Raw genomic sequence first — 139674 nt, forward strand, 5'->3', positions numbered from 1 at the left:
TACAATGCGCATTTGAACTATGTATTCTAACGTCTAATGATGCTCTATGATAATGTTTTATTTCCAAATGATTTAATTTTGTATGAGTAAGTATTTATATTTATGAAACATGTTCCATGTCTCCATCAGTGTGACATTCGATCGTGAACAACCTTGATAGACCAAAATTTGTGGCAATCCAAATTTTAAAATATAGCGGGAAACAGAATAAAAAATTAACTTCAAATCCTCGGCTGCAATCACAATGGTTCTTCGTAAAAACAGAGATAAGTTGAATTTTATTGTGTTTCGTGTTCCTTCGCGCGAGATCGATCCCCAATTCCTCCTCTTGATTATTGTGCACTGTACAAAAATTGTATTTTATTTGCTTACTACCGGCAATAGCACTACTACCCGATCTTTGCTACTACCTCAACCCACAATGTTTATTACTGGCTGGCCCACCAGCATTTATTGCCTATTACTATTTTTTCCCAGCATGGTGGTTGCCCTAAGGCTGAGGAATGTCCTGATAATGAAAATCCTCTCTCGTCCTATAAAACTCTCCATTCTCTATCATCATATATAATGGTACTGTTATATCTGCAACTTTAATGATGTGGCATAAAAATTAATACCCATAAAACTCTTGGGAAACCCATTGAGAGTGGCCTAATAGTGGTAGCTGCAGTGTTGGATGAAAAGGCCGGGCTGCTCAGTGTGCTCGGCGGGAATGAAATAAAAACACTGGTGTGCATATGCACTAGCTAATGCACTCATGTATATATGTTCAGTTTCAATCATTGCCTGATGGTGGGCCTGTAAAATCCAGCTTTTCAATTTATGCGTGCCTCAAGGACAAGCGGTCTGTGCATGTGCATGCTCTCTACTCTGGCCTCAAGGTCTTTGCGCCACTGTATGTAAGCATTTTCCCCCCTCTGAGATGACATGTACAGTGTATAATACTGGTATTTTTTTTGGGGGGGGGGGGACTAAGACATAGATATATTAGTGGTAATATAGTTTCTGGTGGATAGAGAAACCCAAAACAACAAGAGGTAAAGGTAGCCATTCTGATCATATGAATTTTCAAATTGGTCCACCACCTGACTCCTCATGGATTTCCTTTTTTTCTTTAAAAAGAACATAAACGGCTACATTGAGCACTACACAGTGAGTGCTAGACACTTTTTATTATGATGATCTTTCTGCAAGTATATCTATCTCAGACACAGCAGGATGCTTATTGAAAAGCTTGTTTCAGATGTAAAACATAATCCTGCACTTGGACCCGTATACAAAGCTACATGTTTGTACAGTGAAGATGATTGAAAATATACTACTAGATTGTGGAGAGAGATCGACACATATAGGAGGACCACACGGCTGTACGATTCATTAAATACCCTTTGTCTGTATGCGTACCTGTTAACCTGTATACATCTGCAGTTATACGGTTGGTGAGAAGCTGCTGAACAATGAGCTGAAGCATTGTTTGCTTCTGCACTTCATTCAGCATGTGAAGCGTGGTGGTCTGTATTAGCAGCTACGCCCAAGCTGGGACCAGCAGACAAGGACATGTCGTCCCTCGCCACCTACAAAATCATTTATTTCCTGAATATTTTGAGATATCATGTATCCAGTGGAACAGTAGCCGGATGGAATGGAAGATCACAATGCAAGGGCCCAGTGCAATGGATTATTGATGAGCCTAGTAAGTGCTAGTAGCATGCACGTTAGTGCAATGGATTATGTCTAGCATGTGTTGGTAAGTAGATAGATCATAGCCCTTGTCTCGAGATGATTAAAGTCCTAAACTCCTGCAAAAGTAAAGCTAGATCGAGCTTATGCACTGAACTGAGACTAGTTGCGAATTAGTAGTTTTCATTTTCAGTGTCACTGCGGCAACGGCAGGTAGAATCAGTTGTTTTTGCAAGCTGCTTATGAAAATCAGTAGAGTTTTTATCGGTCAATCCCGGCGTCAGTAATATTTTGCTGGTGAGAATCTTGGGCGCCACGGGCCAGTGCACCTCCCAACGATCGAAATTTCAGACAGAGTCACCAACATCATCAGAAAACAATTCAGAGAACCGAGTTGGGGGTTTTCTAGAGTATAACTAACACGGAGGATGGTGGATTCTCTGAACCCTGATTAGCTAACCTAAGCTAATCCACGGCATCAGCATCCGCAATCCAATCCATGACTTGCTCCAAATCCAGACACCTCTACTTTATTTTTTATTCTTATATGATGCTCTCCCTCTCCATCTGTCCTTAAAGACAATCTTTGCTTGGCTTTTGCACAAGCAAACAGCACAAACACGCTCACCCTCTGAGGTCTCACTCAGCACCACCACCTCCCCCATGTGATGTGAAGCCGTCCCCTGTCTCCTACCTCCAGCTTCTCTCTCCTCTCTCCTTCTCTCTCTTGGACGCGGAGCCCTCCTCACCTTATCACCAATTCACCATACAAGTCAGTAGTCACTGCTGCATTTGTTTCGGTGCACTCTGTCTCCTCTCTGTGCTTGCTGCTCCTTTTTGCTCTGTCGCTCTGGTTTGCTCGGTCCTCTTCTTCCTCGCTGGAGCTGCTCCCCTCACCCTGGTTTGGTTTGGGTCAACTGTCTCTGCTCTTTCCTCTTCCCCTGCTCAGCTCTTTTATTGCTCCCACTGTTGCAGCTGTTCTTGGCAGGTTTCTCTGTTCCCACCGGTGGTTGTTGCTGTTGTTGCAGTTTCTAACCGTTCTTGGTTGCTGACTGTCAGAACCAAGGTGGAGAAATCCTGACTGAGTTTTGTGGATTCAGCAGCTCCCCTGCCCTGTGTCAATCTCTGAGTAAATTCTGAGATTTTGAGCAGCAGGAGAAGAATCTGACTGACCTGGTTTCTCTTACCAAAACAAGCAAGCTTTTTGAGGCTGCATCCAGCTGTTCTTTCTTTCTCTTGCTCCTCTGTTCTTTGATTCTTCCCTACCTCCCTCCAATGGTGGATCCCAACTAGTAGCTTGCTTCGAAGAAGAAGGGAAAAGATGCGAGCTTTAAGTAGAATTGGTGTTGGGCTCGCGGTGGTGTCGGCGCTCCTCCTACTAGCGCTCACCGCCGAGCTTTACTACATCTTCGTGCACAAGCGCCGGCTGCGCCGGCGCGCCGCCGCCATCTCCGACGCGGCCTCGTCCCCGTCCTCGTCCTCCCGCGAGCTGCTCCAGCTCTTCTGCTTCAAGAAGCCCCCGGCCCTCGCGTCCACCTACGCGGTCCAGGAGCCGGCCGCCGTGTCCGTGGCCGTCGGCGGCGATGGAGAGGAGGACGATGACGAGACCGTGGAGGCTCAGCTGATGCGGCTTGGCAGCGTCGTCGGCCCCACGCGGCTGCTGTTCACCATCAAGGAGGAGACCCGGGAGGACCTCGAGTCCGACGACGGCCGCAGCAGGAGCCGCAGCCTCGGCGAGCTGCTGCATTGCTCCGAGACGCCGCCGTTCCTCACGCCGGAGGCCTCGCCGGGGCCGACGGCGGCGATGGACAACTCCTACAACCCGCTCTTCGAGTCCCCGGCGGCGAGCCCGGGCCCGGGCCCCACGGTGTCGCCGCCACCCAAGTTCCAGTTCCTCAAAGACGCGGAGGAGAAGCTGTACCGCCGGGCGCTGGCCGAGGAGGCGATGAGGGCGCGGAGGTCGCCGCCGCCACAGACGACGTCGCCGGTCGCCGGCGAGGAAGAGGGCGGGTACATTACCATCGTTGTGGGGAAGAACAACCGGGTCATCCCCCTGCCTTCACCGACCACAGCCGGCGGTGGCCATCAGTGAGGGAGTTGTCCATATAAATCAGAGGTTTTGCTGGATTAACTTGCTCGGTACAGCTGCTACCTCCTGTGTTTCAGTGTTCTAGTGTAGCTCTTGTGATGTAAACTTTCTTCTTTTTTTTGTTTGGTCAATGGTCTTGTGATCATGCCAAATTGGATGTATATAACATCAAAGTGATGAGGAATTGATAATTTCAGATAAATATGCTTTTTTCTTCTTATTCTTTGTCAATTTGTGACCTTGTGAGGTGTTAGTTTCTGTAGAAATGTTTAGCTTGGTGCAGTGCCTCATTGGAGCCTTTTTGGTATGCTTTTTACTTGGTGTCTGATTGTACTCGTAAAAACAATGGGGAATAATTGAAGGATGCATACAGCTATGCACATGGATTGTGATATCTGAAAGCCCTTACCGGCTTGTCTGAAAGTGCAGATTTGCACTTTCTGATAATCAATCAACCTGACGAAAAGTACATACCCAAAATGCAATTCCCTTGCAATTTCTGTCAAGTTTACCGATTCCTTTCTTACTATTATTTTGGTAGTTTGGCATAATTCAAGCCACCTCCTTTAGTTAGTTCAGAATCCAAGTTCCTTGCAAATTTTTCCCAAGTCTTCTTCTGGAGTCCCTTTTAGGGGTCTTTCGGTGACACCTTTATTCACACCGCCTTTAGAACAAGGAGCTGGGAGAACATGTGTGAGGAAACAATAAGCAATGCCATCATCACTTTATCTGATGGTAGCAAACATTTTCCAGGCCTTTCGAATGAAGTCTAAAGTATGGAATTTATTTTATTTATTTCTGCAGTGAAAGCATCAGGGAAAAGGTGATATATTCCCATTGCCGTTGATCATATCATGCCTTCATGTGCAGTTGTACTGTGCCTCCATGCCTGCTGCCTGCAACGCACTTTAAGCATTTCTTAGTTAGTATTTCCTTCCAGCTCTTTGAGTTTCTGTTTTCAAAATAAGTAGATAAATAAATTCTTAGGCCTTTGAGTTTTGTGGCCAGTGTGCACACCACAAGTCTGCCATCTTTGTTTGTTCCCATGCATTTTTTCTCTGATTATATTGCTCTGTGCAGCCAAAGTTTATTTGAAAGATGCAGAAAAGATTCCTGGACAAATATCAGACATGCAGTATACTTTAATCTCACCCAATAGTCTGCTAGAAGCTATTCCCATGGAAATATGATTGCATTGTGGACTGATCAACTAGCAAAGCACATTGCGTGGTTACGTCAGTGTGTGACTCCTGATGGTAGTGGTTGGGGCCGAAGCAGAGGTCAGCTAGAAAGATTGATTCACAATAATCCACACAAGTCAGGAACTGTCAAGTCTAGCTTACTTGGAATTTCCACAAGTGCTGCATAAATGGACAGAAGCAGCTGCCATTTTGGCAGTTAACCACTTTCCTCGCCATCAGTTCAGAAGACTTATCTGGAATGGATGAACCCTAACGGATATAGGAATCTTTTCCAATTTACTAGTAGCTCACTCTTGGTATCAGTCAGTGAGTAGTAATTCGTTAATGTGGAGTTTTCCTTTCTTTCTTTCTTTTTTTGAGGAATGTGAGTGCATTATGACTGAAGGCAGAAGGCTAGATAGGGAAGACGCCAAAATCAACACTGTATCCATGACACAGTGATCCATACAACAGTAGATGCTAACTTTTTAGAGTGGACGAGTGATGAGGAAGGCAACAGGAAGAGGGTGTGATGGTCCTGCATGCAAGAAGTCGCAAGGCAGTTTCGTCCTAGCTCAGCTGCTCTCCTCTCCCCGATCCACGAGTCAATTAAAGCAACTCCAGTAGGATGTTAAATTTGGGTGAGCAAATACTTATTTAGAAACTCATTTCTAAATTTTGTTCACTCAAATATGAGTCTCTACTCCAACAGAGCTGAGTAAACAGGCTTCTATTTTTTAATCTGACAACTGGGTCCCACCTGTCATCTCCAACGTCAGCGCCACCCTCTACCCCAAGGTCCGCGTCTTCCTCTCCTCGGCGCTCTCGCTCCTGCTCCCCGTCATGTCCATGTCCTACCTCTTCTCCGAGGCCAAGAATGCCGGCTCCGGCTCCTCCTCGGGCGGCCGCGCCGCCGGCGAGCTCTCGCTGGGCGCCCTGATGATCCTAGCGTGGATCCGAGGGGGGAAGGAAAGATCCATCGCCCCATCCCATCACGTCAGGCCACAGCGCACGCACGAAAGCGAAGGCGACGAGGATCGGTGCTGTGCTGCTCGTGCTCGTGCGCCCCCCTGGACCCGCCCTAGCCCTGCCCCTCGAAGCTGCTCGATTCGGCCAGCGATAAAACCGGTCGGGCGGGCTCCGTCGCAACATTCTTCCCCACGGCGCGGCGCGAATCCCACTCCCGGCTTCCGGCGTGTTCTTCAGCACCGCCGCCCCCGATCCATCCCGTTCCTTGGCGCTTTCGTCACGGACGCGGCCTCGCCTGCGCCGCGCGCTCCGTCCCCGCCCCACGTTGCCTGGCATGGATCCTGAAGCTGGAGCGCAGGACGTCAGATGCGGGGAGGAGGCCGAGCAGGGCGGCGCCTCGGCCGGCAGGGCCGCGTGGCGGCTAGGGTGGGGGCCGTGGCGGGGGCGGTAGGCGAGGAGGCGGGCCGGAGCCGGGGAGGATGAGCTGGCCGGAGCGGGGGTGGCGAGGAAGCGGAACGCGGCCGGCAGCGTGGCGTCGGCGGCGTGGCGGCGGAGGAGCCAGAGCTCGCCGGTCACCGGCCGCACAGGGATCAGGCAAGAAGGAAATGAAAAAAAATCGGTGGGGCCCACAGTTGGCAGACCAAATAGAGAGCCACCAAATCGGGGGTGGGGAAGAAATTTGGAAGCCCTACTAAAATGGCAACCCATTTGCTCCCCTGCTGGAGATGAATTTTTAATGTTCACCGAGTAAATCTTAATATGGAAGCTCATTTACTCTCTCTACCGGAGTTGCTCTTACGTAGGAGATGCTCCTGCCGTGCAAGCTTGACACGGACAGGTTGCCCTTAGCTTTCTGTAGTCTTTAAGCGAACGTGAGATTCGTCTAGTAGCTAGCCTACATACCAGGGGATGACCCTGGAGCTGGCATTTTGGCACCAATATGCAGAGCAGGTGATCATGTGAAGAAGCCTCTTGTTTAATTAGTTCGGAAACTACAGTATGTGTGTGATGTGAAACTAATGGTCCTTTTCATTTGAGCCTCTGCATGCTGTTATATGATTTGAAGGGTCGTTTCTTTTTTTTTCAAGGACCATTGCATTTGGACAAATAAAAAAGAAATGTGTGCGTGTTTACTTGTGACAGGTGAACCATGTCTCAGAAGAAACCTGACTGATGCCTTGCAGATGCAGTACAACTACACGTCACATGTAACACCCAAATAAAGTCAAATCCCTTTATCTTATCGGCTGCCAGGTGTGCAAGATTTTAGGTGGTACTGATACAGACAGCAGGCATCACATCATCCGGGCCAAATATGGTAGTCCAGCACTATTTGAAGGCTGGAAGCATGGAATATGTTTGCCATAGCGCTGACGACTCCTCTCTAAACTCGTAGGCGAAGGAAGGAAGCAAGTAGTGCACTGCTGGCCGACCCAATCGTGCGTGGATCTGTCAAGACCTGGTATGAGCATGTTCCTTGCGATAGACGATGTCAACAAAGTGCAAGACCTGCTGGCTGCTACTGCAATGCTGACGCATTCATTTTGTCCCGAGAATCTACCGAGGAGAGAGATCTGAATCTGATCGGGGCATCGCTTTAGCCCGTTGGATTGGAACATTGTGTTATGATGAGAGATCAGATGAGCCGGAAGAAAACCCACCGCGGCCACGTCGTCCCTCCTAGGGTGGCACGGGTGTCTCCCTAGCGCCGCTGCAGCCTCGCCGCCGCCAGAGCCCGCCGCAGGAAGCCTGTGCGGCGGCAAGGATGGCGGCGGCCTGACAGCCCGCCTCTTCTCTCAGCTCTCTCATTTCCCTTTCCAAAGCCTAACCCTAGGTCGCCATGGTCGTCACTGGTGCTGTGGTCCTCCCGCCGGATCCACCGCCCTTTGCCCAGATCCACGCCTTTCTGGACTCGGGGACCTCTCCCGTCGCCACCTCCCACCTCCCCTGGCTCCGGGCCGCGCCGCCACTATCGGTGCTCGGGGTCTCGACACTGCTGCACTCGCACGAGGCGCGGGCCTTCTCCGCGCGGGCACCCCCACCATCACCGTGGGCGCCTTCGCTGGAGGCCCCGGGATGGCCGAGCCGTCATCGCTGCGGGCCAGTTGCTGGGGTCACCACTTCCTGCTGCCATCGGCTATGCGCCGGGCTGATCGCACCGCCAGATATGGGGCACTTGACCATCCGCGCTGTCGTTTGGTCTACTGGGTCGGAGCTGTGTGGGTGCGTGGCAGTTCGCGGCAGCAGCGACTTCGCGCCTCACTGGTGGAGCTGCCGAGAGCGCTTTATTGCTTAGTGGTGTGCAGGTTCTCGGGCGAAAGCCTAGCTTTGTGTCGGTGATGATGGTGCCGTGGGTATCATTTTCCTTCCTGAAGGCATTACCATGAGGACCTCAACATGCAGCAACATGCAGGGGCAGATCCAGGTGAAAGCCAAAGCACCGATCGGTTCGGGTGGCGGTAGCATCTTAATGTTGCTCTCCTCTTGAGGCATCATCTTGGAGTCCTTGGTTGCAACACCACAGTCGGCTTCGAGGATTGGCAGTGTTTGATCTGTTGGCATGGTTGAGATTGAGTCAGTGCGGCTTCTAGTGCAGTCTCTAGAACACAGGGTGACCAGAAGGTACAAGAGCGTCGACGATCCTTACATCAAAAGTTTCTAAGAAGACAATTGATGTGGATTTCTTGGTTCTCCTCGAGGATCAAAGCAAGGTTGAAGGAAGGATGTAGAAGAAGTTCAAAACTTAGTCTTTTGTTTTCTGTCTTATGTCTCCCTTTCTTGTCATTTGTATTCCTCGGTTGGAAGTTCGGAGAGTAAGTACTTATGTAAACTTCTGGTTTTGTGGCCAGTTGTATTTCGATGTGGTCATAGACATTCACTTGTTAATATTCAACACCGAGTTCTCCCTTAATCTAAAAAAATGATGAGAGATCAGATTCCACCTTATCTCACTGGCACCCTGCTTAGTGCTGGCTTTTGCAAATACACGTAATCGATCCATCTCCAGATAATTTTTTGGTTCCGTTTTTCATGATTGTGCGGTGTGATTGAAAGATGGGATCACAGTGGGTTTGTGATCAGATGGAAAGTGGCTGACGGTTTGGTGAAGATGTTGTGCGTCGAGTTGACTTGGAGGGGAAAAAAAATAAGCAAGAAAAAGAAGTAGCACTAACATAGCTAGACCAGACACAGTTATCAGCAGAGATGGACTTTTCGATGCCCACGAAACCAGAAATTAAGTTACTAGGCCGACGCAAGATGCAGATGCAGCAGCCCAGCAGAGCAACACAATGATAGATATGCATAGCGAGTGGGCCCATTCGTGCTCCAACAATGCAACATATTTGGGCCCGTGGGCCGTTAGCCCTGTCGCGCTTCCATTTTGTTTTCTTTCCTTTTTATGGTCAGGAGATGGCTGCCAGGAACACCACCATGCCAACCAAGGAGCAGGTCTTCCCTACATACTCGGAAGAACAAGAAGACTACTGGACGAAAGGATAAGATCACCATCACCCACGACAAGGGCAGGCTGAACAAAGAGGAGATCCAGAAGATAGTTCAGCGTGCTGTACAAATCCGAGGACGAGGAGCACAAGAAGAAGAAGAAGCGTATGCAATCCATTTGTTTTGCATTGAACTAAAATGACTTGATGTCAACACCTGAATTACTTATTTGTTCAACCATTCAGTATTTCAGAAAGACGTGCTGTTCGTATACGTGTTCTGCTGATAACGGTGCCTAGCTACTTTGTTAATTAAACATTTAAAACATAAAGGATCGAACTGGGTATCATTGTTATACTTTTCAGCGATTAGCAATTTGGTATCATTTAAAACTTTTGCCAAGATGATCCGCACCAGACTAGACTTACATACAGCATTTTGACCTATCTCAGCATAGCATTTTTCTTATCTTACCATGCAGACTGAGCCTTGGTCGCCTGAAAAAAAAAAAGAGAGGACTATCGCCGCCGTCTATCCTGAAGCTAGGTTGCTTTAAAAATGACCACTCTACCCAATTATGAAATGAGAAACATGCGTGAGACTCGGAGGCCGGGGGCCAAAGATGAGAGAACTAAAATCTTTACATTTCCAAGAGAATCGATCCATGGTTTGCAGTATCTCTCTATCTTGTAGTCTGATGAGTAGGCTGTGTGTCGGCGTGTGCTCCAACGGAAGCTTCCTTCCCTGCTGATCAAGCGTATATTTGACATATCAGTCAACTGAGGCATGCGGAATACTTCGGCTATATGTGACTAATAGGAGTATGTACGTACAAGCAGCAATAATTAAATACACTAGAAACAAATTTTGGCAGAGAAGGAATGCAGATTACCTGAATGAATGGATGAATTGTTGTTGATGCAGCCGTATTCCTGCGAGTTTTCTTCTTAATCTTCGATCCAGCCGATATTGCGGTTTCCGATATGAGTGATCTTGTTCCACTCGGCGGAGTTACCTGGTGAAGATAAGGATTCGTACAGTTTCTTGCTACAATTTAACTTGATATACCTTGGGTTCACACCTAGCAGATATCCTGGAAGAGCCTCCATTGTGGTGTCCTCCAGCACAAGGCTACCGAGTGCTGGAACACCTTCCAGCACCTCCAAGTTCGGGCAGCGGATGATCCTGATCTTGTGCAACCTGGAGAGGCCGCTGATCCTCTTGAGCTCGGGGCAGTCGAACACGTCAAATTCCACAACAGAAGGAAAGTTCTCCACGAATACCAGGTTGGTGATTTCGTACAGCCTGAGTTCCCTTAGAGCATGCCTCTTGCTGTTGGCGAGCCCTGGAGGAAGGCACCTTAGCTTGCAGTTCTCTATGTAGAGTGTCTCCAGACAAGGCATGGCCATGGTGCCTGCAGTCACATCCACGGTGGCCTGCTCCACCCAGTCCCACTCCTCCCATTCGCACAAGCCTTGCAGAAAAAGATGTCTCAGATTAGGAAAAGCTGCTGACGTAGCTGTAGTGCCACCCCCACCCACCGCCGTCAAGGAGGAGGACGCCTGGAATTCAAAGCCAACCCTCTTGATGGCTGGTGCATCTTTAATGTGCAGCATTTTCAAACTGGGTAGCTGACGCAAGCCGTCAGGGAGTTTGGTGCAGCAAGGCAGATCCCACAGCGTCAAAATCATTAAGCTCTTGAATGCCCCTGTTGCCGCATTTGGTACCATCATCCAATTTGGTAGCATGCGACCAAAGTATCCTTGAATATGTAGTTGTTGTGTGCGGGGTGGAGGGCAGAGCTTCTCCAATACCTCTTCCGCGGCGTGCTGCCTCTGTTGCTTCTCGATCTCATCCATCAATTCCATCCATCCGCTGCTGCTCCAATATAAGGCCAAGTAATCAAGGTGCTCCTTGCTGCCAATCCTGGCCATTTCAGCCAACGAGCTAGCATGCACATTCTCTAGACCGTGCAAAGTAAGCTTCCTAAGCTGGGAAAGAGGCCCGATCTCTTCCAAGCTGCACCAGCCCCCATCCATGTCCACGTGTACTGGGAATCCAAAAAGTATCCTCATGTTTGTTAACCCACCAAACCCCTTAGGTATTACGACACTAGCCTTCAAACCACGCATGTCAAGAAATCTGAGATGCACCAGTTTTATAATGCTACTTGGAAGACTCTCCAAATTCTTACATCCATGAAGCGCAATGTGCTGCAGGAACTTCATCTTATGGATGTTCTCCGGCAGCCTAGATATATTTGTTCCCTCTAAAGCAAGGTATCTTAGGTGTGTCAGCTGACACACGGAGCCAACCAACATATCACATTCTCCACCATTATTTATAGACAATACCCTTAGCCTAGAGAAGCAAGTTAAAGAATCACCCGGCTTGTAGTTGATTTTACCATTTATAAATAATGTTCTAAGTGACACTTGCTTTTGTAGAGCGGCCCATTCTTCTAGTAGGAGTTCGCTTGCTGGACCAATGGACATGCGACGCACAAGAAGGCTACTCCCGGTGGCAACTTGCTTACTATCCTGGACCACAAGTGAATCTTCTCTAGACATATACTCCCTCCTTCCCTGTTTATAAGGCATACACGTATATCAAGATTCAAACCTTGTCATCTTTGACCAATAATTTGACTATTAAATTTTTATTTTTATAATGCAAATTTCATATGATTGGATTCATAATCAAATATATTTTACAATGATTATAAGTTTATAATCAAAAGTGATATAATATATGATAAATAAATGGTCAAAGTGTTGTTTAGAAGACCGTGTCATGTTCCACCATGCCTTATAAACGGGGAAGGAGGGAGTATTCAGCAAAGGAGCGCACCACGTCATGCATTGTGCACACGTATCCAGTGATAGTCTGCGCTGTTGTAGGTTCTATAAGATTCCTCGTGATTAACTCCTTGTGGTACTCAGTTGCTATTTCCTCTAGCTGGTCATCATGTGAACTGCTTCCGCCCTGAGGTTGGATAAATCCCTCACTGATCCACATGGGAACAACATTTCTATACAAAATTCTTGTAGCTTTAGGGAAAAGGGAGCAGTAAAGGAAGCATTGCTTGAGCTGGGGAGATAAGTCCTCGTAGCTCAAGTAGATTCGTTTATCCAGCTCCTCAGGCAATCCATCTACTGACCATGCACGATGGTTCAAAACAGCTTCCCAATCAGTCTCGCTTTGAGGCTTGGTGCTTAGCAATCCTCCCATCACTTTGATAGCCAGTGGTAAACCACCACACTTTCTAACGATTTTCATCCCGACGTCTCTTAGGTGCTCGGTTCCTACTACCTGCCAACAGTTAGAAGACTACTTACTAACAAATAAACATCCACTCTTATATGCATGAATTTCTACTTCAACATGAAGTTTTAATATTCTAGATTCAAATGATCAGATGGGACTATATATGAACTGGCTAATATGAATTCTTTTCACTCTTCACTCAGGAAGAATCGTCTCCTGGCCAACGTGCTAATAAGGTTCTGTTTTAAAAAGTACCTCATGACAAGTATACCTTTGTTCTACTTGTGTGGGCCCACCTCATGAGGGGGGCAAGGAGTGACGGTCTACATGTTTGAATTTGTCATAACTAGCTTTCATTTTCATGAGCCAATATTAGAAATAGAGACTGGGTAAATCATGATGCCATTATATGTACTTACTACATGCAATTTAAGGAAGATAGAATGGTATGTTTTTTTTACATCTGAAGTGTACTCAAGTTGAGCCGTGCAAATTGCTAAGTACAGTGCGCCAAAGAATATTTCTGCTTATAAGGCACAAATTAGTTACTAATTAGACTTCTTTCGGGGCCTCTATGTATGCTTTCTATGAATAATATAAATCCTATGAATTCTAATAAAAAAAAGGAAACATTCGGCCAGTAATTCTGTAGACTCTCATCATCATTGACAATAACATGGATCTATTTTAGTTTCTAAAAAAATAACCAACCTCTGTTGTTATAAAAAAATTACCTAAAGTAACCCTAATACTTTCTTTTGAATTACCCACCTCAGTTATTATAAAAATAATCTAAAGTAATGCACTAAATGTGTACCTAAATTACCAATCCATGTCATTACATTAGAAATGTAGAGTAAACACCCTAATTCAATTTAAGTTATCCACCTCCTTGATTATAAAAATAAACTGAAGTAACTCACTAAGTCTACAATTAAACCACCTCCATCTGCCATTATGAAGAACGAGCACATCGATTTCCAAGGACTAACAATAATATAAAACCATATAGAGTCTCTCCATCAATAAAGATTACATATTATTTATATCAGTATTGTGTTTGAAAGAGAGGGAGAGCGCAAAGATAATCAATTTTGTTGATTAGTTGAGGGTCCCAGATTACCCACAAACTTATAATTTTAATTTCAAAAATGCATCTTAAAATCACTAGCCCATGCAGGAGCACAAAATTGATCTGACTTGTTTTCTAAAAATCTTAATACTGAATTCTCTAAAACTATTGATAGATTTATAGATATGGATGTTTCATGACCTTGTAATTTTTTTCCCCGATTATACTGCCTGGTTTTTTCTACCTATCAAAAAAGGAACATCTAATTAACCGCACACATAATGTAAGGGATTTGGTATTTCATTTTATTTGAACCAATCACATGTTATTTCCAAATAAAAGATTCCCAAGAACTGTTATGTATTCCTCACTTCAATCAAGTTCTAGTTTGAGAAGCCACCTGACTGTGCACTTAATTGCAAAAAATGAAAAAAGATCTATGGATAGACTAACCTGATTAGGAGATGGTGGCAGCTGTTTGTTGAGCAGGGCCCAAGCATCCTCTTCATTCAGTGGGTTGACATGGTGCTGGTAGAAGGAGGCTCCCATCCGTAGAGCCAGGTCTTCCAATCTTGATGTGATGAGGACCCAGTTCCCCAGCTGTTTCTGGCTAGCATTTCTGACTGGGACACTAAGCACTTGACTCCATGCTTGGACACTCCACACATCATCCAGGACCAGGATGAACCTGCCCGTGGACAAGGTGTTAGTGAGGGTCCTCGTGAGGATTGTCTTATCATGCTCATTGCCATGGTCTCCCCCAGCATGCTTGATTGCTGTCCTGAGCATCTCAACCTCGTCGAAGTGCTGGGTGATGCTCAGCCATATCTTCACTTTGAAGTGCTTTTGGACGGATGTATCATTGAAGATCTTCTGGGCAAGGGTGGTTTTCCCCATTCCTCCAGTGCCCACAATGGACACCACCTTGATGTCATGGTCACCACTAGTGGTTAGCAGCTGGGAAAGCTCCCTTGTATCCTGCTCGATCTTGTCACCAACAATGGCCGACTCATTGAACTCGGACGTCATCATCTGCATAGACCTTTCAGCATTAGTTAGCTTCCTCGGCTCCGGATTGGAACCGAGGCCAATGTTGAACTTGAACCTATCTGCCTCCCTGTGGATGCTGTCCATCCGCTTGTTCAGCTCCTTGATCTGGCTGCCTATCTTGTGCGCGAACACAGGATTCCGTAGGCAGAAGAGCAATGACTGGCAGCAACTGGGAGCCTTCTCGTCCATACTGCCACCTTCATATTCCCTCCTCTTGTCAGCCTCGAGTTGGCACAAGTCTAGGATGTCGGTGGCGTCGTACATGGCGTTCTTGAGCTTCGTGACCCATCTTTGCACGCTCAGGTCAGTGAGACGCCTCCTCTCAGCATCTGCAAGGAAGGCTTTGATGCTTTCCATGTTGTCCTCCAGCTTGGTGATCTCGCCGGAGACTCCCAGTAGCATGGACACCTCCTCATCGGCCATGTCTGTGAGCAGCTTCTTGACGTAGGGTGCCAAAGCATCCAGGACGACCGCCATGGCTTGACCGTACCGTACTTCCTTCATGGACAAATTAACCATCACATGTTATTTCCATCCGAATAACTGCTGCATGCAGGTTCAATTAGTGAAATTGTTACTCTAATTGGCAGCCAAGGTAATTAGGGGCAGCCGAGCTCCACTAAATCACGTTACAGTGCCATCAATCTATATTCAAACTGGATCTAAATCTATATAATGCTTCTATTTGATTTTAAGGAGAACAATTTAGGGTTACAATGTAAACTGATACCGAAATTTTAATGTTTACAGATTGAAAGGATTTATATGCCTGCTTGTTTACACCAAGGGGCTAGCAGGGAGTTTAAACTGGAGTTTAATTATATATATATGGCTGCTTACTTACTTACTCTGTCTTTTTTTTTTCATAATGGTAGCTATAGAACTCTGAGTTATTAAAATATGCTAGCTATAAATGCATATTGTTCGTGAATCGATATATATAATATGTGCATGGAGTATATCTATATATTGATGAAACAAACTTGCTATACAGAATTCAAACATGAATTGAAGAGAGACTGATTCACCTCAATTTGCTGCAGGCGTGGCAGCTCGGGTCTTGGGCTATGTGCTCTCGATAGAATGCAATTAGCTGTGAAAAGCAAGGAGACAGGCAGGGCCTGCGCTTATATGCTGTAGGTGGATCAGACCTGAAAAAAAAGAGAAAGCTAGAAAAAGGAGATCCAATTCTTGTGCTTGCAACACACTCCAAAGATCCAATGCCAAACTTGGCGCCACGGAAGAAGCAGACATGGCTGGAAAGTATATAATTGTCCTTCTTCTATGTACAACGGAGGCAAGGACTCAATAATTCTTTGCTTCTTGGCATTTCTGCTGGAACAATATTTGTTTCCATAGCAGGGACGGTCGACCACACTGGAATATCATTACATGTAAAGCGATGAAATTACAGAGTTCAACCTGATAACTGCAGCGTCGCAAGCGTACTTTAATAACAATCTCTAACTGCAACACACGAGACAAGCACTACTAGAAAACACGCCAAAGATCCACCCAAAAATACCGGAATGAAAATGAACCGGTATCTATGCTAGTTTTGGGATCGATGGAACCTATAGATGAGCCTTAAGTACCGGTTGGTAACACCAACCGGTACCTAAAGCTCTCCATAGATACCGGGTGGTAACTTTTCCATTAGTACCGGGTGGTACCACCAACTGGTGCCTATGGATGAGCCTTAGGTACCGGTTGGTGTTACCAACCGGTACCAACCGGTACCTTAGGGTCCTTCACAGGCTATTTCAAAAGGAAAATATCTCTCTTTATATCACATTTGTTGTGTAGATGAGATGGTAAGAGAGGTACGTGCGAGACAAGAGATCGCTGGTTCGAATCCTAGCTACACCGCGTTAAAAATTTTGTTTGACGAGAGCCTTAGGCACCGGTTGTTTTACTCGATGCCTAAGGCCCAGACTTTTGGTCTAGGATACGGAGTACCGGTTTGAAAAACCGGTACCCAAGAGCCTCAACAACCGGTACAATAAGCCTATTTTCCAATAGTGAAGGCAGAAACCTATTGTGAAGAACCAGAGCACACATGGCACCCATACAACCACTGGGCAGAACAAAACAGCTACGAGCACACAAGTCAAATGTATTTTGATTTGATCAAATTTATAGGAAAATATATACAATTTGGAATATATTTTCCTATTCTTTTTATCAAAACTAAACAAGGTTGATTTAAGACATAGCTAAAACAATCTACAGTTAGTAAGGAAGGAGAAATTAATAATTTGGAACAGAATCATAAGACTAAAAATAGAGAGTACAGGGCGTCCAAATATTTCCATTAATCGTGCAAAATCTTGCAGGATCGGAGGTATTGGATTTGAGAGTTGGCCTTACAAACCTGATGGATGATTGAGATCTACCGAGCATTGATTTGAGTAAAATCACTGTCCAATGAGACCACTTAATAGATGCCTCATGATTTCGTTCACGCTCAGTGAAGGCAAATCTTGTAAGAAGCTGGCGCTCGACTCCTGATGAAAGAGTGTCAGAGGTCGCTGTCACATAGGCCCGTCTAGCTCAGTCGGTAGAGCGCAAGGCGTTTTTTCACTTCTGCTTTTTGCTCTTCTCATCTCTGGTATCTATTTTTGCTCCCACTGTTTCACATCTGAGTCATTTGCTTAAGGTATCTGTTGCTTTTGCTCTTCTCCTCTCTGTATCTGTCTGTTCACATCTTATTCATTTGCACAACTTATTACACTGGTATATATCATATTTGACGCCTCTAGAGTTTCCTCGGAAATTACTATTTGCTAATGCATTAAATTTGCTCTTTTTCCATCAATTTCAATTGGTAAATCATTATCGCAATTCCCCATGCTACTACTAAGTTGTTTTAAAAAATCTCTTTTTTCTGTCTATATAATAAAGATAAACTATAATAAATCTTGAGTGTGTGCCTAGCTTGGTTCCTGGAATAGGTTAGGAATCTTGAGTATTCGGCCTGGCTATCAATCATGTACTACATATATACCTCTTTTTCCCGGTAACATGCACTTGATGATGCAGTAGTGGACTTTTTTCCCCACCATTGTCAAAAGCAAGTCTAATGTTCACTAACAATAGGCTTTTCCTATGCTTGATTTTTCTTTACAAAGTTTACGACGACAATCGTATCGCCTTTGAAAAGCATCAAATTTCAGCCCTACCTTTTGTTCTTTCCCCAGAGGCAGTTACTGAGTAAGCACGTCGGGTTGAGGGCGTTGTGGACAAACCAATCCTCCAAACCGGCCGGGAATATTTTCATAACTTTTGTGGAACCAATTGTGAGGGACCGAGACTGGCGACCAGAGGGGGGTGAATGGGAGCCGATCAAAATTTCTTTCGAAATCGATCCGTCGGCCTATATCCCGAAAATCACCACAAGCCCTCAAATCTAGGATATGAGAGAATAGCTATGGACTAGCTATCTCTTTGCAAAACGCCCTAGGAAACTAAGCGGAAACAACAGCGAGAAAACCACAAACAGCAGGGTCACTGGACCAGACCGGTCTGACCGCTTTCCCTGGCCGGTCAGACCGGTTGGGGCGGATTTGAAATTCCTGACCGGTCAGACCGGTTGCTCCGACCGGTCAGACCGCCTCTGCCCAGAGCAGAGTTCCAACCTGCGAACTCGAGGTGATTTCAAAGATTACTCGTTCAAATCATCACCAAATGATCTCAAAATTTGTAGGGAGGTTCCTGGGATAGAGACGAACCTCTCCACAAAAAGAATCAACCCAAAACACAAAGGATCACAAGAATTTCGTGGGGGAAAGAGGCAAAAGAGGGTTTTCCAAAAACTCCAAAAACCTCAATCCGAGGGACTTGTGATTCTCGGGAGTTTAGCTCTAGGCTAGATGGTTGAGAAGCAATTCACGGAGTCCCTAAATCCACCAAGAGAAAGCTTTGATCCCAAAAACCACTAAAAGAGAGGAAATCAATCTATGAACAAAAGATGAACGGGAACACAAGAGAGCTGCTCATAAGGGTCCTCGATTTCATTCAAGTTCATCGTGATTTATAGAGGAATTCACCTATACAAGAGCTAGACCTCCACCCATTCATCCACCCTCTCAAAATTGTGGACTTAACAATAATCTAGACCACTATTGCCATGGAGACCTCGGCCTAACCCTAGAACAGAGAGAGGAGCAAGGAAAAACAGAAAAAGACTCGTGGCTTGGAGGCTCACCTGTCCAAGGGGCAGGTGATATATATATATATATATATATATATATATATATATATATATATATATATATATATATATATATATATCCACCCTCGGGGGGGCGACCGGTTTCCCAGACCGGTCCCTCCCAGATTTGACCTCTACCTTGACTCATACACTAAAACGCCCATAGGGGCAAAACCGGAATGGGTACAAGATCTCATCCGACGGCGGAGTTTATTTCTTCGACTCGAAGGCTTCTCCGCGATGCCACCACGTCGATAAAGATCCGGTCCGCGGTTTTGGAGGGTCCGCGAAACCCGGGTAGGTGGCCGGTTTTGAGAAAACCGCCAAAACTCCACGCGCGGGAAGATTCCCGCCTCCACGCCGTGGCCCTAGACGCCGTTTCCGCCTCGGCCTTCTGACGGCCCTAAACGCCGCCCGACGCCCATCACCTCCTCGCCCGTAGTGATGCCCTAGACGCCGTCGACGCCCGTTCCTCCGCCAGTCCCGAGACCGACACCCGTGCCTTCACGACTTGGCGTCTTCAACCGCCGTCCGCCAGCTTGGTTTTGTGGCGCAAACCAAGAAACCCGCCATCCATCGTTGCTTGCGCCCTCGATCCAGGAGTGAACGCCACAGCTGCCGCCCGGCCTGAGCTCCTCCACGGTAACTCTCCTTCGACACTCGACGCCCATGTACCTGCAACCAAAGACCAAGCACACGATCACACCGCACGGTTGACAATTCACTCATCACAGCCAGGAGTGAGTACTGCTCATTCCTCAATCTCCCCCTTGATGAGTGCATTGTCAACACACCACCTGTAACCAGAGAAGTGAAAAATAAAAAGTGTCAAGAAAAAAGTGAAGAACTCAAGCAAGTGACAAAAAGCTCAGAAAGGTAAGAACAGTCACTTACTCAAGCAAAGATCGATTCCCTAAGCCAAGGGTAATGGCTCAACGCAATGGATCAAAAGCCAAAACATGACTCCTCAAAGACAGAGGTAAAGCTCGACGCAGTCATGCAAGAAGCGGAGGGAAAGCGAGGAAAGATCAGGAGCCAAAAACAAAGCAGACACTCCCCATGCAAAGTCTTTCCCTCCCACAAGTGCAACTCTCCCAAAATGATGCACTCTCAAAGCCCTGTGCGCAACAAGTTTTTCAAAAAACAAACAAGTCTCAAGTCTCCCCCTTGTTCGATCACTTCTCCCAAAAATTCTCCCCCTTGTTGGCACATGCACACATCAAGCCTAAAATATGCCTAAATCTCCCCCTGAAATCATGCTATGCAATGAATGTCGTGCAGAGGGTGTAAGTGAAACATTCAAGCATACAAAGATATGATCATCTAGTGACAGGCATGTGTGCTTCATAAACAGGAACTGAATCTAGCTCAACATGGTATATCAATCAAGTCTAGAGCTAGCAAGTTCAGTTCAGCAAAAATAAAAGCGTCCCCCATGATCTAGCAATAGCAAGTAGGAGAAAGAAAGCAGTGCTTACCAAACTCATACAGGGTGATCCAAAGCAGCCAATATATTTTATCATGAATCAATTCTGCATCTCAAAACTTGTATTTGAACGAAAAGTTAACAGGTTATATCAAGCAAGTGATTCTGCTAGGGGTTGAAAGCTTGTCATGCTTTACTTAGCAGCGAGACCAAGCATATGCCAAGGGCAGTCAGAAGCTTAAGGCACTCGCTTCAATCATGCACAGTCTTGCCCGGGTTCTCACTAGTGCTATGTGAGCCATCCCGAAAGCTCGATCAGTGCGACAAGTAATCCCACCTGGATCTTTTCATTCCATTTCAGACATATATTAAATAATTTTAACAATTTTAGCTCATTTCAAAGATTAAAAGCCACACTAGCATGAATAGGATAGCAAAGCGTATCAATACAACCTAACATGCCAGTAGCCAAGACAGGGTGACCATGTTTTCATATTTTCAAATCAAAAATAGCTTAACTCAGTTGATATGACATATACTGAAGAGCAAGCTATACATGATCAAGTCTAAGAAACTACACTAGCAAGCACTAGAGGATCATAACAGTGTATACAAGAATGCCAGTATAGTGAAGCAATGAGAAATGCAAACATGTACAATGCAAATGCATCTATCAGAAGCTAGAAAGCGAACAGAAACAAAAACAAAGACCTACAAAAAACTAACCAAAGAGAAGCCAGCGATCAAAAGGGGTAACAAACCCCAAGCTCCCCTCGCAAGCGAGCAAAGGTGTCCTGCTCAAGTGGTTTGGTGAGGATATCTGCGGTTTACCTCTCTGAAGGGACATGGATCATGTCTATGTGGCCTCTCTCATGGTTATCTCGCAGGAAGTGGAACCGGATATCTATGTGTTTGGTTCTGGAGTGTAGGACATGGTTCTTTGCAATGCTAATGACGGACATGTTGTCTACAAAGATGGGAACCCTACCGAAACTCAACCCATAATCCTGCAAGGTTTGTTTCATCCAAAGAATCTGAGAGCAACAGCTACCAGCGGCAACGTATTCGGCTTCTGTGGAAGAAAGCGCTACACTAGATTGCTTGCGAGAGGACCACGAAACCAACGATGTACCGAGAAAGTTACAGGTGCCGGAAGTCGACTTGCGATCCAGCCGACACCCACCAAAATCGGCATCCGAAAAACCAACCAAAACAAGAGATGAATCCGCAGAATACCTGAAGATGTGTTTCACCACTTGCTTGTGGGAGGTGCGCGGCGAAGCCTGATATCGCGCACAGAGGCCGACACCGAACTGAATGTCCGGCCGCGTCGCCGTCAGGTATAGGAGGGAGCCGATCATGCTCATATACTCCTTCTGGTCCACCGCCTTGCCATCCAAGTCCGCATCAAGCGCCGTCGATGTGCTGATCGGAGTCGGCTGAGGAGACAAGTCACTCATGTCGAACTTTTGCAGCAAGTCCTTGGTGTACTTGGCTTGATGGACGAATGTGCCCTGGGAAGTTTGCTTGATCTGCAGCCCGAGGAAGAACAACATCTCACCCATCATGCTCATCTCGAACTCCCTGGACATCTGCTCAGAAAACTTGGAAACAAGAGCGTGAGAAGAGCCACCAAAGATGATATCATCCACGTAAATCTGAACCAATAGAAAGTCAGAGCCAGAGCGCATGAGGAACAAGGTTTTATCAACACATCCCATTTTAAAATCTTGAGCAAGCAAGAAAGTTTTAAGCCTATCATACCAAGCTCTAGGCTCCTGTTTCAAACCGTAAAGAGCTTTCTGAAGTTTGTAAACTCGGTTTGGAAACTTGGGATTTTCAAAACCAGGGGGTTGTTTCACATAAGCTTCCTCTTCAATAAAACTATTCAAGAAGGCAGATTTCACATCCATTTGGAAAACTTTAAAACCTTGGAAGCAGCAAATGCAAGAAAAAATCGAATCGCTTCTAAGCATGCTACCGGGGCAAAAGTTTCCTCATAATCTATCCCTTCTTTTTGGCAAAACCCCTGGGCTACAAGTCGAGCCTTGTTTCGCACAACCAACCCATCTTCACCTTGCTTGTTCTTGAAAACCCACTTGGTTCCAATGGGATTACAAGCAGGCGGAGGCTCAACCAAAACTCAAACCTGATTCCTTTCAAAATTTTCGAGTTCCTCATGCATGGCATTGACCCAATTGGAGTCAGAAAGTGCGTGTCCAACATCTTTGGGCTCGAAAGAGGCAACAAACGCTGAATGAGCAAAGCCAGCGATACATGTTACCTTGGACCTTGTGACTCGCTCGTTGAGGTCACCTAGCATCTGTTGAGGTGGATGACGACGCTGAATGTGTCGCGGTGCTTCCCTTGTCGAAGTCGCCTCCTCCTCAATCAAAGCTGGTGTCTTCTCAGATGCAGCTATGGAAGGCTGAGTCACCTGCTCGATTGGCCCCCGGGAAGTGGATGTAGTCGGGTCGGGGCCGTCGTCATCGTCCGAGCTCGTGGCAGAGGCGGCTGGGTCCACAGCACGCGTGGTAGACTCAGCATCACCCTCCGCAGCTTCTTCCTCCTCATCTTCAAAGATGGGGTGCCGAGCTCATCATCTCCTGCAACCTCAAAGACAGAAGAATTGCACAGTGCAGTCTCGTCGAAAGTGACTTCACAAGTCTCTCTGACGATGTTAGTATCAATAATCAGTACACGGTAAGCTCTAGAGTGAGAAGCATAACCGATAAAAATGCCGTCAGACGATCGAGACTCAAACTTATCAAGATTTCCTTCCTTTAGCACAAAACACCAGCAACCGAAAACTCTGAGATGGTCAACACGGGGCTGGCGTCCAAATCGCAACTCATAAGAAGTCTTGTGCATGAAAGCACGCAAGAAAATATGATTGGACACATAACAAGCGGTGTTAACTGCCTCAGCCCAGTACTTTCTAGGAGTCCTATGCTCATCGAGCATCATCCCAGCCATCTCAACCAACGTCCGATTCTTCCATTCTACAACTCCATTCTGATGTGGAGTGTAGGGGGAAGAGTACTGGTGTTCAAGACCTTGATCACGGCAAAAGGTTTCAAAACGAACATTTTTGAGTTCTGTGCCATTGTCACTGCGAATCGCTCTCATGGCCTGGGGTAGCTCGTTTTTCAACCTCAAGATCAAGTCTCGACCAAACTCGAAAGCCTCATCCTTGGTTCTCATGAAAAAGACCCAAGAATAGCGAGAAAAGTCATCCACGATCACAAGAACGCACCACTTTCCACCAACAGACATCACCCGAGAAGGACCAATAGTGTCCATATGTAGCAACTCTCCAGGGTAAGCGGTCATCACTTGATTAACAGGCGGATGGGAGGTGGCAACCATCTTCCCGTGGCGACACGGATGGCAAACAAGATCCTTCTCAAACTTCAATTTGGGCAATCCTCGGATTAGGCCAAGTGAGCTAAGTCTCGACAACAAGTCAAAACTCAAATGTCCAAGTCTCCTATGCCACTTCCACAAGTCAGAAGAAGGACCAGCCACCAAGCAACAAGGAAGACCAAGAGAAGTTCTAGAGAAGTCAACCAAGAAAATCCGATCGCGAGGTAAAATCCGGCAAACCAAATCTCCTCTGGAATCTAAAACACGAGAACAACCCTCCTTGAAGCGAACTTCAAACCCCTCATCAAGAAGTTGTGAAACAGAGAGCAAATTAAAGCCAAGATTCGAAACCAAAGCAACCTCTCTCAGGGTGAAGCGATCAGAAACTCTAACAGCACCAACACCACGTACCTTGCCCTTACCATTATCCCCAAATATGATGTATTCTATGTGGCGCGTTGGGGTGAGGCTGGAGAACCATCTGTCATTGCCGGTCATATGGCGCGAACAACCGGAGTCCATGATCCACCTGTTCTCCAAGCCTCCAACCTGCACATCAGTAGCGAGATAAAGGGTGAGCAAATGTCTCAACACTGGGGTTAGCAAAGTGTGAAGCAAACCAGTGTCGAGCCATTTGCTCTACAAAAGGGTTAGCAAAATCAGGCAAAGTGTATCCCCCGTCCCGTCTACCGCGAGGCTGACGACCACCACCGCGAGGAAAGCGTGGTGTCTCGTATCCTCCTCCAAAGCCTCGGTCCCGTGGTTCATAGCCGTACTGAGGACGACTAGGAGCACGACCGGCAAAGCGACCACCCGCTGGAGCACGGTAATCACCACCGTCTCCCTGTCCTCCACCTACACGGTGCGCCCTAGCATCTTGCCTACCACCACACCGAGGAGGACCATGCACTCGAGCAGAGTACATGTTCGAGTTACGTCTCTCCTGCTCACGCCTCACAGCCCACTTCCTCCTGAAGCTAAACTCCTCCAAGTGACCATCTCTGTGACAGTACTCGCAGTGGTACCTCACCTCTCTCTTGGGAGGTGGAGGCCCCGTCTTTGGACGGGGAGGAGCAGCCCTCTTCTTCTGGGCAACCTGGACTGTGGCAGCAGGGAGCGTATCGAGGGGATTTCTCAGCTCATTGGGCTTTGGAACCCAAACTTACTTCTGTGGAGGTGCTTCTTGTGGTTCTTTCAGCACACCATCCACGGGGTCAACAAGCGAAGGCTGCGTGCTCGTACTAGCAGTGTTTAGAGCACTAGGAACTCCAGCAGCCTTGCCGATCTTACCATACAGCTTGTCAAAGTCTGACTTCGTGTAGGTGTAACTGACCCCAAACCCATCACCACGCTTAAACTGCTTGATCATCATGCCCAACTGTGGCTCACTACTAGAAACCCAACTAAGAATCGCCCTAAGATATGTGTTCTCATTCTCCAACTTGGCTTTCTCTATCGCAAGATTATCCAAATCAGAAATCAGACCAGGGCAAACATGACAATCAAAAGGTGGGCTAGAGTCCCCGACCTTAGTCTCCCCCAAAGACTTAATCACGGCATTCTTCTCATCTAGCTCCGACCTAAGCGTGGGACAAAGCTTGCAAGCACCAAGCAGAACAGGCCTAGACCTAAGCTCCTCTAGCTCACACACAACAGTAGCAAACTTAGACTACAAAGAAGCTAGATCAGACTTAAAAATGGAGTGCTCATCACATTCAAGCACATCACTAACGATAGGAGCGTCCTTGGCTAGTTCAAGCTCATGCTTGGCCTTGGCTAGCTCGTGAGACACGTCAGCAAGCGAAGTCTTGGCAACATCCAAGTTCGCAACGTTCTCATCATGCTTGGCACGGAGAGCAACAAGATCATTCATGTGAGATATGCAGTCAGTGCACTCATCCTCACCAGATTTCTCTCTAGCACAAGCCAGCTCAGCCCTAAGATTCTTACGCTCTCTAGCTGCTTCCTTAAGCAGCCTTTTCTGATTGTCGAGAGCGGCGTATAACTCCCTAACCTCAGTATCAAGCAGGTCAATAGTGGAGTTTACCTCTGAATCACTCTCAGATCCAGGAGAAGAGTCGTCGTGCGTCAGTGTAGCATGTCCACCTGGAGACGCACGAGCACCATTGGCCTCGCCCGCCATGGTGCAGAAACTCTTGCGTCGACCGGCCGCCAAGCAAAGGCCGATGAAGCCGGTGGCTTCCTTGTCCCGCTTCTTCTTCTTCTTGTCATCGTCGTCGGAGGTCGGTGAAGAAGAGCGGTCGGTGTCGGAGCTCTTGTCGTGGTCGCTGAGCTGCGCCAAGAAAGACTTCTCCCGCTTCTTGTCCTTGTACTGGAAGCGCTTCTTGAGCGACTCCTTGTCGAAGCGCCCTTCCTTGTCCCGGTCATGACTGCGGTGCTTGTGGCGCCGACGCTCCTTGTTGGAGCCTCCCTCATCACGGTCGTGGTGGCGGTAGTAGTCGAAGTTGTTGTTCTGGCCACCGCAGGATTTCTTGGGGCAGTCGGCGACGAAGTGGTTCGGATCGCCGCAGTGGTAGCACCCGGGGTTCTTTCGCCTCTGCCTGTTGTGGTAGATACGCTGGAACTTGTTGATGAGGAGGCACAAGTCGTCATCGCCCAGCGTCTCCAACTACTCATCTGTAATAGAAGGCAAAGAGGCAAGAGAAAAGCCAAGAGCAGAGTTAGCGTTAGAGCTCGATCCACCTGGGCCAGTCACAGGAGTGATGCTCTTGGAAGGAGGGGCACCATTGAGCTTGGCCCGTGTCTGGTTATCCATCTCAGTGGCCTTGAGCTTGCTGAAGAGCTCATTCACGGTCAGAGTCTCATAGCCTGCAGATTCGATGATCGTGTTCACCTTGAGATCCCACACAGAGCGGTCAAGTGCGTAGAGCAACTTGAGAGCCTTCTCATGCTCTGTGTAGTCAAGGGCATCAGCAGATCTGTTCGCACTGACTTTGTTCACAATTGATTGAAACCGACTGAACATGTCGCCAATGCTCTCACCCGGCCCCTTTGTGAAGTTCTCATATTCATGCCGGTGAGTCTCGAAAAGCCTGACCTTAACCTGAGGTGTGCCCTCGTGGTAGTTCTCAAGGCACGTCCAAACCTTGTGAGCTTCCTAGAAACCCTGGACGCGTGAGAACTTTGCACGAGAAACGCCAGCGAACAAAGCATTGATAGCCTTGGCGTTAGCCTCGTGCTCGGTCACTTGAAGAGGAGTGACCCGAGAGGCAAGCACCTCGTAAGCCTGGTTTTTGGTTATATCCCAAACCTCGGCTCCCATGCTTTGCAAGAAGGCTCGCATGCGAACCTTCCAATAAGCATAGTCCTCACCGAAAAACACAGGGATCTTACCAAGACTTGCCATGGTCGCCAAGTGGTTTTTGAAACGGTTAGGGTAATAAAAACCTTAACCAAGCTCTGATACCAATTGAGGGACCGAGACTGGCAACCAGAGGGAGGTGAATGAGAGCCGATCAAAATTTCTTTCGAAATCGATCCGTCGGCCTATATCCCGAAAATCACCACAAGCCCTCAAATCTAGGATATGAGAGAATAGCTATGGACAAACTATCTCTTTGCAAAACGCCCTAGGAAACTAAGCGGAAACAACAGCGAGAAAACCACAAACAGCAGGGTCACTGGACCAGACCGGTCTGACCGCTTTCCCTGGCCGGTCAAACTGGTTGGGGCGGATTTGAAATTCCTGACCGGTCAGACCGGTTGCTCCAACCGATCAGACCGGTTTCTCCGACCGGTCAAACCGGTTGCTCCGACCGGTCAGACCGCCTCTGCCCAGAGCAGAGTTCCAGCCCGCGAACTCGAGGTGATTTCAAAGATTACTCGTTCAAATCATCACCAAATGATCTCAAAATTTGCAGGGAGGTTCCTGGGATAGAGACAAACCTCTCAACAAAAAGAATCAACCCAAAACACAAAGGATCACAAGAATTTCGTGGGGGAAAGCGGCAAAAGAGGGTTTTCCAAAAACTCCAAAAACCTCAATCCGAGGGACTCGTGATTCTCGGGAGTTTAGCTCTAGGCTAGATGGTTGAGAAGCAATTCACGGAGTCCCTAAATCCACCAAGAGAAAGCTTTGATCCCAAAAACCACTAAAAGAGAGGAAATCAATCTATGAACAAAAGATGAACGGGAACACAAGAGAGCTGCTCATAAGGGTCCTCGATTTCATTCAAGTTCATCGTGATTTACAGAGGAATTCACCTATACAAGAGCTAGACCTCCACCCATTCATCCACCCTCTCAAAATTGTGGACCTAGCTATAATCTAGACCACTATTGCCATGGAGACCTCGGCCTAACCCTAGAACAGAGAGAGGAGCAAGGAAAAACAGAAAATGACTCGTGGCTTGGAGGCTCACCTGTCCAAGGGGCAGGTGAGATATATATATCCACCCTCGGGGGGCGACCAGTCAGACCGGTTTCCCAGACCGGTCAGACCGGTCCCTCCCAAATTTGACCTCCACCTTGACTCATACACTAAAACGCCCGTAGGGGCAAAACCGGAAAGGGTACAAGATATCATCCGACGGTGGAGTTTCTTTCTTCGACTCGAAGCCTTCTCCACGATGCCGCCACGTCGATGAAGATCTGGTCCGCGGTTTTGGAGGGTCCGCGAAACCCGGGTAGGTGGCCGGTTTTGAGAAAACCGCCAAAACTCCATGCGCGGGAAGATTTCTGCCTCCACGCCGTGGCACTAGACACCATTCCCACATCGGCCTTCTGACGGCCCTAGACGCCGCCCGACGCCCGTCACCTCCTCGCCCGCAGCGAGGCCCTAGACGCCGTCGACGCCCGTTCCTCCGCCAGTCCCGAGACCGACGCCCGTGCCTTCACGACTTGGCGTCTTCAACCGCCGTCTGCCAGCTTGGTTTTGTGGCGCAAACCAAGAAACCCGCCATCCGTCGCTGCTTGCGCCCTCGATCCAGGAGTGGACGCCACAGCTGCCGCCCGGCCTGAGCTCGTCCACGGCAACTCTCTGTCGACACTCGACGCCCGTGTACCTGCAACCAAAGACCAAGCACACGATCACACCGCACGGTTGATAATTTACTCATCACAGCCAGGAGTGAGTACTGCTCATTCCTCAAATTGTTTTAGGTTCCTTGAACAACGAAGTAACAAGGATGATGTGACAGATGGAGCCTTTGTTAACTCGAAGCGATAAAATTGTTTATGACAGCCCCTTCCCAATCAAAGCAGAAATATCCATCTAGTAGATTACTGATGTGCTGGATGTGATGATGTTTTATTGTTGTCTCAGTCAAAACAAATGATACAGACAGGTTGGCAAACGAAGGTTACACTGTATATATATTAATAAGGAAAAAGAAAAAGAATCATGCATGTACTTAATTGCTCTCGTATACTAAAGTACAGATATTTGTAGCCATTAGTAGGTACTTACATATTGCAGAAACTTGTTTTAGCAAGTGTTCGAGAAGAAGGAATAGTTATTGAATTGAATGCATACATATGTATGTATATATCTGAAAGCAACCTGTGACAGAAGAAAAATTATATTCGACAAGGAAGAAAGAAGACACATTTCTTGCCGGCAAGGGATAGCTAGCATCGTGAAATAGTGGCCTCTTATTCGGTCTTGCATCATTGTCAATCTAGCTAGAAACGTGGTCCTGGTGCGTGTCTGAATGATATCCATGAGATGGAGCAAGGGAAGTAGAGAAGTCAAGCACGCCTTGTTCATTAGCCTATTGTGTGACTGCAGAAAAGAAAGCAACCGGGAGCATTTTTTTCCAATATAATGCGGTTGCTTTCGATTTGAAGGACAGAGACGTCCTATACACAAGGCAAATACTTCATGGTATTCGTCAGGCAACATTAATCGTAAGTTTATCAAAGAAAATATTGTGGATGAGAGAAATTAATTTTACCATGTATTTTTTTTATCGAACACGCAGGAAAGTTGTGTATCATTGTATTTTTTTTATTCTTGTTATTAGTTAGGCTTCAATTGTAGTTAGAAATATAATGGTAGATGCAGAGGAAGTTTTGACTGAATCAGTAATCTTTTTTTCTATCTATTAGTTTTGTTGTATGCAGTAACATTGTTATTATTAGTTTTGTTTGGAGAGATGCCAAAATCAACTTGCGGGAATCCTTTTTAAAAAAACGAATTTTCTTTTGTGAAAACGAAAGTGTCTTGGGAATAATCTTGCTTGAACCTACTAATTCTTTCACTGTCAAAGGGTCGGGCCCACAGCTCACCAAGACAAGTGGCCATTGGATGTGGCGACGACTCTCCTACCCAAGCAATTAAGGACACGAAACCACGTCTGTATACGTCTCTATATAAAAGCCGGGGTGCTGGGGTTGAGCCTCTTCATTCAGCTGAGTGTGCTCGATCATCAAGCAATCAACAAAGCCTCCCAATTATCCTTTCATCAGATCATCTTCCTTCTTCCAAGATGTCTTGCAGCTGCGGATCAAGCTGCAACTGCGGCTCCAACTGCAAGTGCGGGTATGTTACGTATTCCATATATCTATACATATTACTAAAGCGAGTAAGGTTTCCACCTCAAACTTTGGTTTGGTCCGTCTTATGTAGTCTCTCTAATTTGCTGCTGGCTGTTACAACAAATATAATCTTGCCTTGACTTTGTTGCAGCAAGATGTACCCTGACCTTGAGGAGAAGAGCAGCGGCGGCGCTCAGGCCACCATCGTCCTCGGCGTGGCCCCGGAGAAGAAGGCCGGCCAGTTCGAGGCGGCGGCAGAGTCCGGCGAGACCGCCCACGCCTGCAAGTGCGGTAACAGCTGCAGCTGCGACCCCTGCAACTGCTGATTTCGATGGGGAACGTCAGAACACACCTGCATGCATGCATGCTAGCTACTACCTACTACTCTGCTTGTGTGTGACTTGATGATTGAACAAGAATAAGGATGAGCCTGAGCCATCATGTCTCATGTATCGGTTTGGCTCCGGCCTCATCAAGCATGCATGCGTCGTCTGCCCCTCTGTGTGCTTTGCGTCCGTCCTGTGTCTGTATGTGTTGATCATTGCAAAGAAACCATGCAGGCATACATCTTTGCATGTGTCTCTGTAATGATCGGTCCAGAGTGATGAATATATAAAACTGGTTTGCTTTATCTGCCTAATGCGTATTTATCGTCTTAATTTGGATCGTCTTTGCAAAATGGAAAAAAACAGGTTCCAGCCTCTGCACCGGGTTTTGGATGGATACCGTACCAAATTGTTGGTTTCTTTCTTCAGGTCTTCAGTGCTTCAAGTTTGGAATTGGATACCACAACAAATAGGGATCACCTCTACTTTAGAATATACAAGAAATCATGTCGCCGAAAATTAGCACTGGCAACAGAGCAATATAATAGAGACCTTTAGTTTTCTACTGCTAAAAAAGATTCAGACTATGTTACAACTAAAACCAACCCTCGCACGGGCAGGCAAAATAATAAAACTATGGACTGCCTACAGTTCTCAACTGCTAAGAACCATCCCTATGCTATTTCAGCAACATCATATCATCCGAAGCGATGGCATATATACTACCATCATCCTATGACTGAAAAAATTTTCCAACAAAGAAAGTACAATTCCCAGCAATAATCAGAGCACTGAGGAGGCTTTGCTTGGTCACACACAATTCATCCATGAGAGAAACAAACCACCATGTTCTCCGCAGCTGTGCACTATATTGAAGCTTCTAACCATTGACACTGTAGTGGCAAAACATATTTATGTCAGGGTTACAAGATCAGCTCAATATGGCTTTTTACCGAGATCAACAGGAAATACTCAAAGTAAACTGATTAAGGACCAAGGCATCAAGTACCTGCTCAAGAACTGTACATGCTAGAGAGTCGACATCAAGAGGTTGCTTTTGTCTACAAACTCAACTTCACAGGTTGCCTTGTTGTGGCCTGTCTGCTTGCACCTGCTGCAGAGTCGTATAAGAGTGCTTGTCTTGTTGGGGTTAGAACGCTTCCTTCTTGGTTTCTCTGATGTACGTTGCTTGGAAGGCGGGATTTCATTCGCCCCCGCACTAAAATCGAAGCGATCCATGTCAGGTATTGGGAAGATTGTACCTGAGTAAGTTAGCTGGTAGTAGTCTTTTCTTAAACACTTTAAGCAGTAGTCATAGAAAGAGCGCCCAAGCCTGTTGAACACAGCAATGGCATGCATGCAGGGGAGGCCAGAGAGTTGCCACCTCAGGCACGTGCACTCATAATTTGCAAGATTAACAACAAAAATTACATTGCCCCTCACTTCAAAAACAGTCTCGGAGGAGCACAGAACATTCATCTTACCAGCCTTTAACATCTCATCCTGCACTTTGTATTCCATCGTGGGTGTCAAAGGCCCTTCCCACGCATTGCAAGCTTCACGCCTTGAATCTACCACTTAATTTTCATTCTTAGTGAGTCTGTCATCAGCACTATGGAACTCTCCTTCTTGGTTGGTATCCAGCTATTGAAGGCATCAACAACATTCAGGGAGAAATGATCATACCGACAGCTGAGGATTGAGCAGTACTCACTCCTGGCTGTGATGAGTGAATTGTCAACCGTGCGGTGTGATCGTGTGCTTGGTGTTTGGTTGCAGGTACACGGGCGTCGAGTGTCGACGGAGAGCTGCCGTGGAGGTGCTGTGGCCGATGGACCGTGCGGTGGACGGCGGTGAAGGGCAGCCGGGACCAGAGCTCGGGCCGGGCGGCAGCTGTGGCGTCCACTTCTGGATCGAGGGCGCAAGCACCGGTGGATGGCGGGTTTCTTGGTTTGCTCCACAAAACCAAGCTGGCGGACGGCGGTTGAAGACGCCAAGTCACGGAGGCACGGGCGTCGGTCTCGGAACTGGTGGAGGAACGGGCGTCGACGGCGTCTAGGGCCTCGCTGCGGGCGAGCAGGTGACGGGCGTCGGGCGGCGTCTAGGGCCGTCAGAAGGCCGAGGCAGGAACGGCGTCTAGGGCCACGGCGTGGAGGCGGGAATCTTCCCGCGCGTGGAGTTTTGGCGGTTTTCTCAAAACCGGCCACCTACCCGGGTTTCGTGGACCCTCCAAAACCGCGGACCGGATCTTCATCGACGTGGCGGCATCGCGGAGAAGTCTTCGTTTCGAAGAAAGAACCTCAGCCGTCAGATGAGATCGTGTACAGGGTTCTGCAGCTCCGACCGGTCTGGGCGTGGCTGGGGTATTTAAGTCCCCTCTCACCTGCCCGTGGGAGTTGAGTCTCTTGAGTCCTTTTCTGTTTTCTCCTTCCCCTTCCTCCTGCTCCAGGTTAGGACCAAGGTCTCCAACGCAAAGGAGGATTAGGTTATAGCTAATCTCTCCAAACAAGAGGGTGGATGATAGGGTCGTATGCTCTAGCTTTGTATAGGTGATGACCTCTGAAATTCTTCAATGAAATCGTGTTAAGTTCATCACTTGTGTGCTGGAATTTCGTCCTTCCCTTTTTCCCTTCTCAAGGTTTGCGTTTTCGGCTCGAATTCTCCTCTTTTGGTGTGTTTTGTGTTTGAAGGAGACAAGCCCTTCGATTCGTGTTTTTCTGAACTTGTTGTGACGATTCTAATCCATCTAGCCTAGTGCCAAATCCCCTGGAATCGCGAGTTCTCACGAATTAGAGTTTTTCACGTTCTTGAGTAAACCCCAATCCACTTTGATCTTCCCTCGAATTCTCAAGTTCCTCTAATCTTTTGGGATAGATCTCTTGAGGATATGTTCATGGGACAGTTGTGAAGGTATCCTCCAAGTTTCGTTGGATTTGGACTTCGTTTGCTCAAGATTCAACATTTGAAGCCTTGTTCACAGGCTCTCTGGGAGCAACCGGTCTGACCGGTGTCGACCACCGGTCTGACCGGTTCGACCGGTCTGACCGGGGTGCTGCACCGGTCTGACCGGTCCCTGGCTGTGAGGTTTGCATATTTTCTCGATCGCTTTCGTGTTTTCTCTCGCTCGTTTCTAGGGTCTATTTGTGTTGGTTTAGCTCTTCCATAGCTATTCCACACTTCACCTAGAACTCTAGGGGTTGGGTGCGCAATTGGGAGATAGGCCGTACTTTTGCTTCGGCGAAAGTTTTAATCGGCTCCCATTCACCCCCCCCCCCCTCTAGTCGCCTTTTTGGTCCCTCAATTGGTATCAGAGCTTGGTTAAGGTTTTCATTACCCTAACTGGTTCGAAAACCATTTGGCGACCATGGTGAGTCTTGGTAAGATCCCTGTGTTTACCGACGAGGACTATGCCTACTAGAAGGTTCGCATGCGGGCTTTCTTGCAGAGCTTAGGAGCCGAGGTTTGGGATATAACCAAGAATCAGGCTTACAAGGTGCTTGCCGTTCGGACCACTCCTCTACAAGTGACCGAGCACGAGGCTAACGCCAAGGCTGTCAATGCCTTGTTCGCTGGCGTTTCTCGTGCAGAGTTCTCACGCGTCCAGAGTTTTCAGGAAGCCCACAAGGTTTAGACGTGCCTTGAGAACTACCATGAGGGCACACCTCAGGTTAAGGCTAGGCTTTTCGAGACTCACCGGCGTGAATATGAGAACTTCACACAGGGGCCGGGTGAGAGCATTGGCGACATGTTCAGTCGGTTTTCAATCGATTGTGAACAAAGTCAGTGCGAACAGATCTGCTGATGCCCTTGACTACACAGAGCATGAGAAGGCTCTCAAATTGCTCTACGCACTTGACCGCTCTGTGTGGGATCTCAAGGTGAACACGAACATCAAGTCTGCAGGCTATGAGACTCTGACCGTGAATGAGCTCTTTAGCAAGCTCAAGGCCACTGTGGTGGATAACCAGACACGAGCCAAGCTCAATGGTGCCCCTCCTTCCAAGAGCATCGCTCTTGTGACTGGCTCAGGTGGATCGAGCTCTAACGCTAACCCTGCTCTTGGCTTTTCTCTTGCCTCTTTGCCTTATGTTACAGATGAGCAGTTAGAGATGTTGGGCGACGACGACTTGTACCTCCTCATCAACAAGTTCCAGCGTGTCTACCACAACAGGCAGAGGAGGAAGAACCTCGGGTGCTACCACTGCGGCGATCCGAACCACTTCGTCGCCGACTGCCCCAAGAAGTCTGGCGGTGGCCAGAACAACAACTTCGACTACTACCGCCACCGCGACCGCGACGAGGGAGGCTCCAACAAGGAGCGTCGGTGCCACAAGCACTGCAGTCATGACCGGGACAAGGGAGGGCGCTTCGACAAGGAGTCGCTCAAGAAGCACTTCTAGTACAAGGCCAAGAAGCGGGAGAAGGCTTTCTTGGCGCAGCTCAGCGACCTCGACAAGAGCTCCGACACCGACTGCTCTTCTTCACCTACCTCCGACGACGATGACAAGAAGAAGAAGAAGAAGCGGGACAAGGAAGCCACCGGCTTCATCGGCCTTTGCTTGGCGGCCGGTCAGCGCAAGAGTTTCTGCACCATGGCGGGCGAGGCCAATGGTGCTCGTGCGTCTCCAGGTGGACATGCTACACCGACGCATGACGACTCTTCTCCTGGATCCGAGAGTGATTCAGAGGTAAACTCCACTATCGACCTGCTTGATACTGAGGTTAGGGAGTTGTACGCCGCTCTCGACAATCAGAAAAGGCTGCTTAAGGAAGCAGCTAGAGAGCGTAAGAAGCTTAGGGCTGAGCTGGCTTGTGCTAGAGACAAATCTGGTGAGGATGAGTGCGATGGCTGTATATCTCACATGAATGATCTTGTTGCTCTCTGTGCCAAGCATTATGAGAACGTTGCGAACTTGGATGTTGCCAAGACTTCACTTGCTGACGTGTCTCACGAGCTAGCCAAGGCCAAGCATGAGCTTGAATTGGCCAAGGACGCTCCTATTGTTAGTGATGTACTTGAATGTGATGAGTACTCCATCTTTAAGTCTGATCTAGCTTCTTTGCAGTCTAAGTTTGCTGCTGTTGTGTGTGAGCTAGATGAGCTTAGGTCTAGGCCTGTTCTACTTGGTGCTTTAAGCTTTGTCCCATGCTTAGGTCAGAGCTAGATGACAAGAAAGCTTTATTTAAGTCTTTGGGGAAGACTAAGGTCGAGGAGTCTAGCCCACCTAATGATTGTCTTGTTTTCCCTGGTCTGATTTCTGATTTGGATGATCTTGCGGTAGAGAAAGCCAACTTGGAGAATGAGAACACATATCTTAGGACGATTCTTAGTTGGGTTTCTGCTAGTGAGCCGCAGTTGGGCATGATGATCAAGCAATTTAAGCATGGTGACAGGTTTGGGGTCGGTTACATTTACACGAAGTCAGACTTTGACATGTTGTATGGTAAGATCGGCAAGGCTGCTGGAGTTTCGAGTGCTCTAAACACTGCTAGTACGAGCACGCAGCCTTCGCTTGTTGACCCCGTGGATAGTGTGCTTAATGAACCATCAAAAGCACCTCCACAGAAGCAGGTTTGGGTTCCAAAGCCCAATGAGCTGAGGAATCCCCTCGATACGCTCCCTGCTGCCGTAGCCCAGGTTGCCCAAAAGAAGGGGGCTGCTCCTCCCAGTCCAAAGGCAAGGCCTCCACCTCCCAAGAGAGAGGTGAGGTACCACTGCGAGTACTGTGATAGAGACGGTCACCTGGAGGAGTTTTGCTTCAGGAAGAAGCGGGCTGTGAGGCGTGAGCAGGAGAGACGTAACTCGGACATGTACTCTGCTCGAGTGCATGGGGGAATGTTGGCGCTCCTTAAGTATCCATTTTATCCCCTGTTTAACTTTGATAATGGCATGAATTTAATATCAGAATCACTAACCATACTAACCTCGGCTCAATTATTGGTTGTTTTCGCGTTTGCACATATATTTTGGAGGTACTTCATTTTTGCAGGTTTTTGACCAATTTTGGAGCATGAAATGGCGAGGCCCACGATCACGCGATGACACGAAGAAAGACGAAGGCCAAATCCCGAACAAAGGATCGAAGGCTATGATGATTAGAGGCCCGTTCATGCACATCCACCCTCCAATGAAGCCCAAAGGACAAAGCCCACAAGATAAGATCAAGATACTTTGGGGCTAAGCAAAGCAAAGAGATATTTAAGGAAGGATTTTCCATCCTATCCTTTTCCTCGAAGAAATCTCGAAGATGACGACGTCTAATGGGGTGCAATCGTGAAAGGCATAAACTCTAGAAGATTCCAGGAGGCTTGGGGAGAAAGAAGGACACGAGACGACGAAGTAATGAGCCAGGCCGGCCAGCCTAGGCCCATTGGGCCGGCCGGCCCAGCCCTTTTTTAGGTCGGTTCGGCCTCCCCTTTTGCCTAGGGTTTCCTGAGGCTATTTAAAGACCCCTCCCCAAGGTTCACGCGGAGATCAATTCGGGAGACGACGCCAAGGAGCAGAGAAGATAGAGGGACACCTCTCGGAGAGCCGAGGGTCGTGCTAGTTGTCTAGGGTTTGCCCTAGCCGACGTGGGAACCTTGCAAGGAAGACCACGTCGGAGTTCTGGAGCTAGGATCATCAAGATCAAGGTAGGGCCCCGGTTGTGATCTTGTGATGTACAATCATTCATGGTGAAGTTATTTGTGATTCTGAATGTTTAGCGACCATGTTCTCTCTTTCGATTTCGTTCTTTTCTTTGGGTTTGCTTCATCCTAGATCTATTATCGAGATAGATCGCTTAGCATGATCTTGTAGTCATGGTGGCTAGAGGTTCATGGAGGAACTACCAAAGGGGGTTCGACTTGCTTCAGGGTATTTCGTTCAAAAGGGGGGCGTCGTGACCGGCCGTCTCCACAGAGTAGGCAGAGTATCGAGGGATCGGATTGGAGATTTTGGGTTTAAAGAGGCTTTTCATTGAGATTCACATCTATCTTACTTCACTACATCTAGCTGGAACTACAACATATGCATGATCTAGGTGATCTAGATTGGTTATCTCTAACTTTCTCTCGCTACCTTCGGTGTTTGTTGTTTTTAGTAGATTAGATTCGTTTTCACCATCTCAACACAAATGAATCTCTATGCTAGTAGATTGTTTCTTGTCTCTTTGGTTCCGTGGATTGATAAATCTTGGGGGAATACTCTGAGGGAAAAGCTACACGAAACCGTGCGCTTGCGGTATATAAATCGGGGGCGCTAAGGAGCGTCAACAATGGTCCTCCTCGGCGTAGTGGTAGGCAAGATTCTAGGGCGCGCCATGTAGGTGGAGGATAGGGAAACGGTGGTGATTACCGTGCTCCAGCGGGTGGTCGCTTTGCCGGTCGTGCTCCTGGTCGTCCTCAGCACGGCTATGGACCACGGGACCGAGGCCTTGGAGGAGGTTACGATGCACCATGCTTTCCTCGCGGTGGTGGTCGTCAGCCTCGCGGTAGACGGGACGGGGGATACGCTTTTCCTGATTTTGCTAACCCTTCTATAGAGCAAATGGCTCGACACTGGTTTGCTTCACACTTTGCTAACCCCAGTGTTGAGACATTTGCTCACCCTTTGTCTCACTACTGATGTGCAGGTTGGAGGCTTGGAGAACAGGTGGATCATGGACTCCGGTTATTCGCGCCATATGACCGGGAATGACAAATGGTTCTCCAGCCTCACCCCGATGCGCTCAAAGGAGTACCTTGTGTTCGGGGACAATGGAAGAGGAAAGGTTCATGGAATTGGCGCTGTTCGTGTTTCTGATCACTTTACCCTGAGAGAAGTGGCTTTGGTTTTGAACCTTGGGTTCAATTTGCTCTCTGTTTCGCAACTTCTTGATGAGGGGTTTGAAGTTTGCTTCAAGGAGGGTTGTTCTCGTGTTTCAGATTCCAGAGGAGATTTGGTTTGCCGGATTTTACCTCGCGATCGGATTTTCTTGGTTGATTTCTCTGGAACTTCCCATGGTCCTCCTTATTGCTTGTTGGCTGGTCCTTCTTCTGATTTGTGAAAGTGGCATAGGAGACTTGCACATTTGAGCTTTGACTTGTTGTCGAGACTTAGCTCACTTGGCCTGATCCGAGGATTGCCCAGATTGAAGTTTGAGAAGGATCTTGTTTGCCATCTGTGTCGCCACGGGAAGATGGTTGCCACCTCCCATCCTCCTGTTAATCAAGTGATGACCACTCACCCTGGAGAGTTGCTACATATGGACACTGTTGGTCCTTCTCGGGTGATGTCTGTTGGTGGGAAGTGGTATGTTCTTGTGATAGTGGATGACTTTTCTCGCTATTCTTGGGTATTTTTCATGAGAACCAAGGATGAGGCTTTCGAGTTTGTTTGAGACTTGATCTTGAGGTTGAAGAATGAGCTACCCCATGCCATGAGAGCGATTCGCAGTGACAATGGCACAGAATTCAAAAATGCTCATTTTGACACCTTTTGAAGTGATCAAGATCTTGAACACCAGTACTCTTCCCGCTACACTCCACAGCAGAATGGGGTTGTAGAGCGGAAGAATCGGACACTGGTTGAGATGGCTAGGACGATGCTCGATGAGCATAGGACTCCTAGAAAGTACTGGGCTGAGGCGGTTAATACCACTTGTTATGTGTCCAATCGTATTTTCTTGCGTGCTTTCATGCACAAGACTTCTTATGAGTTGTGATTTGGACGCCAGCCCCGTGTTGACCATCTCAGAGTTTTCGGTTGCCGATGTTTTGTGCTGAAAGAAGAAAAATTTGATAAGTTTGAGTCTCGATCGTCTGACGCGATTTTTATCGGTTATGCTTCTCACTCTAGAGCTTACCGTGTGCTAATTATTGATACTAACATTGTTAGAGAGACTTGTGATGTCACTTTCGACGAGACTGCACCGTGCAATGCTTCTGTCTTTGAAGTTGCAGGAGATGATGAGCTCGGCACCTCCATCTTTGAAGATGAGGAGGAAGAAGCTACAGAGGGTGATGCTGAGGCTACCACACGTGCTGTGGACCCAGCCGCCTCCGCCACGAGCTCAGATGATGATGACGGCCCCGACCCGACTACATCTACTTCCCGAGGGCCGATCGAACAGGTGACTCAGCCTTCCTGAGCTGCATCTGAGTAGACAGCAGCTTTGATTGAGGAGGAGGCGACTTCGACAAGGGAAGCACCGCGACACATTCAGCGTCGTCATCCACCTCAACAGATGCTAGGTGACCTCAATGAGCGAGTCACACGGTCCAAGATAACAAGTATCGCTGGCTTTGCTAACTCGGCGTTTGTTGCCTCTTTCGAGCCCAAAGATGTTGGACACGCACTTTCTGACTCCAACTGGGTCAATGCCATGCATGAGGAACTCGAAAATTTTGAAAGGAATCAGGTTTGGGTTTTGGTTGAGCCTCCGCCTGCGCGTAACCCCATTGGAACCAAGTGGGTTTTCAAGAACAAGCAAGGTGAAGATGGGTTGGTAGTGCGGAACAAGGCTCGACTTGTAGCCCAGGGGTTTTGCCAAAAGGAAGGGATAGATTATGAGGAAACTTTTGCCCCGGTAGCACGCTTAGAAGCGATTCGAATTTTTCTTGCATTTGCCGCTTCCAAGGGTTTCAAAGTTTTCCAAATGGATGTGAAATCTGCCTTCTTAAATGGTTTTATTGAAGAGGAAGTTTATGTGAAACAACCCCCTGGTTTTGAAAATCCCAAGTTTCCAAACCGAGTTTACAAACTTCAGAAAGCTCTTTACGGTTTGAAACAGGCGCCTAGAGCTTGGTACGATAGGCTTAAAAACTTCTTGCTTGCTCAAGGTTTTAAAATGGGATGTGTTGATAAAACATTGTTCCTCATGCGCTCTGGCTCTGACTTTTTGTTGGTTCAGATATACGTGGATGATATCATCTTTGGTGGTTCTTCTCACGCTCTTGTTTTCAAGTTTTCTGAGCAGATGTCCAGGGAGTTCGAGATGAGCATGATGGGTGAGCTGCAGTTCTTCCTTGGGCTGCAGATCAAGCAAACTTCCCAGGGCACGTTCGTCCATCAAGCCAAGTACACCAAGGACTTGCTGCGGAAGTTCGACATGAGTGACTTGTCTCCTCAGCCGACTCCGATCAGCACATCGACGGCGCTTGATGCGGACTTGGACGGCGAGGCAGTGGACCAGAAGGAGTAAAGGAGCATGATCGGCTCCCTCCTGTACCTGACGGCGACGCGGCCGGACATTCAGTTCGGTGTCGGCCTCTGTGCGCGGTATCCGGCTTCGCCGCGCACCTCCCACAAGCAAGTGGTGAAACGCATCTTCAGATACCTCAAATTCACTCCTGAGTTCGGTCTTTGGTATTCTGCGGATTCATCTCTTGTCTTGGTTGGCTTTTCGGATGCTGATTTTGGCGGGTGTCGGCTGGATCGCAAGTCGACTTCCGGCACTTGTCACTTTCTCGGTACATCGCTGGTTTCGTGGTCCTCTCGTAAGCAAGCTAGTGTAGCGCTTTCTACCACAGAAGCCGAATACGTTGCCGCTGTTAGCTGCTGCTCTCAGATTCTTTGGATGAAACAAACCTTGCAGGATTATAGATTGAGTTTTTGTAGGGTTCCCATCTTTGTAGACAACATGTCCGCCATTAGCATTGCAAAGAACCATGTCTTACACTCCAGAACCAAACACATAGATATACGGTTCCACTTCCTGCAAGATAACCATGAGAGAGGCCACATAGACATGATCCATGTCCCTTCATAGAGGCAAACCGCAGATATCCTAACCAAACCACTTGAGCAGGACACCTTTGCTCGCTTGCGAGGGGAGCTTGGGGTTTGTTACCCCTTTTGATCGCTGACTTCTCTTTGGTTAGTTTTTTGTAGGTCTTTGTTTTGTTTCTCTTCGCTTTATAGCTTCTGATAGATGCATTTGCATTGTACATGTTTGCATTTCGCATTGCTTCACTACACTGGCATTCTTGTATACACTGTTATGATCCCCTAGTGCTTGCTAGTATAGTTTCTTAGACTTGATCATGTATAGCTTGCTCTTCAGTATATGTCATATCAACTGAGTTAAGCTATTTTGATTTGAAAAACTGAAAACATGATCACCCTGTCTTGGCTACTGGCATGTTAGGTTGTATTGATACGCTTTGCTATCCTATTCATGCCAGTGTGGCTTTTTAATCTTTGACATGAGCTAAAATTGTTAAAATTATTTAATATATGTCTGAAATGGAATGAAAAGATCCAGGTGGGATTGCTTGTCGCACTGATCGAGCTTTCGGGATGGCTCACATAGCACTAGTGAGAACTCGGGCAAGGCTGTGCATGACTAAAGCGAGTGCTTTAAGCTTCTGACTGCCCTTGGCATAGGCTTGGTCTCGCTGCTAAGTAAAGCATGACAAACTTTCAACCCCTGGCAGAATCACTTACTTGATATAACATGTTACCTTCTCGTTCAAATGCAAGTCTTGAGATGCAGAATTGATTCATGATAAAATATATTGGCTGCTTTGTATCACCCTGTGTGAGTTTGGTAAGCACTGCTTTCTTTCTCCTACTTGCTGTTGCTAGATCATGGGTGATGCTTTTATTTTTGCTGAACTGAACTTGCTAGCTCTAGACTTGATTGATATACCCTGTTGAGCTAGATTTAGTTCCAGTTTATGAAGCACACATGCCTGTCACTAGATGATCATATCTTTGTATGCCTGAATATTTCACTTACACCCTCTGCACGAAATTTAGGCATATTTTAGGCTTGATGTGTGCATGTGCCAACAAGGGGGAGAATTTTTGGGAGAAGTGATCGAACAAGGGGGAGACTTGAGACTTGTTTGATTTTTGAAAAACTTGTTGCGCACAGGGCTTTGAGAGTGCATCATTTTGGGAGAGTTGCACTTGTGGGAGGGAAAGGCTTTGCATGGGGAGTGTCTGCTTTGTTTTTGGCTCCTGATTTTTCCTCGCTTTCCCTCCGCTTCTTGCATGACTTCGTCGAGCTTTACCTCTGTCTTTGAGGAGTCATGTTTTGACTTTTGATCGATTGCGTCGAGCCATTGTCCTTGTCTTAGGGAATCGATCTTTGCTTGAGTAAGTGACTGTTCTTGCCTTTCTGAGTTTTTTGTCACTTGCTTGAGTTCTTCACTTTCTTCTTGCTACTTTTTACTTTTCACTTCTCTGGTTATAGGTGGTGTGTTGACAATGCACTCATCAAGGGGGAGATTGAGGAATGAGCAGTACTCACTCCTAACTGTAATGAGTGAATTGTCAACCGTGCGGTGTGATCGTGTACTTGGTCTTTGGTTGCAGGTACACGGGCGTCGAGTGTCGACGGAGAGCTGCCGTGGAGGTGCTGTGGCCGATGGACCGTGAGGTGGACGGTGGTGAAGGGCAGCCGGGACCGGAGCTCGGACCGGGCGGCAGCTGTGGCGTCCACTCCTGCATCGAGTGCGCAAGCATCGGTGGATGGCGGGTTTCTTGGTTTGCGCCACAAAACCAAGCTGGCGGACGGCGGTTGAAGACGCCAAATCGTGGAGGCACGGCCGTCAGTCTCGGGACTGGCGGAGGAACGGGCGTCGACGGCGTCTCGGGCCTCGCTGCGGGCGAGCAGGTGACGGGCATCGGGCGGCGTCTAGGGCCGTCAGAAGGCCGAGGCGGGAACGGCGTCTAGGGCCACGGCGTAGAGGCGAGAATCTTCCCGCGCGTGGAGTTTTGGCGGTTTTCTCAAAACCGGCCACCTACCCGGGTTTCGCGGACCCTCCAAAACCGCGGACCGGATCTTCATCGATGTGGCGGCATCGTGGAGAAGACTTCATTTCGAAGAAAGAACCTCAGCCGTCAGATGAGATCGTGTACAGGGTTCTGCAGCGCCGACCGGTCAGACCGGTCCCTAGGACCGGTCTGACCGGTCTGGGCGCGGCTGGGGTATTTAAGTCCCCTCTCACCTGCCCGTGGGAGTTGAGTCTCTTGAGTCCTTTTCTGTTTTCTCCTTCCCCTTCCTCCTGTTCCAGGTTAGGGCCAAGGTCTCCAACGCAAAGGAGGATTAGGTTATAGCTAATCTCTCCAAACAAGAGGGTGGATGGTAGGGTGGTAGGCTCTAGCTTTGTATAGGTGATGACCTCTGAAATTCTTGAATGAAATCGTGTTAAGTTCATCACTTGTGTGCTGGAATTTCGTCCTTCCCTTTTTCCCTTCTCAAGGTTTGCGTTTTCGGCTCGAATTCTCCTCTTTTGGTGTGTTTTGTGTTTGAAGGAGAAAAGCCCTTCGATTCGTGTTTTTCTGAACTTGTTGTGACGATTCTAATCCATCTAGCCTAGTGCCAAATCCCCTGGAATCGCGAGTTCTCACGAATTGGAGTTTTTCATGTTCTTGAGTAAACCCCAATCCACTTTGATCTTCCCTCGAATTCTCAAGTTCCTCTAATCTTTTGGGAGAGATCTCTTGGGGATATGTTCACGGGACAGTTGTGAAGGTATCCTCCAAGTTTCGTTGGATTTGGACTTTGTTTGCTCAAGATTCAACATTTGAAGCCTTGTTCACGGGCTCTCTAGGAGCAACCGGTCTGACCGGTGTCGACCACCGGTCAGACCGGTCCGACCGGTCTGACCGGGGTGCTGCACCGGTCCGACCGGTCTGACCGGGGTGCTACACCGGTCTGACCGGTCCCTGGCTGTGAGGTTTGCAGATTTTCTCGATCGCTTCTGTGTTTTCTCTCGCTCGTTCCTAGGGTCTATTTGTGTTGGTTTAGCTCTTCCATAGCTATTCCACACTTCACCTAGAACTCTAGGGGTTGGGTGCGCAATTGGGAGATAGGCCGTACTTTTGCTTCGGCGAAAATTTTAATCGGCTCCCATTCACCCCCCTCTGGTCGCCTTTTCGGTCCCTCAACAACCTTTGAAGAAGGCATCCGACCAATGCTCTGGCTTCCTTGCAATGATCCAGTCAGCAGCTTCACTGGATATATTCCTTATGCTTTCAATAGACACATTAAAATCCTTGCTGTTGCATGCTTGGGCTGCACTAGTAAAATTCTCCACCATCCCCTCCCTTATTTGTTGTGACCACGGTCCTTTCCTCAGCTCTCCTTTGAATTCCTCCATGATATGATGCAAACAGAAGGCATGCTGGCTATTCTCAAACACTTGAGAGACAGCAGCATCCAGACCCTTTTGTCCACTGGACAAGAATGTCATGGCATGGCAAGGGTAGTTGTGAGTTTCGAGAGCCATTTTCAGCTGCATTAAGAACCAACCCCAACTATCATAATTTAAATCTTCAACCACATTAAATGCCACCGGAAATACACCATCATCTGCATCAACTGCAGCAGCCACAAGCAACCTGAACTCGTTTATCGCTTTCAGTGGGACCTTGTCCAGAAATAAGAGAGGTCTGCAGCCATTTACAAAGCCATGCAAACAAGCATGGAATGTAACGAAAAAGCGACGGAATTTGGTATCCAACACTGGAGACAAAACACTTATACTCCCTGGGTTGGTCTCTTCAAGCCTCTGACAATACAAGGGTAAATGACTATAAGTCTCCCTGATGGCGTGATACAGCTCTTTCTGCGCTACTTCTTTACCTCGCCAAACCTTTGAATATGTTAGTGTAACTCCGTACTCTTCATATAATTCCTTTACAAGGTCCTTTGGCTTAAACATTGGGTTCTGATGCAATTTCTCCTTAATGATAGTAGTCAGCCATTGCCTTGTTGCTCGACGCTGACCATCTCCACTTCCTCCTCCACAAGTATGTTCATCTGTCATTTTCTTGATAACAAATTTCTTGTTACGAGATGATTCGGATGCATGCAACCTCCAGGTGCAACCCCCCTCCGCAGCACATTTTACAGTGACACGAGTGGTTTCATTTTTTATGAATCGGTATACAAATCCTTTCACAATGGCATATTTGCACAACTGAGCACGGAAGTCCTTCACATTATCAAATTCTTGACCAACTCCTTTGATAATGTCATCCCACAACACAATAGGATTGTTAAGTCCCTGGGGAGGCTCTTCCATGATGTCAGAACCAACATAAGGATTGATTGCATCATCAAACATACTAACTGTTTCCCTGAAAAGATCATGACAAAATCTGTAAGAAATTTTTCCTGTTAAGCAAAAACTTTGGAGAGAAAGATATGAAATGCATGAAAAGTTACCTAGGGATATCATCAACAAGAGCAATATTTTGCTGATCCAGAAAGTCTGTTGTGAAGAAAGCACCTCCAGCTCTTGTGGTTGTAGTAATTGCGATGTCATTCCCAAATTCCAACTGAAAAACCCTAATTTTGAGAAAGATGGAAATAGTAACTGGGAATGGACAATGTAGTAAAAAAAACTATTGACTAATGAACAAAGCAAGTAAGGATCAATGAGACTGCAATAGCGTAATGCGTATAATTACAGAACTGCAGAAGAAGCATTCAAGATGAACTAGACTAAAAGTACACTGCCAACTTTATTTGATTAAACAACATGTAAGGCCCACAATAAATATAAGTGAAGCTGACCTTGAAGTGGGGAAGAAACTACTTAAATCAATAGCATCTAGAAAAATTGTACAGCTGAACTAAAGGATCACATAGGTCATGCAACCAGTGCATGAAATCATTCAAATTTGGTATTGACTGCTGGGGCCTAAGGCCTAAGGGTCAGAGGGCCGAGTAAAGGTTAGATTGTTGCCAGCAACATTGAGCTTGAGACCTGTCATCGTGAGGTAATCACTTATGTGTTTTTTACTTTTTTTTTTTTGTTTGAACTGCAGGAGATTGTGTTCTTTGTATGTAGAGAAGCTTCTAACAAGACGCACAAGCCAACTAACAGACAATGCATAGATGTATGCAGCTAACAGATAAATGATGGAACTACCATGCAGTTGTCCAAGTATTCATAGCGTATACAGCATATTTGTCAAATTTTACATTGAAAGCGGTTCATGGTACACAGCATCTCGGAGCAAAGACATGCGAAGATTTAGTAATTGTGTGTAGGTCGATTCTGCACCTGTTGTCTTCATTTTCAGTAACAACTGAAATTGGTTGTCCCACATTATTGGTGCTAGCTAGAACAGCATTGCCAGGAGCGTTCATAGTTTTCTTGTTACTCTTGGTTACCCTAGACAGGGACAACATTGATGGTTATGCATAAGAGTCAGAGTATGGGGTTGCGAATAATATTAACAAAGCAAACAAGAGTAATGCGACATACTTGTTTTTGGAAGTTCACCTTTTCCTTTTGTCGGTACTTGCAATAGAGCAAGGTGTAGCTCCAGAATGTGTTACAATACTCCTGGTTATCCGGAATGATAAAACAATCCATCACCTCATCATATGCTTGATGTTTGCTCTTCCGGAATTATAGAAAGGTTACACAAAAAGGTAGAACAAAACATACCTATTCTCTTCTCTACTTATCAGAAAAACATCCACTTGCGCGGCACTGATAGTAAAATCAACCATCCTTTGCAGATCCCGATCACATGATATTGTGATAAGTGTCTTGTTATTGTTCGGAAGAAAGTACTTCAGCGACATGTCAGTGACATCAACATGGAACACCTATCCTTGAAGCTCTCCAGCAAAAAGTCACGAGTGAGATCAACAGCATGAGCTTCTCCTCCTTTGTATATCAGATTACCATTGGGCCCAGAAGTGAATTCTCCGCCATATTGGCAAATGGCTACCACAGTGCCCCTATCCGCCATGCTCCCTGAGTTAGCAATTCTATAGTAAGCATAATGGTACTACAGTTTGAAAACCAAAGGAAATTCTTTTCTGTTCAGCTTCTCGGACTAACAATTTAAATCGGAAAAGGGGTGCATGAAAGGCAAGCATGTAGGTTGAATTGCAAATGATATTTCAGACAAATTTATCAGTTAAAAGCTCACAGATAAATCACTCCACAGAGAAACAGAGGGGACAGGTGAATTCTAAAATGTCCTCCCATACTTTTTTTTTTAACTGAACCCCTCATACTATTGATAACAAAAACCCAAAAGGGTCTCTGGTTGAGCCAAATCATCACAAAGTTAGGAACTTTTGGAGCCTATATTATCGTAGCACTGCAAGTCTGCACTTCCAGCAGACATAGAAGCTGTCTTCTCGTTCATAATAGTTTTCATGAATGACTTTAAAGTTGACAAGAAATTTTGAGCGGTTAAACACCTATGCTAAAAATCAGAACCCTGCCATGGAGCCAATTTTATCTATCTGTTCTTTTCAGTGCCCACAGACCATAATAGGGTGATACACTGATACAGTCAGAGGAGGAAAACACGGTGTGGGGTGCAGTGACATTCACTCCAAATTGCGGGGCTGCTATGACAACAGACACCAAAAGCAAGGTCGGAACTGAAAAAAAAAAGGGGGTAAAACTTAAAAGGCGGCTAATTTGCTTAAGAATCCCCTACAATGTGCACAAATCGCATCGAATTCACTTAAACCCCCCAAATTTGGAGAGGGCAGGCAAAAAAAGGCGCTAAAAGATGGGATCTCACAGTCGCAGAGGAGGCGCTGAATTCACATAAACCCCCCCAAATTTTTCGGAAAATAAACTACGCCGGTGCGGTGTGAAATCTAACGCTGAAGAACCACCGAAGCGAGCAATGGATCTGAGCGAAAGAAGAGAAGGATCTGTGTTCGACTGAGAACGAAGCCGAACCCTGTCTTCGCACAGATTAAGAGCGCATCCAATCCAAGCGAGCAAAAAGTTTAGGGCACATACCAGCACAAGGAGAAGGAACGACCAATCCTCGCCGGAAGGAGGGAGAGAGAGAGAGAGAGAGAGAGAGAGAGAGAGAGAGAGAGAGAGAGAGGAGGCGGACGTGCCCGGCGGCGGCGCAGCGGACGTCAGCAGAAGGGGGGAGGGGGAAGGGAGGAAGAAGGGGATCGATTTGTTAGGGCTGCGGGATGAGAGGGGTATCTTTGATATTTTCTAGACCAGGGAAAACTTGGCCGGTTGTTTTCACAAGTTTGCCATCATGTTTCCGTCCTCCCTGACCCTGCAGATTCTCGGCAACTCGTTAAGGTCTCATCTGCTATATTGCACGCCAAAATCTTTTATTTATTTTTGCAACCCTAAGCAAATCTTCTTGGGTCGTCAGCAGAAAATATCGAATCTTTATAGGAAGACAGTGTTATTTATTTGTCACATTCAATGTTTGTTTAGTCCAGGAAAATATTGTTCCATAGGATGATATTAAATGTTGCAGATGCAGAAAATAAAAACTATTTTTCTCCCCAAATATTTTTGCCCACTAAGCAATTCCATTTGGGGCCAAAGCACCAGATGTTAATGTATCTAGAAAACGAGAGATGCAACTTTTTTTCATATCTATATATGTTAATGCAAGATGTTACAAATAAAGATTTTAAATATTCCAAAAATAAAATAAGATGCTTCTAGTTTTTGTAAACCCTTTTTTTAGAACAAGAAAAGATTTGTAATAAAATTGTCCTATTCATGAAGATAATTTGAGGTTTAGGATCTGTTTGGAGAAGCTAAGCTAAAGTTGAGTGCTAAACTTTAGCACATATTAGCATTCGTACAAATGCTAAAGTTTGCAAGTCTTGGCTAAAGTTTAACCCATCATTTTAGCACTTTCATTGGATAAGCTAGGGTTAGAGTTTAGCATTTGGATCCAAACAGAACCTTGATGCCACAATGTTGGACGCCGACGCATCACAACGGTGGAGGGATTTGAATTCAGTACTTGAAATATTTGACTTTCTCTACAAAAATCTCTGTAACTTAGTAGGTCCATTATGGAGGAACATGTCCACCAAAGTTTAGCTATAGAAAGAGTGCTCACACTTTTCTAAATCTGTTTCAAAAATTAACAATGCTCATACTTTACGCGGGCATCCATTGTCAAAAGGTGCATCAACGGAACAATGCAATGTAAAGTTGGATTTGGCGTAGGGTTTGCGATTGCAGTTGTACTGAACGAATAACATCATACGCACAAGAATGAGCACCATGAAACAAAGGCGGCCTCATTTCACTCTGTTCCTGTAATTTGTAATTCTACATAGAATGGAATGGAATGGAATGATCGAGTTAAAGCACCGTTCTTCACCACTACACAAGAAGAAGAAAATAACGCACGGCCAAACCAGATTGGTAAGCTACAATAACTGGGGTACACCTCCCTCGTGCTGGGGGATAACAATGGTGGCTCTTCTAAGAACTACTAGTAGGTATGCATAGCAAGAAGCATGGCTGTCAGACAAGAGTACAGAAGTATGTGGCGCAAGCCCGGCAGTATCAACCTCCCAGCTTTGCCGTGGCTCGAGCCTGGAGGACGATGTGGACTCGAGGCTGGTGCCCCTGCCACCGCGCTGCCTGGACTTGCTGCGCCCCGTCAGGAAACGTATTTGCAGCCCCCGTAGCCTGCGATTCAAATTCAGAAATGCATCATACACCGGTTGCAGATCAGAGTCAAATTCAGAAAACACTGTCAATCTCTGTGATCTTACTGGGGTCACTGGAGGTGACCATGCCGGTGCCCTTGAAGTCGCAGTCGTAGTCGTGGCGCCCATTGGCCTGGTAATATGCGTTCATCACGAACGAAGCATGGGACTGCACGTTGTTGGGGTCAAAGCACCCGCCACCGCTCTGGATCGGCTTACAGTCCACGAAGCCACAAGCGTAGTTGATGTTGTTCTGCAGGGTAGTCGCATCCGCACCAGCCTTGGCCATACACCACTTCCCTCCACCAGAGGGTGACGGGTTCGGGCTTGGCTTGGGAGATGGATTCGGCGAAGGGTTCGGAGATGCAGACTGCAATGCAAACAACACATGGTGCCAGGTCATCAGGCAATACTATTTTCAGCATTAGAGTAGAGTATATTAATGCACATAAGTATAGGCATGAGATTAAGCAGAATTTCTGCAAACGAATGCTTTCCTGGTACTAATGAGACTCTCAACTGAGCTATGCACATTTAGTTTATTAATCCACTGCGCGCTAGAATTTGATACTAAACTTGAGCCTGACAAGACTGTAATTATACACATGAATTTAACACTTGACAACACACACACACACATGGTCTATGGGGTCAGGACTGGCACCGCCCAAAAGGCCAAAACATGGCCTGCCCAACCTGATCGCCTGCCTAAGATTCTTGAGTCAGTCACTAATAAAGGTCCCACCAGAATGCTAAACAATACAGACAGCCCCATCTTCTCCACATGGTGCACTTTCCCAAAGCATCAGCAAAAGCAACAAGTTTGAAATGGCTGGTTCGTTCTTTGATTGGGCAATTTGAGAAGCTACACCTATGCGCACCAAAGAATATAGCTCAAGCGGAATAGAGGACTACAAGGTTCAAAAAGCATGTGAATCTAGAATGGTTGAGATCTAAAGGGGAAAGCCCCATCTGTAAAGGTGCCTGACTTGTTGGTGACAATCACCTATTGACGAATCCACATTTGGAAGTTTCCGGTAGGCATCCGAGTAAACCATATAACAAGTTTCCAAGCCTACATCAAGTATCTCATGCCCATCCTCTTTGCTTGAAGATAGCTACTTGATGCATGCACGAAACCATAACCGATCCGTTGAAGAAAATAGAAGTAACACCAATGGATGAAGATCATGCTACTCAAGTCAGGGCCTAAGGCCTATTAAGCTAGAATCATGCTTCACTCCATAGCCGTAGCCGTCTGTCTGCAGTATGGGATTAAGTTGCATGTGTTCCAGTCCAGAAAGTAACTAGCATCTACAAATTTCAGTTTGGCACTGGAACCTTGCAGAAAACCAATGCAGCAATCAACTGGAAATGGAAATCACCCTTAAGGCCTTAACCAATTTATTCAATGCACAAGCTGCAAGCAAGTAGCTAGCCTTCTAAATTCCTACAGTAGTTTTTCTGTTTACTGTTTTACTGTGGTAACAAATAACCCTGTTAAAATTGCCCTGTGCCAGCTAGCAAGTACATTTGCAGCACAGATCTAACCAGAGTAGCAGCAGCAAGCCTAGAAAATTCAGACGTGTCCAAGGCGTGAGCACATGGGATGCCATCACTACAACCATCAAGAAGAGAAGAAAAGAAAAGAAAAGCATCTCCTGAACAGACGTGTCCAATGTTGTAATCTAATCCTTTGACAACAAGATGCCGTCATGGAAGAAGAAAAGTTGGATACGAAAGCAACACCTTTCCAGAGAGACCGGTCCGGTCCAGTGTGCGTGACTAGACCCCTGATAATTCAGTGTGAACCAAACAATGTGCTATAGCTTCCAGCTGAAACGGACGACCAGTTTCCATCAGCAGTCCGTGAACAAGTCTATCCGCATGGCTTGTTTTTTTAGTGACACAAGCAAAGGATATATACCAATGACTTGTTAGTGCCATAAACAATTTTTTTTTTATAAGAGGTGGCACAAACAATGGCTAGTACTAGGTAGCCGAGAAGCAAAAGAAAGCATCAAGCATCATCCAATATGTGCAGATGGACCAGATCTAATGCATATTTCTGTGTCAGGGAAAAGTTTGCTTTGAACGGTCTGAAACGGTCGCCTCCATATCTGTGGCTAATTAAACCAAGGGCACAGTAGAGGAAGAGGAGATTACCCACTGCCTGCCACTGGTTTTTTTTTAGTATAAGAAAACTGCTATCTTTGACACATACTACTAATGTGAACCTCTGACCTGGGAAGACATCCTTGAATTGGGAAACGCGGCCTTTTGACACGGCTACTGAAACCGCGTCACGTTTCCCCCTTTTCTTAACTCTTTCGAGAGGCAGTCAATTTTGACGTTTGCAAGCAAATTAATTGCAAATTTCAGTAATTTCCGCCAATTCATTCAATGCGGATTGATTTGGGGACAAGAAGATCAATGGGTGGTAGGTAGCATCAGAATTCAGAAAGAAATGAAATTGAGAGCAAGAGATAAATGAACTACTGACCGATGATCCATCGCGGAGGAGTCCGAGGTCGTATTTGGGGGTGAAATCCGGGTTGAAGATGCCGAAGTTCCTCTCGGCAATGGGGCCGGGCTTCTGGTTCTCGTCGAAGAGGGAGAAGACGTAGGTCTCGAAGGTCCTCCCGGGCATGAGCGGCGTGCCCTTGCCGCCGCTGCAGACCCGGATCATGCCGGCGTTGAAGTCCCTGGCCTCCTCGGGCCCGACGCCGACCTGGCCGGCGTCGGCCTGCGTGGGCCACCCCGCCTCGCCGACGGCGATCTGGACGTCGCCGTAGCCAAGCTTCTTCATGGCCGTGTAGATGGCGTCCATCTGGGCGTCGAACATGCTGGTGTAGTTGAGCTTGGTGGCGGGGTCGTAGACGCCGGCGTTGGGGCGGAAGATGGCGTAGTTGAGGTTCTGGGCGTTGTAGCTGAAGTAGGGGTAGGCGTTGACCATGAGCGGCGAGCCGGTGTCGTTGTGGAAGCGGAGCATGGGGGCGAGCACCTTGGTGTCGAGGCCCGGGCGGAAGCGGGCGTTGGAGGGGATGCCGTCGGAGGGCGCGAGGATGCCGAGGTAGTGCGGCGTGGTGACGCGCACCTGGGGGAGGCCCTCGAGCTGGAGCGCCTGGCTGAGGCGGCGCATGGCGGGGAGCAGCGCGACGACGAGGTCGGGCACGACGGTGGGGCCGAGGATCTCGTTGCCCGCGAGGAGGAGCGTGACGTTGGCGCCGCGGGCGACGTGGGCGGCGAGGTTGTCGCGGACCCAGCCGCGCGCGGCGTCGAGGCCCGCGGCGCGGTCGGCGAAGCCGGTGAGCGCGGCGTTGGGGATGGAGACGGCGATGGAGATGCCGGGGGCGTTGGCGGCGAAGGCGTCGAGGAAGGCCGGGTTGGCGTCGAAGAGCTTGACGCGGTTGACGGTGGTCTTGGCGGCGAGGAAGGTGGCAACGGCGGCCGGGGACGGGAGGTTGTCGGCGTTGGCGCCGTAGTTGACGCCGATGGGGAGCGGCGGGAGGCCCTGCGCCGCCGCCAAGGCGGCGGTGGCCAGGAGGAGGAGGAGCGGGAGCATCGGGACGTGTGCCCACCCACCCACTACAGGATTACAGGATTCGATTGGGGAGGGATTGGGGGAAGCAACCAGTCGAGCCGTTGCGTCGCTGGTTTTGAAACCTCTCCCTCCTCGTCGGTGCTGGGTGGGCTCGAGGACTCGATCGAGCTCTGGAGCCTATTTTTAATGGCGCCACGCCATTCCTGCCTTGGCTCCCGCAACGTGAAAGGTGCTCGACCCGGCGGTTTCCAGGGTGTTTCAACGCTTCTCTTTTTCTTTTCCCCGATTTTTCTGTTTATTTCTTTGGCCTTTTTCTCTGCTCGGCAGCTCAGGTGGAAATTTGAAAAATGGTATGACAGGTGGCAAATGAGAGAAGAAAGAAATACTTTGATTATATGTTTCTTAAATTATATTATTTGTTGCAAGCACTTTGATAAAAGAGGGGCAAAGCTTTTGCAGCAAAAGGAAATGCAGCGAATTTTGTTGTTCCGTGTGGCCCCAACGTGCGTGAAATAGTGCCCAGCGAAAGCCGTTTTCTTTTATTTTGCAAAGCCGCACGAAATTGCTGCCTATTTTTGAATTCCGACGCCCCGCGCTTCCACGGAAGCATTGAGCTACTTACTTTGCCAAAAGGGAGGCAAAAGAATTGGCAAGATAATGCAAGCGAGTTCTTCATGTGCTCTAATGGAACTAAATATCAGATCCCTTCTGCAAGCAATGTTCGTGTGTGTGTGAGAGAGAACTGTAGGCCTCATGCAGCAACTTTGAGCGGCAAGAAAATGCAAAAGGAGACAAAAGCAGCCTGCCAGGAGAGAAAGGACGAAATAATCGGAGGTGTATAGTTCCGGAGATCTATTAGCACTACCATATCAAAGAAAATCTTGCTATTTAAATGTATTAAATAAAAACTAATTGCAGAATCTCTAGACCAATTCGCGAGACGAATCTAATAAGAGCAATTAATCTATAATTAGTAGATGCTTACTGTTGCATCACTAGCAAATCAAAAATTAATTAAGCTTCTAATTGAAATTTATTTAATTCAGCTCTATGCAAACTTCCTGGCAACTAGCAAAGCAAGGAAGGAATGGGGCTTCCTCAACAGCTTTCGTTGTGACTTGTGACTCCGCAGAGTTCGACGGTGCACGGCTGCACGCACGCTCGCCTGCTCTGCTGCAGATGCAACGCGCGGTGGGGCCCACTCGACAACGCAGTACCGACAGGGCGCACGCGCAGGTGGATGGCACGCGACGCTTGGAGTCGAGTCACAGGGCAGGCAGCCGCGTGCAATGAATCACGTGCACCTACACCCACAACAGCAAATCCTCCCTCTCCTCTGGCTGCAGCTGCGTCCCGCGTACATACCCATCCAGCCAGGAATGCTTAGGCCTTCCAAAAATTTCAAAATTTCCCATCACATCGAATTTTTAAACACATGCATAGAATATTAAATGAAATTTTAAAAAATAACTAATTGCACAATTTAACTGTAAATTTGGCTATAAATGATAAGATGAATCACATGCACCTACACCAACAACAGCAAATCCTCCCTCTCCTCTGGCTGCAGCTGGTACGAACGGGAAACAGCGCGTGAGCTCCGCGTGCCGCATACATACCCATCCAGCCAGGAATGCTTAAGACCCTCCCCTGAAATGAATGGATAAAACACAAGCCAGGCAGCAAAACACCACACAATCAATCACCATGTCATCGATCAATCAACTTAGAACAACACCGAACAGCTAGTTTATCAACTCGCTCCCTCACTCCACAACAACAAAACACCACATTCCATCATTCTCGACTCTTTCCATTCTACCTTCAGTCCGTCCATCATTCTCGGCTCTCGTCGTACCTCCAAGTCCACCATTCTCGGCAACAAACCTCGCAACTTCTGACGGCGACTACTAACCTTCAACCATCCCTCACACAGATGAGACGGCGCGATACACTTTGGCGTATAATAAGGAAAGCTACAAATAACGCCTGCCTATCTAGTAGCAGCCACCCGTTTCACATCAGCCGCTATTGGCTGGTGACGCCGACCTCGACCGCGACCCTGGGGGCGACACCGACACCGGCCGGGGTGACCTGCGGCGCCCACGACGAGGCTCCTCATCGTCATCTGCTGCTGCACCTGGGGACCTCTTCCTCCTGTCAGACGTGTATTTTACACATAATGAGTGCAAAGCAAATGCCAATAAGAATCACAATTCTATATATGGGCCAACAATGCGTAAACTGAGCTGTTTCAACTCTACATACAAGGTGGTAAGTGCTATGTAAACTGGGAAAAGGACAGGGATTTCCAAGGATCGTATTACTCAAAAAGACATTCACAAGGAATTGTTCCCACCAAAGACTCAAAGCATAAACTTTTTTTTTAAGAAATACTCAAAGCATAAACTAAAAAGCCCCCAATTAGCTCACGATTCAGCCAATACATAGGATTCTACATAGGCCCAGAGTTCCATTCTCCACTATCCTCTATAAATTTCACTCAATTTTCTCAAGCAAAAAACTAATACAGTTCAATGGTTGTGCGCACTACTAGATTAACCCATAATCTTAGTTGTTCAGCTAAATAACTAACCAGAACACAGAAAGAACAGAACTTACTCATCATGACCATTGTCTGCACCACGGCGGTCATTCCTATCCTCAGGTGTATAGGATCTACACTTCTTATCACCATTGTGTTCTTTAGGCTGCTTCGATGACCTTCTGTGCTCTTCTTCCTTTGCCCGTGGTGGGGAGGCAGAGTAGTCATCACACCTTCTGGGGGCAGGAGAGTATGACCTGCAGTGCATTGTTTTCATCCAAGGTTACTGGACATCTATTCAAGTTAAAAATCTCATACAATAAAAAATCACTAACATACCGGGATCTAGCACGGCCTCGGGGGCGCGGAGAGCGTGAACGTGAGTATGAACGAGAACGTCCTGCACGAGATAGAAATTGGTCAGCATAGGAAATCATAGCGTGAATCAAACCAACATCAGTATCAAATCAATTCTAAACAACACATCCTGCTACATGTAGGTGTAGCAAAAAACATGGAAATAAGATCTTAGACATGATAGAACAGCATTTCATGATTCATCAAGCATGATATAGAATGGACCAAAACTCTAGTTCTCTTTCTTCCAGATATTCAGAATCAATCATACAGCAACAGCTATAAATGGATAGAGTACATAACTTATAGGTTCCTATAAATAGGATAATGATTATGCTAACACTAGCTGTCAGACGTGCAGCTCAAAAAACAGGACAAACAATAAGCACAGCACTCAGACATAGTAACTTAGATTACCACGGCGAGAAGATCGACGCCCTTCATGATCAGAATAACCCCTGCAGAAATATCACTCAGGTCATCTCAAATGAAACACTGGTGAAGCTTGCAAGACAACAGTGTGTATTTGCATACCTTGGCCCCATTCGTCTACGCATTTCATCAGGCCTTTTCCGTGTATCCGCAGCAAGAACAACAGTGATCTCACGACCAGAAAACATCTGGCGGTTCATGTGGTATTGCGCCTCAGAAGCATCATAAGCATCAACAAACTCCACAAATCCAAACCCCCTTGGCTCCCTAAGTGATTAAAAAAGCATCGGTAAGTAAACTTCACATAGTATGGTATGGTAAACAAAGAAGATAGCACATATTGATCTTGATACATGTGCACCACAAGCTACCACCACAGTTTGATATTTCGGTGAATCCTCTACAATTATCCATGAAGCACAGCTAACAACTTACAAACATGTTTCATCAAATGGTAGCAAGCCTCTCAAAAAGCGATTAGGAGCCCAGGCTCATCTTAGACCCAAATTTTCTTGTGTACATCTTCATAAAATGATTCGCTTCAAGTTCTTCAAGTGTTTGAAAAGTCATGAAAGTGCTTGAAACCAACTTCTCTTCGTTATATCTTCCGATGGAAGACAAGGTTAAAACCCTCTTCTCTTCAGGAGGAAATTAATTTTGTCGACAAATCGAATCTTGTCTTGATAAGAGAACTTCATTCGCACAATACTCTATCTCACCAAGCAAATGAATGATTAGGACTGTTCAGGGCTTGTATTTACTTCAAGCAAATACAATCCTGGGAATAATTTCAAGAGAGTAATTCATACCAGAAGAAAACTCATAGGTAGCAGCATATAACGTGAATATATCCTATACAGGTAATTAATGTGTGAACTTGAAGACTTGAACGAGTTACTAGGCTTACTTTGACATGTTTTGCCTTAGGTTATCATGTAATATTTTACAACCACATACAGACAGAAAAAAGGTAGTTAAGGGTTCTTGTATGCAAACTTATTAAAACTAGGACAATTTACTCACTCCCAGTATCGCACACTGGGAATTCATGAAACACTTGTTTTGAGCCTATGAATCTGCACAATTCACGCAGACATTAACAATCGAATTTCTGTATAAACAACCCAAAAGGCTTAGGTCTAATCAAAAGCAGCAGCAGCAGCAGCAAGGAAGTCTTATCCTAGCTGTATAATAGCTAAAGGAGGAAAAACGATGGCAAGTAATGTTGTAAACTTGCAAGTGCTTTTACCCCCAAGCGTTTCGACATGTAAGATACATCCAATCATCACATGCAAGTGCAACTGATAGAAGGATGGCAAGTAACTAACCAACCATAACAGCCTGGTGGCTCTGTTAACACTTACCCAGTGTGATAATCTCTTGGGAGGTAAACATCCCTCACAGGACCAAACCTTTCGAAAGGGACTCGAAGCTCCTCAGGCCTGCAAATTTGTTTGTTAGTGAACCATAAGGTCAGGGCGAATTCAACAGGCAAGAAACAATGGGAGAGAATGGCAATGCCAGAGTTTGTATACCTGCATCTCAGCGGAATGTTGCGGACCAGGAGGCTAACAGAACCTTGGTCACCTCGCCCTCCACGGCCACCACCACCATAGCCTTTCCTAGGCGGCGGGCTCCTTCCCCTGCCGCCATGTCCTCTCCTTGGCGGGCTATGGTACGAAGGGCTGTACCTCCCCATTGCTGCTGGTACCTGCACAGAGGCATTTGGAACGTTGATTCAGTCCTCTCCATTGTGGCGCATCATGGAGTGTGGCAAGGAAACCCAGGATGGCGTGTACATCATCATGTAACGAAGGAATCAAGAACAAATCAAGATGTGCGCACATATGCGAAGTCCGTGAATTGAGAAGCCTACGGGGATGCGGGCATGTTTCAGGGATGATCGAGCCAATCCGCTCGCGCGCCTCATGCTAAACGGGTAGATCGACGCGACCGGTGAGAAACTAAGACGGATTCCGGGCAGCTATCTCTGAGTCGCCCGAACATCCATCGCATCGTTCGAATCAGAAGGGGGGAGGAACCCTAGGGCAAGCGCTTCCCCAGCGGTTCCTAGCGCGTGGGACAACGACCGCCGCGAAAGACGAGCGAACGGTAGAGAGCGGGAGAAGGGAGACAGGGAGGGGAGAGAGAGGGGTTACCGCTGGTGAGCCGGCCGCCGCCGAGCCGGGGGGATGCGGAGGGGGATTAGGGCAAGAAGAGGAGGAAGAGGGAGAGGGCTCGTGAGATGGGATGGGTGGAAAGGGAGAGCAAGGATATACTAGCTTTAGATGGGCTTTATTTATGGGCTTATACAACTTGCTTTATTTAGTTAGTAGGCCCGCTCCCACAACAACCCAATAACATACGCGGTTTTTTCATTTTTATATTTTTTTAAAATTAAAATTTCAAAAATATATGTCCGTTTTGAAATATTTCAAAAATACCCCCGGTTGCCCCCCATAGGGCGACAGGCCTTAAGTGAAATTTTTTATTTCAAATTCGCAATAAGGTCCCTAGAAATAAAAAAAAAACTTGTCGCCCGTTGGGGGGACGACAGGGGCCTGTCGCCCAGCCCACGGGCGACCGCCGCTGGCCCAGCCCACGGGCGCGGCAGGGGGCCTGTCGCCCCCTCCGCGGGCGACAGGGGGGCCCACCCCCCCCCCCCCCCGCGGGCGACCGGGGGTACACCCTATATAAGCTCAAGCCCTCCCCTTCCCTCCTCATTTGAGCCCGAAAATTCCACCAAAAATCCAGAAAAAAAGAGAGGAGTGAGGAGAAGGAAAGCGGCGAAGCCCTGCCGGATTCAGCACTTGTGATCTGCAGGTTAGTACATTTAGTTTAAATATTGTTATATTTAAGTACTACGTATTTTAATATGAGTAATTTGATTTAATTAGTGCTATAGTAGAACCATTTAAGTAGGAGTTCAATGATACTTTAGTTTGTAGTTACGTAGTAGTAAATTAGTTTAGAAAATTAGTAGAACCATTTATGCAGTATAGAATTTGAGTGTCATCACGTAGTTATGAATACTTATACGTTGTAATTGAATTTCATACTTAGTTTTTACGGATTATTGAATAAGGTAGTGAAGTAAAGAGTATAACTCGATAAGTATTATGTGATATACAGATATGTCGAGCAAGATGCAGTTTCAAGTATTTTATGGTGAATACAATGTTATGTATGGGCCAAATGGAGTAGATCTTTCTGCCTTTAAGTGCACATCTAGCGGCATAGATAAACCTCTGGAAAGGAGTTTTGGTTCCATATGTAAGTGGCTGCAGCGTGGGTTCCATGTTGATCCGTTGACACATGTGCTCACTGTCCAGTCTCTTGTTAATTGGGAGGTAGAAAGTGAATTATGGGAATTAATGATGATACACAGCACTGATGACTGGCAGAAGTACATGCAAGGAGCTCTAGAGCGTGGGTGGCCTCTGGCCATTCTTGTTCAAATCCGGGAGAAGACACAAAATGAAATCCAACATTGTGCAGATCAAGGAACTCCGAGTATTCGAAGAGAGACCAATTATGTTTAGCAAGATGAGTCAGAAGAGACAGAGAACCAAAACATGGGACCACAAGGCCTTGCTGATGAGGGAGAGAGGATACATAGCATTGTGGACGAGATGGAGGCAGAAGACCAAACCGCAATAGATATGGAAAAATATGAGGACTCATCTGATGACGAGCAGTACTCATTGCCAAAAGAATTGAAAGAGCATGGTTTTGGCAGTCATGTCGCAGAAGATGTACGAAATCAGGAGTGGGAGTACAGAGGGAATGAGGTAGTGCAAGGTGCAACATATCCAAACATTGAAGCCGTAAAAGATGCTGTGAGACTATGGGCAATCTCATTGAAACGAGAATTCAGAGTCGTAAAGTCTGGCAGTAAAGAATATGAGGTGAAGTGTGTGAATGCTGGATGTCCATGGCGAGTACATGCATTCAAGGGAAAATGGAAGTCAAACTGGAAATGTTCCATTGTCACAGAACACACTTGTTTGCTGTCAGAAGTTCTTCCCTCGCATCGCAATATATCATGCGACTTTGTTGCAAAGCAAATGTATGGGTTTATTATGGACAACCTAAATTATGAGCCAAAAATGATTGTTCGACACATTGAGTAGACTTACCAGTACACCATCAGTTATTTGAAGGCATGACGGGCTAAACAAAGGGTGTTCGAGATGCGGTTCGGCACATACGAGACATCATATGATAACCTACCTCGTATGTTATCCCAGGTTGCTGCTAGAAATCCTGGAAGCTTTTATGGCACATACCTTTTACCAGCCGTGACTAGGGGACAAAGAATTATGCAACGAGCCTTCTTTTGCATAGGTGCTTCTGTTAGAGCATTTCAGTTTTGTCTTCCGGTGATCTGCATTGATGGCACATTTTTAACTGGAAGGTATAAAGGTCAGATACTCACCGCAATCGGTGTAGATTGCAACAACCAAATTGTTCCGCTCACATTTGCATTTGTTGAGAATGAGAACATAGACAGTTGGTATTGGTTCCTTGAACGAGTGAAGAATCATGTTGTTGCTGCACGTCCAGATGTGTGCCTTATTAGTGATAGGTATGCAGGTATCCTGCAATCAATACTGAAATTGCAACGTGGAACTGCGACAACGCCTCCATTATGGCCTGATGTCCAAAACAGGTGGTGCATTAGACATATGGGTGCAAACTTCTATAAACACTTCAAGAACAAGGATCTTAAGAACCCGTTTAAGAGGTTGTGCACCCAAAATCAACATAGAAAATTCAATGCATTATGGCAGATGCTTGATCAGTTGACTGCAGAGATAGTGAAGGTAAGGGCATCAGGAGCAGGCACGAGTCAGGCTGCAGAGGCTAGGGATTCATTTGAGAAGCCATTTTCACACTGGATTCGAGGTGCACCTAAGGAGAAATGGTCATTCCTTTATGATACCAACAGAATACGGTATGGTATTCAGACAACGAACCATGCAGAATGTTTCAATATGGTTATGCGTTCTTGTCGTGCCTTTCCACTTGTGGGAATTGTTGAGTTCATCATGTATGGGTGCATGAAGTATTTCAGAGAGCGTTACACGGCTGCAAGCATAAACATCAGCAGGTTACGACATTTTTTTGTTTATGACTTATGTATTCGCTGGTATTCCTTTGTTTCGACATTTTTTGTTTTTTTGCAGGTTACGTGAGGCCGGCCTACTGACTCTGAGCCGTCTTGTCGAGGTTGGGCCTATTCAGCTCGACCGATCCCTCCTGACGGCGCTCGTTGACAGATGGAGGCCGGAGACACACACGTTCCACCTCCCGTGTGGGGAGATGACTCCTACGCTGCAGGACGTGGCCTACCTCCTTGGCCTCCCTATCGTCGGGGAGGCTGTAGGTCCGCGTGTGGTGGCGGCCTCATAGAAGGATGAGCTGGAGGCCCGTTTTGCCCTGGTTGACCACGTGGAAGAAGCAGGTCCGATCAACCCGCACCCGCGAGCAGCAGGTCCTTCGAAGACCTGGTTCCTACAGTTTACAGTACATATTCATTCCAAATATAAATTTAATTGTTACAATTCACATGTTCCATTGATAGTTGAAACCATTAATCTTAATTGTTTATGCAGCCTGTCCTTTTGGCTACGGATGCCGACGAGTACAGTGTGACCAGATCGCTGGAGGCGTACCTAATTTGGTTGTTTGGTTACATCATGTTCAACAACACTCATGGCAACTCGGTCGATAGGATTCTCCTTCCGTATGCACGGGAGATTGCGGATGGGGACGAGGACGTACCGCCCTACAGCTGGGGTGAGGCGGTACTTGCAGCCACTTACCGTGGACTCTGTGACGGCTGCATGAAGACACATGGGAACGCTATCCTGTCAGGGTGCCCACTATGGGAACTATCTGGATCTGGCGTCAGGTACGTTCGTATCAAATCTAATTTTGTTATTCATTGTTACATGATGTATTAGCGCAATTTTAATTTTACTTATTCGGAATGCAGAGGTCCTGGGCACATGCGCGGGTTAGACGCGCATATCCTGAGTTTGTTTCGGAGCTCGACATGCTGACGCCCGAGGACGTTATCTGGGAGCCTTACAGCCCAGAGGCTGTGGCTAGACGTGCACCAGCAGGCCTGTCTTCGCACTGCTCCGCGAATGCGAGCCTGTGGCTTACTTCCGCCGTCCTGGTTTATGACATCGCGGTTGAGGCATATTGCCCCTGGAGAGTCAGGAGACAGTTTGGGCAGCGCCAGGAGTTTCCGGTGCCCACCGCGTTGTAGCGTGTCAGTCGCCAGGACCACATGTAATTATGAATGAACTTGGCTCATACATTCGTGTCGAATCTAACGATTCTTCGTAATCCACTTTGTAGGTTGTCAAGGAGTGGCTTGCCGTGCTCTGATGATTGGCTCACCAAGATCCAGCCGTGGGTGGACCAATGGGAACAGGCAGACGAGCTCTTGGTCCATCCAACAGGACCACACACAGACAGTTCCTTTAGGGCTTACCTCACCTGGTACTTACCCCGGACTCGGGCTCGTCTGGTTTTTGTTGACACTCACCCGCAGCCACACTAGGCGAGGCCTCAGGATGGCTATGGCCGGCACCACGTGGAGGCACTAGCTGGCGCGGTGAGTCTCTTGATCATATTTGCATATATATATATATATATATATAATCATATTCATAAGATAATTAATGTGTTTGTAACTTTATTGAATTGATGCAGCTTCGCCTTTGCAACATGATGGAGACGGACTGCTCGACTTACCTGACGAGGGTACGTGCCGGATCCCCAATGACCCAGTTTGAGCAGACAGAGGCATGGTCGAGGCAGCGTGATCAGTTGCGTCAGGTAGCGCACAACTTCGGAAGCCGTGTGCAGTACGAAGACAGCCACGGGTCGTCTCAGGCCTCGTCGTCGTTCCCGTGTCCGTCGACCATGCACGGGCCGACGTCGCAGTTCTTCCCAAGTGCAGGTAACGTACATATCTCTTTAAAATTACATCAAGTGTTCCTACATATTTACTAATATCACATACAGGATACGATCCAGCTACTGCGTTCGGCCATACTGGAATGTTTAGAGGGACAGCACCAGTTGGCGGACCGTATCCAGGGATGGTACCGGGGCCACAGATACCGGCGTACACAGGTTAATTTATGTTTCGTATTTCGGTTTCTACATGTCATTACGAAATATACGAGCGTACGCTAACATCCACATTTTTTGCGTAGGATTCTACCCCGATGCGGGCGCCGGACCTTCTTCTTCCTCCTTTCGACCAGATAACGAGACATTCACCTTAGACGACTTCGACAGCTTGAGTCCAGAAGAGCCTGCCGCGCAAGGTGACCCCGATGTCTTGGGGTATTCACAGCTAGGAGGAGCACCACTTGGGATCTCTCAGCAGCAGACACCGCAGCCCCTTGCGCGTCCTGAGCGACAGGTGAGGTCTCCGGATGTTCTCACCTACTCCGAGGGACATGTCCGTGCCCAGCAGAGGGCTAAGAGGGTCCGACGCCCTAGGGGTGGTTAGATGTATATGATGTTTATTTGTAATGAGATAGCTGTGGACCTTTTATTTGTATCCGATGTTTATGATTGTGGTAGGTTACTTGTCATTTGTTTTTATAGATATTATTGATGTGAACTTATTATGTTTGTGGGTTCCATAATGCTCGTGAAATAAGGGAAGTTCTTGCGATTTTTTCCCGTGATTTAATGAAGGACAAGTTACGTGCGGTAGGAGTTAGCGGCCGAGATCTTGCCGACGATGATGACGAATACACGCTCGAATAGCTCAAAATAGGTCCCTGGAAAAATAAAAGTCCCTAGAAAAAAAAAGAGGGGGGCCTGTCGCCCCCCCCAACGGGCGACAGGGGCCTGTCGCCCGAGGGGTGGGCGACAGGCCCCTGTCGCCTCGTTGGGGGGGCGACAGGTCCCCCTTTTTTTTTCTCCAGGGACTTCGTTGCAAATTTGAAGAAAAAAAATTACACTTTGGGCCTGTCGCCCTATGGGAGGGCGACCGGGGTATATTTTTGAAATATTTGAAAACGGACATATATTTTTGAAATTTTAATTTTTAAAAAATATAAAAATGAAAAAACCGCATAACATACTACTACCATATATGGGCTTTTTTTTCCTTTGAGCTTGTGCACTCTTCCTTGTTGGATCTGTCTATTTTTAGTTGGAATTTTTTTTTGAAACAAATTTAGTTGGGAATCGAAAACATTTTTTTGGATAATTCCATCCGATTCCTTCCTCAAAAAAAGAAGAAAAGTTATTCTACACGATTTTTTATTTATATTCCGATTTCGATAGCACAAGCTGAAAGATGTGAACAAGTGGCATGAGATGTGGAAGGCAGGCACCCATGGAATGCTGAGATGCTCTTTGTTCTCCACTACTCTGCATCTATCATATCAATAATCTATCTCTCCATTCATGTATGTATAGTGTATTGTTTTTGTTTGTACACAAAAGAATGACAAATGTACGGTACATCCTGGTAGCTAGGCTAGGTGCATAGCTGGTTGCAGAGGTCGTTGATCCGGTCCTGCGACGCGCCGGCGATGAGGTAGGTCCGGTTCCTGCCGGAGCCCTCGCAGAGGAGGGTGAGCGTGTCCTCCCGCTGCGTGGCCGTGCAGACGGTCGGCGACGAGTCGCACCTCCACCGCCTGGTCGGGACGCAGCTCAGGTAGCGGCACCAGGAGCAGTGCTCGTTGGCGTCGTAGCCCCGGAACAGCAGCACCGTCGCCGCCGTCAAGCCGGCCACCAGCAGCGCGGCGGCGCCCACCCACAGCACGTACTGGTACGTCTTGTGCTTCCGCCGCCGGCGACCTGCTGCTGCTGCTGCTCCGGCGCTCTGATTCTGGTTGTGGTTCTGGTTATTGACCATGAGCCACGCGAACTGCGGGCGGATGAGGAAGACGAAGCCGAGGAGGAAGCCGGAGACGAGGCCTCCGATGTGGGCGAAGTTGTCGACCCGGGGGAGGAGCCCCAGCGCGAGGTTCACGGCGATCACCGCCACCAGCGACACCAGCGCCGCCGCCTTGTTCGCGTAGAGCGACCAGTTGGTGATGAGCTCCGAGAGCATGGAGCCGACGAGCCCGAAGAGGGCGCCGGACGCGCCCACGGAGACGCTGGAGCGGATGAAGAGCGCCGACAGCAGGCTGCCCCCGAAGCCGGAGATGAGGTAGACGAGGCCGACCCGCACGAACCCGAACTCCTGCTCGAGGCGGACGCCGATGAAGAGGAGGCAGAGCATGTTGATGAGCAGGTGGACGACCCCGCGGCGTGAAGCCACATGCAAGTGAGCAGACGCCAGCCCTGCCGGCCGTGGACAACCTTGGGCACGTCCAGAGCACCCATCTTCACCAACCTGCCATTAGAGCAGTGCCATTTTTTCAGATAAAAAATATTTTAATTTTATTTTTTATGAGTAATTTTAATTTTAATTTCCCCTCTAAAAAACCCTGATTTAATTTGAGCAGGTCATCACAGACAGATGGCATGCATCATCATCAGACACCTACTACTCTTGTTTGACCTTTGCATTGCAGCAGTGGTGCCTAATGTAAAAGATTCAGAGTCTGTGCACGCAGACTCATGAACATGATCATGAGCAGAGAATGCATCATGGACCGGACCGAATCAAACATGATATGACCAAATAAATGATTGGTTGGGATCGATCACATAACATCTAGAGTTGACAAAGCAAAGCAGCAACTGCATGCATGCGTGTACATACAGGCAGGGCTGGTTACAGCAGAGTATTTTTCTTCTCCAAGCAAAGCTAAGCGTCAGTTTCAGATAGCGATTCCTATCACCCAGCCGCAAAAGTCAAATTACAAACTCATGAGCAAAGAAGGAACAAATTGAAGGAAGGCTTTGACACCTACAAGACCACTATCCAGGAGGCAAAGATTGATGATGCATTAATAATTATCTTGTTTGCTCATCATCGATCAGTACATACATATAACTAAATGCGGTGCTCACATTTCGAAATGAAAAACTGATGAGAAACTTATACTATTTAAACGTATGCACTGATTGATTATTGTTCGTAGAAATATGAGGTCTAGATAGTGTTTGCTTGCTTTGGTGATGCCGCAAGCAAAGCACAGGAAGGAACAGAGGAGGGACAGCGAGAAGCAAGTGAAACGAAAGCAAACGTACGTTGCGGATGATGGGCCGAGGAGCGGGTTCTCCCTGAGCGGCTGGAAGGCGAACCGGCCGAGGAAGGCGGCGGCGCAGTTGGTGTTGTGCTTGGGGCAGTCGTTCACGTACATGGTGACGAGGAAGAGCGCGACGCAGGCGGCGGCGGCGGCGGAGACGATCCAGGGGGACCAGCGGCGGTAGTAGGGGCGCGGCACCGGCGGCCTGATGAGCTGCTGCTGCTGGTGCTGGTGCGGCGGCGGCCTGGTGGGGTGCGGGTACTGGTGCGGCCCCTCGTGGGAGTAGGGCCGCTCGACCAGCACCTGGACGTCCTCCTCCTGGGCGCCGGCGGGCTTCATCGTGGATGGAGCTGAGCTGCTTGTGTGCGTGCGTGGCGATGGGTGGATCGGAGAGGCAGGCCGGCCGGCCAGGGGATGAGGGGAATATGAGAGAAGAAGATTGCAAGGGAGGGAAGGCAAGGACGGAGGGAGAAGCAGCGTGAGGAGGAAGGGGAGGAATGAGTAGAAGCACAGAAGAGGAACAGCAGAGCAGCAGGAGGTGGTGGTGGTGGTCGGTGAGCGCGCGCCGGGGGAGGACTGGAGGAGGTGAGCAGGTGAGCAGCCAGGGCTTGTGCTTACCTTTGCTTGCTTGGTTTGCTTTGCTTTGTTGCCGGCCTGGGCCTGGGCCTGGGAATGGATCCTGCTGCATGCCTGCATTCCTGCCTGTGACAACTGCTCGTCTTCTCTGCTCTGGTAATCAATCTAATCTATTCTGGCCTGGTCATGCTCATGCCAAAAACAAACGCGTCCGTCCGTTTGGAATTGCCAATTTGAAGAGAGAGCCACCGCGGTCTGTTAATTTAAACCATAGCCATCTTAATAATCAAGCTTAAACCACGGTTGCAACAACAACAACAGATGCATCCAAGTCAGAGTGCTAGGCTGCTAGCTGCTTCCTCGTCCCGCCCGCGCCGGACGTCCTCATCGATCGATCATCTTAAGTAGTACAACCATTTTTTTTTTGAGATAGAAGTAGTACAACCATTATTTATTATTATATATATGAGTTAACGAATTGTTGGCAGATAGCTGTGCATACACTAGTTTTTCTCGGGAGTGAGATAACGCGCGACCTATTGCGCTTTAGGGATCGCGCGACCCCCTCCGCCTTTTAGGAGCGTCTCTAATTTTATGCATGCAGAATTCAACTAGAGCAGGAACGAAAGATATGGCCGTACATGGAGTAGTCAGTGACTCCGGGTCCCACCACATGCAAGATGAGTGTAAGCTAAAAAAATCTTTTATCTCCCTCGTTCGAACTCCGTTTTCAAAACCGATTGCACTATTGTGTTCTAGATGACGAGGCGAACAAAATTAGATCTCACTTGCATATGTTTTAATGACGTTTTGCAACAGGAGTAAGTTGCTATATGTTACACACATAAGTTGCCGCAAAAAAGAAGATGTCACACACATAAATTGTAAGGTACAAGTTACCACAAAATGTGTTACAATTGGGATCTAGTTTTCATAAAAAACAAAGTTACCACAAACCCATAACTTGTTATAAACATATACTAGTTGCCACAAAATCGAAGATGTCATATACATGAATTGCCATAAAATAAAAATGGTATCATACACATGAGTTGCTACAAAAATAGATAGTGACATACACATAAGTTACCACAAAAGTGTCATACATATACACATGAGTTGTCCTAAAAACACAAAATGTGCAATACACATGAGTTGCCATGAAAATAGACAGTTCCATACACACGAGTTGCCACAAAACTGGAGGTGTCATATACGTGAGTTGTCACACATAAGATATAAGTTGCCGTAAAAAAAATTTATAGGTTAACACAAAAAACATAATTTGTTATAGAATATAGTTGTCACAAACGAAATCTATCATATATATAGGTTATCATAAAATGAAAGTTGTAATACATATAAAACAAAAGCTGCCACAATTAAAACAGAATCTATTATATGCATGAGTTGCCATACATATAAGACGTGTTGTAAATCTATTGACATCTTATGTTTGGACAGATTATGTATATGACAACTTATATCTTATTTGTATGGCAACTTATGTGTATTAACCCTTTTGTTTTGTGGCAACTTATTTAATAATATCAAATTTAAATTTAAACATAAGTTGCTATTAGTGTAAAATATCATCAAAACACATACAAAGTGGGGTCTAGTTCTGTTTGTCTCGTCGCGTAGAACACAACGGTGCAATCGATTCTCGAAACGGAGCTCGTACGAGAGAGATAAAACCTTTTTATGGAGAAGCTTTTTGCTAAAAAACACATAGCCTTTGCATCGGAGGGAGAGATACATAAATACTTCTCAAAGGAAAAGTAGGCACGTGGGCTGCCCTGATAGGTCGTGGCGGGCTGATGAGTGGTCGCAAGCATGCAGAGGAGTTGGGCTCTCTTCGGCCATGCGATCTTGATCTGGGCCAAGTCAGGCCGAGTTACGGTCGCGCTGGTGGGCTGCGTGGGGGTCGCGCGCTTCGGGTAGCACAATTGAAGATAGGCCACTTTCAAAAGTTGGTTAGGCCCATCGGCAATTGACATCTTGTCGTGGGCTCCTACAACCACATGGACCGAATTACCGTTCCAGGTGCACATGTATATAAATTAAAGAGTTACGCTGCTTCTTTTTATATTGTGATTGCTACCACGTGACACATTGACCACAAACTAAGACAAACGTCAATCATAATAACTAGTACATTGATATGAGCTGCATATATACCTACTACGACTATATAAGTAGTACTGGGAATATAATATAAACCCAGTATAGTATTCCCTTCTGGTCAATTTAATTGTGTTAGTCGCCAATCTAATACAAAAGAATCTATTCTAGGTTGATTAAGCTAATAAGCAACTAACTCATCACGCATGCATCTTCTCCATCTACTCCTCGTCATATCCTTTCTTTTCTTATATCAGTTAACGAATTGTTGGCAGATAGCTGTGCAAACACTAGTTTTTTTAGCAAAGAAAAAAAAAAAAGCAAAGTGCAAACACTAGTTAGGGTAGCACAATTGAAGATGGGCCACTTTCAAAGGTTGGTTAGGCCCATCGGCAACTGTGAGTTATTTTTTCTTCTTTTTGGGGGTTGGGCCTATCGTCAATTGACGTCTTGTCGTGGGCTGCTACAACCACATGGACCGAATTACCGTTCCAGATTAAGCCATGTACTAGTATGCAGCAGTATGTATGTGTGTGTATCCTCCCTCCTAGCTACACGTACAACTTTAATTAATTTATTGTTGTTGTTGTTATTGTTGTTGTTATAATAATAATAACATCATAATGCGAAGGTCTTTCGACAAGAAGATGAAACAAATTCAGTCATCGCCAAACGGTGTAAAGAAGATTTAATTCTCTGGTCTAACAGGTGCTCGTCCCCATTTGATAAGATGATGATTGTAGAGTGGAACAATATTTTCCCTTTGGAGTAAAGTCTTTTAGGCACTAGCTAGTTTTTTTTCTAGTTTCTCTCCCTTTTCCTGCTAGTTCTCTAGCATCCTGTAGAGTACTCTTTAAAATTCTTGTAATTAATGTGTTGGTATGTTTTGCAATAAAAATCTAGGCACCCTAAGAGCAACTATTATAATAGACTGTAAGTAGGCTAAATGTTGGGGTGGAAGAGAAAAAAAAGGAAAGAGAGGAGAAGCAGGACGTAAGCTTACAACCGGTTTCGACACAGTAACCAAGAAATCTTGTGTGAGAGACAGGTGGACCATGTATTAATGATGAAGAACTAAACCACTATACGAGTAGGCTGAGAGGTAAACTATAAGAATCCTTACAGCCAACAGGTTAAATTATTAATTTTGCTCTAAGGGTGCCGTAGTTTTTTTTTTAAAAAGAGTTACGCTGCTTTTTATATTGTGATTGCAACCAAGTGACACATTGACCGCAAACTAAGACAAAAGGTCAATCAATCATATGGTACGTTGATACGAGCTGCATATATACCTACTACGACTATATAAGTAGTACTGGGAATATAATATAAACCCAGTATATTATTCCCTTCTGGTCAATTTAATTGTGTTAGTCGCCAATCTGCTACAAAAGAATCTATTCTAGGTTGATTAAGGCTCTCCGTACTCATCACTTTCTAAATTCACTCTCCAAAAGAAATATTCCTACTTGGTCATCGAGATTCTCCTCTCTATATTCAGTTTCGCTGTGCTCGTTCACTCTCTATATCTCTACTCTATCCTAACTATCACATATTTTATTCAACCATCTCCACCTAACATCTCATTTTTTTTCTCTCTTTTATTCTCCCCTTCTTTTCTTTCCCCTCGTCCGTCTCGCTCCCCTCCCCTGCTCTCTGTCTCTCTCTGTCGACCCGCCGCCGCTAGCCTCTCTCCCTCCCTCGCAGCGCGGAGGCGCCGCCGCCCATGGTGTGTCCGGCCACGCCACCTCGCTGGTGAGCCTCGGGCTCGGCCCTCCGCCCCCTCCCATGGCCGCGCGGCAAGCGGGTGGCTCCAGGTGGCCAGCGCGCCGAGCGCCTGAGGCCGGGGGCGGCGAGGTCCATGAGCGGACGGGGCGGGGGCCAGGACATGCCCCGGCGTGTCCGTGCAGGGGCCCCGCGCGGCTCGAGCTCCGGCCTCCCACCGTCGTCCTCGCGCCGGAGCGGGCGGGGCGGCCACGGCGAGCCGGAGCAGCCCTGGCGGAGCGGCCAAGGCGGCGGGCCACGGCCACGGCCCCTCCCCTGCAGCAGTGGCCAAATCCGGCCCCGGCGCGACCCCTGGCTGCGGCGGCGGGCCTGCGGCACCTGCGCGAGCTCGAGCTCGGCGGCCTCGACGGCGAGCCCAGGCTCGGGGTGGCAGCGGCTGTCCTTGCGGCCCCTGCTCCCCTGCCGCGCAGCGTCCCTCCTCTCCACGGCGCCTCCCTCCCTTCCTCGCGGGGCCATGGCGACCACCTCGCCGCGCCAGCTCGCGGCCGAGCTGCAGCGGCCCGCGGCGTGCGGCGGCGCGGCCGGGGCGCCCCGCGGCATGCGACGTCGTGGCGGGGCGGGGGACGACCGGCGCGGATCCCGGCGTCGCCGGCCGGATCCAGGCGGTGCCGGCGTCCTTGCTCCCCTGCTCCTCCGTGCGCCGGCGAGCTCGAGTAGGGGCGGCGGCCATGCCGGACGCGCGGCGAGGCGGGGCGAGGCGGGCAGCGCTGGGCGAGAGGAGGTGCGGAGCACACGCCGGGAGGCGGGCCCGCGCCATGTCGGCGGATGGAGAGCGCGCGCTACTGCGATCGGAATAGAGAGCCCGGAAGGCAACGCCAAAATAGCACGCACTTTACAGTGTGCCGCTGCAGCGGAAAAATAGGCAAATCCGACTGCATGCAGCCTCCGTGGCGCATACCGTGCGGGATGCAGAGCGCCGGTGCGGGCAGCCTAAGCTAATAAGCAGCTAACTGATGACGCATGCATCTTCTCCATCTACTGACTACTACTCGTTATAGCCTTTCTTTTATTTTCTTCATCGTTTTTGGGTCAAGACTGGCTGCTTGACTTTTTTGACCCTCCTGCTGCTGCTTCCCCGTGTCACCTCACCTCATCTTCTCGGACAGCAACGAGCTAAACGGCAACTGCTCTCTGTAGCACTGATGATGCGTTACAAATGGCAACTGCTTCAACAGTTCATCTTTAATATCAACCTCCATTTCCAAATACTTGTCATTTTTAATTATTTTATTTACTTTATCCAAAATACGATTTCCTATTTTACCCTCACCTGAATATTATATGAATGTTCCAAAAAAATTAAAAGGTTCCTTTACAACAAGGATATTTTCAAAAGATGAATTGCCTTGGTATTCGTGTTGTGGTCAAAGTCGCCATGTATTTTGAAACCGAGGTTAGTAACAGTTAACTGGATCCCGTGGGTTAAAATATATTCTACTTCTTTCTTCGTCTTCATCGTTATCTGAGAGCACACATGGTCGTGGACGCTCGCCGAGCGCCTCCCCCACCTCCGCTCTTGCATGTGCACCCGTCGAGCGCTACCTCGCGCTCCACGCTTGTTTGTGCCCGCGACGGCCACCGCCCTCGCCTTCGCGCTTGCCTCCACACTCCGCTCGAACGCCGGCGGCCCATCTGCTCCCCACGCTGCCGCACGCGCGCGTAGGCCACGCCCCTCGTCCCCGTGCTAGAGGCGGCGCCATTCTTCCCCACGACAGAGCTCCGATAGCGGAAAACCATGGCCAGCGACTGTCACTCGAGTGCTGCCTCCCCTGTGACGCCGACCGTTCTGCCTTCTGGTCTCAGCACGGTAAAAACTACATTGGCGGGCCCGCTGGTCTCGAACCATGTGCTAACGAGGGTCGCCTAAGCACTAGTAAAACAATATTGACAGCTTTAACGGCCCGTTGCGGGTTCCCTAACAGTCAAGATGCATTGCATCTGTCAATACTGTCATTCTTAATGGGAGTTTTATGGACATTAAATAGAATGTCATGTGAGCATTTTTAATGATGCGGTGGTATATTAAATGAAGAGATATGTGAAATGAGTTTTATGATTATAAAATCCCGTGTAGTACACTGTTTATCCAAACAGCTTGCGTCTTGCATGTAATCTAGAAAATAATAATAGGTAAAATCATACATTGAGGGAAGGCATTCCATCCTAATTCTAAATATTTTTTAATGTGTCACTCTAGTTAATCGTGTTTATGAAACTTGCTACTGACTTGTAGATTGAGATGAACCCCGGAATGCAAGCAACATATGCCTGGCTGGCGTTTATTGGCCGACTCAACGCTCGTGCGGCCCAAAAGTCGTGGCAGCTGACGTAAGAGTGTTGTCTACGTAGCGGCAGCCAAACAATGGATCGCAATCAAACCGTGGGCGTGTCAGCTAATCCTTCTTTCCTAGGTCTGGTTTATATGCAAAATTTAAAATTTCAAAACTATCACATCGAATATATAAGGCACACACATAAAATGTTAAATCTAGACGAAATAAAAAACTAACTGCATAGTTTGCTTGTAAATTACGAGACGAATCTCGTCCAATAAGCCTAATTAGACCATAATTAGATACTAAATTTCTACAATAATTGCTAGAGTAAATATATAATAATGATGAATTAATTAGTCCTAATAAATTTGTCTCGTTGTTTATAAATGGGTTCTATAATTAGTTTTGTAATTAATCTATATTTAATACTTTAAATATAAAAAAAACATTCCTTTAACAAACTTTACCGATTGCATCTAAACGTGGCCCTAGCCTCCTAGGAGATGGATGGAGTCGCCTTTGTCTTGTCTAAAAGGAGGATAGATGATTACTCCTGGTCAAGCAAACCGAGAGATACGTACTAGTCTGCGATTCCGTGATGTATACGGAGTACACACATACATACATGCATCTATATTTTTGTTTGTTGAAAAACAGAGGACCTGGTTGACAGCAACAAAGTCCATTCCTGGTATTTTGAAAGGGAATCTTTCTACATTTGAAGTACTAAATATAGATTAATCACAAAATTAATTACAAAACTCGTCTGTAAATCGCGAGACGAATCTAACGAGCCTAATTAATCCACCATTAGAGATTGTTTAATGTAGCATTATTGTATCAATTTAGCGTCTAATTACGGCCTAATTAGGTTCATTAGATTCGTCTCGCAATTTACAGACAAACTGTGTAATACGTTTTTTATTTCTTCTAGATTTAAGTCTCTATGTAGGTGCCGGAAAAAATTTTAAAATTTTAAATTATGCAACTAAACAAGGGGTTTGCTATGCTATGGATGCAGAAGCAGCAGCAGGAGGGAAGGAATGGATCATGGATGGGTCAACGGTGATGGATGACGGATGGCAGCCCAGGCACGCGCACAAGCCTCCCTCTGCCCTGCTCCCCTCCCCTGATCCCCTCCTGATTGGATTGAGATTCAGTGACGTACTGCACGTGCAGTTACTGCCGCTGACGTGTGGGCCCATGCGCCGTGGGGCCCACGTGTCAGCGGCAGTAACTGCACTTGATCCGGCCGCCGCCGCCGCGGTCGCACCCCGTCGGCTTCGTGGAACCTTCCCTTTCCCTCCCTCCCCGGCGACAGTGCAGGGCAGCTCCCCTCCCCCGCCCTTTGCCTTTTTCCCAACCGCCCCCTCCCCCATTTCTCTCGCTTCGCTGGTGTCTGCCTTCCTCCACCACCAAGGCACCAAGCAGAGCAGCCAAAGCTCCGTCGTTTTTTTTTTTCTCTACCGCCGCCGCCGCCCAAGGAGAAGGAGGCAAGGGGCCATGTCCGCCACGCCGGAGGAGTCCCTCGGCCAGGGGGCCTACCTCGCCGCCCCGGAGCCCTTCTCCCCCTCCGTCTTCCTCGACCTGCCCCCGACGCCGCGCCCCGACGGCGACGCCGACGACCCGGCCTCCGACGACGACCTCGTCCTCCCCTTCATCTCCCGGATGCTCATGGAGGAGGACATCGACGACAAGTTCTTCTACCAGTTCCCCGACCACCCCGCGCTCCTCAACGCCCAGCAGCCCTACGCCCAGATCCTCCTCTCCGACGACTCCGCCACCACCTCCAACTCCAGCTCCGCCGGGACCGCCGCCGCCAACTCCACCCTCTCGCCTTCCTCCTCCTCCGACGCCCCCGCATCCGCCGAACCCGCCTGGCCCTACGACCCAATCGAGCTCTCCCAGCTGCTCCGCTCCCCACCCTACCCTGACACGGTGCTGGGCCTCCACGACTTCACCGCCGACGATGTTGACGCCCTCTTGTTGCAGGGCCAAGGTGAGGCCACCGCCGGCTTTCCGCCCTTCTTGGATACTGCTGGAGGCGGCGCCGGCGGAGGCCAACGGCAGGGCGCGGCTTCCATCGCCACCCAGATCGCCGCTGGTGCCGGATCCCCTTCACTGGCCGCCCAGAACGCCGGCACCCAGAATTCGGCTGCGGAAGAGCAGGACACCAAGACAGCAACCGCCTCGGTCATCCCGAATTCAGTTGCTGATGAGCAGGACGCCAAGGCGACAAACGCCACCACCTTGCCCGCTGCCGACAGTGACCCCGCCGCGCTGGCCTCGGCCTTCTTCAGCGCCCAGAGCGGGGAAAGCATGGACATGCTCAACATGGCATTCCTCAAAGGCATGGAGGAGGCCAAGAAGTTCCTGCCCACCAACAACAGCCTCCTCATCGACCTTGAGGACGCACCGGGGCGATCCTTGCCTGGAGACAGCAAGCCGGCCACTGGCTTTGCTGCCGCCCAAGTGAAGGAGGAGGTGGTGGCGGATGGGATGCTACTGTTTGGAGGGAGCACTACTGGTAGGGGGCGCAAGAACCGCCACACCGATGAGGACTTAGAGGCAGAATCAGGCAGAAATAGCAAGCTCATGATGCCTGAACAGGAGGAAACCGGTGCCGGTGAGCTATTCGACGAATTGATGTCCTGCAACTACGACGGATTCCTGAAGCGCATGAATGACCTGCGCATTGCCATGGATAGCGAGTCTGAAAAAAGTGCCAGGAGGGTGAGCGGCAAGGGGGCACGGGGGAGGCAGCGTGCCGACGAGGTTGTTGGCCTGCGCACCATGCTCATCCATTGCGCGCAGTCGGTGGCCACTGGTGATCGCCGAAGTGCGATGGAGCTGCTGAGGCAGATCAAGCAGCACTCCTCGCCAAGAGGGGACGCCACACAGCGGATGGCCCATTGTTTTGCAGAAGGACTAGAGGCACGACTTGCAGGAACAGGGAGTCAGGTGTACCAGTCACTCATGGCAAAACGCACCTCAGTTGTGGAGTTCCTTAAGGCATACAAGCTGTTCACGGCAGCCAGCAGCCTCAAGAAGGTGCATATCATCTTCGCCAACCAGACCATCTTGAGTGCAGTGGCCGGGAGGAGCAAGTTGCACATTGTGGTATACGGTCTACAGTATGGTTTGCAGTGGCCAGGGTTGCTACATTTCCTGTCCTGTAGAGAAGGTGGACCGCCCGAGGTGAGGTTCACCGGCATTGACCTCCCACAGCCTGGGTTCCGCCCAGCCTACCAGATTGAGGAAACAGGCCGCCGGCTAAGCAACTGTGCCCTCGAGTGTGGTGTGCCTTTCAAGTTCCAGGCTATAGCGGCAAAATGGGAGACTGTCTGTGCCGAGGACCTCAACATTGATCCAGATGAGGTGCTTGTTGTCCACAGTGAGTGTGATTTCAGCAAATTGATGGACGAGAGTGTTGACGTGGACACCCCAAGCCCCAGAGATATGGTGCTCAACAACATTCGGAAGATGCGACCCAACGTTTTCATCCTGTTTGTCATGAATGGCACATATGGTGCTCCCTTCTTCCTGACACGGTTCCGGGAGGCACTGTTCTTCTACTCGGCACTTTTTGACATGCTAGATGCAACCATTCCCCGGGATAATGATGAACGGCTGCTTATCGAGCGGGATATCTTTGGGCGATCTGCCCTGAATGTTATTGCTTGTGAGGGTGCAGACAGGGTGGAGCGCCCTGAGACTTATAAGCAATGGCAGGTGCGGAACCACCGGGCTGGGCTCAAGCAGCTACCATTGAATCCAGAGGTCGTAAAGATTGCAAGGGATAAGGTCAAGAACTATTACCACAAAGACTTCCTTATCGATGAGGATCACCGTTGGCTGCTGCAGGGATGGAAAGGGCGGGTACTCTATGCCATGTCGACATGGGTTGCTGAGGATAATAACATCTTTTAGCTGCTTCACTTTGCCGGGTTTTGGTTTATAAATGCTATTGGTGTTTGATAGATGGTCTATGTTTTATCACAGAAACTATGATCCAGCACCCGTGGTTAAGTGGATTTCCTTTTATAGAGGGTTTGGATGCTGAAACTTAAGGTAGAAATAAGTAGATGCATAGAGCTACTCGTAGGCTGTAGATATAGTTCTGGATATGTTGCAGAGTTGTCATATGTACACCAAACTAAAAGCCCTGTAACTGATAAGCAATTTTATGGATCACATATTTGTCCTTTTGCTGTTCCATGAAGTTCTGTTTCTTTTGTATCATCAGATTGTTGGTATTTCCCTTGCGTCTGGTGTGATTATTGAAGTTGCACTGATTAATCAGAGTATTCCATTTGGCTGAATATTTTGCACCATTTTTCTCATTCAGATAGGTCAGCTAAGAGACATCACCAGATCCAGGATCATGTGATGTTCCTGCAATTTGAAGAGAGTCAGGCTGGCATCTGCTTGAGGATGCATACATTCAAAAGTACAAAATCTTACAGCTGTGATGGTTTTGGCACAAAGATGGACGCCTTATTGCCTCTATATGTTTGCAATGATCTTTTAATCATGTATGTATCAGCAATATGGTTTACTGCTGTGGATCTGTATAAAAGCTGCAAATCTGTTAGGATTCTTATATATTGATCTTGCATAACAACGTGGTAGCTGTGGATAAATTTACTGTTTAAATTCTTGATGTTTCTTGTTTAATTAGTCATTTCCTGCACTATCCCTTAATCACTTATTTTTCCTGTTTGCTCCATCTCACAGACGCAGGTACACTTATTTTCCTGCACTACCCCTCTATGTTTCTTATATGTCTGTCACCTTTATTCTTGTTTCAGCCTTTCAGGATTGGAGTACTAACAATTTGGTTCATCTGTCCATCCATTGAACAGGAGGGAAACACCTGACCATCAGGAGAACTCAAGCAGGTACAGTTTAGGCTGTATTTTGCCGCTCTCATCCATATTACTTTATACACATATGTATGGAACAGGGGATATTATTTTCAGTTGACCATGATAGTTGTCACGATTCAGGTTGTGTGTGTTGATAACTTGATATGGCTACTGTGTTCCTCCAAAAGGGGGGAAACCCCTATTTTTTTTGTCATTTCGGCAGGACAGAAACTGTTTCCTTTGTTTTGATCCAAAATTCAAACTTTCAAAAGTGTCACATTGAATATTGCTGCACCTGAATGGAAAATTAAATATAGATAAAATAAAAAACTAATTGCACAGTTTGCTTATAAATTGTGGGACGAATCTAATAAGCTTATTAGGATGTGATTAGACACTAAACTGTTACAATAACATTCTAATAACATATTAATTGAGCTTAATAAATTTGTTTCGTAGTTTATAGATGGATTATATAATTTATTTTATAATTAGTCTGTATTTAATATTTCAAATGTTAACACTTTACAATAATTTTTGTCAGGTACTGCCAGGACAGGTTTGATGTTGTACTAACCGCAGTTGACTGTAGTGTACAAGCGTGACCAAAGAAAAAGCCGCCGCCGCTGCAAAAGAACATCGCCTTCGCTGAACTTTCCCTTGTTTTCTCCCTTCTTGCCTGCTTGGCGTGCAAAAGGAACTGGAAAAGCTTCGATTTTTGACCCACCCACACCCAGCAGCCATGGCCGCCACGCCTGAGGGCCTCTTCGCTGACCCCGAGCCCTTCTCCCCCTCCATCTTCCTCGACCTGCCCCCCGCCCCGATGGCAACGGCGAGGGCCCGGCCTCGTCGGACGACCTCGTCCTCCCCTTCATCTCGCGGCTGCTCATGGAGGAGGACATGGACGACAACTTCTTGTACCAGTTCCCCGACCACCCCGCGCTCCTCCAAGCCCAGGAACCGTACGCGCGGATCCTCTCCGACACCAACAGCACCGCCTCCGGCTCCGCCGCCACCCTCTCGCCGTCCTCCGACTACGACCCGGTCCAGCTGCTCGTGTCCCCGCTGAGTCCCGACATGGGACTGCACGACACCGGCGACGATGCCGGCACCTTCTTCTTGCCGGCGCAAGATGGCGTCAGCCCAGGGTTGGAGCAGAATCCAGCGAAATCAGGGACCGCTGGCGACGCCGACGCGTTCGTCGCCGGCCGATTCGGCAGCGGCACCGGCACCGGCGTCCAGAGTTCGGCCTTCTTGGATATTGCCGATGAGCAGAGTCCGGCGCAATTAGGGACCACAACCCTGCCTTTGCCTGCTGGGGATGGTGACCACGCGGTGCTGGCCTCGGCCTTCTTCAGTGGCCAGAATGGGGAAAACATGGATATGCTCAGCACAGCATTCCTCAAGGGCATGGAGGAGGCCAACAAATTCTTGCCCACCATCAACAACAGCCTCCTCATCGACCAGGAGGAGGGAAGAGTCAATGGCAGGGGCCGCAAAAACAGGCTCAACTCGGATGACCTGGAGGCTGAGACGTGCAGGAAGAGCAAGCTGATGGTGCCCGAGCCTGAGGAAACTGGCGACAAGGTCGATGAAATGATTGTCAATGGACGCGAAATGTGCCTCAAAGAAATGGAGGCCCTGCGCATCACAATGGGCAGCGATGCTAAGAACAACAGCAGGAAGGGCAAAGGGAGGTCAGCAAAGGGAAGGCGGAGTGCTGATGAGGCAGTGGACTTGAGCACCTTGCTCATCCACTGTGCGCAGGCCGTGGCCACGGACAACCGCCGGAGTGCGACCGAACTGCTTAGGCAGATCAAGCAGCACTCCTCACCGAGGGGTGATGCCACACAAAGGCTGGCAAATTGCTTTGCTGAAGGATTAGAGGCACGGTTGGCAGGGTCAGGGAGCCAGGTATACAAGTCGCTCATGGCTGAGCGCATCTCAGTCGTGGAGTACCTCAAGGCCTACCAGGTGTACCTGGCAGCCTCCTGCTTCAAAATGATGGCATTCAAGTTCTCTAACATGACCATCGCCAAGGTCATTGCAGGGAGGAAAAAGGTACACATTGTGGATTATGGAATACAGTATGGGTTCCAGTGGCCAAGTTTGCTAGGCTACATGGCAACACTGAAGGGTGGACCTCCTCAAGTGAGGATCACTGGCATTGACCTCCCTCAGCCTGGCTTCCGCCCAGCTTCTCGGATCGAGGAGACAGGGTGCCGACTCAGCAATTGTGCTTCTCAGCTCGGCGTGCCATTCAAGTTCCACAGCATCACGGCAAGGTGGGAGACAATTGGTGTTGATGACCTGAACATTGACCCTGATGAGGTACTCATTGTCAATAGCATCCGTAATTTTGGTAATTTGATGGACGAGGGGGTCGACATAGATAGCCCAAGCCCTAGGGATGTTGTCCTCGGCAACATTCGCAAGATGAAGCCTGATGCGTTCATCCTTTTTGTCATGAATGCCTCATACAGCGCTCCATTCTTTGTAACACGTTTCCGTGAGGCGCTGTTCTTTCACTCTGCAATTTTTGACATGCTGGATGCCACCGCTCCACGGGATAATCACCAGCGCTTTTTGGTTGAGCGGGGCCTCTTTAGGAAGTGTGCCCTGAATGTTGTTGCCTGCGAGGGCTTGGACAGGGTGGAGCGCCCCGAGACATATAAGCAATGGCAGGTGAGGAACCACCGGGCAGGGCTAAGGAAGCTGCCATTGGATCCAGATGTTGTAAAGGCTGTGAGGGAGAACGTTAGGAACCTGTACCACAAGGATTTTGTCATTGATGTGGATCATCAGTGGCTCCTGGAAGGATGGAAGGGACGCATACTCTATGCCATGTCGACATGGGATGCAGATGATGCTGTCTCAGAAGTTTAGCTGCTTTTCTTCACTGGATACAGAGATATCGGTAATTTCTGTGTTACCAATGAGCTTCATGAATTGCTCAGCAGCTGTGGTTCAACTCACTTTCTTGCAAGATGGCTTGGCCTAAAGATGAAATTCATAAGCAGTAGTAATGTACAATTATCTCTTGTAATGTACAATTACATATTTATTTGGTGTTCTCGTTGCTGCAGCTACACTGGGTCTTACAAATAGTTCCCTGCGTGCTAGTGCAGAACCTGTATAAATGTACAACAGAACTGAAGAACCCTGTTTATTACTTTACTTATTGATAGTATATATATGCTTTATTTGACTTTCATGCGGTGAGATATCTGTCTTGTGAAGTTCAGTTTTGTTGTGTCCTCAGATTTTTGGGCTTCCCTTGCATCTGAAAATATTAAATAGAAGCTTGATGAAGCATAAAAGATTCTCCATTTATTCAGGACATTGATTTCTGCATTTTCAATTTTTTTTTTGTGATTGTTTGAAATGCAAAATTATTGACAGGGTACTTCCACCTATTTTCTCCTTAATCCCAAATTTCCCCGAGGCATCTTCTGTTGAAGACTTTACTTAATTCTTTCATTCAGATATACAGCTAATAGAGGTGGTCATAAAAAAGTTCCTGTTGTTTCATTTGTTCATGAAACTAATCTAGACTTACACTGATCTGACAAATTTGTTTACTCAAAGCGCATGGAGTACAATGGATATAGCAGTGTACCCAAGCTCCACAGGCTTGCAAAGAAAGCGTTTCTGCAATTTAGGAAGAGCTAATGGCTGGTATCTACGTGATGGATGATCAGTTGTGATGGTTTCTGAACAAAGATGGGCGCGTTATGGCATAAGTTTGCAATGATCCTGCATCATATAACTTCATCATAGTGGTACTGAGTTCATCCATTCCATCCTGTCGACATGGGTTGCGAATGCTGCTGCTGCCTCCTAGTCCATGTCTTAAGTAGAGCATCTTATTGGTTCTCTAGTAAACTTTTGGGTAGGTTGATGAGAGATTGTGCAAATGTAGCGCACACAGAACATCTCCTGAGTTTCTTTTTTGCTAGTATAGTTAGTATATAGTTGTCGTATTAATTATTATGGCTGACAATAAACAATTTAATGGATTACTTGTTTGACTATCCATGTGAGGTATCTGATCTGCTGAACATCTGTTATACTACAAAAGTATGTGTGGGCATCAATATTTGTTGGATTTGTGCCCCCCAACCAAAGCAAGCAGAGCTATGAATGATTCGTTGTGGACCAAGTTGGCACTGTTCTGTGATCTTTAGTAAAGGATGGTCAAGCAAAGCAAGCTTCAGGTAAGGTAGGCAATGTCTCTGGTCAATGGCAGCATATACTATGCAGCACTGCCGTGGGTGCCCAAACCAAATGTTCTCTCAGTCGAGGAGGTAGGTGAGGTTAGGTCAGGTGAGGCGCGCACCTGCTCTGCTTTTGTTTCTTCTGTCTGGAGAGATGGTACACGCCAGCTAGTTTGATCAATGATTGATCCAATATATGTTCAGGCCGTGTTTATATGTTTTGCAAAAAAAATTACGATGGAATTTTGCTAATTTGAAGTACTAAATGAAGTATATTTATAAATTTTTTTGCACAGATGAGTTGTAAACCACGAGACAAATCTAATGATGCTAATTAATTCATGATTAATCAATAATTAGCTGGTGATACTGTAGCATCACTGTTGCAAATCATGGATTAAGTAGGCTCATTAGATTCGTCTCGTGATTTACAGCCCATCCATGCAAAAAATTTTATAAATAGACTTCATTTAGTACTTTATGCATGTGTCGAAATATTCGATATGATATTTTTTTGTGTTTACGGGTTTATGGGGTGGTAACCCTCAGTTTAATTCGCTGAAAGCAGGACGTGTATGATTGTTCACGTTGGGTGGCCATCCATCAGTGTCACTTTCCTTTTTTTTAAGGCCCTGTTTAGTTGAAACGCAATTTTTTTTTCAAAAGAATCTTTCTAATTTGAAGTACTAAATGAAGTCTATTTATAAAATTTTTTGCACAGATGGATTGTAAATCGCGAGACGAATCTAATGATACTAATTAATCCATGATTAATTCATAATTAGCGGTGGTTACTGTAGCATCACTGTTGCAAATCATAGATTAAGTAGACTCATTAGATTTGTCTCACGATTTACAACCCATCCATGCAAAAAGTTTTGTAAATAAATTTCATTTAGTAGTCCATACATATATCGAAATATTCGATGCGATGTTTTTTTCGTAAAGTTTACGGGATTTATAGGGTGTGAACTAAACAAACAAACAGGGCCTAAAAAGATTTGTAGCCTATCATCGTTTTCCAGAGAGATTGGATCATGAGTGCTCTACCCTCTGCTGAGAGAGACTGAAAAAATAATGAACTGCTGATTGCTTTTTTTCCCCCCGGGAAAGGGAGCCGCCGGCAGTTGCCTCGAAACTGCTCATCGGCTGATCGGCCGGTGAGTGAGTGATCTCCATGAGGATGCTGCATTCATTCCACGCAACCACCTGCACACTCCCTTTGCCTTTGCTTGCTGACATACACCAGCTAGCAAGTACGAGGAGGAAGAGCTCTGCTGCTCTGTCCCCCGGCCATGGCCGCCGCGCCGGAGGAGTTCCTCTTCGTCCACCCGGACCCGCCATCCCCCTCCGTCTTCCTCGACCTGCCGCCCACGCCTCCCCACGACGACCCTGCCGCCTTCGACGACATGGTGCTCCCCTACATCGCCCGCCTCCTCATGGACGAGGAGGCCGCCGGCGCGGACAGCTTCTACCAGTACCCCGACCACCCCGCGCTGCTCCAGGCGCAGCTTCCCTTCGCCCAGATCCTCTCCGACTGCACCGCCTCGCCGTCCGTCTCCGCCGACACCGGGGCTGGTCGGGGCTGCTCTGACTCTGACCACTCGCCCACGGTCGCCTCTCCGGCCGCTGACCATGCCACGGACATGGTCACCTCCGCGTTCCTCAAGGGCATGGAGGAGGCCACCAAGTTCCTCCCCACCAACGACGCCCTCCTCCTCCTCGACCACACCGGCGGCCATGCCCGGGGCCGCAAGAACAACAGGCATGCCGCCACCGGGTACGACGACGACGACCCGGAGCCGGAGGCGCGCAGGGCCACCAAGCTCGCCGCCACGGAGCCAGACGAAGCCGGTGCCCGCCAGATGTTCGACGACATGATGCTCCGCGAGCGCGACATCTGCATGAAGGGCGTGCAGCAGCGCCTCACCGCCGGCGCCAACCACACGTCGGCGCCGCGGCGGCGGAGGCGCCGCGGCGACACCTCCACCGACGACGACGCGGTCGACCTGCACGCGCTGCTGCTCCGCTGCGCGCAGGCCGTGGCCGCGGACGACCGCCGCGTCGCGCACGACCTGCTGGCCCAGGTCCGCCGCCACTCCTCGCCCACCGGCGACGCCGCGCAGAGGCTGGCGCACTGCTTCGCCGAGGGCCTGGAGGCGCGCCTCGCCGGCACGGGCAGCCGCCTCTACCACTCGCTCATGGTCAGGCCCACCTCTGCCGTCGACTTCCTCAAGGCCTACCAGCTCTTCATGGCCGCCTGCTGCTGCAAGAAGGTGGCCTTCACCTTCTCCAACAAGACCATCTTCGACGCCGCGGCGGGGCGCCGCCGCCTGCACATCGTCGACTACGGCATCAGCTACGGGTTCCAGTGGCCGGGCTTGCTGCGCGGGCTCGCCGCTCGGCAAGGCGGCCCGCCGGAGGTGAGGATCACCGGCATCGACCTGCCCCAGCCTGGCTTCCGCCCCGCGTACCAGATCGAGGAGACGGGCCGCCGCCTCGCCGGCTGCGCTCGCGAGCTCGGCGTGCCGTTCAGGTTCCGCGGGATCGCGGCGAAGAGGGAGACCATCTCGCCGGAGGACCTGGACATCGATCCGGGCGAGGTGCTTGTCGTTAGCAGCCTCTGCCACTTCAGGCACCTGATGGATGAGAGCGTCGTCCTCGGGCGCCCGAGCCCCAGGGACGAGGTCCTCGGCAACATCCGGAGGATGCGGCCGGACGTGTTCATCCATGGCGTCGTCAATGGCGGCTACGGCACCACCTACTTCCCGACGCGGTTCCGGGAGCTGCTCTTCTACTGGTCGGCGCAGTTCGACCTGCTGGAGGCGACGGTGCCCCGGGAGAGCCCGGAGCGGCTGCTGGTCGAGAGGGACATCTTTGGCCGGAGCGCCGTGAATGTGATCGCGTGCGAGGGCGCCGACAGGGTGGAGCGGCCGGAGACGTACAGGCAGTGGCAGGCGCGGAACCAGAGGGCGGGGCTGAGGCAGCTCCCGCTCGAGCCGCAGGCTGTGAAGGTGGTGCTGGACAAGGTCAGGGACAACTACCACAAGGACTTCGTTGTCGACGAGGATCAGTCATGGCTGCTGCACAGGTGGAAGGGCCGTGTGCTCTATGGATTATCCACATGGGTTGCAGACGATGCAGATGATGCTACCTCCTCCAGATAGAGTTCAGTTTAGCTCCTTTTTTCTCTGCTGCTGATAGATTTGGTGTGCCTATGATAGAAGCTACCAACGCTGTAAGATCTTTTGTCATGTAACCATGGCTGAGGAGTGGCTTTTCATAGGTGAAAAGGTAAATGACATTTCTGAGATTCAGAGAAGGTATTAAATTCGAAACTAAACTGAATATAAATCATCTGTCACATATACAATTCCAGAACAAAACCGTGCTGTGACCATAAACGCGGCTGGAGAAACTATTTGCAGATTTTTTGCATGAACAATTGTGAGGGTTGTTCCCTTTGTCTGCATCATCCATCATAAACAATTCCAGAATAGAGCCATGTTGAGATAAAGGTCAAAGGGGACAGACAAAAGGGAACATGAAAGATGATGGCCTGCCTAATAACAAGAAAGTTTCGTTCAGAAACTTGTAAAGCTGCTGCTGGTGGTGCATTGGAGACGATGAAACGAACAAGACAGTTTCGTTCAGAAACACGATGAAATGCAACAAGAGGAGCACACCATCTAACTGCATTGGGAAAATTTGCCGGGAAATACTCTTTAAAGGTGGTTTTTGCTCTTGGACACTAAAAATATGGTCTTTGCCCATGGACACTAAAATTTTGTGGCCATTTGCCACACCACATCGCCGTTGCCCTCCATCTCCCTTGCGTCACTGCCGTGCCTCCATCCTCTTCCTCTTGCTCCTTGCGATACCCGCGGGTGCGACTGGTGCCGGCGGTGAGGAGGAGCCCGCCACCGCCCCTTCCCGCCGCTGCTGCCGCCCCTCCTTGACGCAGTCGCCGCACCTCCCTGACGACGCCGTCGCGCCTCCTTCCGCCTACCGCCGCACCTCCATCTTCCTCCTCCTGCAAGTAGTGCTGGCGGGGCACGGGGGCTCCGCAGTCAGGTGCGGTCGCCGCACCTCCCTGACGCCGCCGTCGCGCCTCCTTCCGCCTACCGCCGCGCCTCCATCTTCCTCCTCCTGCCAGTAGTGCTGGCGGGGCGCGGGGGCTCCGCAGTCAGGTGCGGTCGCCGCCGCCGTCGGCAGCAAAGGCTGCCGCTGCTCGGCACAGCCTGCAGGGGTTGCCGCCGGTGCCACCGCCGCCGTGGCGTGCGGCCACCACAACTGCACCTCCTCGCCGCTTGGCGCTCGCCGGAGGGACGGCGCACCGCAGGGGGTGGGGGACTGCCACGCCGCCGAGGGAAGGGGACCGGGACCGCCGCACACCACCGGGGAGGACACCGCCACGCCACTGGTGGAGGGCACCGGCCGTGGGATCTGCTGAACCGGCGCCGCTGCCTCTCCACCCCGCTGCTCCTCGCGTGACGCGCCGCTGCAGCCAGCTTGGTCACGCGCGGCCCTCCCACACGTGCGCCTCGCGTCGCATTCCCTGCTCGCGCCGCGTGGGAAGGAGAGGAGGGAAGGGAGGGGCAGGGGCACGGCAGGGAAGGGGCCGCAGGCGCGCCGCTGGAGGAGCAGCCGCGGCAAGGGCTGCGCCTCCCGCCGACGCAAGCCGTCGCCGGGGCTGGAGGCAGGGGTTGGGAGAAGATATCGTTGGAGAGGATGACAGGTGGGCCCTTTAATTACTGTAGCTAACGGTGTTAAGAAGACCATCCATCCATCCTTCTTAGTGTGCTGTGGCAAATGGCCACAAAATCTTAGTGTCTTTGGGCAAAGACCATATTTTTTAGTGTCCTAAAGCAAAAACCACATTTGAAGAGTGTCCCACGGCAAATTTTCCCAAATTTTCCCAACTGCATTTCATTGGCTACGGAAAGAATACATTTTTTTTCCTCTTCACTAGTTGTGAGCCCTGTTCCGCTAGGCGCTAGGCGCAATCTAGGCGATGACCCTCAGTTTAGAGACTAGTCGGGAGTAATCGCGCCTAGGCGCTGCTAGGCGTTTTTCTAGGCGTTTTGGCGTTTTGCCGTACAACTTATATATATAATATATTATGTATATATAGCAAAAAATGCTGAATATATATAGGCTACAGTAAAAAAAGATAGGGTCAGTAGACATACCTGATACCTTGGTGGCTTAATCTTGCATGTTCCTTCCTCCTACATCACATTTTGACATCTTGTAAATACTAAATAGTCAATAGACAGCAGTTCATGAAAAAAATAGGAAACAAGAAGTTGTCACTTATCTCAATTATTTCAGCCACCTCCAATCCATGAGCATCCTATATCAGCAGCTAATAATTAGAAATTTTAAAGCATAAAGCCATAAACACAAGCACATAGCAGCAGCCAGCAGTACAAGTGCACAACACAATTTATAAATAAAGGACGTCACAGCACTACAACAGCAGTTCATACAACACAAACACAAGCACAAGCAAATAGTTCATACCCCTCAAGGGTTCACACAGTCACATAGCACACAACATAGCACACAACAGCAGTTCATAAGAGCTCCCTTGCCTCCCTCACTCATCCTCATCCTCATCAGACTCATACTCTTCTCTTCGGACGAAAACTCTTCTCCTTCATAGAGCTCCCTTGCCTCCCTCACTCTACCACTTCTACGCCGCTCAAGCTGCTCTTCTGCTCCCACTGCCTCTCCAATAACAGCCCAACGTATCCCTATACCTTCCATTTCATCCTCATCTTCCTCATCTCTAAAAACAACTAATGCGCAATCATCTCCACCCTCTTGGAGAAAACCTTGAACTTCAGTTGTATCACTAGACAAGAGAACATCAGTGATCTTCTTTGTCTTGATCTTTTCTCTCTTACTAAGCAGCCTGTTGTTGAATTGAATATAGACCAACTTTTCGAGGCGGGCTGTAGTAAGTCTTCCTCTTCTTAGTGTGTATCTATAAATTAAAAATAAGAGCATTTTCAGTTGTGCAATTTAATTATAATGCTGCTGAAATGTTCATAATAGATAGGTACTAACCCCTTCAAACCCACTCCAATTTCTTTCACAACCAGAAGCACTTGATGTCAAAGATAAGATCCTTGTAGCCATCTTCTGTAAAGCTGGTGTGTGGCTTCCATACAACCTCCACCATGAGGCTGAAATAAAAGAAAAATACCCCTATTAGTTAGAAAACAGCAAACATCCATGTTAGAAAATAGCAAACAACCATGTATTTGTTACTTAACACCTCTACCTGGATTGTAATCAAAGTTTTGAAAAGTCCTTGCTAGCTTCTTGCTAAATGCTCCTTCTCTATTTTGAAACTGTTTCAATTCAATGTTGGCAGCTTGATCTTGCTTGTCCTCGTCATGATAATAAAATTGCTCAACACAAGCTATAAATGCTTCATTCATTTTGGGCTCATCAAAAATTAATGGGTTAGTAAAGCTATAGTGTGGATTGAGCAAATAAGCTGTCAAATGCAATGGAGAATCAAGTCTTCCCTTCATCTTCTTCTCAATAACAGCTAGTACATCCTTGAATCGAGTCTCATTATTGCCAAAGACCTCTTTGATCTCTCTCTTTGCCTTTAGTAGTTCTCCATAAATGAAACCCATGGATGGCTTCACATCCCCATCAGCCAAACGGAGGACTTTAAACAATGGCTCAAAAACAGCCAATATTAGCTTCACTTCCTTCCAAAAGGTTGGACTCAATATAGTTGCTGTGGCATCTTTTCCTTTCTTTGATTTCACATCCTTCAATGAGTCCCACCTAGTATGAACCACCATCTTTCTTAGCTGGTCCTTCTTCTCTAGCATGCTGTTCAAAGTGAGAAAGTTTGAAGCAAACCTAGTCACTCCTGCCCTCACTACCTCTTTCCCCTCCGTGAAGTATCTCAAGCAGTCCAATGTTCTTGTGTGGCCATAGACAAATATAGTAAATGCCTTTGCTTGGTCAATCACTTTCTTGAACCGAGGCAAGTTGCCAATTCCTTGGAGCATCAAGTTGATTGTGTGAGCTGCACAAGATGTCCAAAATATCTGTGGTCTCTTCTCAAGCAATAGCTTCTTTGCTCCCATGTTGTTGGAGGCATTGTCGGTCACTACTTGCACCACGTTTTCTGGACCCAAGTCTTCAATTGCTTTGTCCACTAGTTCAAAGATGACTTCACTTGTGTGTGACACATCTGACATCTCTTTTGAGCTGATGAATTCAGTTCCTTCAGCACAATTAGTGCACAGATTCATTATACTTCTCCTCTTCCTATCTGACCAAGCATCGGTCATAACAGAGCACCCATTTTTCAACTTCTCAGCTTGACGTTCCTGCATCAAACTCTTGGTTCTTGCATATTCTTGTTCCAGCAATTTCTCTCGCAGTAAATCATCACTTGGAGGCTGAAATCCAGGTCCAAACTGTCCAATTGCTTCACACATTTGCTTGAAGTCATCATTGTCACATGCATTGAAAGGTATTGCTGCAAATGTATAAAAAAAGAAGCCAAATTTGTGTTCAGTACAGGAATAACAACAGCTAATGAATTTTAAAATGCAAATACAGATTAGTATAGTAGTAATTTACCATGATTATAGACCCATCTTGCAATATACTTGTGCACCTCATTTGATCTTTCTTTCCAAAGTTCTTTGTTCAGCTGCTGTTGCTTTAAAGACTCAGTCTTGGTAGCTGTAGGATCAATAGCACGTGTCCATTTGTCAATAGGTCCTAATTTGTGAGGCTGTGAACTACCAACACAAGTGACTTCCTCTGACTCTCCAACCCTAGACACATCCACTTCCGCTCTAAGTTCTAGCTCACGGACAGTCTTCTCCTCCCTCTTCCTTTTTGCATCTTCTAGTGCTTTCTTGCACTTTGCTTTAGCCTCCGAAGCCTGCTGTGTTCTAGCTGGACATTTAGTCACATTCTTTCCTTCATGAGCCAAATGCTGCTTCAGCCTATAAATCCCTCCCCTCATCTCCTTACTACAAAGGTTGCACCTGACCTTGTCCTTATTGTTAGCATCAACAAGAACACCATACTCCCATCCAACATCATCTGAGTTCCTTTTCAGGAGATTCACTGCCTCAGTGCTGGCTCCATCAACTTGTGCATTCTCTGATGTCGACATCCTACAGTTAGGCAATGGGCATGCATTGAAATAACTCAAATAAGTGATTCATTCATCATTCAGAGCAGTTTCAAATTACAAAAACACCACAATTAAGCCTCTGTACACATGAGTGCTCTCAGAACAAGGACATAAACATGACATAAACATGAACATGAGTGCTCTCAAGATCTGACATAAACATGAGTGCTCTCAGATCTGACATAAACATGAGTGTTCTCAAAGCGTAATGCAACCTACTATGGAAAATGCATTCGACCATTGGAGTAATGTAGCAACCATGGGCATGCCCGGTATAGTAATCATCAGTGCCTCTGTGGAACATGGTATGTGTTCAGGTGTTGACACACTTAATATGAAAGCTGAGTCTAAATCAGAAAAGCTAGATAGAGATGACCAAAGCAATAATTATGACATGTTCCCGTCTTCAGAGAGCAAGCAACTGAACACGATGCAGAGTGCAAGGACTGAAGAACTTAGGGATTGTAATACATTCTCAGATACCCACTGTACTGTAAGGGAGTCACTGTCAGATGCCACAGCATCCTACACTGATGACAAGGCCCAGGAAAAGATAATCTCAGCCTAGGAGCAGCACTTGCCACCAACAACATAATACTCTGTCAGCCTAGGAGCAGGGGAGGGGACTGACCTTGGAGCAGGATGAGGCCGTCGGCGGTGAGGACCTTGCAGACTTGGAGGCTGGAGCAGTGCAGCGGGGAGGAGGTTCGAGGAGCAGTGCGGCCGGCGGAGCTTCCCAGGCTTGGAGGAGCAGCGCCTGCAGGTGGAACTTCGCAAGGACGCAAGGTCATTCAGACTTCAGAGTAGCCGAACAGGGGAGGAGCAGGGGAGGGAATAAGAAGAGGAGCAGGGGAGGGGGAAGACGGAGGAGTAGGGGAGGGGACTGACCTTGGGGGTGCGCCGGCCGGGATGACCTTCCTGGAGCGGCGCCTGGCAGTGGGGACGACCGGTGGAGCAGGGGAGCGGGTGACGACCTTCCTGCGGGGGAGCGTTGGAGCAGGGGAGCGGGTGACGACCGGCGGGGATGACCTCGTCGATGCTGTCGTCACCGGCGGATGGAGCAAATGGCGGGCGGGAAACGCCCGTCTCCTCCTTATCCCTCCCACGCGCTCGGCCGCGGCTCCCGTTTTTGGCGCGCGCTCGGCAGCGGGGCCCGCCTCCGCGCGGGATTTCTTCGCGCGCGCGCACGATGCTCGGGCCCGCCTCCGCGCCGCGCCGCTCGCCTCCGCGCCGCCTCCGCGCCGCCTAGCCCCGCCCAGCGCCGCCTATCGCCCAGACGCCGCCGACCCCCCCTAATCGAGGCGACGGGCCTCGCCTACCGATTAAGCGCGCTGAATCGCGCCTAGTCGCGCGCCTAGCGGAACAGGGGTTGTGAGTTCTAAACGCAACAAGACACCACGATTGGATTCCCTTGTTGCTATTTCTTGGTGATGCTCCCTTGTCTGCATTGGGATGGGTTGGAACCATCGATTGGAGCTCCACGAGGAGGTTCCCATTCCAGCAATCCTTCCCCTTTAAGTATCGATCGGGGTGCATTGCAGCTGCAGATTTATAGTTACAGGCAGCCATGGCTCCCCCGGTGTTCCCCGGCGACGCCGACGAGGCGGCCTCCTCCTACCTTCACCTCTCCCGCATTGCTCTTCTCATGGAGGAGCAAGAGGCGGACGACGTCGCAGAGTTGAGCCCGGACCACCCCGCGCTCCTCCACGCCCAGCTGCCGTTCTCCCAGATTCTCTCCGGCGCACCCTTCTCGCCGGACCAAGATCCCGTCTTTCCCGGCCACCGGGGTTCACCCAATGGAGGTGGTCATGTATGTTACACGGATACCGGTACGGTTATCGGATACGTATCGGATACGCGGATACGCACTTTCCAAAAAAACACCAATACGGGGATACGGCTAGGATAATTAATAATTATATATAAATATCATGCTGAAATCAGTAGTTGTGTTGGTACTGGCAATGACACATCTTTAGGCTGTTCACAGCAAAAGAAAGAAGAAGGGGGGCTTCAATTCACAGCAAAACATTGAGAGGGGTGGCAGTTCAGGGAAGAACTTACTTGTTTTGAAGGGAGGGCCTCGCCGGCGACTGATTTTTGCCAGGGAAGGAGCTCGCCGGCGGCCACCAGATCTAGAGGGCGACAAGAGGTCGGGCGTGAGGGAGGAACGAGAGCACGAAGAGTCGAGGACTGCGGCGGCTGCTATTCGGTCACGGAGGGGTAGCTGTAGTCTAAAATCTGGTCTGGGTGGGCTAATTGGGATGACTAATGCTTTGGGCCGTATCCAATCTGGCCCAAACGTGTCGGATACACGTATCCAATACAAAACGTATCTGTATTTTCAGGATACTGCTGGAAACGTATCCGAGACGTATCCGGGGCGTATCCATATCTGAAACGTATCGGATACAGATACGCCAGCCCATAGGAGTATCCCCGTAACAGAGGTGGTCACGACAAGGAGTACGGCACCGACATGTTCACAGCCGCATTCTTCAGAGGCGTGGATGAGGCCACCAAGTTCCTGCCCGCCGACACTGCTGACGAGCCGCTGAGGAGCAAGGAGTCAGCCGGCGATAGGGGCCGCAGGGACAGGCACAGCAGCGGCGGCGGCGAGCAGGAGGCTGAGGCCGGCAGGGCCAGCAAGCTGGCGACGGCCGAGTCGGAGGAAGCCAGCGCCCGCGAGATGTTCGACGAAATGATGCTCAGGGGATTCGATGCCTGTGCCAAGGGGATGGGGGGCCTGACCATTTCCATGGAGAATGTGCCCACAGCGGACAACAAGAAGGCGAGGAAGAGGACCAGAACACGAGGCAAGCGCCGCGCCTCGAAGGTGGTTGACCTGCACACCTTGCTCCTTCATTGTGCCAAGGCAGTCATCGACAACCGCCGCAGCGCAGACGAGTTGCTCAAGCAGATCAAGGACCACGCCTCGCCCACAGGCGATGCCACACAGCGGCTTGCCTACTGCTTTGCACAGGGGCTCGAGGCTCGCCTGGCTGGCACTGGGAGCCAGGTCTACAGGTCACTCACCGCGGACCGCACACCGCTGCTGGAGTTCCTTAAGGCCTACCAGCTCTTCATGTCAACCTGCTGCTTCAGGAAAGTGGCGTTTCACTTCGCAAACAAAGCAATCTTCGATGTTGCAATAGGGAGGAGCAAGTTGCACATCGTGGATTAGGGCCTCCACTCTGGGTTCCAGTGGCCGGAGCTGTTGCGTCTATTGGGGGCTAGGGATGGTGGGCCGCCAGAGGTGAGGATCACCAGCATTGACCTCCCTCAGCCTGGGTTCCGCCCAGCAAACCACATTGCAGAGATGGGCCATCGCCTGAGCAACTGTGCCCATCAGCTCTGTGTGCCACTAAAGTTCGGTGCTGTGGTAGCACAGTGGCACACCATTAGCATCGACGATCTGAATGTGGAACCTGATGAGGTCCTTGTCGTCAATGACCTGTTCAATTTCAGAACCTTGATGGATGAGAGCGTCGTCACAGATCGATCAAGCCCCAGAGATGTTGTCCTCAGCAACATTGCCAAGATGAAGCCTGACGTCTTCGTCCAAGGCATCATCAATGGTTCATATGGCACCTTCTTCTTGTCTCGGTTCCGAGAGGCCCTCTTTTACCACTCCGCAATGTTTGACATGCTTGATGCAACTATGCCACGTGAGAGCCGGCTGCGGTTGGTGCTTGAACGGGATATCTTTGGTTGGGTTGCCTTGAATGCCATTGCCTGTGAGGGGGAGGACCGGCTGGAGCGTGGTGAGACATATAAGCAGTGGCAGATCAGAAACAGACGGGCTGGTCTAAGGCAACTTCCGTTAAATAGAGAGTCCGTTAATATGGTGAGGAACATTGTCAAGAATCAGTACCACAAGGACTTTGTTATCGAGGAGGATCAACAATGGCTACTGCAGGGGTGGAAAGGCCGCATCCTCTTAGCCCACTCAATGTGGGTGGCAGATGGTGCTAGCTCTGGATGGTAGTTTTTCATGATGAAACATAAATGGGATATGAATACCAGATACAGTTATGCTAGTGTTTTTATAGAGGTCTATAAATACGATCCAGTGGACTTGGATTGGTTGCATCTTTCTAGATGACTTAAGGTAGGCAGCAACTGCCTTGACTCTTAATCTGACATTTTTTTTCGCTGTCTGATTCATTCATTCACTGAGTTCAAATATGTAGTGAAAACTAAATGAACAGAAGAATGTGGTGATCTCATCCTCTAGTATTTTTAAATTGAATACATGATGACAATGTATTGGATCTATTGGCTCATGCTAAGGAAATTAGTAACGTAATCACTATGTTTGTTGCTACTGAGTACAGTTGCCTGATAAGTATCTGTTCAAATGACATGCTTTATTAAATCACCTTTCATTGGTCAATCTGGTTCTAGGTACATATTTGTGTAGGATGTCTGTCCGATTTGTCTGCACTTCTCTTCATCAAGGGTAACTAAATGCCATATAAAGTAGCTAATGTGCTTTATTTATCCTTCACTCATGTACTGTGCTTATGGTCTCTATTTTGTCTGTCAGTCCTGAAACTACTGTGATTCTACAATTAAACTTGTATTGATTTAGGAGATGCTTATATTTGCATTGAATCTCTGTTTATTCCTCTATGTTTCAGGGCCTAGGTTCATAGTGTGGAGTATTGTGTCTACATCTACATGCATATAAAAGGAATCAGTCCGAATAAGGTACACTGGTATGGACTGTAGTATATAATGTTTGCAAAATAAACCACACCACATGATCACAATCTTATGTTTGAGAACTGAAGCCACAAATTTTTATCTAATAGCATAGTATGTTTCTTGTGTACTTCAAGTTGCTATATTATATTTTCACATAAAAATTTCTTAGGACATTTACATATCATTCACAACCAACTCCTAAATATCCACCTAAATACTTCATTTTAGTCTGTAAAAAGTCATCTAAATAGTCTTCTTGCCTTTATATTTTAAAAAGGCAAAATAAAAAAGTTGCTAAGCCGGCTGCTCACATTGTGAATTGCAGTATGAATTATGGGTTCCAGTGGGAAGGTGCCCACTCAACATGGGTAGCTGAAGACGTTATTTCTGAATGAAGCTTCAGCTTTTGGATACTGAATGATACAATAGTCTTCATCAACTCTCTTTATACTGTTTGTCCAATTGTTAAACTCAATCAATGCCAGTGCAGCTGCTGCTGAAAAGCATTTAATATTTTAAATGATATATATGCCTTGTATTGAGGACTTCACAAGAGAAACGTAAGTGCTCGACACCACGTATTTTCGATTTCCTTTTTGCATTTCCCAGTGGCCAGTTGGTACTTGGTAGATTAGGTCATTGGTTTGATCAAATCTTGCCACGTAGCTCAAGTGGAAGATGCATTGTTCAGTGAGGCAGTATCTTTTGTACTGTAAATAACATGTTTTGGCTTTGAACTCTGAAGAAGAAATATTATCAGCAACTAAATGCTTCTGTTAGCTGCCTGAGGTGTTGCACATGGAAAAAATTCAGAGATGACTGCGTGCGTTAGCAAATTTTATTAAAATTACCATGTGCATTTGTGGAGTTCAATGTGGTAGACATTTCCCTAAGTCAAATGGTGCTGCAGCCTATAGCTGATTCTTGATCAGCTAGTATGGTTGCACAGGCTATTCAAAACTGGTGTCCAGAAATTTGTTTCTTGAAGCTATGCGTGCTTTATGTGCTTAATTTATATCTCTCATTTAGACAACATATAGAAGCTACCTATTTCTTGCCTGTAAACTCTGCTTCATTCTCTATTCACGTTTATTTTTCATCTCAAATCAATAGTGTTGCTACTTGTTTGCTCATCAGCAGATTTTAATTGTCCATCTATGTAATAGGGAAGAAACATTTTTTTCCTCGAATATGCAGGAGAGCTGCATATCATTGCATTAAGAAGAGGAAAAAGGCCAAAATAGCCAAGTTACACACACCACTACGCACTCAAGACACACGCCACCGCCCCAGCCCCTGGGGGTTCACTGTTTGAAAATTACAGACGTGCCGATAAACAGAACCATTATCACCACGACCCAATAGGCTGTCACTATATAAGACTCCTAGTCAGAGAGCACGACCGCGACCATTGCACTCTAGCCCTTTTGCACCTGCAAGCATCCAAAGTTCAGCTTCATCCTGTGCAAGCAAGAGGGCTCTTTCAACACTGGGAGCGATCCTATCAAACACAACATCATTTCTGGTCCTCCAAATGGTCCATGCCACCAGAACAATGAGGGTATTGAAACCCCGCAACGCGCCAGCACTTATTCTATCACCAGCCTGCTGCCACCACAAGAAGAACTCCGCATCATTTGGATGAGGCGTGACAGCCTGAAGTCCGAAACAGCTCAAAAACAGACGCCAAAACTGCCGGGCAAACACACACACCGAGAAGGTGGTTGATTGTCTCCATGGTTCTTACGGCAGTAAGGCGAGGTGTGGTGAGTCACCACCGCCTAGCCGCCTAGGGCGGCTAAGGAAACGCCTTAGCCCAAAACAAGGAAGCGCCTTGTCGCCTAGGCGACGCCATGAGAACCATGATTGTCTCCTCTTCTTGTTCACAAAGAGGACTATGTTCTGGATGTGACAAACCCCTGCGAGCAAGTCTGTCTGCTGTCCAACAATGGTTATGAGCGACTAGCCACAAGAAAAAATTACATTTATAGGGAAGAAACGTAATAAGGCTAAATATGATCAGCGTAGAACACACCCAACATTGTACGTAAGTTCATTTTGTTTGCAACTAGTCCACGCGATTGCTTGGAAGCTTTGAAGTTTAAGAGCAAAGTAGGGCAAATTTTTCAACTTTTTCTATGTAGTTGATTCGATAATCAGAAGTATCTGCTGTAATTTAAAAAGGATTTCCCTATAACATTTGTAATAAGTTAAAATAAAACATCTCCAACATAAGCAACTACTATTATTTGTTGTGTTATTCATTTAAATCTGATTGACTGCTGCAGGGTTACAGGACTTGAGTGGCAGAAGACACCAGCCCCGAATATTGACATTCCTTTTTGCTGCACTGAAACAGATAACAGTTCATACTGTAACTTTGTTACTTTCCAGTTGCTGCAAAATTTCTTGGCTTCTGTTTCAAAGAAGGAAATTTGAGCATTGCAGGCCCCAATAAAAGTATTATTGACTAGACTTCTTTTGAATCTGCCCATAGATAAATTTTTCTTGATTCATGATTGTCCTGGATTTGCAATATCTTCTCTATGTTTTGGTCTGATCATGTTACAAAATAATAGCATTTATGTGCCCTATTTATCTGTTAACCTGCATGTATTAATTACTCATAATTTGGTCTCTCCGTGAAGCAATAAAGAAACAAGGGACTGAACATATTTATGGCTAGAGTCGAATGACCAGCATCTCTGTATTTCCATGAGTCTAGGTTACATATACAAGATATGGGCCGAATGGGCTATATGGCATACTGGGCCAAGGCCAAAGACTATATGTAAGCCTATATACATATTAACACCCCCCTCAAACTAAAGGTGGTTGTAAGGAATCTAAGTCAGACACATTTAGTTTGAGTACATGAAAATGATGTTGATCCCGAGTCTGAGCTTTGGTGAAGAAATCTGCTAGCTGTAGTTCAGACGGTGTATAGTGAAGATCCACAACAGATTGTTGGCAATGGGACCGTATGAAAGAGGCATCAACACCAATATGCTTAGTGAGCTCTTGCTTGATAGGATTGTTGGCAATCTGAATAGCACTAGTGTTGTCACAGCGAAGAATGGTAGGATCAGCACAAGTAACCCCAAAATCAGCCAGCAGCCAACGTAGCCAAATAATTTCTGCTGTCGTTGTAGCAAGAGCTCTTAATTCAGCTTCAGCACTAGAGCGAGAAACAACAGTTTGTCGCTTGGACTTCCATGAAATTGGCGAGCCACCAAGAAAAATGCAGTAACCAGCAACAGATCGTCGATCAACATGTTCACTGGCCCAAGTAGCATCAGAATAAGCATGAAGTGTAGGTTGACTTGATGTGGCATAGAAGAGTCGGCGGGACATTGTCCCCCTCAGGTATCGCAAAACCCGAATCAAATGAGCATAGTGAACTGTGGTAGGTGCACTCACAAATTGAGTGAGAATATGAACTGCATAGGCAATGTCTGGTCTGGTGGTAGTGAGATAGACAAGACTACCAACAAGATGGCGGTGCCTGGTCGGATCAGCAAGAGGAAGACCATCCGATGGCTTCAAATGAAGGTGAAGTTCCATAGGGGTAGCAGCAGTCCGAGTGTCAGTGAGACCAGAACGAGCAAGGAGATCTTGAATATACTTGGACTGAGAGAGATAATAGCCAGCATCAGTTGATTCAATCTCAATGCCAAGAAAATAGCTGAGAGAGCCCAAGTCAGACATCATGAATTGGTCACAAAGACGGTCTTTAACAAAAGCAATATATTCTGAATCATCTCCAGTGATCAACATATCATCAACATAAAGCAGAATTAAAGTGCGACCACGTGAAGAGGTGTGAACGAACAGAGCTGGATCATGGTCACTAGGAGTGAAACCTGCAGCACTAACAACCGAACTGAACCTCTCAAACCAGGCTCGGGGTGCTTGCTTGAGGCCATAAAGAGCACGCCGAAGATGACAAATATATCCAGGAGGAATCTCAACCCCTAGTGGTGGATGCATATAAACATCCTCTTGCAAATCACCATGAAGAAAGGCATTCTTAACATCCATTTGTGAGATGATCCATGACCGAGCAGCAGCAACAGCAATAAGAGTACGAACTGTAGTCATATGAGCAACAGGAGCAAATGTCTCCTCATAATCACGACCATACGACTGTTGGAAACCCCGAGCAACTAGACGAGCTTTGTACCTCTCAATAGAGCCATCAGCTTTGGTTTTAACCTTGTATACCCACTTGCAGGTGATAGGAACAACATTAGGAGGCAATGGAACAACCTCCCAAGTACCCGTGCGGTGTAAGGCATGAAGTTCAGCAGACATGGCATCTTGCCAAACAGGGAGGTTAACTGCTTCCTGATAAGAAGAAGGCTCACAAACAGCACCAGCAGTGGGAAAACCATATCGATCGGGAACATGAATATTAGAACGATCCCTGAGGTCATAAAGCGGTGTGGGGATAGGAGAAGCATCGTCTAAGGTAGGGCTGGAGGTAGGAGAAGGAACACGAGGACGACGACTATAGTGAAAAGGAAAAGGAGTAATAGATGAAGGTGGGGACCGTGATGGTGGATCAGACAATGGAGGTGGAGATGTTGGATCAAGTGGTGGCTGTAGTACATGTGGAACGGCAGAGGAGTCAGAAGGAAGAGGTGGAACCATGTCGACAGAGGAAGTTGGTGGAGAAGGAGAGATAGGTGGGAGGAAGAGGAAAGAAAGGTGCTCAACAGATTTCGATGATGTAGGAGTGGAAGAGTGAAAATATGGCTTGTTTTCAAGAAAAGAGACATCACGAGAAAAACGAATACGACGAGCTGAGGGATCATAACAACGATAGCCTTTATGGTCAAGACTGTAACCAAGAAAAACACACTCAACGGATTGAGCTGTCAGTAAATCTTATTTAAATATGTTTTGTACCACAAAATGCTGTACTTTTGCTTTGCCTTATTAATAGGTAAAAGAAAATAGTCTTTATTTGTGCAGTAGGTAGCTATCATCTGCAATATCAAAGCAACATGGGAATCATAGCTAGCCATCGCCTTCATTATCCAACAAGAAACATAGGGATCACCAAACACTTGCAACCCTATCAAGGATTTTTCTTTTGACGATATTATGATAAACAAGGTTTTTAAAGCGGTAAGGCAAGGCGAGGCGATGGGCCACTGCTCGGACGCCTAGGCGGTTAAGGCGCGAGGCGAGGCGCCACCTTAATTACTTCCTTGATTAGACTTTAACCTAGCAGATTTAGATAGTCACCTGTAAAAGAAAAGGAAAGGGAGAGAACTAGTGGGCCTAAAGGTGAAAAGAAGCCCATTAAATCAGCCCAACACAGGCAGCCCAAACTCCCCACTACTTATCCTAACCCTAACCTCTACCAGTTCCCATCCCCACCTCTTCCTCCTCCCCGACTCCTCCAGCTGCACCGCCGCCGCCAGCCCGCCTCTGCCTCCTCACCCGCTGCCGCCGCCCTCCTCCACCTCCGCCGCTGCCCACCCCTGCCTCCTCCACCTCCGCGGGCAGACGGCGAGCAGCCGAGCACGGCGCGGCTCGGGCGCTGAGCTCGCTGGTGCCTGGTGCCAGGCGGCCGCATCGGCGTGCGCGGGCGCGACCACGGCCAGGCGGCGGCCGGCGGACCAGCGGGCGGCGGCTGCGACTCGGCGAGCGCCGGGCGGACGGCGGGAGGCGGCTGCGGCTCGGCGAGCGCCGGGCTGACGGCGAGCGCAGCTGCAGAGCGCCGGGCGGATGGCGGCAAGGCGAGGAATGGAAAAGTGACGCGGACGCCCAGGTTTTTTCCCCGCCTGGACGCCTAGGCGTCGCCTAGGCGACGCCTTGAAAACCTTGATGATAAAGCTACCACACCACAAGCATACTTGATCACCATGGCCAGTACTCCAGAGGAATTCTTTGCTAAGGGTCTCATGGACCCATCACCTCCATCCCCAGCTGTCTTCCTAGACTTAACCCTAATGCCTGAAGGTTGTCAAGGCCCATTCTCACCTGATGACACAGTGCTTTCGTATGTATCGGTCATGCTCATGGAGGAAGATACTGACGACAATTTGTTGTACCAGTACTCTGATCACCCTGCACTATTCCAGGTGCAGCAGTCTTTTGCTCAAATCCTCTGTCCCCCTTCCTCTAGAGTGGACCATGACAACACAAACAGGGGTGACATGGATGGAATCAAGGATTTGTTTCAGAATAACAATGGTCACCAAAGCACACTGGACTCGACCTTCTCCAAGGGCGTGGATGCAATGGTTGCATTCTTGAGGGGCGTGGAAGAGGCCAAGACTTTCTTGCCCAATGACAATAGTTTTAGAAGGGACGAATTAGTGAATTGTATGTCTAGGGAAAGCAGCAGCCACTGTGGGGTCAAGAAGAGACACAATAGGGACAAACATCAAGATGAGGTAAGCAGGGCCAGAAAAGCTGTAAAGATGATGGAGGAGGAGGAGATTGGTGCGTATAAGATGTTCGAGGAGATGATGTTTCGCGGCTACGAGATATGCATCACGAGCATGGAGAATTTGCGCATTTCCATGGCCATGGAGTCAGAGAAGAATAACAGAAAGAGCATTAGCATCAAGACAAGGGATGTGGTGGACTTGCGCACACTGTTGGTCATTTGTGCACAGGCGGTGGCTGCAAACAATCACAAGAGTGCACGTGAGCTACTGAAGCAGATCAAGAAACATGCATCAACATCAGGGGATGCCACGCAACGGCTAGCTCAATGTTTCGCCAAGGGGCTGGAGGCACGTCTACTGGGAACCGGTAGCCATCTTTGGCACTCGCTCATTACGGAGCGCCCATCACTCATGGAGTTCCTCCAGGCCTACAAGTTGTACCTGGAAGCTGAAAGCTTCATCAAGGTGGCAGTAACTTAATTATGATCATCATGCATTCCATGATGGGAAAAAGCAAGCTGCACATTGTGGATTACGGTCCATATTTTGGGTTTCATTTGGCAGGCTTGCTCCGCTTGTTAGCAAGTAGGGAAGGTGGCCCGCCAGAGGTGAAGGTCACCGCCATAGGTTACCCCAATCTACGGTCCTGCACAAATGAAGGAACTGAGGATACAGGGATATGGCTCAGTAAGTGTGCCCATGAATTTGGCTTGCCATTCAAGTTCCATGCCATCATGATGAATTCGGAGAAAGTATGCATCGAGGACTTGAAGATAGATGATGATGAGGTGCTTATCGTGAATGACCTTTTTGTTGTAGAGAATAATTGCCTTGTATTACTCCAAACCCTAGAAGGGTGGGATATATAGATCCTATACATGGGCCTCTATACATGGGCTCACATATACACCAACACCCCCCCGCAGTCTGAACTACCGGCGCAGTGTTCAAGACTGGACAACAAGAAAGCCAACACCCCCCGCAGTCTGAACTACCGGCGCAGCGGTGTTCAAGACTGGGCAAGAAGAAAGTACAAATAGAGTACAAAAGGGCAAATACCCCCCGCAGCCACAACTAGCCTAATGCCACTACGTTGAGGCTGGAGCGAAACTCCGAGAAGGTCGAGGAGGGCAGTCCCTTGGTGAAGATGTCAGCAAACTGGGAGGTAGTCGGGACATGGAGTACCCGAACATTGCCGATGGCGACTCTGTCGCACACGAAGTGTAGGTCGATCTCCACATGCTTCGTCCGCTGATGCTGGACAGGGTTGGTGGAGAGATACACAGCGCTGACGTTGTCACAGTAGACGAGCGTGCTCTTGGCGAGCGGGCTGTGGAGCTCCGCCAAGAGCTGTCATAGCCAGGGCGCCTCCGCCACGCCGTTAGCGACAGCCCGGTACTCCGTCTCAGCACTGGAGCGGGAGACAACCGGCTGCCGCTTGGACGACCAGGAGACCAGGTTGCCGCCCAGGAAGATGGCGTAGCCGGAAGTGGAGCGACGAGTGTCCAGGCAGCCAGCCCAGTCAGCGTCGGTGTAGACCACCAGCTCAGCAGAAGATGAGCGGTGAAGCACCAGGCCGAGGTCCACAGTGCCACAGACGTAGCGGAGGAGACGCTTCAGCGCAGCAAGGTGTGACTCCCGGGGATCATGCATATGGAGATAGACCTGCTGAACAGCGTATGTGAGGTCCGGCCTGGTGAAGGTGAGGTACTGCAAAGCGCCAGCCAGACTCCGGTAGGCAGTAGGATCAGCCACCGGATCACCCAGATCAGCAGACAACTTCGCCTGAGTGTCGACAGGAGTGGAGCAGGGCTTGCAATCAGTCATCCCAGCCCGCTCCAGAATATCGAGTGCGTACTGCTGCTGGTGAAGGAGAAGACCAGACGAGCGAGGCTCAACAATGACGCCCAAGAAGTGGTGTTGCTGACCCAGATCTTTCATAGCAAACTCCTGCTGCAGAGAGGTGATGACACTCTGAAGCAACTGCTTACTGGAGGCTGTGAGCACAATGTCATCGACATAGAGCAGCAGATATGCCGTCTCATCCCCACGGCGGTTGATGAAGAGAGACGTGTCAGACTTGGCCTCGGTGAACCCCAAAGTCTGAAAGAACGTGGCGAACCGAGAGTACCAAGCCCGAGGAGCCTGCTTCAGACCATAGAGGGACTTCTTGAGCCGGCAGACCATATCCGGTCGACTCGAGTCCACAAATCCCACCAGCTGAGAGCAGTACACTGTCTCTGACAGAGTGCCGTGAAGAAAGGCATTCTGCACATCTAGCTGGTGCACAGGCCAGGAGCGCGAGAGCGAAAGCGAGAGGACCGTGCGCATAGTAGCAGGCTTCACCACTGGGCCGAAGGTCTCATCATAGTCCACACCAGGCCGCTGAGTGAAACCCCGGAGAACCCAGCGAGCCTTGTAGCGCTCCAGTGTGCCATCAGCCCGACGCTTATGCGTCCAGATCCACTTGCCTGTGACCACATTGCAACCAGGCGGACGCGGCACGAGGTCCCACGTCTGGTTGGCAAGGAGAGCCGCGTACTCCTCTTCCATCGCGCGACGCCAGTGAGGATCTAGCAGGGCGTCGTGGACAGAGGAGGGTACCGGAGAGACCCGCTGCTCGCCCTCGGTGGCGGAGAGAGTCGCGGCCTGAGACGCCATCCGTCGAGTCACCATGGGATGGATATGCCGAGGATCCCGATGGACGACGGGCGGGTGGTACACCTCCAGCTCGACTCGAGAGCGAGTCGGCGGAGGCGGCGGCAGCTCCGGTGTAGATGGCAGCGGCGACGACTCCGATGTAGGCGTCGGAGGAGCCTCCAGAGCCAGAGTCGGCCCCGGTGCCGGCGCCGAATGATGCCGGTACACCTGCACCGGCTGAGCGTACCGCGGCGGCGCCGGAGTCGGCGCCGGACGATGCTGGTACACCTGCACCGGCTGAGCGTATCGCGTAGGTGCAGCTGGAGGCACCGGGGCCGTGCGTGGTGCAGCAGGAGACACCGGGTCCGCACGCGGCATGACCGGAGGTCCGGGGGCTGCGTGTGGCGCGACCGCGGGCACACGGGCCGGGCGTGGCGCAGCAGGGATCACCGACAGTGGTGCCGGTGTGCCGGAAAAAACCTGCAAGGAAAGGAAAGATAGGTAAAGGTGGCTGAACCACCGGGTCAGTCGGAAACAGGGACTCTAGCTCGGGGTCAGGAGAAGGTGTGGAGGAGGTGGAGTAGGGGAAATCCGATTCGTCAAAGACGACGTGTCGGGAAATCAGGACACGGCGAGATGTGAGGTCAAAGTATCGGTACCCCTTGTGGTCAGGGGAGTAACCAAGGAACACACAACGAGTTGAGCGGGGCGCCAGCTTGTGAGGAGCAGTGGCGGTGGTGTTAGGGTAACACGCACACCCGAAGACACGAAGGTGGTTGTAGCGAGGAGGGGTACCGAAAAGAGCGTGGTGTGGAGTGGGAGCAGGAGAAGCAGTGGACGGAAGACGGTTGAGCAAGTAGGTGGCGGTGTGGAGGCTCTCAGCCCAGAAGCGCGGGGGCAGAGAGGCCTGGATCAGAAGGGTGCGCACGACGTCGTTTGTGCGAATCATCCGCTCAGCCTTGCCATTCTGAGGAGAGGTATACGGACAAGACATACGCAGCTGAACACCCCGAGAGAGGAAGAAAGAACGGGAGGTGGAGTTGTCAAACTCCCGCCCGTTGTCACATTGGACGGCCTTAACGGTGAGGCCGAACTGAGTGGACACCCAGGCAAAGAAGTGGAGGAGGGTGGGGAAGGTCTCAGACTTGTCGCGCAAAGGAAACGTCCAAGAGTAGTGCGAGAAGTCATCGACCACCATTAGATAGTACTTATAACCAGAAAGGCTAAGTACAAGGGAGGTCCACAGGTCACAGTGAACAAGATCAAATGCATGCGTCGCATGCGAAGAAGAAGAAGAAAAAAGGAGCCGAACATGACGACCGAGCTGGCACGCATGACAGAGGGGCTCAGTAGGAGCGCTAGTGCCAGGAACATCGGCACTACGACTGAGCTGAGCTAGAACGTCGCGGCCAGGGTGACCAAGACGGCAGTGCCAGGTGGTGGAAGACGGCGTTGCGGCAAAAGCGGCAGACCAGGACGGCCAGGGCGAAGAAGAAGGCGAAAGTGGTGCAGCGGAAGAAGGAAGACGAAGGGTGTAAAGGGGCCCCGTGCTGTCACACCGGAGTAGCGGACGCTGGGAGGCCGAATCCTTTATAGTGAGGCCAGAAGAATCAAACTCGATGGAACAAGAATTGTCAGCTGTAAATTGACGAATGGAAAGAAAGTTATGAACCATCTGAGGAGCAACAAGGACATTGGGAAGACGAAAGGAGCCAGGAGCAGAACCCACGGTGGTGACAGGAAGGCAAGACCCGTCACGAACCATGATGGAAGAAGGACAAGAGGGGTGTGGGGGTCGAACAGAAGAGAGGATACCGGCATCCGGGGTGGTGTGGAAGGAGGCACCCGAATTGGCGATCCACTCGGTGCTGATCGACGGCGTCCGCCCCAAGGTGCTGAAGGACTGCGCCAGCGCGGCCTGGTCCCACCCCCCAGGCCAGGTCGGCTGCTGGATGGGTGGAGCGGGCGGGGTCCAGGACGGCGCGAATAGGGGTGCAGCAGCGGCGAGCATGGCTGCCGGCTGGGGCTGAGGATGAGGCCCCCCTTGACCCTAAAACGGCCACATCGGGATGTGCCCTAGCCATGGGGCGCTGAAGGATGGCCAGGGCGTACCTCCAGGGCCAGGAGCAGCAGTAGGAGCCGGAGTCGGGTCCGGAGTGCCCCAAGCACCACCACCACGTCCCCGCCGCCGCCGACGTCCCCCGGTCTAGCCGGTGAGAGGAGCACCAAGGAGGGGGTCGGGCTGCTCGATCCGGAGTCTAGATCCAGAGGGCGGAGCCTGGTGGGAGGACAAAGCGCCGTGCTCGGTGAAGGGGACGACGGGCGGGACGGCGACCAAGCGACGGGCAGGCGCGTGGGCCCGCTCTTGAGCCGCCGAAGCCTCGGACATGGCGGCGAGGAGGGCCGCGGCGAGAGTGTCGTCAGCCGTAGCAGCTCCGGCGACGATCGGCTGCCCGCGGAAGGCGGCGGTGGCGAATGGCGCGTCTGCGTGGGACATAACGAAAGCAGGCACGGGCGCCGCGGGCGCGGGCACGGGCGCCGCGGGCGCGGGCACGGGCGCCATGGGCGCATGCAGGAGCGCAGGCGCGGGCTTCGCAGGCAGAGGCACCGTGGGCGCAGCCACAGGCGTCCGCGCGGGTGCGGAGGGCGCGACGGCGGCCTGCGCGGCAGCCTGCGCGGCGTGTGCTCGCGCGAGCTTGGCCTGGAGGTCCCGCAGGGCGGCCGCAAGGCGAGCGGCGGATGGCGTGGGCGCCGTGGGTGCGACGACGGGTGGCGCGGGCGCGGCGACGGGCTCTGCGGGCACGGCCACCCGCGGCGCGGGAGCCGTGGGGGCGGCCACGGGCGGCGTGGGCGTGCCCACGGGCGGCTCGGGCACGGCGCCGTGGGCGGCGGCGGCTGGCACGCCGATGGCGGCGGCCCAGGGGGCAACGGCGGCCTAGGGGGCAGTGGCAGCGCTCGCGCCCTGGCAGCTGAGGCCACGGGGGCCACGAGCCGCGGGCCAGGCGCGCGCCAGGCACGCGCCGTCCGCGCCCAGCGCGGTGCTGGCGGGCGTCCGTGGGCCCGGTGCGCGCCAGGCGCCCCCGGCAGCGGCAGCAGAGGCGCCTGCAGGGGCGGCACCTGCGGCGGCGGCGGCGGCAGTCGCACCCCCCGTGCCCAGGTCGAGGGGAGGGGCGGCGGGGGCGACCAGAGGCGGCCGGCTCGCGCCTGCAGAGTAGGGTTGAGGCGGCTGCGGCGCGGGATCCGCGTCCTCAGGGGCCGGCGGCGGCCGCGGGGGCGGCAGATCCGCGCCTGCGGCGGCCATGGGCGGCGCTCCCGGGTCCGGAAGAGGCACGACGGCGGCGAGGGTTGCAGCGGCGGCGGCGGGCGGCCATGGAGCGGAGGGCCAGGCCACCGGCGGCGCAGCGGCACGCGGAACAGAGGTGGGGCCGCCAGCAATAGAGGAGAGGGGAGGGAAGGAGGAGAGGCCGGCCATGGCGCCGGCGGCGGCGGGTAGCACCGGCGGCTAGAGGGAGGGTGGGAGAGGGAAGGGAAGGCTAGATACTATGTTGGAGAGAATAATTGCCTTGTATTACTCCAAACCCTAGAAGGGTGGAATATATAGATCATATACATGAGCCTCTAGATGGGCCTCTATATATGGGCTCACATATACACCAACACTTTTTAATTTCAGTACCTTGATGGATGAGAGTGTATTCTTTGATTACCCAAGCCCTAGGGATATCGTCCTCAATAACATTAGGAATATGAGGCCAAATGTCTTCATTCAGAGCATTGTGAACTACTCATGTGGTTCTTCCTTCTTGTCTCGGTTCCACGGGGCTCTATCCTATTACACAGCACTATTTGACATGTTGGATGCAACAATCCCACGGGAGAACCAACTGCGTGTGCTGCTGGAGCAGGGCTTTCTAGGTCACGCAGCACTGAATTCCATTGCCTGCGAGGGTGTGGACCTGATGGACTGCCCTGAGAAATATAAACAGTGGCAAGTGAGAAACCAACGTGCTGGATTGAGACAGCTGCCACTGAAACCACAAATTGTCAATGAACTGAAGGAGAAAGTCAAGCAGAACCACCATAATCACTACTAATGAATTTTTGATTAGCGAGGACGGTCAATGGCTGCTGCAGGGGTGGGCTGGGCACATCCTCTTTGCCCACTCAACATGGGTAGCAGAAGACGTCCCTTCTAAATGAACCTTTGGTTCTTGCTGCTGAACGGTAACATGGTCTTTAGCAGCACCGTACCGGACAAGCACTTCTCCATGTGTACAATTTATTCAACAGAGCACTCATTAAGGACTTATTCAGCGGCTTCTGAAGAACATTTTATAGTGCACAAATTTTAATCCCACTTACCATGTATTGTGATCAAGTAGCTGAGAAAGATACATTATTCAATGAGGCAGTATTCTCTCGTGCTGTAAATTTGCTATCAATTGCATCCTACAGCGTTCAGAAAAATTATCAGAAGTAGGTTCTTGCACGTTGCATGAGTTATTGCACTTGTAACAAATTGAAAAGTGACTTCTTTTGCAAAAGTCAAGATATAGATGTTAGAAACTCATTGATATATTTACGCCCATAGCTACTCAAAATTGCTTATCCTTGTTTCTATAATTTGTTTATATTCTAACAAGTACACATGACATACTTTCTTATTAATTTTGATAGGATTTATTTATCGATTACTCTATATATTTTCATCGTCATATGTACTTTCCTCTTGGGGCAATTGTGTTCTTGCCCCTGTTTTGAACCCCAATTATGATTTTACCCCCACTTTCTTTCACTTTGCATTTTATATAGAGATCTCAAACATCTCTATATCACAAGTGGAGTGTGATACTTTATATGCAAATTTAGAGGTTCATTTCATACTAATTTTCATAATGGCAGAAATGAGTAATTTAGATGCAAATTTTCTCATATTAGATTTTGATAAACTTTAGTTAACAATTACGTATACGTAGTTTTCTCCGTTGCATCTCATATCTATGTGTTTGACCAGGGGCGAAGGCAGCAGTGGGTCTAGGGGCCCCCCCTAGACCCAAAAACACCATGGAGCCCCCCCTTAGCCCCCCTTCATTTTGGAGAAGAAAAGATGAGGAAGAAGGAGAGGAAGAAGAGAGGAAAGAAGAAATCAGCCCCCCCCTTAAGAATTTCTGGATTCGTCACTGTGTTTGACATATATTTACTGGAAACCTTAGCCTAATCTATTTGTTTTGAAGGACCGAAGCCGGCGACCAGAGGGGGGGGGGGGTGAATGGGAGCCGATCAAAATTTCTTCCGAAATTCAAACTGTCGGCCTATATCCCAAAAATCACCTAAGCTCTCAAGCGTTCTGGCCAAAGTTTGGAATAGCTATGGAAAAGCTAAACCAACACGAAAGGCCTCGAACGAGCGAGCGAAACCACGAAGCAGGGAAGGTCACCTGAAGGAGTTTTGCTTCAGGAGGAAGCGGGCTGTGAGGAGAGAGCAGGAGAGACGGAACACGGACATGTACTCTGCTCGGGTGCATGGTCCTTCTCGGCGTGGTGATAGGCGAGTTGCTAGGGTGCGCCGTGTAGGTGAAGGTCAGGGAGACGGTGGTGGTTACCGTGCTCCAGCGAGTGGTCGCTTTGCCGGCCGTGCTCCTGGTCGTTTTTAGTACGGCTATGGACCACAGGACCGAGGCTTTGGAGGAGGTTTTGAGGATCCACGCTTTCCTCGCGGTGGTGATCGTCAGCCTCGCGGGAGACGGGACAGGGCATACACTTTGCCTGACTTTGCTTACCCTTCTGTAGAGCAAATGGCTCGTCACTGGTTTGCTTCTCACTTTGCTAACCCCAGTGTCGAGACGTTTGCTCCTCCTTTGTCTCGATGGTGATGCAGGTTGGAGGCTTGGAGAACAAGTGCTCCATGGATCTTGGTCTTATGCAGGTTTGATCAAGACTTGATGGTTCTCCAAGGCTGATGGATAGTCCGTGGTGGTTTGTGTATCATATGTATATTTGAGTTTGTTCTTTGAGTTCTTTGTACACTTTCTGCTTGTGACTCGTTGTAGATTCTTTATCTCATACTTGCTCTGTCTGCTAGGTCTGTACTTGTGCTATGATGGACTAGCCACTATGTATGCTAGTTTTTGTGGTTTTCATATTGTCTTGACTCTTGCTAGCTCAGGGTGTATGCTTTGTTCAGTTCCCCTCATGCTTGTGTAGCTTGTGCTCCTTAGGTCTGGTTGCTAGCTCAAGTATCTTCTTCATATAGTCTTGCTGCCTTGGTTCATGTTGTTGAGTGCCTTTAGACTTTTCTAGGAATATCTTTTGTCTTGATATGTTCTAGAGTGTCTTTTGGTATACTTTTGTATGTAGCTTGACTAACACCTAATCGTTTGCTTGAGTTTTGCTCTGGATTTTTGGTGTTTGCTATTTTCTTGTGTCCTAGCTTCTCTTGTGCCAGGTGTCACTTGTTGAGGGGGAGCTCTACCTCAGGTGCCGATGATGATCCAGAGTTACTGCGCCGGCTGCAGGCTCTGGCCCCTTCTGCTTCGACTACCTCAGCTCAGGAGGATTATCCAGTACCACTACTTCCACTTCGATCGTTCACCTCTACAAGAACCTGTTCGAGCAGAAGATGGATCCGCTGAGGACGCAGGGGAGGTGACCTCGAGCTTGCTATGCTCTAGGTCCAGCGGGATCTTCATCGAGGTATGTGAGCGTTCGGCTTGTACGTTTTCCTCTAAGGATGGACTTGTGGTTTTCTGATTGTTACCTTTTCCATGGTACTCAGTTGGATCCATTTGGTCTAGTCCTGTGTGTCTTTGAGTCGTTGTATTTGCTAAATTCTTCAGTTGCTTAATTTTTGGCTTTTCTTTGTCTTTCTCTTAAGTTTTAGCTTGGTTAGTTACATTGTGCATATGCATTGTACATGTTTGCATTTTGCATTGTCTCACTTGCACTAGCATTCTTGAATACATTGCTATGATCTTCTAGTGCCTGCTAGTGTGAGTTGATAAACTTGATCATGTATAGCTTGCTCCTTTGTGTATATGACATCATCTGAGTTAAGCTATTTTGATTTGAAAATCTGAAAACATGATCACCCTATTTTGGCTACTAGCATGTTAGGGCGTGTTGATGTGCTTTGCTATCTTATTCATGCTAGTGTGCCTTTTCGTTCAGCAATTCATACTTGAAATGATCTAAATCTGATAAAATTACTTGAACTATTCTTGAAATGGATTGAAAAGATCCAGGTGGGATTGCTTGTCGCACTGATCGAGCTTTCGGGACAGCTCACTTTGCACTTGTGAGAACCCGGGCAAGGCTGTGCATGACTGAAACGAGTGCTTTAAGATTCTGATTGTCTTTTGGCATAGACTTGGCCTCGTTGCTAAGTTAAGCATGACAAACTTTCAACACCTGGCATTAAGAATTGATTTCTATAAATTTGATTGAAAAATGAATGTTGGCAACTTGTTTTGGCTGGTTTGGCTCACCTGTATGAGTTTGAGTAGCACTGTTTTCCATTCCCTACTTGTTCGTGCTAGATCATGGGTGATGCTTTTATTTCTCCTAAACTAAACTTGCCTAGCTCTAGACTGATTTGATATACCCTGTTGAGCTAGATGCAGGTCTTGTTTATGGATGCACACATGCTTGAGACTAGATGTTGCTCGTATCTTTGTATCCCTGAATGCTTTCACTTACACCTCCTGCATCGCATTCATTGCACATCATTTATTCAGGGGGAGTCTCAGCTTCAGGGAGAGCTCTAGGTCTTTGTAGCCTTGATGTGTGCATGTGCCAACAAGGGGGAGAATTTTGAGAGAAGTGATCGAACAAGGGGGAGACTTGTTTGATTTTTGAAAAACTTGTTGTGCACAGGGCCTTGAGAGTGAGAGTGCATCATTTTGGGAGAGTTGCACTTGTGAGAGGGAAAAACTTTGCTTGTGGAGTTTCTGCTTTGGTTTTGGCTCCTGGTTTTCCTCGTTTTCCCTCTGCTTCTTGCATGACTGCGTTGAGCGTTACCTCTGTCTTTGAGGAGTCATGTTTTGGCTTTTGATCGATTGCGTCGAGCCGTTGCCCTTGTCTTAGGGGATCGATCTTTGCTTGAGTAAGTGACTGTTCTTGCCTTTCGTCACTTGCTTGAGTTCTTCTCTTTTGTGCTTCTTTGTTCTTCTCTGGTTTCACTTCTCTTGGTTCGTTTGTGGTGTGTTGACAATGCACTCATCAAGGGGGAGATTGAGGAATGAGAGTACTCTATCCTGCTTGTGATGAGTGAATTGTCAACTGTGCGGTGAGATCGTGCACTTGGTCTTTGGATTGCATGTACACGGGTGTCGAGTGTCGATGGGGAGCTACCGTAGAGGTGCTGTGGCCGATGGACTGTGCGGTGGACGGCGGTGAAGGGCAGCCGGGACCGGAGCTCGGACCGGGCGGCAGCTGTGGCATCCACTCCTGGATCGAGGGCGCAAGTGGCGACGGAAGGCGGGTTTCTTGGTTTGCGCCACAAAACCAAGGAGGTGGACGGCGGTTGAAGACGCCGAGTCGTGGAGGCACGGGCGTCGGTCTCGGGATTGACGGAGGTGACGGGCGTCGAGATTCACCATTTGAATCTAAGTTTTCGGGGGTTTTCTGGGTGCCACCGGTCAGACCACAAAAACTGATGAAACTTGGGGGATTGCTTCGCCCCTACCCCGTGAACATATCCCCAAAAGATCTCGTCCTAAAGATCAACGAATTGTGAGAATTATGGGGGCAATCAAAAGGGATTGAGGTTTTCTCAAGAACTCAAGAAATCGAATTCGAACACGCCAGTGATTCCAGAGGGTTTAGGACAGGGTTAGAAGCACGGGAATCACAGCAAAGAACTTATGGACTCCTCGCAATCAAGTGCACCAAAAACGAAATCGAAATATCATCAAACAAGGCACAAAACGAGGAGATGGATTGATTCAAACCACCTAGAGGGCACGAGGAGGTTAGGGCCTCCTTTCCCAATCAAATCCACAAGAGTTCTCACACAAACAACATTCAAATCGACCCTAAAGAGTTGAACTGAGGAAGAGGAACACAGGGGCGGCGGCCTGGGGAAACAGAGAATTCACGGACACAATACAAAAGCCGCACTTGACCTAACACAAGTGAAGGGGTATTTATACCCGCGGGACCGGTCAGACCGGTATGCTGGACCGGTCAGACCGGTTGGTTAGACCGGTCAGACCGGTGCCAGGGACCGGTCAGACCGGTTGGCCTGCAGCACCCCCTGTACACGATCTCATCCGACGGCCGAGGTTCTTTCTTCGAAACGAAGTCTTCTCCGCGATGCCGCTGTCTTGATGAAGATCCAGTCCGCGGTTTTGGAGGGTCCGTGAAACCCGGGTAGGTGGCCGGTTTTGAGAAAACCGCCAAAACCTCACGCGCGGGAAGATTCCCGCCTCCGAGCCGTAGCCCTAGACGCCGTTCCCGCCTCGGCCTTCTGACGGCCCTAGACGCCGTCCGACGCCCGTCACCTCCTCGCCCGCAGCGAGGCCCTAGACGCCGTCGACACCCGTCGCCTCCGTCAGTCCCGAGACCGACGCCCGTCACCTCCACGACTTGGCGTCTTCAACCGCCGTCCGCCTCCTTGGTTTTGTGGCGCAAACCAAGAAACCCGCCTTCCATCGCCGCTTGCGCCCTCGATCCAGGAGTGGACGCCACAGCTGCCGCCCGGTCCGAGCTCCGGTCCCGGCTGCCCTTCACCGCCGTCCACCGCACGGTCCATCGGCCACAGCACCTCCACGGCAGCTCTCCGTCGACACTCGACGCCCGTGTACCTGCAATCCAAAGACCAAGCGCACGATCACACCGCACGGTTGACAATTCACTCATCACAAGCAGGATAGAGTACTCTCGTTCCTCATGTTTGATATGAAAACTAAGATGGTCATCAATTAGTGCATACCTATACTTTGAGTCAGTTTTTTTTTCTATACTAACAATGATAGAAGTGTGTACTTTAGAAGCATATATAGAAATATTTTGGGGTCTTTTTTATTCACTGATGTTGGTAATATAGATGTAAATTTAGTGGTTTACTTTAGGTTGTTCTTAATAATATTGGTTGTGGGTAATTTGGATACAAATATAGGTTGTTGTTACTGTATATTATTTTTTTTTATAGCGGCATAGGTGATTTATTTTCAATAATGCACATGATGATGGGTAATTTAGATGCAAACATAGGGGCTTACTTGAGGCAGAGGTGGGTAGTTTTTTCAAAAACAAAGTATATCTTATCCCTATTATTATTATTGAAGATTAGAGTCTATCCAACTAGTTGGTCGATGTTTCTTATTTTTATACTTCCATAATGGCTGCGGCAGATAGTTTTTTTATAAAACAAAATAGATCTTATGACTATTATTATTATTATTATTATTAATGATGATGATGATTAGAGTATATATGTCAACTTAATAGCTGGGTGTTTCTGATTTTATGAGAGTTTTTTGTTAGATTTATTGGATAGGATCTAGTTCTTCCTTTTATTCCTGCACACACCATTGCATGCGCCTGGTGGGTTGCCACGCACCTGGCCTGACTAGGCGACTCCCCCTAATTCTGTTGCTATAAATCAGGTGGTTGAGATCTCCTTGGTTAGGCCTATATATTGTACCTGAGTTCCTCAGATGAATGCAATCAATCTTGCGTGATTCACATATTCTATCATGGTATCAAGAGACCGTCACAATCCGTGACCTCTCGCTTCCGCATCTCTGGCTGCCGCCGCAGCCGGCATCTCAGCCACCGCCATGGCGCCTCAATCCTCCTCTGCTGCCGACGCCGACGCGAAACGCCAGGCCGAGGAGGAGAAGGCCCGCCAGGCACTCCTTGATGCCGCCGAAGCAGCCGCCAAAGCCGCCTCCGATGCCCAGACCCGCGTTCGCGCCACGCTCGACGCCCTTGAGCGAGAGCGCAACACCATGGCGGACCTGGCTCGTGAGGCCGCCCACACCCGCGCCAAGGCCAATCCCCAGAAGGACGACGACGCCAACCACGACGACACCCTCGACGACGCCGACGCCTACGAGGCTGCCGTCGTCGCCAACCTCCATGCTCAGGCCGCCGGCGTATAGGGCATCCGGACGCTCGTCCCCATCGTCCTGGACTCGCTGTCGCCCCACTACGACCGGGGACGCGATCTTCTTCTTCTCGTCCGCGAGCGCTACACCTTGAAGTCACATGTCCTCTCCGATGTCGCCCTCGCCGACATTCCGGCATGGCGCCCTATGGATGCCGTGGTTCTCTCCAAGATCTTCGGCGCCGTCACCACCGAGCTCATGGAGTCCATCCGCACCCATGGCAGCACAGCTCGCCATGCTTGGCTCGGCATCGAGGCCCAATTCCTCGGCAACCGGGAGTTTCGGGTGCTTCATCTCGACGGCCGCTTGCGCATCGTCACCCGGGGCACCCTCTCCATCGTCGACTACTGCTCCAAGATGAAATCCATGGCGGAACGAGCGGTACGCCCACATGCGGGTTCACTTCCGGCGCTCCCACCCGTTTCCCAGCTTCAATGATGTCCGCAACGACCTCCTGCTGGAGGAGCTCTCCATCGACTCCACACCACCGGCGCCGACCGCCCTGCTCGCCTCCGCGCCCAAGCCCTCCACCGACTCAGCCTCCTCGGGGGCTCCTCCTTGACCACAGCGCCCCCCGATGGCGCGCCCCGCCCAGCGACAACATCCGCCCCTTTCGACTCCAACTCCGGCGGTGGATCGAATCGCCGGCGGCGGCACAAGGGCCAGCAGTAGCAGCAGGCGGCGCCCTGGCCGTCCATCTACAACCCCTGGACGGGCCAAATCACCATGTGGCCCGGCCAGGGTGGCCACCAGTAGCAGCGCCCTCCCGTGCCTTCGGCCCAGTACCAGCAGCGCGGCCCAGGTCCAGCGCTTGCCCAGCAGCAGGCCATGCTCGCTGGAGCCCTCAGCACCCCATTCCTGCTCCCGGCCCAGCTGCCGCCTGGGCTCCCCTCGCCGGCCCAGCAACTGCAGCTGCCCCTGCACCCACCGGCCCAACAGCAGCAGCAACCCACGATGCCAGTTCCTCCCTTCTGGAGTCCCTGGTCCAGGTCTTGGGATTAGCAGTCACTTGCTAACAATTTTAGCACGATGATGCTGAATCCCCCCATTGGGACCAACTGGGTCGTCGACTCCGGCGCCTCTACACATATGACTCCGGACACCGGTAACATCTCACTATTCTGTCCTCCCTGTTCGCCATATCCTTCCTCCATTATTGTTGGCAATGGATCTACTCTTCCTGTCATAGCATGTGGTCATACAGTCTTACCTGGTCCTCTTTATCTTAATAATGTCCTTGTTGCTCCTGACATCATTAAGAATCTCCTTTCCGTTCGCCAGTTTACGACTGACAACCACTGCTCCATTGAGTTTGACCCTTTTGGCCTCTCTGTGAAGGATCTTCGTGTGACACCCTAGGTGTCTGCACTGTAGTTGTGTATCTATTTTATGCATCATGTGCTTGATTGCTTGAAAAAGGATATTTTCGTAAATATAAAAGGTTATATGTGTAATTATGATTTTATGCAAGGTCCTTTCTATAGTTATATTTGAATAGGTTGTGGAATTATAGCTTTTGTGGAGGGTGTTTTTGCAAAATGTAGTGTAATCATTGCATGGCAGGAAGATTTTCAATTCAGCCTAAGTTTAAAGTGAATTTGCATTGAAAAAGACAAAATTCCCTAGAATTCAAAATCTCTCCTATGTTTTCAAAAATAGCTCTTGAATCTTTAATCAAATAAATTTTTGGACAACATCAAAGTTGTAGATCTTGAAAAGTTGAACAACTTTCATGTTGGGCACTTTTTCATTTGAGCCCCATTTTAAAAGTTATCGCTAGTTTACATTTGGGTCCCTGGAATTTTTGGAAATTGCGTTTGGGTCCCTTTTCTCCTTCCTCCAGCTTGCTTGCCTGCTTCCCCTGCCGTCGCCGCTGTGCAGTGCCGCCGCCCGCCGTGGAGGGCCAGCCGGCCACCTCCTGCTTCGCGCTGGCACCCACACGTCGCTCCGGACCTCCTCCACTGCTTCTTGCCTCGCGCTGGTGCCCTCTCCCCTCGCCACGTCGCCCAGAACCGCCCGCGCGGCCGCCACCTCGACGCCGCCGTGGACAGCACGGGTTAGAGGCCGCCGCTCTCTCCTTTCACGCGCATTAAAACCAGGAGGACCCCCTCCTTCTTTTCCCTTCGCTCATTGGCCAATTCCCCACTCCGACGCCCCAGAACACCGCCGCCGCTCCGCAGAACGCCGGCGAGCTCACCCTTGCTGTCGACCCGCCTCACCGCAGCTCCTCCGCCCGCGCTGACCCCCTAGCGAGCTCTGCCGTGTCCTAGCGCAGCTCCCCGACTACTTCTCGTAACCATCCCGCCGCCGTAGCCGAGCTCCGCCAGCCGCCGCTCGCCATCGACGCCCTTGCTCCGGTCCTCCTCTCGAGCTCCCAAGCCACCCAGAGCTTCGCCTCGACTTCCTCTCGGTTTTCCCCAACCTACCCCTCGCCGCCGGTGAGCCTAGACGCCAGATTTGGCGGTCAAACACTCGCTCCCCTGCTCTGACCTCAGCAAGGACCTCCCTGATAGAATTCAAGAAACGCCAGGGGGTTATTTGAATAGCTTGTGACTCATATGAATAGTAGCAGCAAGGGCTTATTTGTTATTTCTAGATGTAAACTTTGAAATTTAATAGAAATTCGTAGAAAATTAGTAAAATAGCAAATCCAGTTGTTCTGGAATCCTTGTGTAAAGATCTATGCATTAGAATCAAAATATGATGGATGTTTGTTGAAAGTTTTTGCTGTACAAATTGATTTGTGTCACTAGGTAAATAAAGACTAGTTGTTTTATCTTTTTCTTAACTGATGATTGAAGCCATGCCTTGCAGTGAAATTTTTATGGTGGTTTGTTCATGTGACACTAGTGTTTCTATAAAAACTTCGTGGTCAGATCTCATGTGTAGCTATTTATTTGATTTAATCTTTGTTTAGTAGACTTTAATTATGATAAATAGTTTATGTTGATGTTAAATCATCAAAAATATTTATGAGCGTTCTTTTTGAATGGTTTAGATTGTACATAAAGTTTGATCCCCTGTTCATGACTAGAACAGGAGCTAAAAATGAATCTTCTTAAGTTGATGTCTGTTTTGTTTATTTTCTCAGAATGAATTCTTTGCAGATAAAATCATGAAAAATTCAAAGTAGCTAATTCATCCCTGTGTCGACCTACTGTTAAAGTTTTAGCTTCTGTTTTGCTATAGTTTAACCTGTATAATTCAATCTTTTTCTAGGTGTTGTCCGAATGACTGAATTGTTCTGATTAAATTGCTACATGTTTTGCAATGAAATTTTCAGGATATCTTACTCTGCTCATATTATGTTTAGTGTAATTTTTGTTAAATTTATTACTGTTTTTTCTCTGAGTTGTTGATTTATTAACAAACCATGATTTAATTGCTATAGGAAGCTACTCCCACTTGTTTAGGAAGTTAGTATAGCTTTCTTGTGCTGTTGATCATGATGCCTTGTGTAGTTAGAAGTGTTAGTTAACTACTCTATAAACGATTGCCCATGTGTGTATTAATTTTGTTTGCTTAGCTTCACTACATCGTGAGTGTGTTGATAATACTGTTCTTGCATTACATATAGATACGACTGCCTTATCGGACGGGACGTACGAGCTGATCCCGGATTTCGAAGGAGGTGATCTCGAAGCTCAAGTGAACACTGTTGTACTAACTGAAGCCCCGGACCAAAGTTCGGAAGAGCCCAGGGTTGAAATAGTTAGTGACTACCGAGAAGGCAAGCCCCGAACATAACCTATATTTCAAATTATTATCATTTACTGTTATTACTTACTAATGCATTTACAGTTCTTAGGATTTGAATTGAAACCCTAGATGCATGATCCTAGGAACCTATGTACTGAACACTAGACTTGAGTTCGACTACTTGCTAAGCTTATAGGACCGGTAAAAGTCGAGTGATTGCCTGTCACTCGCGAGCTCTATAAGAATTGCTTGTTTACCTTTCTGTTATCAATATAAGGACAACAGACAGGGTTGTGTTCAATATCATGACCTTGTGTGAGACCCGTCTATGTTGATGAACTTGCTAAGGTCGCGGTGTGTGGTAGCGGTGGTTAAGTTTTTGAACGTACTAGCCACATGCCGTAAATATGGTACACGGCAAGCCTAGTAGCCGATTGGACCGGGGAGTGGATATACCTTTCACTCTCTCTTAGGGATAGATTTTATTTTTATGTTGCGCAACACTACGACTTCGAGGGACAAGGTTGGACCTTGGAGCCCTGTAGTCGGGGACAGTGACCCTATCCACAAGCCGGAAAGAAAGGTAAACGGTTGTTTGGGAACGACCCGATGGTGTTCCAAACGTGTGTGTTAGGTCTGCCTGGCCAGGTTAACAAATTCGAATCGAATCGTCTGCTTCTCACAGTTTGGGACTGCTTGATCCCTTTGCCACACAGAGTAATAAGAGCAACATTATTATGATCAATCTTGATGTTTGCTTAGAGTTTTACCATGATTGGATAGTAGTTGCTTACATAGAATGGTTAATCAACTAGAATCTTGGAAGCTAAAACTTGAAAGTAAGAACCTACTCTTTATTGCTTTTCAGCAAAAGGAAAACCAGAGCCTCTCAGAACCTTGCATAGTCTAGCTAAAGTGGGCTACGTATACTCGTTGACGGTTAAGTCTTGCTGAGTATTAGAATACTCAGCCTTGCTGTTGAAACCCTTTTCAGGTATGAGTTTTGAGGATCAGATCGCTAGCTTGACCTATCCCTGCTCTTTGCCTCCTGGCTGGTCCGTAGAGTGGGATACGTCTTCGGCCGGCAATGACTATGATGAGTGATACCATGCTTGGGCTAGCCTGGTATACTTTTGCGACGTGTTGTAGCCGTCGTGTTTTATCTTCTGCTGTTTTTAACTCTGAAGTTTTACACTTAAGGTTGGTATAACTGTTTTACTAAAGTTGGTTTTGTAATAATAGTTTGAACTGGTTTGTAATCTCTACTTTGCCTGTGTTGTAAAATTGTGGTTGTAATATCTCTGGACTCACCTTCGTGCGGGGTATGCTTGTTCGATCCGAGAACCGGTGGTTGTATCGGGACGTTACCCGACAGACCAAGAATTGTTCCGTTTGAAGTGCGTTGGAGCCGGTGTTGCCTTTATGGTGATGGCCTGCGCACTTGAGCCAGGATAATTCAGGTGGTTCTGCCACAGCTGGTATCCGAGCTACAAGTGTACACCAAAGGTGTTGGAATCCTAAAAATCGCTTTCCGTATAAAATTGGAACAACATGGTATTTCGGAAAACTACGTTGGATTCATTAACGGTTGTGCATAGAACGTAAAGTCCTAGGGAATTTACGGGAATTACTAGGTGGCTATTTATGTATGGTTTATGTTATCTGACTTCCAGCACTTTACATTTTGTCAAACTATACTCACAAGCAACCCTTAATTTTTGTAACGACGCACCTACGTTAAGGTAAGAAGGTAAGGATCCTCAGTCAGCTGAGGGAGACTGACCTTCCCGTCGGTGATGCGAGCCGAACGCTGCCCTCAAGCAGTGGCTTACATGAGGTGCTCCCAATATACCAACTATTAATTGACTATATTGGAAGTAAAGTGTACTCAGTCAGCTGAGGGAGTCTGACCTTCCCGTTGGCGATGCAAACCGAACGCTGCGCTCAAGCCGTGACCTACTTGAGCTGCTGCCAATATACTGACCTCGGTCGACTATATTGGGAGTAAAGGAACTTGTGAATACGCCACTGAGTAGCGTATGTTAACGTTGGTCATACGGCGGAAATTGTATGGCTGCCACTTCTATAGTGAGCGGTAATGTATGGGGACGCTTTCATGAGTGCTGGCATGAAAGGTTCAATGGATATATATATGTTCTGTCAATCTTCTGCAGGTATACTAACCGCGATTCGATAAGTTAAGAACGGTTAGAATGTATCGACTAGCTATATAGAGAGAGCCGTATCTATGTTATGCCACCATGCTAACCACGTAAGCCCAACGATAGTTGGCAATTGTTTATCTTGTGAGGACGGTCAGGACGTGCATGCATATTTGGTTAATGATTGAATTGGTTCCTAGTATTTGAAGTTGTTACATAAGCTTTTTAAGGAATTTCTAGTATGAATCTTCATAGATAAGTGTTAGTGTGCTTAAACCATAAGTGAGTTAAATTTTGATTTTAGAAGCATGCTTGTTAAAATGCTTAGACTTTCTTGGATGAAAAAGATGGGTTTGAGTTGTGTCTTCATCCTAAGCCCCATCTTGTTGTTATAAGGATCTTTTCATTCCTTAGAATCTCAAATGATGAACCAGTACCAATTGTGGTTTATTATTTTCTGAGTTTGGAACCATATCATCTTTTGAATTAGAATCACATTTGCTTTGCCGCAGTCTTCTTAAAGCTTTATTTGAGAAGTTTTGAGATAATCACATAACTCACATTTGAATCTTTTTGATTCAGATGGCGGCTTGTCCCCATATCTTTTGGGATGAGGAGGGAAATGCTCATACCGACTGTCTGTACTGGGAGGGTTTTCCGAGGATTCTGTGGGATACACTTCGTACCTTCCACTACCCAGATCCACCCCAGTACACGGGATGCCAGTTTTCTGAGGATGGAGTTCAGAAGAACAGAGTTACAATGACCATTCCTCAGCACCCCACCTTGGAGTGGCCACCTATCGAGATTGAGGTGATTGGGTACCGTCTTGTGGATGCTTTTGAGACAGCAGCTCTCAACGCTATCACCACTTTTTGTGAGCACCATCCCGAGGAGGTAGCTGCATATCCTATTGGTTTGTTTCCAGCAGTCAGTGCTGGCAATGCAGAGTGGCTTTTCAGGATCACACACTTCGAGCACTTAGTTGGAGATGTAGCGGATGAGACTATTCAGGCTGTGACCAGATATATGAATTCTCAGTCCCACTACCAGATACTTCAGCAGTGACACATGGACCAGGTGATAGACTTGGCCTAGAGTTTTCAGCGAGGTCTTCATTTGAGAGATACCCAGATTCAGGGACTTCAGGATGCCGTTGCTGGGAGGGATCATGCCATTGCATAGTTTGAGGATCAGGCTTTGGAGCATGGTGCTGAGATAGTGCATCGTGATACAGTGATTGGTTTTCTTCAGGGGCAGGTGCATGAGCTTCAAGCAGATTGGGCTGATGCTTTGGCCCATATTGGTATGCTTCAGGAGCAACTAGATGTTCCAGCCGAGCCTACAGTAGCAGAAGAGGACCTAGAGGAGGTTGAGGGAGTTTCTGATTTGGATTCGGAGCACGCACTTGCTGAGCCTAACCCTCAGCCGGACGACTCTTCTTCCGGCAGTGCCTCTTCTGTGGGCAACCTCGACGACTTCTAGGCACCTTAGACTTGTCCTAGATAGTTTGTGTTTTCTCTTGTTGTAGCATATGTACATAGGGAAGACAATGTTGTAAAATAGCCATAGGGAGGAATACCACTTGTTGTATTATATGTGGTAAGGGTGTGTGATGCTAGGTTGTAAGAAAAAGGCTACTTTGGATGTAATATAAGTAGCGACTACCAGTTTGGAAATCATGATCTTCCTACTTGCCAAATCTCTTCATTTGTCCATTTCTAGGCCGTTTGATGAATACTAAAGATGTTGCAAGTTTTGTGGCATGTGTGCTCATCAAATTTTAGCCTATTGAGTCTGTGAGACTATATTTTTAGTCCAATCACTTCTATGATCTCTGTTGATTAGCAGCGTAGCATAGAACGATGAAGAGTGAATTGCTAGATTATCTTCTTTACCCTTTTGCTCTCAGTAGTGAGTATCAATATGATGGAGCATGAAGCCATCTAACAGCTGACCAGTTCTGAGTTTTGTGGGTTGCACAAATATGTGTTGTGCATATTGTGTTACACCGTATCTAGCTAAATTCTGCTGATTTTATTTTGATATCCAATGTATGATCATTGCACGTACCATTGATTTTGGGAGCAAGAAATATGTATCTAATGGATGTCTTCCATAATTACAGATGGTTGGTCATACTCGTGGAACGCATGATGGCTTCGGTCGTGAAGCTGGCAGTGGATCTCAGCAGCCACCGCCACCCCCGTCAAAACTGGCCGAGTTAATGGCCATGCAAACAGAATTGCTTCGCCAGCTGGTCCAAGGGCAACAAAATCAGCCACGCCAACAACATGGAGGACGGGAGGCCCAACCAGCTGGTTACCAGGAATTCTTTGGTAACCAACCTCCATTTTTCAGCAAGGCTGATGACCCACTGGACGCCGATGCTTAGCTCCGTACTATCAATTCCAAGTTTGCTCTGCTAGCGGTACCTTGTGCTGACGCAAACAAGGCCCACTTTGCCGCCCAACAGCTTCGTGGTCCTGCACGTATATGGTGGGATCATTATTGTGCGATGCAGCCTGCTGAACATGTCATCTCTTGGGAGGAATTCCGAAATGTCTTCAGATCACATCATATTCCTGAGGGACTGATTGAAAGAAAGTTGAATAAGTTCTTGGCTCTGAATCAGGGAACCTGCACTGTTCTACAATATGCACAGGTCTTCAATCACTTGTGCCAGTATGCGGGCCATCATGCAGATACTGATGCAAAGAAACGTGACCGTTTTCGTTGTGGCCTTAATACCAAGCTCAAGGAACGTCTGAACTTGGTTCAGCCCAATACTTATAATGAGCTGGTTAATATGACCATTACTCAAGAGGACTGTATCACTGCACATCGTGCTGAGAAGAAGCGAAAGGCACCAACGGGACCCTCGAGTGCTCAGCCACCGAGATATCGCCTGGTGCAGAATACTCCACCAAGACCTCCACAGAGAAATGCCCCAACGGGCAGGCTTGTTTTTAGGCCGCCTCAGCAGCAAGGAGGATTCAGACCTCCAGTGCCTCAGCAGCAGCAACAGCAGCAGTTTGGCCCAAGGCCAAATGCCCCACAGTTCAATTGTGGGAATGGCAACAATCGGTGCTATAACTGCGGTAGTACTGATCATTTAGCCAGAAATTGTCCGCGACCCAAGAGGTCTGATCCAGGGCAGAACTCCAACCAGAACAACAACAAAGGCAAGGGCAAAAGGCAAATAGTGAAAGTTCGGCAAGGGCGAATTGACTTTACTACTCTTGCAGAGCTTCCCGAAGGAGCACCAGTAATGACGGGTACTTTCTCTATTCACAATAAACCCGCAGTCATATTATTTGATTCTGGTGCAACTCATAGTTTTATAAGTGCCAAATTTGGAGCAAGAATAGGATTGGACTTTTGTCATACTAAGGGATCTTTTATGATAGCAACCCCTGGTGGGAAGATAGCTTCCAATCAAATCACTAGACATGTGCCAATTAAGCTGGGTAGCAATTTGATCAAGACAGATTTGATCTTGTTGAATTTAGAAGGCATGGATGTTATTTTGGGCATGGATTGGATGACTAAACATAAAGTACTGTTAGATATCTCTTCCCGAGCTATCGAGATAGATTCACCTTATCAAGGAGCCACCATACTCTATCTACCACAACGAGAGTGCTTCAACTCTTGTGCCTATGCTACAAAAGAAGTTAAGATTGAAGATATTCCTATTGTGAGCGAGTATGTGGACGTATTTCCATATGATTTACCTAGAATGCCCCCTGATAGAGATATCGAGTACGTTATTGAACTTCAACCCGGTACCGCCCCTATTTCTAAGAGGTCGTACCGAATGCCTCCAAATGAGTTAGCAGAATTGAAAATCCAACTTCAAGACCTTCTTGACAAGGGCTTTATACGTCCAAGTTCTTCACCCTGGGGATGTCCATCCCTGTTTGTGAAGAAGAAAGACAATAGTTTGAGGCTATGTGTTGATTATCGAGCACTCAATGCGGTTACTATTAAAAATAAGTATCCTCTTCCCCGCATTGATATCCTGTTTGACCAGTTAGCTGGAGCCAAGGTATTCTCTAAAATTGACCTTCGTTCTGGCTACCATCAAATAAAGATCAAGCCTCATGATCTTCCAAAGACTGCTTTCTCGACCAGATATGGACTCTATGAGTATCTGGTTATGTCTTTTGGTCTTACCAATGCCCCGGCATATTTTATGTACCTGATGAATTCAGTCTTCATGCCGGAGCTGGATAAATTCGTCGTGGTATTCATTGACGATATTTTGATCTACTCCAAGAATGAAAAATATCATGCTGAGCATTTGCGTATCGTTCTTCAACGATTACGAGATCATCATCTTTATGCCAAATTCTCCAAGTGTGAATTTTGGTTGGACAGTGTGAAATTCTTAGGCCACACTATCTCCAGTGATGGTATATCCGTTGATCCAACTAAAGTACAAGAAGTGATGGATTGGGAATCTCCTACTTCAGTTCATCAAATTCGCAGTTTTCTTGGTTTAGCTGGATACTATCGTCGATTCATTCCTGATTTCTCCAGAATAGCCAAGCCTATGACGGAGTTATTGAAGAAGGGAGTGAAGTTTGTTTGGAATGACAAATGTGAAGAAGCCTTTCAAACTCTCAAAGCACGATTAACTACTGCTCCAGTGTTGGCTACACCGGACAGTACCAAACCTTTTGATGTCTATTGTGATGCTTCTGGTACGGGACTTGGTTGTGTGCTTATGCAAGACAATCGAGTAATTGCTTATGCATCAAGAGCTCTCCGGAATCATGAGAAGAATTATCCAACATATGATCTGGAGTTAGCAGCTGTCATTCACGCTCTTAAGCTTTGGAGACATCATCTTATGGGAACTCATTGTAATATTTACACTGACCATAAGAGCCTCAAATATATCTTCACTCAAGCTGATCTCAACATGAGACAGAGACGCTGGCTAGAGTTGATAAAGGATTACGATCTAGAAGTGCACTATCATCCAGGAAAGGCTAATGTGGTTGCTGATGCACTTAGCCACAAGTCACAATGCCATTGCCTATCTGTGGAGCCATTCAATGAAACTCTATGCCAGGAAATGATGAAATTAAACCTAGAAATGGTACCTCAAGGAAGTTTGAACCATATATCTATTGAGCCTACACTTCATGATAGCATTATCATGGCACAATTACATGATGAAGGTATCAAAATCATCAAGGAAAAGTTGTCCCAAGGTGAAGCAAAGTACAAATGTTTCCGAGTGGATCATAGAAGAGTTTTATGGTTTGAATCTCGACTTGTACCCAAGGATCATCAGCTTAGAAAGCAAATCCTTGATGAATCACATCTATCGAAGTTTTCGATTCATCCTGGTAGTACCAAGATGTACCAAGATCTTAAACAAATTTTCTGGTGGACTAGAATGAAAAGAGAAATCACCAGATATGTTTCTGAGTATGATGTCTGTCAAAGAGTTAAGGCTAGTCACTTGAAAGTAGCTGGTACTCTCCAACCTTTACCCATTCCATCCTGGAAATGGGAGGACATCAGTATGGATTTTATTGTCGGTTTACCCAACACTTCTCAGAAGCATGATTCTGTTTGGGTAATCGTTGATAGACTCACCAAGACCGCTCATTTTATTCCAGTGCATACAACTTATTCTGCCAAGAGGTATGTAGAGATTTATCTCGATCAGATTGTTCATTTGCATGGAGTTCCAAAGACGATCATTTCTGATCATGGGGCTCAATTTATTGCACGTTTCTGGGAGCAATTGAAAGAATCCCTTGGAACAAAATTGATTCGTAGTTCAGCTTATCATCCACAAACAGATGGGCAAACTGAACGAATCAATCAAATCCTTGAAGACATGTTGAGGGCATATGCTATTCAATATGGCAAGAACTGGGACAAATGCCTAGCACTAGCTGAATTCTCTTACAATAACAGTTATCAATCCAGCTTGCAAATGACACCATTTGAAGCGTTATACAGTCGAAGGTGTCGAACTCCTTTGAGTTGGTCACAAGCTGGAGAACGCAAAATCTTTGGGCCAGATTTATTCTCTGAGGCAGAGGAGAAAGTCAAAGTTGTCCAGACTAATCTTAAAGCAGCCCAATCAAGACAGAAAAGTGATGCAGACAAAAGAAGAGATCCTTTATAGTTCAAGGTAGGGGATTTCGTATATTTGCGAGTATCTCCTACTAGAGGTGTTCAACGCTTCGGTATCAAAGGGAAATTAGCACCCCGATACATCGGACCATTTAAAATCATCGAAACTTGTGGACCCGTTGCCTACCGACTTCGTCTTCTTTCTCAGTTGGCCGCCATTCATGATGTATTCCATGTATCACAACTCCGGAAGTGCATCAAGGTACCTACTGAGATCCTTGAACCACAAGATATCGAGATTGAATCCGATCTATCTTATACGGAGTATCCAATCAAGATTCTTGACACTAAGGAAAGAAGTACTAGAAGAGAGAAAGTTAAAATGTACAAGATCCAATGGAATCATCATACTGAGGAAGAAGCTACTTGGGAGACTGAAAATTTTCTCCAAAGAAACTTTCCTGACTTTCTTAGAACAAATTCAGGTATCAAATCTTTCCATTCCTTTTCTTCCAGTAATCTCGGGGCGAGATTCCTTTTAGGGGGGAAGGCTGTGACACCCTAGGTGTCTGCACTGTAGTTGTGTATCTATTTTATGCATCATATGCTTGATTGCTTGAAAAAGAATCTTTTTGTAAATATAAAAGGTTATATGTGTAATTATGATTTTATGCAAGGTCCTTTCTATAGTTATATTTGAATAGGTTGTGGAATTATAGCTTTTGTGGAGGGTGCTTTTGCAAAATGTAGTGTAATCATTGCATGGCAGGAAAATTTTCAATTCAGCTTAAGTTTAAAGTGAATTTGCATTGAAAAAGACAAAATTCCCTGGAATTCAAAATCCCTCCTATGTTTTCAAAAATAGCTCTTGAATCTTTGATCAAATAATTTTTTGCACAACATCAAAGTTGTAGATCTTGAAAAGTTGAACAACTTTCATGTTGGGCACTTTTTCATTTGAGCCCTATTTTAAAAGTTATCGCTGGTTTACATTTGGGTCCCTGGAATTTTTGGAAATTGTGTTTGGGTCCCTTTTCCCCTTCCTCCAGCTTGCTTGCCTGCTTCCCCTGCCGTCGCCGCTGTGCAGTGCCGCAGCCCGCCGTGGAGGGCCAGCCGGCCACCTCCTGCTTCGCGCTGGCGCCCACATGTCGCTCCGGACCTCCTCCAACGCTTCTTGCCTCGCGCTGGTGCCCTCTCCCCTCGCCACGCCGCACAGAACCGTCCGCGCGGCCGCCACCTCGACGCCGCCGTGGACAGCACGGGTTAGAGGCCGCCGCTCTCTCCTTTCGCGTGCATTAAAACCAGGAGGACCCCCTCATTCTTTTTCCTTCGCTCATTTGCCAATTCCCCACTCCGACGCCCTAGAACACCGCCGCCGCTCCGCAGAACGCCGGCGAGCTCACCCTCGCTGTCGACCCGCCTCACCGTAGGTCCTCCGCCCGCGCTGACCCCCTACCGAGCTCTGCCGTGTCCTGGCGCAGCTCCCTGACTACTTCTCGTCACCCAATCCCCACTGGAACCATCCCACCGCCGTAACCGAGCTCCGCCAGCCGCCGCTCGCCATCGACGCCGTTGCTCCGGTCCTCCTCTCGAGCTCCCAAGCAACCCAGAGCTTCGCATCGACTTCCTCTCCGTTTTCCCCCAACCTACCCCTCGCCGCCGGTGAGCCTAGACGCCGGATTTGGCGGTCAAACACTCGCTCCCCTGCTCTGACCTCGGCAAGGCCCTCGCTGCTAGAATTCGAGAAATGCCAAGGGGTTATTTGAATAGCTTGTGACTCATATGAATAGTAGCAGCAATGGCTTATTTGTTATTTCTAGCTGTAAACTTTGAAATTTAATAGAAATTTGTAGAAAATTCGTAAAATAGCAAATCTAGTTGGTCTGGAATCCTTATGTAAAGATCTATGCAGTAGAATCAAAATATGATGGATGTTTGTTGAAAGTTTTTACTGTACAAATTGATTTGTGTCACTAGGTAAATAAAGACTAGTTGTTTTATCTTTTTCTTAACTGATGATTGAAGCCATGTCTTGCAGTGAAATTTTTATGGTGGTTTGTTCAAGTGACACTAGTGTTTCTGTAAAAATTCGTGGTCAGATATCATGTGTAGCTATTTATTTGATTTAATCTTTGTTTAGTAGACTTTAATTATGATAAATAGTTTGTTTTGATGTTAAATCATGAAAATATTTATGAGTGTTCTTTTTGAATGGTTTAGCTTGTACAGGAAGTTTGATCCCCAGTTCATGAATAGAACAGGAGCTAAAAATGAATCTTGTTAAGTTGATGTCTATTTTGTTTATTTTCTCAGAATTAATTCTTTGCAGATAAAATCATGAAAAATTCAAAGTAGCTAAATCATCCCTGTGTCGACCTACTGTTAAAGTATTAGATTCTGTTTTGCTATAGTTTAACCTGTATAATTCAATCTTTTTCTAGGTGTTGTTTGAATGACTGAATTGTTCTGATTAAATTGCTACATGTTTTGGCATGAAATTTTCAGGATAGCTTACTCTACTCATATTATGTTTAGTGTAATTTTTGTTAAATTTATTACTATTTTTTCTCTAAGTTGTTGATTTATTAACAAACCATGATTTAATTGCTATAGGAAGCTACTCCCACTTGTTTAGGAAGTTAGTATAGCTTTCTTGTGCTGTTGATCATGATGCCTTGTGTAGTTAGAAGTGTTAGTTAACTACTCTATAAATGATTGCCCATGTGTGTATTAATTTTGTTTGCTTAGCTTCACCACATCGTGAGTGTGTTGATAATACTGTTCTTGCATTACATATAGATACGACTGCCTTATCGGACGGGACGTACGAGCTGATCCTGGATTTCGAAGGAGGTGATCTCGAAGCTCAAGTGAACACTGCTGTACTAACTGAAGCCCCGGACCAAAGTTCGGAAGAGCCCAGGGCTGAAATAGTTAGTGACTACCGAGAAGGCAAGCCCCGGACATAATCTATATTTCAAATTATTATCATTTACTGTTATTACTTACTTATGCATTTACAGTTCTTAGGATTTGAATTGAAACCCTAGATGCATGATCCTAGGAACCTATGTACTGAACACTAAACTTGAGTTCGACTACTTGCTAAGCTTATAGGACCGGTAAAAGTCGAGTGATTGCCTGTCACTCGCGAGCTCTATAAGAATTGCTTGTTTACCTTTCTGTTATCAATATAAGGACGACGGACGGGGTTGTGTTCGATATCATGACCTTGTGTGAGACCCCATCTATGTTGATGAACTTGCTAAAGTCACGGTGTGTGGTAGCGGTGGTTAAGTTTTTGAACGTACTAGCCACATGCCGTAAATATGGTACACGGCAAGCCTAGTAGCCGATTGGATCGGGGAGTGGATATACCTTTCACTCTCTCTTAGGGATAGGTTTTATTTTTATGTTGTGCAACACTACGACTTCGAGGGACAAGGTAGGACCTTGGAGCCCTGTAGTCGGGGAGAGTGACCCTATCCACAAGCCGGAAAGAAAGGTAAACTGTTGTTTGGGAACGACCCGATGGTGTTCCAAACGTGTGTGTTAGGTCTGCCTGGCCAGGTTAACAAATTCTATTCGAATCATCTGCTTCTCACAGTTTGGGACTGCTTGATCCCTTTGCCACACAGAGTAATAAGAGCAACATTATTATGATCAATCTTGATGTTTGCTTAGAGTTTTACCATGATTGGATAGTAGTTGCTTACATAGAATGGTTAATCAACTAGAATCTTGGAAGCTAAAACTTGAAAGTAAGGACCTACTCTTTGTTGCTTTTCAGCAAAAGGAAAACCAGAGCCTCTCAGAACCTTGCATAGTCTAGCTAAAGTGGGCTACGTATACTCGTTGACGGTTAAGTCTTGTTGAGTATTAGAATACTCAGCCTTGCTGTTGAAACCCTTTTTAGGTATGAGTTTTGAGGATCAGATCGCTAGCTTGACCTATCCCTGCTCTTTGCCTCCTGGCTGGTCCGTAGAGTGGGATACGTCTTCGGCCGGCAATGACCATGACGAGTGATACCATGCTTGGGCTATTTGCCTGTGTTGTAAAATTGTGGTTGTAATATCTCTGGACTCGCCTTCGTGCGGGGTATGCTTGTTCGATCCGAGAACCGGTGGTTGTATCGGGACGTTACCCAACAGACCTAGAATTGTTCCGTTTGAAGTGCATTGGAGCCGGTGTTGCCTTTATGGTGATGGCCTGCGCACTTGAGCCGAGATAATTCAGGTGGTTCTGCCACACTTCGTTCCAGGAACGTGATCATCAGGTGCAATAGCTCGGGGCCCCTCTACACCCTACAGTTAACGGCATCACCCACCTCCCCCTGTGCCTTTGCTGCTGCTCCCACCGATGTCTGGCATCGACGCCTCGGCCATCCCGGTCCCGAGGCCCTCTCCAAGCTCATTAGTTCCACTGCTATTTCATGTAGTAAGCCCAATGCTACTCCCTTGTGTCATGCTTGTCAACTCGGTCGTCACACTCGTTTGCCTTTTTCAAATTCCAATTCGCGTGCTCTCAAGAATTTCGATTTGATTCATTGTGACCTGTGGACATCTCTAGTGTTGAGCATCTCCGGTTATAAATACTATTTAGTCATTCTTGATGATTGTTCTCACTACTTGTCGATGTTTCCTCTTCGTCTCAAGTCTGAGACTTTTTCCACGGTGTCTCACTTTTTCTCGTTTGTGATGACTCAGTTTGGTTGTGCTATCAAGAATGTGCAGTGTGACAACGGCCGCAAGTTCGATAACTCCTCCACGCGCTCCTTTTTCCTCACCAAAGGTGCCCATCTCCGGACGTAGTGTCCCTATACATCCTCGCAGAATGGTAAGGCTGAGCGCATCATTCGTTCCTTGAACAATGTTGTCCGCTCCATGTTATTCCAAGCCTCCCTTCCCACCACCTATTGGGTTGAAGGTCTCCATACCGTCACCTACGTCCTCAACCGTTTCCCCACTAAAACCTTGGCTTTCGGCACTCCCTTCTTCTCCCTGTTTGGGACTCATCCCACCTATACGCATCTCCGCGTATTTGGTTGTGCTTGCTACCCAAACCTTTCTGCCACCGCCACCCATAAACTGTCACCGCGCTTCATGCTTTGTGTCTTTCTGGGTTACTCTTCGAATCACAAAGGTTATAGGTGCCTGGATTTGTCTACGAACAGGATCTTCATCTCTCGACATGTTGTCTTTGATGAAGGTTCCTTTCCCCTTTCCAGTTCGCCCCCATCCCCTAGTGATTTGGCGTTCCTACACTCTGAGCATGAGGTCTCTGTATTCCCTATTGGGCCCTCTGCTAACCGTGCAGGTACACATGCTGGCGATTCCTCTGTTGCTGCGCCTCCGCCGAGCGCACCAGCAGAGCCACCACCTGCGCCACGCGCAGCCCCCTGGACGACGTCTCCTCCTGCGCCACGCGCGGAAACGGCTCTGGTCAACTAGTATCTTGCCAATCCTCCAGCCCTGAATGTTTGCCTCGATGACAAGAGCATCTGTGTGTGGGTAGCTGATGAGGTTGACATCTTCTTCTGAGAAGGTGATCGGAGAATGTGACCACTGGGTTGTCTTGGTTGGACCTTCGGAGACGATGCAATGGACTTGCCTGAAGTAGTCCCTGCGCTGCCTCTTGTTTTCGAAGTCCAGGGTGGAACCTCCGGATATGGGCATGATCATGCCGAAGGATGGTAGTGCCGCGGGTTGGCTATTTGTTGTTTGGTTTTCTTGTTTTGGTGGGTGAGTTGGGGGTGGTGGTAGCTGCTCCTGAGTGGGTTGAGTTTGGGTTGTGGGTTGAATGGTTTGCATTTGAGGGTTTGGCTGTGGCTGCCAACTGTTATTGTAGTTGTAATTAAACATGGGTGGGCGGTATGCTTGTGTAAATGGTGGAGGTGGAACGAACGAAGGTTGCATGTACTGTATTTGTTGAGGTGGTTGGGTCTGTGGCCATGTAGTGTGCCCAACTAGCTTGGCTTTTTTCTCAGCCTCCATTCTGTCAAGGGTCTTCTTCTTCTCCAGGCACTGGTTTGTTCTGCGGTCGGAGTCAGACCCATGGAAGTGACAGAAGAATTTTTTGGGATCATGCGAAGGTCCGCGACATCGGCCCCTTCCTCTGCCGCGACCTCTGCCCCGTGCCTCGGACGAAGGTTGCTTGTCGTTTGAGCGTTGGGGTTCCGACTCTGGTGGTGTCGTGAAGGGATCGAAGGTTATCTGATCCTCATCTTCATGCGAAGTTTCCAGAGGTAAGATGAGCTGGTGAGCTGGCTGATTTTCTTGCTGCCATGTTTGTTGATTGTATTTCTCTGCCTGACGCATGATTCTTCTTTGCTCGACCCTTCTGCGGTGGTCGGCGTCTGACTTCGCATACTTTTCTGCTTCTGAATAAAGCTCCTCTAGAGTCCTCGGAGGTTCTCTTATGAGGTGGGAAGCAAGCTGGCCAGGCAGGAGACCCTCGATGCATTTCTCTATCGCATCTTTCTCTGGGAAGTTTGGGATTTGAGCCTTCTTTTGGATGAACCTCCGGAAGTAGTCATAGAGAGGCTCACGGTCATGCTGGGGGCATTTGAAGTCTTTTACAGTGTTGGCGTTGAGCCTTCTGAAGCCTTGGAAGTCCTGTAGGAGCCTTCCTTTCAGCTGATACCAGTTGTTGATTGATTGCGGGGGCAAGTACGAGTACCAGTTGGCCACAGAACCTTCGCAGGCCATGACGAAGGACTTGGCCATGGTGGAGTCATCACCTCCGGCCGAAGCGATGGTTGCTTCGTAGGCCATGAGGAACTGAGTTGGATCTGTTGTAGCGTTGTACTTGGGGAGTTGTGTTGGCTTGTAGCCAAGCGGCCATGAAGTTCGCTGCAGAGCGACTGAGAGTGGCGAGGTCGGGTCAAATGGGAGGTTGTCCGGCGTTGGCCTTTGGTTCTCATTATGAGCGAAGGCTGTCTGGAGGATGACGCGGTTTTCTTACTGGGAGGAACCTTCGAGCATTTCTTGGTATGCCCTCTGCAAGCTCTCAACTTCTGCCTCCATCTCTGCTAGCCTGCGCCTGGCCTCGGCTAGCTTGTTTGCTTGGTCCAGTGCCCTCTTTTTGGTGGCAAGCTGGGCTTCGATGTTCTTTTTCTTCATTTCAAGGGCTTTGAGCTTGAGTGCTGCTTCTGTGAGTTGATGAGCTTCGGTGTTTTCAGTGTTATCAATCAGGTCTCCATGAGCAGCAGCTTCGTTGGTGATGTTTTCCATTTGTGGGTTGGCTCCTTCGTGCTGCGGGTGAGGGCCGTCGAGGAGGCGGCCAGGCTCAGTGGAGGTGCTTGTGGTGCCGGCGGTGGCTTTCTTCTTCGCTGGGGCCATCGAGGGTTGTCTTACGTGCTGGAACGGTGGGCGCCGCTGTTGGGATCTTTGCTTCTTAGATGCCCAGACAGGGAGCATGAACAGTAAGAAAGGTGGCAATGAAAGTAGGTGTCGAACTCTCCAATAATGATTAGAAAATTCAACCTTTACACTGTGGAGAGAGAGGGCTATTTATACCCATAGCCCTCGGCCAGGTTTTCCTAAATTGCCCCCTCCCAACTCATTTATAGCTCACTCTTAGCCGGTTCCGGGGTAAAATTACAAGGTGAGAGGTTTACAAATCCGACCTTCTCACGTATTCGGGAGGCGTACAAATCCGACCTTCTCACATATTCACGTTTTACTCACACGTCTTCAACCGACGAAGGTTACAACAACCTTCGGGTACCTCCGGGAGTCTGGGCCATGAAGGTTCCATCAACGATCGACCAGCCGTCATCCTCGTTCCAGGTCGCGGGCTCTTTTTCCGAAGGTCTTGATCTTCGAGTTTATGCTTCCGGGTAGCCGTTTGTCACCTTCGTTTCCCGAAGGTGGTCACCGGAGGTCTTGTTCTTAGACCTTTTGCTTCCGAGCGGCCGTTTGTCACCTTTGTCTACCGAAGGTGGTCACCGGAGGTCTTGTTCTTAGACCTTTTGCTTCCAGCGGCTGTTTGTTTCCTTCGTCCACCGAAGGTGGTCACCGAAGGTCTTGGTCTTTAAGCTTGTGCTTCTGAGTGACCCTTCGTCACCTTCGGGTACGCTTACCCTCTTCTTGTTGGAGCCCTGCAAAAGAGTTAGGGAGCATTTCCGAGGGTGGGAGCTTGACCCGGAGGTCCAATCCCCAACAAGCACGCCATGGCCACCCCGCGGGAAACTGGGCTTCCGGCAGCCGGCCGCGCTTCACGCCTCTGTGCCACCGTCTTCGGTGTCGTCCCTCCCCAAGTCGTACCATGCTACACTCGCCGATCCCAATTGGCACCGTGCCATGGAAGAGGAGTTCAGCGCCCTAATGACGAACAACACATGGAGTTTGGTTCCTCGCCCACCTAGAGCAAACATTGTGACTGGTAAATGGATTTTTCGCATCAAATATAATGTTGATGGTTCTCTAGATCGATACAAGGCTCGTTGGGTTCTGTGAGGATTCACACAGCATCCGGGTGTCGACTATGATGAAACTTTCAGCCCAGTTGTCAAGCCTGCCACCGTTCGCACAATGCTCTCATTAGCTGTTGCTCAGGATTGGCCTATCCACCAGCTCGATGTCAAGAACGCTTTCCTTCATGGCACGCTCTCAGAGACGGTCTACTGCAGTCAGCCCACAGGTTTTGTCGGCTCAGCATTTCCATCACATGTCTGCAAGCTCAACAAGTCCTTGTATGGTTTGAAGCAGGCTCCTCGTGCTTGGTACAGCCGCTTCGCCGCTTACTTGATCAAGCTTGGATTTGTGGAGGCCAAGTGTGACACTTCATTGTTCATTTACCGTCGCGGGTCTGACACTGTTTATCTGCTCCTTTATGTTGATGACATCGTGCTGATAGCTTCTAGTGCCACTCTTCTTCGGAGCACCATCACAGCCTTACAGTAGGAGTTTTCTATGAAAGACCTTGGGCTCTTGCATCACTTCCTTGGTATTACAGTTCGTCGGTGTCCTGCTGGTTTGTTCCTCTCTCAGCACCAGTATATCCTGGATCGTGCCGGCATGTCAGATTGTAAGCCGTACAGCACCCCGGTTGATATTCAGGCAAAGTTGTCAGCAGCAGAGGGTCCTTCAGTTAGTGATCCCACTCAGTAGCGCAGCCTCACCGGTGCCTTGCGGTACCTCACCTTCACTCGTCCGGATATCTCCTATGCAGTGCAGCAGGTGTGTCTTCATATGCATGATCCACAGGAGCCTCATCTCTCTGCCGTGAAGCGCATCTTACGATACCTGCGAGGAACTTTGGACCATGGTCTTCTCCTTCGACCTTCCTCCACTTCTGAGCTTGTGGTCTACACGGATGCAGACTGGGCTGGCTGTCCTGACACACGCAAGTAAACCTCTGGCTTTGCAGTCTTTCTTGGCGGTAATCTGATTTCCTGGTCCTCCAAGCGTCAGTCCACCGTCTCTCGCTCCAGTGCTGAGGCCGAGTATCACGCTGTTGCAAACGGTGTTGCAGAGGCTTCATGGCTCCGCCAATTGCTCCAGGAACTTCATCGACCGCTGATGTAACAGCCCATGGGAGCAGTGTCGGGACGGTACTGTAGCAGATGGGTACTGTAGCTCGGGTACTGCAGCCGAATTGGGCCGGGCCTGATGTCGGTTACTGTAGCTCGAGTACTGTAGCTCGCCGGGTTACTGTAGTTCACCCGCGGGAATTGTCCCATACTGAAAACCGATTGAGAGCCAGACCAATTTAAATACCGAGTCACGGGAAGCTAATTAATTCCGAATCGATCCTTTTTGCGCGAAGCGAGGACGAAAGCGCAAGAGGATTAATTAGTAGGTGTGGTTTACTCAACTTGAAGAATAGATCTTAGCCGTTATCCCGGGCCGGGTCGTTACAGCTGACTCGCTCGACTCTTGTCTATTGTGACAATGTGAGTGCCGTGTATCTGTCTACCAACCCTGTTCAGCATCAGCGCACGAAGCATGTCGAGATTGACCTCCACTTCGTCCGGGAACGGGTTGCTGTTGGCGACGTCCGTGTTCTTCATGTTCCGACGACGTCCCAGTTTGCTGATATCTTCACCAAAGGGCTTCCGACTTCGGTGTTCACTGAGTTTCGTTCCAGTTTGAACATCTGCAGTGCCGACATTCCAACTGCGGGGGGGGGGGGGGGGGGGGGTGGGGGGTTAGATTTATTGGATAGGATCTAGTTCTTCCTTTTATTCCTGCGCACACCATGGCATGCGCCTGGTGGGTTGCCACGCACCTGGCCTGACTAGGCGTCTCCCCCTGATTCTGTTGCTATAAATCAGGTGGTTGAGATCTCCTTGGTTAGGCCTATATATTGTAACCTGAGTTCCTCAGATGAATGCAATCAATCTTGCGTGATTCACATCTTCTATCATTTCTGAATTTATCTTCTTTTTAGTGCCTATCGAGATTTAATGTGGGGACTCTAAAGGAACCCTAATTAGTAATAGTAATATTTTGTGCGCGCGCTTGTGTGTGTTGTTATTAGCTCTAGGCTTCACTGTGTTGTGGGATGTGTTGGGTTTGTTTGGGTTTCTCTCATTTTTGTGTTTGTTGTTGTTTTGGAGTACTAAAAGAGGAGGTAATTAAATTTTGCAAAGTCAACTAGTGTTACAGTGGCAGTTCTTAGTCGTCTTGTATGTCACTATCTCTTATAATTGGTATTCGCACATTTGTTTCTTCAAGCTGTGCTTGTTTTATGTGCTTCCATTTTCTCACTCCCTTGTTCAGAATGAATGTTTTCTGAAGCAAGATGTAGAATCTCCTTAATCCATCATAAAGTACTTAAAAAGGTACTATTGGGTCAACATCTATGGATTCACCAATTGATGATTGCTTTTTATTCATGAATTTCCTGAATTTACTATTCCTTTTCTATGTGGTCATGTTACAAAATCTGCAGTTTTTCTTTGCTGTGCTTATTATGTGTTCACCTGCAGGTTTGAGTTTCTAGTAATTTGGCCCCCTTCGGGCATGAAGGAATGAGACAAGTGGAAATCTTGACTACCATATACGGGTAAATTTTCTACCAGCGAAAAACATTGGCAATTTCTAGAAAAGAAAAACATTTTCAAGGTTTTTCTGGATCCCTTTATGAATGGAACAGACAAAAATCCTAAGATCAGTCGTATAAAATTGCTCGAACCATTATCTTGCTGCTTTTGACAGGACAAGGGCCAAAGGATGGCTCCAACACCAAGATAAATGGGATGGTACCTCGTTATCTCTATTTTTGTCAATATCCTTTCTTTGTCCTTGTGTGCAAGCAACCTCTTGACATGGCAAGCTTTGGTGGTGATTCCAACACCCAGTAATTTGGATCAGTGGAGGGCAAATCAGAAATAATAATATCTTCACTTGGGACCGCGCATATTCAGGCAGCGTAGATATGTTGCAGCTAACAAGGTCTGTTCTTCTGCAGCTTGAGCATCACCACCACCAGGACGAATTCTTTGTGAGGGTCTCACAAACCTGTCACCACCCTCACCATCAATCTTGGCCTTCCCCCAATGGACACTTGTGATAGTCAGGATCCACTCATGTTCGAGAGAAAAGATAGTCAGGATTCACTCTTCCCTGATGACATGGTCCTCTCCTACATCTCGCGTGTTCTCATGGAGGATGATACTGAAGACAAAATCTTGTGCGGAAACTCTGATCACCCTGCACTTCTCCAGGTGCAGGAGACCTTTGCCCAAATCCTCTTCTCCCCTTCCATAAGTGCAAACAGTGACAACACCACACACAAGTGCAACATGGAGGGG

At 48.2% G+C, this 139674-nt stretch overlaps 11 protein-coding genes and 3 pseudogenes across 15 annotated transcripts; 8 read left to right on the forward strand and 6 right to left on the reverse strand.

Annotated features, from left to right (window-relative positions):
* Positions 1–2256: 2256 nt before the first annotated feature.
* Positions 2257–4051, forward strand: LOC120686742. The gene has a single exon (XM_039968948.1). It carries the CDS (start codon positions 3002–3004, stop codon positions 3770–3772), a length of 771 nt encoding a protein of 256 aa, XP_039824882.1. The 5' UTR covers positions 2257–3001; the 3' UTR covers positions 3773–4051.
* Positions 4052–9695: 5644 nt separating this feature from the next.
* On the reverse strand, positions 9696–15244 carry LOC120686740 (putative disease resistance protein RGA3). 2 transcript variants are annotated; one of them, XM_039968946.1, is made up of 4 exons: positions 14156–15244; positions 12196–12675; positions 10256–11936; positions 9696–10110 (listed from the first exon to the last, which is right to left on the reverse strand). In XM_039968946.1, the coding sequence occupies exons 1-3, from the start codon at positions 15227–15229 to the stop codon at positions 10311–10313; spliced, it is 3180 nt and encodes a 1059-aa protein (XP_039824880.1). In that variant the 5' UTR covers positions 15230–15244; the 3' UTR covers positions 9696–10110; positions 10256–10310. The 2 variants fall into 2 exon arrangements, with proteins under 2 accessions (XP_039824880.1, XP_039824881.1); XM_039968947.1 differs by having other exon boundaries at positions 9713–10107.
* A 14745-nt stretch (positions 15245–29989) lies between these two features.
* LOC120684601 (metallothionein-like protein 1A) lies at positions 29990–30895 on the forward strand. Its single transcript, XM_039966462.1, has 2 exons — positions 29990–30259; positions 30407–30895. The coding sequence occupies exons 1-2, from the start codon at positions 30207–30209 to the stop codon at positions 30579–30581; spliced, it is 228 nt and encodes a 75-aa protein (XP_039822396.1). The 5' UTR covers positions 29990–30206; the 3' UTR covers positions 30582–30895.
* Positions 30896–31034: 139 nt separating this feature from the next.
* LOC120684600 lies at positions 31035–48498 on the reverse strand. 3 transcript variants are annotated; one of them, XM_039966460.1, is made up of 9 exons: positions 48288–48496; positions 46959–47273; positions 46773–46853; positions 46569–46679; positions 45725–45847; positions 44446–45636; positions 32066–32273; positions 31591–31800; positions 31035–31474 (listed from the first exon to the last, which is right to left on the reverse strand). In XM_039966460.1, the coding sequence occupies exons 4-7, from the start codon at positions 46652–46654 to the stop codon at positions 32153–32155; spliced, it is 1521 nt and encodes a 506-aa protein (XP_039822394.1). In that variant the 5' UTR covers positions 46655–46679; positions 46773–46853; positions 46959–47273; positions 48288–48496; the 3' UTR covers positions 31035–31474; positions 31591–31800; positions 32066–32152. The 3 variants fall into 3 exon arrangements, with proteins under 3 accessions (XP_039822394.1, XP_039822395.1, XP_039822393.1); XM_039966461.1 differs by having other exon boundaries at positions 31591–32273; positions 45725–45837; positions 48288–48498; XM_039966459.1 differs by having other exon boundaries at positions 31591–32273; positions 48288–48495.
* A 1035-nt stretch (positions 48499–49533) lies between these two features.
* LOC120685719 (glucan endo-1,3-beta-glucosidase-like) lies at positions 49534–53757 on the reverse strand. 2 transcript variants are annotated; one of them, XR_005679709.1, is made up of 4 exons: positions 52479–53676; positions 50042–50345; positions 49697–49955; positions 49534–49651 (listed from the first exon to the last, which is right to left on the reverse strand). XR_005679709.1 is itself a non-coding variant. In XM_039967794.1 (3 exons), the coding sequence occupies exons 1-3, from the start codon at positions 53538–53540 to the stop codon at positions 49927–49929; spliced, it is 1395 nt and encodes a 464-aa protein (XP_039823728.1). In that variant the 5' UTR covers positions 53541–53757; the 3' UTR covers positions 49543–49926. The 2 variants fall into 2 exon arrangements, 1 of the variants encoding a protein (XP_039823728.1); XM_039967794.1 differs by having other exon boundaries at positions 49543–49955; positions 52479–53757.
* Positions 53758–55197: 1440 nt separating this feature from the next.
* Positions 55198–59150, reverse strand: LOC120685424 (serine/arginine-rich SC35-like splicing factor SCL30). Its single transcript, XM_039967347.1, has 8 exons — positions 59013–59150; positions 58389–58564; positions 58218–58295; positions 56956–57120; positions 56839–56879; positions 56404–56464; positions 56142–56321; positions 55198–55676 (listed from the first exon to the last, which is right to left on the reverse strand). The coding sequence occupies exons 2-8, from the start codon at positions 58550–58552 to the stop codon at positions 55541–55543; spliced, it is 825 nt and encodes a 274-aa protein (XP_039823281.1). The 5' UTR covers positions 58553–58564; positions 59013–59150; the 3' UTR covers positions 55198–55540.
* A 6125-nt stretch (positions 59151–65275) lies between these two features.
* LOC120686899 lies at positions 65276–67774 on the reverse strand (annotated as a pseudogene).
* Positions 67775–75053: 7279 nt separating this feature from the next.
* LOC120684460 (scarecrow-like protein 9) lies at positions 75054–78022 on the forward strand. Its single transcript, XM_039966319.1, has one exon. The coding sequence runs from the start codon at positions 75308–75310 to the stop codon at positions 77732–77734; it is 2427 nt and encodes an 808-aa protein (XP_039822253.1). The 5' UTR covers positions 75054–75307; the 3' UTR covers positions 77735–78022.
* Positions 78023–78163: 141 nt separating this feature from the next.
* Positions 78164–81886, forward strand: LOC120684461 (annotated as a pseudogene).
* A 2025-nt stretch (positions 81887–83911) lies between these two features.
* On the forward strand, positions 83912–86243 carry LOC120686795 (scarecrow-like protein 9). The gene has a single exon (XM_039969003.1). It carries the CDS (start codon positions 84185–84187, stop codon positions 86054–86056), a length of 1872 nt encoding a protein of 623 aa, XP_039824937.1. The 5' UTR covers positions 83912–84184; the 3' UTR covers positions 86057–86243.
* Positions 86244–88323: 2080 nt separating this feature from the next.
* On the reverse strand, positions 88324–91870 carry LOC120685528. Its single transcript, XM_039967510.1, has 5 exons — positions 91712–91870; positions 90513–91060; positions 89182–90408; positions 88965–89083; positions 88324–88881 (listed from the first exon to the last, which is right to left on the reverse strand). The coding sequence occupies exons 2-5, from the start codon at positions 91057–91059 to the stop codon at positions 88801–88803; spliced, it is 1974 nt and encodes a 657-aa protein (XP_039823444.1). The 5' UTR covers position 91060; positions 91712–91870; the 3' UTR covers positions 88324–88800.
* Positions 91871–92454: 584 nt separating this feature from the next.
* On the forward strand, positions 92455–98681 carry LOC120685530 (annotated as a pseudogene).
* A 2985-nt stretch (positions 98682–101666) lies between these two features.
* On the forward strand, positions 101667–102677 carry LOC120685236 (scarecrow-like protein 34). Its single transcript, XM_039967046.1, has one exon. It carries the CDS (start codon positions 101667–101669, stop codon positions 102675–102677), a length of 1011 nt encoding a protein of 336 aa, XP_039822980.1.
* A 4729-nt stretch (positions 102678–107406) lies between these two features.
* LOC120685237 (glycine-rich cell wall structural protein 1-like) lies at positions 107407–108931 on the forward strand. Its single transcript, XM_039967048.1, has 2 exons — positions 107407–108256; positions 108678–108931. The coding sequence occupies exons 1-2, from the start codon at positions 107407–107409 to the stop codon at positions 108929–108931; spliced, it is 1104 nt and encodes a 367-aa protein (XP_039822982.1).
* Positions 108932–139674: the final 30743 nt, after the last annotated feature.

This window comes from Panicum virgatum, chromosome 8N (assembly GCF_016808335.1).
Source record: "Panicum virgatum strain AP13 chromosome 8N, P.virgatum_v5, whole genome shotgun sequence".
NCBI lineage: Eukaryota > Viridiplantae > Streptophyta > Magnoliopsida > Poales > Poaceae > Panicum > Panicum virgatum.

Excerpts from the sequence above, each read along its gene's own strand:
- LOC120685424 (XM_039967347.1), bottom strand. The coding sequence starts at position 58,552 with ATGGGGAGGTACAGCCCTTCGTACCATAGCCCGCCAAGGAGAGGACAT. Across the intron at positions 56,880-56,955 it reads CGTAGACGAATGGGGCCAAG|GGGTTATTCTGATCATGAAG; the intron begins GTATGCAAATAC and ends ATATTTCTGCAG. Across the intron at positions 55,677-56,141 it reads GCAGACAATGGTCATGATGA|GAGGAAGAGGTCCCCAGGTG; the intron begins GTAAGTTCTGTT and ends CACGTCTGACAG.
- LOC120684601 (XM_039966462.1), top strand. The coding sequence starts at position 30,207 with ATGTCTTGCAGCTGCGGATCAAGCTGCAACTGCGGCTCCAACTGCAAG. Across the intron at positions 30,260-30,406 it reads GGCTCCAACTGCAAGTGCGG|CAAGATGTACCCTGACCTTG; the intron begins GTATGTTACGTA and ends ACTTTGTTGCAG.
- LOC120684600 (XM_039966460.1), bottom strand. The coding sequence starts at position 46,654 with ATGAACGCTCCTGGCAATGCTGTTCTAGCTAGCACCAATAATGTGGGA. Across the intron at positions 45,848-46,568 it reads ACTGAAAATGAAGACAACAG|GGTTTTTCAGTTGGAATTTG; the intron begins GTGCAGAATCGA and ends TCTCAAAATTAG. Across the intron at positions 32,274-44,445 it reads TCGGATGCCTTCTTCAAAGG|CTGTCGGTATGATCATTTCT; the intron begins TTGTTGAGGGAC and ends CTCAATCCTCAG.
- LOC120684460 (XM_039966319.1), top strand. The coding sequence starts at position 75,308 with ATGTCCGCCACGCCGGAGGAGTCCCTCGGCCAGGGGGCCTACCTCGCC.
- LOC120686795 (XM_039969003.1), top strand. The coding sequence starts at position 84,185 with ATGGCCGCCGCGCCGGAGGAGTTCCTCTTCGTCCACCCGGACCCGCCA.
- LOC120686742 (XM_039968948.1), top strand. The coding sequence starts at position 3,002 with ATGCGAGCTTTAAGTAGAATTGGTGTTGGGCTCGCGGTGGTGTCGGCG.
- LOC120685719 (XM_039967794.1), bottom strand. The coding sequence starts at position 53,540 with ATGCTCCCGCTCCTCCTCCTCCTGGCCACCGCCGCCTTGGCGGCGGCG. Across the intron at positions 50,346-52,478 it reads TCCTCCGCGATGGATCATCG|TCTGCATCTCCGAACCCTTC; the intron begins GTCAGTAGTTCA and ends TTTGCATTGCAG. Across the intron at positions 49,956-50,041 it reads GGTCACCTCCAGTGACCCCA|GCTACGGGGGCTGCAAATAC; the intron begins GTAAGATCACAG and ends TTTGAATCGCAG.
- LOC120685237 (XM_039967048.1), top strand. The coding sequence starts at position 107,407 with ATGCAGGAGCGCAGGCGCGGGCTTCGCAGGCAGAGGCACCGTGGGCGC. Across the intron at positions 108,257-108,677 it reads CAGCGGCACGCGGAACAGAG|CACTATTTGACATGTTGGAT; the intron begins GTGGGGCCGCCA and ends CCTATTACACAG.
- LOC120685528 (XM_039967510.1), bottom strand. The coding sequence starts at position 91,059 with ATGTCGACATCAGAGAATGCACAAGTTGATGGAGCCAGCACTGAGGCA. Across the intron at positions 89,084-89,181 it reads AAACTTTGATTACAATCCAG|CCTCATGGTGGAGGTTGTAT; the intron begins GTAGAGGTGTTA and ends CTTTTATTTCAG. Across the intron at positions 88,882-88,964 it reads ATTGGAGTGGGTTTGAAGGG|ATACACACTAAGAAGAGGAA; the intron begins GTTAGTACCTAT and ends TTTAATTTATAG.
- LOC120686740 (XM_039968946.1), bottom strand. The coding sequence starts at position 15,229 with ATGGCGGTCGTCCTGGATGCTTTGGCACCCTACGTCAAGAAGCTGCTC. Across the intron at positions 12,676-14,155 it reads TGCCACCATCTCCTAATCAG|GTAGTAGGAACCGAGCACCT; the intron begins GTTAGTCTATCC and ends AACTGTTGGCAG. Across the intron at positions 11,937-12,195 it reads TGGTGCGCTCCTTTGCTGAA|TATATGTCTAGAGAAGATTC; the intron begins TACTCCCTCCTT and ends GGAAGGAGGGAG.
- LOC120685236 (XM_039967046.1), top strand. The coding sequence starts at position 101,667 with ATGGCCAGTACTCCAGAGGAATTCTTTGCTAAGGGTCTCATGGACCCA.